At 47.4% G+C, this 135,000-nt stretch overlaps 4 protein-coding genes across 55 annotated transcripts in view; all 4 read right to left on the reverse strand.

The window, feature by feature from the left end:
• Nucleotides 1-15,185: 15,185 nt before the first annotated feature.
• On the reverse strand, nucleotides 15,186-86,675 carry eif3h (eukaryotic translation initiation factor 3 subunit H; the record flags this gene model as incomplete). The annotated part of the gene is given in 5 exon segments (NM_001165087.1): nucleotides 15,186-15,335; nucleotides 22,591-22,690; nucleotides 40,708-40,875; nucleotides 73,127-73,283; nucleotides 86,542-86,675. Coding segments are annotated over 5 exon segments (683 nt in total), but the record flags the coding sequence as incomplete, so codon positions are not given.
• Nucleotides 37,801-40,680, reverse strand: LOC118937678 (autotransporter adhesin BpaC-like). Of its 50 annotated transcripts, XM_036937728.1 has the most exons (16): nucleotides 40,505-40,679; nucleotides 40,389-40,430; nucleotides 40,273-40,314; nucleotides 40,199-40,240; nucleotides 40,109-40,166; nucleotides 39,977-40,076; nucleotides 39,903-39,944; nucleotides 39,661-39,828; nucleotides 39,403-39,570; nucleotides 39,155-39,322; nucleotides 38,960-39,043; nucleotides 38,744-38,901; nucleotides 38,550-38,685; nucleotides 38,376-38,491; nucleotides 38,240-38,291; nucleotides 37,802-38,207 (listed from the first exon to the last, which is right to left on the reverse strand). In XM_036937728.1, the coding sequence occupies exons 6-16, from the start codon at nucleotides 40,023-40,025 to the stop codon at nucleotides 38,152-38,154; spliced, it is 1,197 nt and encodes a 398-aa protein (XP_036793623.1). In that variant the 5' UTR covers nucleotides 40,026-40,076; nucleotides 40,109-40,166; nucleotides 40,199-40,240; nucleotides 40,273-40,314; nucleotides 40,389-40,430; nucleotides 40,505-40,679; the 3' UTR covers nucleotides 37,802-38,151. The 50 variants fall into 50 exon arrangements, 34 of the variants coding, with proteins under 34 accessions (XP_036793566.1, XP_036793550.1, XP_036793623.1 ...); XM_036937698.1 differs by lacking the exon at nucleotides 40,389-40,430 and having other exon boundaries at nucleotides 40,273-40,372; XM_036937720.1 differs by lacking the exon at nucleotides 40,273-40,314.
• A 3,279-nt stretch (nucleotides 86,676-89,954) lies between the features above and the next one.
• On the reverse strand, nucleotides 89,955-104,454 carry LOC110512108 (double-strand-break repair protein rad21 homolog A). Its single transcript, XM_036937853.1, has 14 exons — nucleotides 104,275-104,454; nucleotides 103,345-103,534; nucleotides 102,582-102,711; nucleotides 102,241-102,340; nucleotides 101,808-101,914; nucleotides 100,353-100,547; nucleotides 99,638-99,760; nucleotides 98,948-99,073; nucleotides 96,793-97,016; nucleotides 95,412-95,562; nucleotides 93,122-93,255; nucleotides 92,591-92,773; nucleotides 91,460-91,540; nucleotides 89,955-91,044 (listed from the first exon to the last, which is right to left on the reverse strand). Exons 2-14 carry the CDS (start codon nucleotides 103,486-103,488, stop codon nucleotides 90,853-90,855), a joined length of 1,890 nt encoding a protein of 629 aa, XP_036793748.1. The 5' UTR covers nucleotides 103,489-103,534; nucleotides 104,275-104,454; the 3' UTR covers nucleotides 89,955-90,852.
• Nucleotides 104,455-119,007: 14,553 nt separating this feature from the next.
• Nucleotides 119,008-135,000, reverse strand: part of LOC110511734 (exostosin-1a) — a 160,557-nt gene continuing 144,564 nt past the window's right edge. For 2 of the 3 annotated variants that reach the window (XM_036937865.1, XM_036937860.1), the window contains 6 exons: nucleotides 132,045-132,163; nucleotides 129,061-129,156; nucleotides 127,950-128,039; nucleotides 126,836-126,996; nucleotides 123,022-123,193; nucleotides 119,008-121,652 (listed from right to left, as the gene is read on the reverse strand). In XM_036937865.1, coding sequence (XP_036793760.1) covers nucleotides 121,467-121,652; nucleotides 123,022-123,193; nucleotides 126,836-126,996; nucleotides 127,950-128,039; nucleotides 129,061-129,156; nucleotides 132,045-132,163 — 824 coding nt within the window. In that variant the 3' untranslated portion in view covers nucleotides 119,008-121,466. The remainder of the gene's footprint in view (nucleotides 121,653-123,021; nucleotides 123,194-126,835; nucleotides 126,997-127,949; nucleotides 128,040-129,060; nucleotides 129,157-132,044; nucleotides 132,164-135,000) is intronic. The other variant, XR_005035034.1, reaches the window with a different exon arrangement.

Below are 135,000 nucleotides of genomic sequence, written 5' to 3' on the forward strand. Positions count from 1 at the left end.
CTAAATCTAAACTGTAACTCGGCATCTCAGGAATAGTCACTGTCTTCTTGGTAAGCAACTCCAATGTAGCTTTGGCCTCGTGTCTTAGGTTATTGTCCTGTTGAAATGTGAATTCATCTCCTTGTGTCTAGTGGAAAGCAGAACCGGGTTTTCCTCTAGGATTTTACCTGTGCTTAGCTTCATTCCGTTTTTTTTTTTTTATCCTGAAAAACTCTTTTAGTCCTTAGCGATTACAAGTATACCCATAACATGATGCAGCCAACACTATGCTAGAAAATATGTAGAGTGGTACTCAGTAATGTGTTGTAATTGCCCCAAACACCATTAAGGACCAAAAATCTATTGCTTTGACATTGTTTTTTTGTTTGGAATATTTGTACGGGCATCTTTCTTCTCACTCTGTCATTTCGGTTATCATTGTCGAGTAACAATACTGAACAAAAATATAAAAATGCAACATGTAAAGTGTTGGTCCCATGTTTCATGAGCTGAAATAAGATCCCGGAAATGTTCCATACGCAAAAAAACAACAAAAAAACATCTCTCAAATTTGTTTACATCCCTGGTAGTGAGCATTTCTCCTGTGCCAAGATAATCCATCCACCTGACAGGTGTGGCATATCAAGAAAGTGATTAAACAGCATGATCATTACACAGGTGCACCTTGTGCTGGGGACAATACATTTTAAAAAATGCGCAGTTTTGTCACACAACACAATGACACACGGATGTCTCAAGTTGAGGGAACACGTGCAGTTGGTTTCCTGACTGCAAGGAATGTCCACCAGAGCTGTTGCCAGAGAATTGTATGTGTCAGGAAGACCAGCAGTTCATAACTCACTCAGTCTTCTGCATGTTTAATGAGGGACCACTGTTAATCCGTTGGCAATCAATAATGAAGTGAATACCCAGGATTCATTCAAAATGGCACCCTATTCCCTATATAGGTCTCTCTGCTCAAAAGTAGTGCGCTATATAGGGTATAGGGTGCCATCTATATAGGGCCGTCTGGTCAAAAGTAGTGCTCTATATAGGGAAAAGGGTGCCATTTGGGATACAAACTGCTCTAAATGGATCAAAGCGCCTCAGAGGAATCTCCATTATCACAGTCAGAGAGGGAGTAGTGAGGGGAAATGGCTTTTATAACACAGAGAGGGAGTAGTGAGGGGAAATGGCTTTTATAACACAGAGAGGGAGTAGTGAGGGGAAATGGCTTTTATAACACAGAGAGGGAGTAGTGAGGGGAAATGGCTTTTATAACACAGAGAGAGAGGGAGTAGTGAGGGGAAATGGCTTTTATAACACAGAGAGGGAGGGAGTAATGAGGGGAAATGGCTTTTATAACACAGAGAGAGGGAGTAGTGAGGGGAAATGGCTTTTATAACACAGAGAGGGAGTAGTGAGGGGAAATGGCTTTTATAACACAGAGAGGGAGTAGTGAGGGGAAATGGCTTTTATAACACAGAGAGGGAGTAGTGAGGGGAAATGGCTTTTATAACACAGAGAGAGAGGGAGTAGTGAGGGGAAATGGCTTTTATAACACAGAGAGGGAGGGAGTAATGAGGGGAAATGGCTTTTATAACACAGAGAGAGGGAGTAGTGAGGGGAAATGGCTTTTATAACACAGAGAGGGAGTAGTGAGGGGAAATGGCTTTTATAACAGAGAGAGGGAGTAGTGAGGGGAAATGGCTTTTATAACACAGAGAGGGAGGGAGTAGTGAGGGGAAATGGCTTTTATAACACAGAGAGGGAGTAGTGAGGGGAAATGGCTTTTATAACACAGAGAGGGAGGGAGTAGTGAGGGGAAATGGCTTTTTATAACACAGAGAGGGAGGGAGTAGTGAGGGGAAATGGCTTTTATAACACAGAGAGGGAGTAGTGAGGGGAGATGGCTTTTATAACACAGAGAGAGGGAGTAGTGAGGGGAAATGGCTTTTATAACACAGAGAGGGAGTAGTGAGGGGAAATGGCTTTTATAACACAGAGAGAGAGGGAGTAGTGAGGGGAAATGGCTTTTATAACACAGAGAGGGAGGGAGTAATGAGGGGAAATGGCTTTTATAACACAGAGAGAGGGAGTAGTGAGGGGAAATGGCTTTTATAACACAGAGAGGGAGTAGTGAGGGGAAATGGCTTTTATAACACAGAGAGGGAGTAGTGAGGGGAAATGGCTTTTATAACACAGAGAGGGAGTAGTGAGGGGAAATGGCTTTTATAACACAGAGAGAGAGGGAGTAGTGAGGGGAAATGGCTTTTATAACACAGAGAGGGAGGGAGTAATGAGGGGAAATGGCTTTTATAACACAGAGAGAGGGAGTAGTGAGGGGAAATGGCTTTTATAACACAGAGAGGGAGTAGTGAGGGGAAATGGCTTTTATAACAGAGAGAGGGAGTAGTGAGGGGAAATGGCTTTTATAACACAGAGAGGGAGGGAGTAGTGAGGGGAAATGGCTTTTATAACACAGAGAGGGAGTAGTGAGGGGAAATGGCTTTTATAACACAGAGAGGGAGGGAGTAGTGAGGGGAAATGGCTTTTTATAACACAGAGAGGGAGGGAGTAGTGAGGGGAAATGGCTTTTATAACACAGAGAGGGAGTAGTGAGGGGAGATGGCTTTTATAACACAGAGAGAGGGAGTAGTGAGGGGAAATGGCTTTTATAACACAGAGAGGGAGGGAGTAGTGAGGGGAAATGGCTTTTATAACACAGAGAGAGAGGGAGTAGTGAGGGGAAATGGCTTTTATAACACAGAGAGAGGGAGTAGTGAGGGGAAATGGCTTTTATAACACAGAGAGAGAGGGAGGAGTGAGGGGAAATGGCTTTTATAACAGAGAGAGAGGGAGTAGTGAGGGGAAATGGCTTTTATAACACAGAGAGGGAGTAGTGAGGGGAAATGGCTTTTATAACACAGAGAGAGAGGGAGTAGTGAGGGGAAATGGCTTTTATAACACAGAGAGGGAGGGAGTAGTGAGGGGAAATGGCTTTTTATAACACAGAGAGGGAGGGAGTAGTGAGGGGAAATGGCTTTTATAACACAGAGAGGGAGGGAGTAGTGAGGGGAAATGGCTTTTATAAACACAGAGAGGGAGTAGTGAGGGGAAATGGCTTTTATAACACAGAGAGGGAGGGAGTAGTGAGGGGAAATGGCTTTTATAACACAGAGAGGGAGGGAGTAGTGAGGGAAAATGGCTTTTATAACACAGAGAGGGAGTAGTGAGGGGAAATGGCTTTTATAACACAGAGAGGGAGGGAGTAGTGAGGGGAAATGGCTTTTATAACAGAGAGAGGGAGGGAGTAGTGAGGGGAAAAGGCTTTTATAACACAGAGAGGGAGGGAGTAGTGAGGGGAAATGGCTTTTATAACACAGAGAGGGAGGGAGTAGTGAGGGGAAATGGCTTTTATAACACAGAGAGGGAGTAGTGAGGGGAAATGGCTTTTATAACACAGAGGGAGTAGTGAGGGGAAATGGCTTTTATAACACAGAGAGAGAGTAGTGAGGGGAAATGGCTTTTATAACAGAGAGAGGGAGGGAGTAGTGAGGGGAAATGGCTTTTATAACAGAGAGAGGGAGGGAGTAGTGAGGGGAAATGGCTTTTATAACACAGAGAGAGAGTAGTGAGGGGAAATGGCTTTTATAACACAGAGAGAGAGAGTAGTGAGGGGAAATGGCTTTTATACCACAGAGAGAGAGGGAGTAGTGAGGGGAAATGGCTTTTATAACACAGAGAGGGAGTAGTGAGGGGAAATGGCTTTTATAACAGAGAGAGGGAGGGAGTAGTGAGGGGAAATGGCTTTTATAACACAGAGAGAGTAGTGAGGGGAAATGGCTTTTATACCACAGTCAGAGAGGGAGTAGTGAGGGGAAATGGCTTTTATAACACAGAGAGGGAGTAGTGAGGGGAAATGGCTTTTATAACAGAGAGAGGGAGGGAGTAGTGAGGGGAAATGGCTTTTATAACACAGAGAGAGTAGTGAGGGGAAATGGCTTTTATAACACAGAGAGGGAGTAGTGAGGGGAAATGGCTTTTATAACACAGAGAGAGAGAGTAGTGAGGGGAAATGGCTTTTATAACACAGAGAGGGAGGGAGTAGTGAGGGGAAATTGCTTTTTATAACACAGAGAGGGAGTAGTGAGGGGAAATGGCTTTTTATAACACAGAGAGAGGGAGTAGTGAGGGGAGATGGCTTTTATAACACAGAGAGGGAGGGAGTAGTGAGGGGAGATGGCTTTTATAACACAGAGAGGGAGGGAGTAGTGAGGGGAAATGGCTTTTATAACACAGAGAGGGAGGGAGTAGTGAGGGGAAATGGCTTTTATAACACAGAGAGGGAGTAGTGAGGGGAGATGGCTTTTATAACACAGAGAGGGAGGGAGTAGTGAGGGGAAATGGCTTTTATAACACAGAGAGGGAGTAGTGAGGGGAAATGGCTTTTATAACACAGAGAGAGAGTAGTGAGGGGAAATGGCTTTTATAACACAGAGAGGGAGGGAGTAGTGAGGGGAAATGGCTTTTATAACACAGAGAGGGAGTAGTGAGGGGAAATGGCTTTTATAACACAGTCAGAGAGGGAGTAGTGAGGGGAAATGGCTTTTATAACACAGAGAGAGAGGGAGTAGTGAGGGGAGATGGCTTTTATAACACAGAGAGAGAGGGAGTAGTGAGGGGAGATGGCTTTTATAACACAGAGAGAGAGGGAGTAGTGAGGGGAGATGGCTTTTATAACACAGAGAGAGAGGGAGTAGTGAGGAGAGATGGCTTTTACAACACAGAGAGAGGGAGTAGTGAGGGGAGATGGCTTTTATAACACAGAGAGAGGGAGTAGTGAGGGGAGATGGCTTTTATAACACAGAGAGAGGGAGTAGTGAGGGGAGATGGCTTTTATAACACAGAGAGGGAGGGAGTAGTGAGGGGAAATGGCTTTTATAACACAGAGAGGGAGTAGTGAGGGGAGATGGCTTTTATAACACAGAGAGAGAGGGAGTAGTGAGGGGAAATGGCTTTTATAACACAGAGAGAGGGAGTAGTGAGGGGAGATGGCTTTTATAACACAGAGAGGGAGGGAGTAGTGAGGGGAGATGGCTTTTATAACACAGAGAGGGAGGGAGTAGTGAGGGGAAATGGCTTTTATAACACAGAGAGGGAGTAGTGAGGGGAAATGGCTTTTATAACACAGAGAGGGAGTAGTGAGGGGAAATGGCTTTTATAACACAGTCAGAGAGGGAGTAGTGAGGGGAAATGGCTTTTATAACACAGAGAGAGAGGGAGTAGTGAGGGGAGATGGCTTTTATAACACAGAGAGGGAGTAGTGAGGGGAAATGGCTTTTATAACACAGTCAGAGAGGGAGTAGTGAGGGGAAATGGCTTTTATAACACAGAGAGAGAGGGAGTAGTGAGGGGAGATGGCTTTTATAACACAGAGAGGGAGTAGTGAGGGGAAATGGCTTTTATAACACAGAGAGGGAGTAGTGAGGGGAAATGGCTTTTATAACACAGTCAGAGAGGGAGTAGTGAGGGGAAATGGCTTTTATAACACAGTCAGAGAGGGAGTAGTGAGGGGAAATGGCTTTTATAACACAGAGAGGGAGTAGTGAGGGGAAATGGCTTTTATAACACAGAGAGAGGGAGTAGTGAGGGGAGATGGCTTTTATAACACAGAGAGGGAGGGAGTAGTGAGGGGAAATGGCTTTTATAACACAGAGAGAGAGGGAGTAGTGAGGGGAGATGGCTTTTATAACACAGAGAGGGAGTAGTGAGGGGAAATGGCTTTTATAACACAGAGGGAGTAGTGAGGGGAAATGGCTTTTATAACACAGAGAGAGAGTAGTGAGGGGAAATGGCTTTTATAACAGAGAGAGGGAGGGAGTAGTGAGGGGAAATGGCTTTTATAACACAGAGAGGGAGTAGTGAGGGGAAATGGCTTTTATAACACAGAGGGAGTAGTGAGGGGAAATGGCTTTTATAACACAGAGAGAGAGTAGTGAGGGGAAATGGCTTTATAACAGAGAGAGGGAGGGAGTAGTGAGGGGAAATGGCTTTTATAACAGAGAGAGGGAGGGAGTAGTGAGGGGAAATGGCTTTTATAACACAGAGAGGGAGTAGTGAGGGGAAATGGCTTTTATAACACAGAGAGAGAGTAGTGAGGGGAAATGGCTTTTATAACACAGAGAGAGAGAGTAGTGAGGGGAAATGGCTTTTATACCACAGAGAGAGAGTAGTGAGGGGAAATGGCTTTTATAACACAGAGAGGGAGTAGTGAGGGGAAATGGCTTTTATAACACAGAGAGAGTAGTGAGGGGAAATGGCTTTTATAACACAGAGAGGGAGTAGTGAGGGGAAATGGCTTTTATAACAGAGAGAGGGAGGGAGTAGTGAGGGGAAATGGCTTTTATAACACAGAGAGAGAGTAGTGAGGGGAAATGGCTTTTATAACACAGAGAGAGAGAGTAGTGAGGGGAAATGGCTTTTATAACACAGAGAGGGAGGGAGTAGTGAGGGGAAATTGCTTTTTATAACACAGAGAGGGAGTAGTGAGGGGAAATGGCTTTTATAACACAGAGAGAGGGAGTAGTGAGGGGAGATGGCTTTTATAACACAGAGAGGGAGGGAGTAGTGAGGGGAAATGGCTTTTATAACACAGAGAGGGAGTAGTGAGGGGAGATGGCTTTTATAACACAGAGAGGGAGGGAGTAGTGAGGGGAAATGGCTTTTATAACACAGAGAGGGAGTAGTGAGGGGAAATGGCTTTTATAACACAGAGAGAGAGTAGTGAGGGGAAATGGCTTTTATAACACAGAGAGGGAGGGAGTAGTGAGGGGAAATGGCTTTTATAACACAGAGAGGGAGTAGTGAGGGGAAATGGCTTTTATAACACAGAGAGGGAGTAGTGAGGGGAAATGGCTTTTATAACACAGTCAGAGAGGGAGTAGTGAGGGGAAATGGCTTTTATAACACAGAGAGAGAGGGAGTAGTGAGGGGAGATGGCTTTTATAACACAGAGAGAGAGGGAGTAGTGAGGGGAGATGGCTTTTATAACACAGAGAGAGAGGGAGTAGTGAGGGGAGATGGCTTTTACAACACAGAGAGAGGGAGTAGTGAGGGGAGATGGCTTTTATAACACAGAGAGAGGGAGTAGTGAGGGGAGATGGCTTTTATAACACAGAGAGAGGGAGTAGTGAGGGGAGATGGCTTTTATAACACAGAGAGGGAGGGAGTAGTGAGGGGAAATGGCTTTTATAACACAGAGAGGGAGTAGTGAGGGGAGATGGCTTTTATAACACAGAGAGGGAGTAGTGAGGGGAGATGGCTTTTATAACACAGAGAGGGAGGGAGTAGTGAGGGGAAATGGCTTTTATAACAGAGAGAGGGAGTAGTGAGGGGAGATGGCTTTTATAACACAGAGAGAGAGGGAGTAGTGAGGGGAAATGGCTTTTATAACACAGAGAGGGAGGGAGTAGTGAGGGGAAATGGCTTTTATAACACAGAGAGGGAGGGAGTAGTGAGGGGAAATGGCTTTTTATAACACAGAGAGGGAGTAGTGAGGGGAAATGGCTTTTATAACACAGAGAGAGGGAGTAGTGAGGGGAAATGGCTTTTATAACACAGAGAGGGAGGGAGTAGTGAGGGGAAATGGCTTTTATAACACAGAGAGGGAGGGAGTAGTGAGGGGAAATGGCTTTTATAACACAGAGAGAGGGAGTAGTGAGGGGAAATGGCTTTTATATCACAGAGAGAGGGAGTAGTGAGGGGAAATGGCTTTTATAACACAGAGAGGGAGTAGTGAGGGGAAATGGCTTTTATAACACAGAGAGGGAGTAGTGAGGGGAGATGGCTTTTATAACACAGAGAGAGGGAGTAGTGAGGGGAGATGGCTTTTATATCACAGAGAGGGAGTAGTGAGGGGAAATGGCTTTTATATCACAGAGAGAGGGAGTAGTGAGGGGAAATGGCTTTTATATCACAGAGAGAGGGAGTAGTGAGGGGAGATGGCTTTTATATCACAGAGAGGGAGTAGTGAGGGGAGATGGCTTTTATATCACAGAGAGAGGGAGTAGTGAGGGGAGATGGCTTTTATATCACAGAGAGGGAGTAGTGAGGGGAAATGGCTTTTATATCACAGAGAGAGGGAGTAGTGAGGGGAAATGGCTTTTATATCACAGAGAGAGGGAGTAGTGAGGGGAGATGGCTTTTATATCACAGAGAGGGAGTAGTGAGGGGAGATGGCTTTTATAACACAGAGAGAGGGAGTAGTGAGGGGAAATGGCTTTTATAACACAGAGAGAGGGAGTAGTGAGGGGAAATGGGTTTTATAACACAGTCAGAGAGGGAGTAGTGAGGGGAAATGGCTTTTATAACACAGAGAGAGAGGGAGTAGTGAGGGGAGATGGCTTTTACAACACAGAGAGAGGGAGTAGTGAGGGGAGATGGCTTTTATAACACAGAGAGAGGGAGTAGTGAGGGGAGATGGCTTTTATAACACAGAGAGAGGGAGTAGTGAGGGGAGATGGCTTTTATAACACAGAGAGGGAGGGAGTAGTGAGGGGAAATGGCTTTTATAACACAGAGAGAGGGAGTAGTGAGGGGAAATGGCTTTTATAACACAGAGAGAGGGAGTAGTGAGGGGAAATGGCTTTTATAACACCGAGAGGGAGTAGTGAGGGGAAATGGCTTTTATAACACAGAGAGGGAGTAGTGAGGGGAAATGGCTTTTATAACACAGAGAGGGAGTAGTGAGGGGAAATGGCTTTTATAACACAGAGAGAGAGGGAGTAGTGAGGGGAAATGGCTTTTTATAACACAGGGAGGGAGTAATGAGGGGAAATGGCTTTTATAACACAGAGAGGGAGTAATGAGGGGAAATGGCTTTTATAACACAGAGAGGGAGTAGTGAGGGGAAATGGCTTTTATAACACAGTGCCTAGGAGGAGGAGGTAGGAAAGCAGTCCATTTGGTGTTCAGTAAGTGGACTAAGACAGACATGGTTGGTAGTTTATCTACAAAGTGCGTAGGGGGTAGCGCGTAGGGGGTAGCGCGTAGGGGGTAGCGCGTAGGGGGTAGTGCATAGGGGGTAGTACATAGGGGGTAGTACCAGTGTTATCCATTAGTGCCAGGTGTCGGCTAAAAATACATTTTCAGCCGGCTACATTTTCCACTTAAATCAACCAGGCTACTTTCCAATTGGCTCGTCAGAATAAAGGTCTGCCTCGTTAGTATGAACGATGTGCATCTTCTAGCCATCTAGCGACAGGACAGGCAGCTGTCAGTCACAAAATGAGCCACAACAGGGAAACACATCTGGTTTGTCAGCCTGCTGTCTGTCCTGCCTCTCAGAACCTGGGCGTGTTCTTGCTGTCTGTCCTGCCTCTCAGAACCTGGGCGTGTTCCTGCTGTCTGTCCTGCCTCTCAGAACCTGGGTGTGTCTGCTGTCTGTCCTGCCTCTCAGAACCTGGGCGTGTTCCTGCTGTCTGTCCTGCCTCTCAGAACCTGGGCGTGTGTCTGCTGTCTGTCCTGCCTCTCAGAACCTGGGTGTGTCTGCTGTCTGTCCTGCCTCTCAGAACCTGGGCGTGTTCCTGCTGTCTGTCCTGCCTCTCAGAACCTGGGCGTGTTCCTGCTGTCTGTCCTGCCTCTCAGAACCTGGGCATGTGTCTGCTGTCTGTCCTGCCTCTCAGAACCTGGGCGTGTTCTTGCTGTCTGTCCTGCCTCTCAGAACCTGGGCGTGTTCCTGCTGTCTGTCCTGCCTCTCAGAACCTGGGTGTGTCTGCTGTCTGTCCTGCCTCTCAGAACCTGGGCGTGTGTCTGCTGTCTGTCCTGCCTCTCAGAACCTGGGCGTGTTCCTGCTGTCTGTCCTGCCTCTCAGAACCTGGGCGTGTTCCTGCTGTCTGTCCTGCCTCTCAGAACCTGGGCATGTGTCTGCTGTCTGTCCTGCCTCTCAGAACCTGGGCGTGTTCCTGCTGTCTGTCCTGCCTCTCAGAACCTGGGCGTGTTCCTGCTGTCTGTCCTGCCTCTCAGAACCTGGGTGTGTGGGCTCTGTGGTTGAAGTCAGATTTCTTCACACGTAGGGAGAGAGCATGATGCTTCATCGTCTCATCGAGTGGATTATCGAGTGGATTACCCCCCCCCCCCCCACATAACGAGGTAAGGATTAGCCCCCCCCCCCCCCACATAACGAGGTAAGGATTAGCCCCCCCCCCCACATAACGAGGTAAGGATTAGCCCCCCCCCCCCACATAACGAGGTAAGGATTAGCCCCCCCCCCCACATAACGAGGTAAGGATTAGCCCCCCCCCACATAACGAGGTAAGGATTAGCCCCCCCCCCCCCACATAACGAGGTAAGGATTAGCCCCCCCACATAACGAGGTAAGGATTAGCCCCCCCCCCACATAACGAGGTAAGGATTAGCCCCCCCCCCACATAACGAGGTAAGGATTAGCCCCCCCCCCCCACATAACGAGGTAAGGATTAGCCCCCCCACATAACGAGGTAAGGATTAGCCCCCCCACATAACGAGGTAAGGATTAGCCCCCTCCCCCACATAACGAGGTAAGGATTAGCCCCCCCCCGCCCCCCCCCACATGAGGTAAGGATTAGCACCCCCCCACACACACACACACATAACGAGGTAACGATTAGTCCGTCCTCCCCACATAACGAGGTAAGGATTAGCCCCCCCCCCCAACATAAGGAGGTAAGGATTAGCCCCCCCCCCCAACACCCCACATAAGGAGGTAAGGATTAGCCCCCCCAACCCCCCACATAAGGAGGTAAGGATAAGCCCCCCCCCCAACGAGGTAAGGATTAGTCCGTCCTCCACACATAACGAGGTAAGGATTAGGCCCCCCCCATAATGAGGTAAGGATTAGCCCCCCCCCCACATAACGAGGTAAGGATTAGCCCCCCCCCTCACATAACAAGGTAAGGATTAGCCCCCCCCCCCCCCCCCCACAACGAGGTAAGGATTAGTCCGTCCTCCCCACATAACGAGGTAAGGATTAGCGCCCCACCCCCCCCACATAAGGAGGTAAGGATTAGCCCCCCCCCCCAACCCCCCACATAAGGAGGTAAGGATTAGCCCCCCCCAACCCCCCACATAACAAGGTAAGGATTAGCCCCCCCTCAACCCCCCACATAAGGAGGTAAGGATTAGCCCCCCCTCAACCCCCCCACATAAAAAGGTAAGGATTAGCCCCCCAACCCCCCACATAAGGAGGTAAGGATTAGCCCCCCCCCCAACATAACGAGGTAAGGATTAGCCCCCCCTCAACCCCCCCACATAAAAAGGTAAGGATTAGTCCCCCCCAACCCCCCACATAATGAGGTAAGGATTAGCCCCCCCAATCCCCCACATGAGGTAAGGATTAGCCCCCCCCAACCCCCCACATGAGGTAAGGATTAGCCCCCCCCCCACATAACGAGGTAATGATTAGTCCCCCCAAACCCCCCACATGAGGTAAGGATTAGCCCCCCCCAAACCCCCCACATAAGGAGGTAAGGATTAGCCCCCCCCCCCCCCCCCCCCACATAACGAGGTAAGGACTATCCCCCCCACATAACGAGGTAAGGATCAGCCCCCCCACATAACGAGGTAAGGATTAGGCCCCCCCACTTAAGGAGGTAAGGATTAGCCCCCCCACATAACGAGGTAAGGATTAGCCCCCCCCCCCACATAACGAGGTAAGGATTAGCCCCTCCCCCCACATAACGAGGTAAGGATTAGCCCCCCCCAACCCCCCACATAAGGAGGTAAGGATTAGCCCCCCCCCCCACATAACGAGGTAAGGACTATCCCCCCCACATAACGAGGTAAGGATTAGCCCCCCCACATAACGAGGTAAGGATTAGCCCCCCCACATAACGAGGTAAGGATTAGGCCCCCCCACTTAAGGAGGTAAGGATTAGCCCCCCCACATAACGAGGTAAGGATTAGCCCCCCCCCCACATAACGAGGTAAGGATTAGCCCCCCCCCCCCCACATAACGAGGTAAGGATTAGCCCCCCACCCCAAATAACGAGGTAAGGATTAGTCCAGATCCATTTAGGATATTGTTTTCCTTTCCTTTTCACATGCAGCCATGACGTGTTGGTTCGATGCCTATTTACTGTGCTTTAATAGACGAACAGCTTGGGGGGGGCTAATCGTTACCTCGTTATGTGGGGGGTTGGGGGGGGCTAATCCTTACCTCGTTATGTCCCCCACATAACGAGGTAAGGATTAGCACTCCCCCCACATAACGAGGTAAGGATTACCCCAACCCCCCACATAACGAGGTAAGGATTAGGCCCCCCCCCAACATAAGGAGGTAAGAATTAGCCCCCCCCCCCAACACCCCACATAAGGAGGTAAGGATTAGCCCCCCCCCCCCAGGAGGTAAGGATTAGCCCCCCCCCCACATAACGAGGTAAGGATTAGCCCCTCCCCCCACATAACGAGGTAAGGATTAGTCCAGATCCATTTAGGATATTGTTTTCCTTTCCGTGTTTCACATGCAGCCATGACGTGTTGGTTCGATGGCTATTTACTGTGCTTTAATAGACAAACAGCTTGGGGGGGGTTAATCCTTACCTCGTTATGTGGGGGGTTGGGGGGGGGCTAATCCTTACCTCGTTATGTCCCTCACATAACGAGGTAAGGATTAGCCCTCCCCCCACATAACGAGGTAAGGATTAGCCCCCCCCCACATAACGAGGTAAGGATTATCCCCCCACATAACGAGGTAAGGATTAGCCCCTCCCCCCACATAACGAGGTAAGGATTAGCCCCTCCCCCCACATAACGAGGTAAGGATTAGCCCCTCCCCCCACATAACGGGGTAAGGATTAGTCCAGATCCATTTAGGATATTGTTATCCTTTCCGTGTTTCACATGCAGCCATGACGTGTTGGTTCGATGGCTATTTACTGTGCTTTAATAGACGAACAGCTTGGGGGGGGCTAATCGTTACCTCGTTATGTGGGGGGTTGGGGGGGGGATAATCCTTACCTCGTTATGTGGGGGGTTGGGGGGGGGGCTAATCCTTACCTCGTTATGTGGGGGGTTGGGGCTAATCCTTACCCCACTAATCCCACAAGGATTAGCCCCTCCCCCCACATAACGAGGTAAGGATTAGCCCCTCCCCCCACATAACGAGGTAAGGATTAGCCCCCCCCCCCCCACATAACGAGGTAAGGATTAGCCCCTCCCCCCACATAACGAGGTAAGGATTAGCCCCTCCCCCCACATAACGGGGTAAGGATTAGTCCAGATCCATTTAGGATATTGTTTTCCTTTCCGTGTTTCACATGCAGCCATGACGTGTTGGTTCGATGGCGATTTACTGTGCTTTAATAGACGAACAGCAAGCTTGCCTCGTTCATTAAAAGGTGTCAAACTGACTGAATAAAGCCGATGTCATGTCCTTGTCGATCATAAAATCAGACAACGTATTTACAGTATATGTCCGTGGTATCACAGCGGGACAAGTAACTAAAGATCTTGTTTTGTATTTTTTTCCATATGAAGTCCACCAGGACTTGCCAGACAGTGACGTTAAAAGGTGAGTGACTGGTCGGTAGCCTACCGATTGGCATCGGTGAGAGACACTTTAATTTGGCTCCCTTGTTTTTCATACCGGGGAGGCTTTTTGGTGAATCTCTGCAGATAAACGAATGAAAACATTCTATATAGTTGGTGTATCCTCCTCGGTGCAGGAACAATGGGTTCGTGGAGAGAGAGAGAGCTCTTTCATTAAATCGAGTGTAGAGGAGGGGTCCATTTGGGATTCAGATGTGGAGTAAGACGGACCTGGTTGGTTAGATAATAGACACAATGAGACAGCCGGAGCACAGCACCACCCCGTGACCAGCCCCCCCATAACGAGGTAAGGATCAGCCCCCCCCCCCACGAGGTACGGATCAGTCCGCCCCCCACATAACGAGGTAAGGATTAGCCCCCCCCCCCCCCGACCTACCTAGGGTAGACAGCTCCCACATCAACCCCTAGCCCCTACCTTGTAGGGCACTAGGGTAGACAGCCCCCACATCAACCCCTAGCCCCTACCTTGTAGGGCACTAGGGTAGACAGCTCCCACATCAACCCCTAGCCCCTACCTTCTAGGGCACTAGGGTAGACAGCTCCCACATCAACCCCTAGCCCCTACCTTGTAGGGCACTAGGGTAGACAGCCCCCACATCAACCCCTAGCCCCTACCTTGTAGGGCACTAGGGTAGACAGCTCCCACATCAACCCCTAGCCCCTACCTTCTAGGGCACTAGGGTAGACAGCACCCACATCAACCCCTAGCCCCTACCTTCTAGGGCACTAGGGTAGACAGATCCCACATCAACCCCTAGCCCCTACCTTCTATGGCACTAGGGTAGACAGCTCCCACATCAACCCCTACCTTCTAGGGCACTAGGGTAGACAGCACCCACATCAACCCCTAGCCCCTACCTTGTAGGGCACTAGGGTAGACAGCTCCCACATCAACCCCTAGCCCCTACCTTCTAGGGCACTAGGGTAGACAGCACCCACATCAACCCCTAGCCCCTACCTTCTAGGGCACTAGGGCAGACAGATCCCACATCAACCCCTAGCCCCTACCTTCTATGGCACTAGGGTAGACAGCTCCCACATCAACCCCTACCTTCTAGGGCACTAGGGTAGACAGCACCCACATCAACCCCTACCTTCTAGGGCACTAGGGTAGACAGCACCCACATCAACCCCTAGCCCCTACCTTCTAAGGCACTAGGGTAGACAGATCCCACATCAACCCCTAGCCCCTACCTTCTAGAGCACTAGGGTAGACAGATCCCACATCAACCCCTAGCCCCTACTTTCTAGGGCACTAGGGTAGACAGATCCCACATCAACCCCTAGCCCCTACCTTCTAGGGCACTAGGGTAGACAGCTCCCACATCAACCCCTAGCCCCTAACTTCTAGGGCACTAGGATAGACAGCTCCCACATCAACCCCTAGCCCCTACCTTCTAGGGCACTAGGGTAGACAGCTCCCACATCAACCCCTAGCCCGTACCTTCTAGGGCACTAGGGTAGACAGCCCCCACATCAACTCATAGCCCCTACCTTCTAGGGCACTAGGGTAGACAGCCCCCACATCAACCCATAGCCCCTAGGGCACTAGGGTAGACAGCCCCCACATCAACCCCTAGCCCCTACCTTCTAGGGGTAGACAGCACCAAGTCACATACCTGCTGGAGAGGTTGAGCAGTTCGTGTTTGTCGGCCACAGTACACTTCTCCTCCAGTTCCCACATCAGAACGTTGATCAGGTGGGAGTTCTTGATCACGATGGGAACCTCCTCAAACATGTGCTCAAAACCAATCAGGGCCTTCTTCAATCTGAGGAGGAGGGAGAGAAAATAATCAGTTCAATTCAATTCATAGTCATTGATTCAACCCAGTTCAACTCAAAGTCAATGATTCAACCCAGTTCAACTCAGTCAATGATTCAACCCAGTTCAACTCAGTCAATGATTCAACCCAGTTCAACTCAAAGTCAATGATTCAACCCAGTTCAATTCAAAGTAAATGATTCAACCCAGTTCAATTCAAAGTCAATGATTCAACCCAGTTCAATTCAAAGTCAATGATTCAACCCAGTTCAATTCAAAGTCAATGATATTCAACCCAGTTCAATTCAAAGTCAATGATTCAACCCAGTTCAATTCAAAGTCAATGATTCAACCCAGTTCAATTCAATTTGATTGCCAGCTCTACAAAATGTAGTTGAACTAATTTGCCATGTGTGTTTATAAAACTGGATCATATTGACAACAGTCGTGGTAAACTGAGGGTAGAGACAACATAACAGACAGAGTCTAGTCTAAAACTGGATCATATTGACAACATAACAGACAGAGTCTAGTCTAAAACTGGATCATATTGACAACATAACAGACAGAGTCTAGTCTAAAACTGGATCATATTGACAACATAGCAGACAGTAGAGTCTAGTCTAAAACTGGATCATATTGACAACATAGCAGACAGTAGAGTCTAGTCTAAAACTGGATCATATTGACAACATAACAGACAGTAGAGTCTGGGTCTAATTCAGTGCCGTCTCTCTCTTCCTGTCGAGTCTGGGTCTAATTCAGTGCAGTCTCTCTCTTCCTGTAGAGTCTGGGTCTAATTCAGTGCAGTCTATCTCTTCCTGTAGAGTCTGGGTCTAATTCAGTGCAGTCTCTCTCTTCCTGTAGAGTCTAGTCTAATTCAGTGCCGTCTCTCTCTTCCTGTAGAGTCTAGTCTAATTCAGTGCAGTCTCTCTCTTCCTGTAGAGTCTAGTCTAATTCAGTGCAGTCTCTCTCTTCCTGTAGAGTCTGGGTCTAATTCAGTGCAGTCTCTCTCTTCCTGTAGAGTCTAGTCTAATTCAGTGCAGTCTCTCTCTTCCTGTAGAGTCTAGGTCTAATTCAGTGCAGTCTCTCTCTTCCTGTAGAGTCTAGTCTAATTCAGTCTCTCTCTTCCTGTAGAGTCTAGTCTAATTCAGTGTAGTCTCTCTCTTCCTGTAGCGTGTAGTCTAATTCAGTGCAGTCTCTCTCTTCCTGTAGAGTCTAGTCTAATTCAGCGCAGTCTCTCTCTTCCTGTAGAGTCTGGGTCTAATTCAGTGCAGTCTCTCTCTTCCTGTAGAGTCTAGTCTAATTCAGTGCAGTCTCTCTCTTCCTGTATAGTCTAGTCTAATTCAGTGCAGTCTCTCTCTTCCTGTAGAGTCTAGTCTAATTCAGTCTCTCTCTTCCTGTAGAGTCTAGTCTAATTCAGTCTCTCTCTTCCTGTAGAGTCTAGTCTAATTCAGTGCAGTCTCTCTCTTCCTGTAGAGTCTAGTCTAATTCAGCGCAGTCTCTCTCTTCCTGTAGAGTCTGGGTCTAATTCAGTGCAGTCTCTCTCTTCCTGTAGAGTCTAGTCTAATTCAGTGCAGTCTCTCTCTTCCTGTAGAGTCTAGTCTAATTCAGTGCAGTCTCTCTCTTCCTGTAGAGTCTAGTCTAATTCAGTCTCTCTCTTCCTGTAGAGTCTAGTCTAATTCAGTCTCTCTCTTCCTGTAGAGTCTAGTCTAATTCAGTCTCTCTCTTCCTGTAGAGTCTAGTCTAATTCAGTCTCTCTCTTCCTGTAGAGTCTAGTCTAATTCAGTCTCTCTCTTCCTGTAGAGCCTAGTCTAATTCAGTGTAGTCTCTCTCTTCCTGTAGCGTGTAGTCTAATTCAGTGCAGTCTCTCTCTTCCTGTAGAGTCTAGTCTAATTCAGTGCAGTCTCTCTTTTCCTGTAGAGTCTGGGTCTAATTCAGTGCAGTCTCTCTTCCTGTAGAGTCTGGGTCTAAGTCAGTGCAGTCTCTCTCCTCCTGTAGAGTCTAGTCGTCTAATTCAGTGCAGTCTGTCTTCCTGTAGAGTCTAGTCTACTTCAGTGCAGTCTCTCTCTTCCTGCCTTTCATTTAAAAGATAACAAAAACAGCAGCTTATAAAACATCAAATACAGCCACATGGAAAGAACCCATCATAGAAAACTGAAGCCCTCCTTGGAAATTATATATTATTCAGATTGTCCTCATAATAACGGTGGTGAAATGAGTCTTCGCCAGCCAAGCAATAGAGCTGCTATTGTCCTCCTGGTCTTTCAATCAGCAGCGTATTGAGACACACTGATGAGGGTTCCGGTGCATTAGAAAACTAACAGGGTTCCCTAGTCATTATCACAACATAGCCAAACATTATCACAAAACAGACACCACCAAAAAAAGAGCATTTCTCATTGGACAAATTCAGGTGGTGTCTCGTTGCCTCCCACTCGGTGCCTATAATGAACACGGCCCAGCGAAACGAATAAAAAGCTTGACAACGAACTGGACAGAGAGTCAGATGGAGTCAGTGGCTCGGCAACGAACTGGACAGAGAGTCAGGTGGAGTCAGTGGCTCGGCAACGAACTGGACAGAGAGTCAGGTGGAGTCAGTGGCTCGGCAACGAACTGGACAGAGAGTCAGGTGGAGTCAGTGGCTCGGCAACGAACTGGACAGAGAGTCAGGTGGAGTCAGTGGCTCGGCAACGAACTGGACAGAGAGTCAGGTGGAGTCAGTGGCTCGGCAACGAACTGGACAGAGAGTCAGATGGAGTCAGTGGCTCGGCAACGAACTGGACAGAGAGTCAGGTGGAGTCAGTGGCTCGGCAACGAACTGGACAGAGAGTCAGGTGGAGTCAGTGGCTCGGCAACGAACTGGACAGAGAGTCAGGTGGAGTCAGTGGCTCGGCAACGAACTGGACAGAGAGTCAGGCGGAGTCAGTGGCTCGGCAACGAACTGGACAGAGAGTCAGGTGGAGTCAGTGGCTCGGCAACGAACTGGACAGAGAGTCAGGTGGAGTCAGTGGCTCGGCAACGAACTGGACAGAGAGTCAGGTGGAGTCAGTGGCTCGGCAACGAACTGGACAGAGAGTCAGGTGGAGTCAGTGGCTCGGCAACGAACTGGACAGAGAGTCAGGCGGAGTCAGTGGCTCGGCAACGAACTGGACAGAGAGTCAGGCGGAGTCAGTGGCTCGGCAACGAACTGGACAGAGAGTCAGGTGGAGTCAGTGGCTCGGCAACGAACTGGACAGAGAGTCAGGTGGAGTCAGTGGCTCGGCAACGAACTGGACAGAGAGTCAGGTGGAGTCAGTGGCTCGGCAACGAACTGGACAGAGAGTCAGGTGGAGTCAGTGGCTCGGCAACGAACTGGACAGAGAGTCAGGTGGAGTCAGTGGCTCGGCAACGAACTGGACAGAGAGTCAGGTGGAGTCAGTGGCTCGGCAACGAACTGGACAGAGAATCAGGTGGAGTCAGGTGGAGTCAGATCGAGTCAGTGGCGAAGCAAACAGCCAATAAATGAGCAACTGACCTCAGAGAGGAAATAACTACTAGGTAGATGGGTAGGTAGGTAGAGGGTGGGTGGGTGGGTAGGTAGGGTTGGTGGTTAAGTGGGTAGGTAGGGTTGGTGGTTAGGTAGGTAGAGTTGGTGGGTAGGTAGGTGTGTAGGGGTGGGTAAGTAGAGGTCGGCATGACCGATTCAACAAATTGGTAATTGGCCTTTTTGGACGCTGATTATGGCCGATTATGTTGCTCCACGAGGAGACTGTGTGGCAGGCTGACCACACCTGTCACACCTGACCACACCTGTTACACCTGACCACACCTGACCACACCTGTTACACCTGACCACACCTGTCACACCTGACCACACCTGTCACACCTGACCACACCTGTTACACCTGACCACACCTGTTACACCTGAGCACACCTGTTACACCTGACCACACCTGACCACACCTGTTACACCTGAGCACACCTGTTACACCTGTTACACCTGACCACACCTGTTACACCTGTCACACCTGACCACACCTGTTACACCTGACCACACCTGTCACACCTGACCACACCTGTTACACCTGACCACACCTGTCACACCTGACCACACCTGTCACACCTGACCACACCTGTCACACCTGACCACACCTGTTACACCTGACCACACCTGTTACACCTGACCACACCTGTTACACCTGACCACACCTGTCACACCTGACCACACCTGTCACACCTGACCACACCTGTCACACCTGACCACACCTGTTACACCTGACCACACCTGACCACACCTGTTACACCTGTTACACCTGTTACACCTGTTACACCTGACCACACCTGTTACACCTGTTACACCTGTTACACCTGTTACACCTGTTACACCTGACCACACCTGTTACACCTGACCACACCTGTTACACCTGACCACACCTGTTACACCTGACCACACCTGTCACACCTGACCACACCTGTCACACCTGACCACACCTGTCACACCTGACCACACCTGTCACACCTGACCACACCTGTCACACCTGACCACACCTGTCACACCTGACCACACCTGTTACACCTGACCACACCTGTCACACCTGACCACACCTGTCACACCTGACCACACCTGTTACACCTGACCACACCTGACCACACCTGTTACACCTGACCACACCTGTTACACCTGACCACACCTGTTACACCTGACCACACCTGTTACACCTGACCACACCTGTCACACCTGACCACACCTGTTACACCTGACCACACCTGTTACACCTGACCACACCTGACCACACCTGTTACACCTGACCACACCTGTTACACCTGACCACACCTGTCACACCTGACCACACCTGTTACACATGACCACACCTGTTACACCTGACCACACCTGTTACACATGACCACACCTGTTACGCCTGACCACACCTGTTACACCTGACCACACCTGTTACGCCTGACCACACCTGTTACACCTGACCACACCTGTTACACCTGACCACACCTGTTACACCTGACCACACCTGTTACACCTGACCACACCTGTTACACCTGACCACACCTGTTACGCCTGACCACACCTGTTACGCCTGACCACACCTGTTACGCCTGACCACACCTGTCACACCTGACCACACCTGTCACACCTGACCACACCTGTTACACCTGACCACACCTGTTACACATGACCACACCTGTCACACCTGACCACACCTGTTACACCTGACCACACCTGACCACACCTGTTACACCTGACCACACCTGTTACACCTGACCACACCTGTTACACCTGACCACACCTGTTACACATGACCACACCTGTTACACCTGACCACACCTGTTACACCTGACCACACCTGTTACGCCAGTGAAGCAAGGAGCCATGGTAAGGTGCTAGCTAGTTAACTACACATGGTTGATGATATTACTAGGTTAACTAACTTGTCCTGCCTACCTACCCTCTACCTACCCTTACCTACATACCTACCCCCTACCTACCTACCTACCCTCTACCTACCCTTACCTACATACCTACCCCCTACCTACCTACCTAACCTCTACCTACCTACCTACCTACCCTTACCTACCTACCCCCTACCTATCCTTACCTACCTACCTACCTACCCTTACCTACCCCCTACCTACCCTTACCTACCTACCTACCCTTACCTACCTACCTACCCTTGCCTACCTACCTACCTACCTACCCTGACCTACCTACCTACCTACCCTTATCTACCTACCTACCCTGACCTACCTACCTACCTACCTACCCTTACCTAAAAGCTGTGCCTGTTAATTTATCATCGGATCACAGCCTACTTCAACTTCGCCAAACGGGGGACGATTTAACAAAAGAGCATTCGCGAAAAAAGCACATTCGTTGCACCAATGTACCGAACCATAAACATCAATGACTTTCTTAAAATCAATACACAAGTATATATATAAAAACCTGCATATTTAGTTAATAGAAACGCATGTTAGCAGGCAATAATAACTAGGGGAATTGTGTCACTTCTCTTGCGTTCAGTGCAGGCAGAGTCAGGGTTTATGCAGCAGTTTGGGCCGTCTGGCTCGTTGGGAACTGTGTGAAGGACCATTTCTTCCTAACAAAGACCGTAATTAATTTGCCAGAATTGTACATAATTATGACATAACATTGAAGGTTGTTCAACGTAACAGCAACATTTAGACTTATGGATGCCACCCGTTAGATAAAATACACAACGGTTCTGTACCTCAATGAACGGTTTGTTTTTGGAAATGATAGTTTCAGGATTTGACCATATTAAATGACCTAAGGCTCGTATTTCTGTGTTTATTAGATTATAATGAAGTCTATGATTTGATATTTGATAGGTAGGTAGGTAAGGGTAGGTAGGTAGGTAGGTAGGTAAGGGTAGGGAGGGGGTAGGTAGGTAGGTAAGGGTAGGTAGGTAGGTAGGTAAGGGTAGGTAGGTAGGTAGGTAGGTAGGTAAGGGTAGGGAGGGGGTAGGTAGGTAGGTAAGGGTAGGTAGGTAAGGGTAGGTAGGTAGGTAGGTAGGTAGGGGGTATGTAGGTAGGTAGGTAGGGGAAACTAACTAAAGAATAAGGAGAAATCCAAGCCAAAGCCAACAGTTCCTAATATTGACCCACGTGCTCCTATTTTAAAATCCAACCGCAGTTTATTTTCTGGTCAATTTAATACCAGTCTGTTGGGATTCCTTCTTTTCATAAACTCAGCTTGTGGGAACTCAAGATCTATTTGAAAACGTCTCTCTCATTACGCTTCATTCAGATGCAATCTCAAATCAATGGCCAGCAGCCTGAGGGTCAAAACCAGCCAGGCGGAGGATCAACACGGCAGTATAGCTGTTTGACAGCCCCAACACACACACACACACACTAGTTATAAACCCCTATCATCGCATCACTAAGAGCCTCTGATGAGGCGCTCCCTGCTCATGGGGAAAATAACATCAGGCATTGGACTCTTTTGAAGGGAGTTTCACAAAGCACAGCATTAATGCTGAATTCTTATCAGGAAAGGTGCAGTTGGTATTTGTGTCTCTGTGGTGTGTCTCTGTGGTGTGTGTGTGTGTGTGTGTGTGTGGTATTGATGGCCTTTGGCAATTCTCATCCAGCTTCTGAAGTGGAGCCTGGTGCCTGTGCATGTGTGTGTCTCCGCGTGTGTGTGTGTGTCTCCGCGTGTGTGTGTGTGTGTGTGTGTCTCCTCGTGTGTGTGTGTGTGCGTGTGTGTGTGCGTGTGTGTGTGCGTGTGTGGTGCCTGAGCTCACCCCTCGGCTGAGAAGTCCTTCTCCTTGCAGATCTCCATCAGTTTGGGTGTTAACCTGTAAGCCTTCAGGGACAGGGAGCCCTGGGCGGTCTTAATGGGATCTAGTGGGAGAGGGGAGAGGGGGGGAGAGTGGCAGGGGAGAGAGGGAGAGAGGGAGAGGGGAGAGAGCAAACGAAGGAGAGGGGGGCAGGGGGGAGAGGAGAGAGAGCATATGAAGGAGAGAGGGGCAGGGGGAGAGTGAGAGAGAGCAAGCAAGGAAGCAGGGGAGGGAGAGAGAGGGAGAGAAAGCGGGGGAGAGAAACATATGTTAAGATTAAAACAAAAGGTCAAACATTCTATTAAGTGGTTCACTTATAATATGGGACAACACACCATAAGACCCAACACATACACCATGTATAGAATCTAGAGAGAAACACCATGTATAGAATCTAGAGAGAAACACCATGTATAGAATCTAGAGAGAAACACCATGTATAGAATCTAGAGAGAAACACCATGTATAGAATCTAGAGAGAAACACCATGTATAGAATCTAGAGAGAAACACCATGTATAGAATCTAGAGAGAAACACCATGTATAGAATCTAGAGAGAAACACCGTGTATAGAATCTAGAGAGAAACACCATGTATAGAATCTAGAGAGAAACACCATGTATAGAATCTAGAGAGAAACACCATGTATAGAATCTAGAGAGAAACACCATGTATAGAATCTAGAGAGAAACACCATGTATAGAATCTAGAGAGAAACACCATGTATAGAATCTAGAGAGAAACACCATGTATAGAATCTAGAGAGAAACACCATGTATAGAATCTAGAGAGAAACACCATGTATAGAATCTAGAGAGAAACACCATGTATAGAATCTAGAGAGAGGAGAGAAACACCATGTATAGAATCTAGAGAGAAACACCATGTATAGAATCTAGAGAGAAACACTGTGTATAGAATCTAGAGAGAAACACCATGTATAGAATCTAGAGAGAAACACCATGTATAGAATCTAGAGAGAAACACCATGTATAGAATCTAGAGAGAAACACCATGTATAGAATCTAGAGAGAAACACCATGTATAGAATCTAGAGAGAAACACCATGTATAGAATCTAGAGAGAAACACCATGTATAGAATCTAGAGAGAAACACCATGTATAGAATCTAGAGAGAAACACCATGTATAGAATCTAGAGAGAGGAGAGAAACACCATGTATAGAATCTAGAGAGAAACACCATGTATAGAATCTAGAGAGAAACACCATGTATAGAATCTAGAGAGAAACACCATGTATAGAATCTAGAGAGAAACACCGTGTATAGAATCTAGAGAGAAACACCATGTATAGAATCTAGAGAGAAACACCATGTATAGAATCTAGAGAGAAACACCATGTATAGAATCTAGAGAGAAACACCATGTATAGAATCTAGAGAGAAACACCGTGTATAGAATCTAGAGAGAAACACCATGTATAGAATCTAGAGAGAAACACCATGTATAGAATCTAGAGAGAAACACCGTGTATAGAATCTAGAGAGAAACACCGTGTATAGAATCTAGAGAGAAACACCATGTATAGAATCTAGAGAGAAACACCATGTATAGAATCTAGAGAGAAACACCATGTATAGAATCTAGAGAGAAACACCGTGTATAGAATCTAGAGAGAAACACCGTGTATAGAATCTAGAGAGAAACACCATGTATAGAATCTAGAGAGAAACACCATGTATAGAATCTAGAGAGAAACACCATGTATAGAATCTAGAGAGAAACACCATGTATAGAATCTAGAGAGAAACACTGTGTATAGAATCTAGAGAGAAACACCATGTATAGAATCTAGAGAGAAACACCGTGTATAGAATCTAGAGAGAAACACCGTGTATAGAATCTAGAGAGAAACACCATGTATAGAATCTAGAGAGAAACACCATGTATATAATCTAGAGAGAAACACTGTGTATAGAATCTAGAGAGAAACACCATGTATAGAATCTAGAGAGAAACACCGTGTATAGAATCTAGAGAGAAACACCGTGTATAGAATCTAGAGAGAAACACCATGTACAGAATCTAGAGAGAAACACCATGTACAGAATCTAGAGAGAAACACCATGTACAGAATCTAGAGAGAAACACTATGTACATCTCATTCCAAATTCATGGGCATTAATATGGAGTTGGTCCTCTCTTTGCTGCTATAACAGCCTCCACTCTTCTGGGAAGGCTTCCCACTAGATGTTGGAACATTGCTGCTATAACAGCCTCCACTCTTCTGGGAAGTCTTTCCACTAGATGTAGGAACATTGCTGCTATAACAGCCTCCACTCTTCTAGGAAGTCTTTCCACTAGATGTAGGAACATTGCTGCTATAACAGCCTCCACTCTTCTAGGAAGGCTTTCCACTAGATGTTGGAACATTGCTGCAGGGACTTGCTTCCATTCAGCCACAACAGCATTAGTGAGGTCGGGCACTGATGTTGGGCGATTAGGCCTGGCTCGCAGTCGACATTCCAATTCATCCCAAAGGTGTTCGATGCGGTTGAGGTCAGGGCTCTGTGCAGGTCAGTCAAGTTCTTCCACACCGATCTCGACAAACCATTTCTGTATAGATCTCGCTTTGTGCACTGATGGCATTGTCATGCTGAAATAGGAAAGGGCCTTCCCCAAACTGTTGCCACAAAGTTGGAAGCACAGAATCGTCTAGAATGTCATTGTATGCTGTAGCGTTAAGCTTTCCCTTCACTGGAGCTAAGGGGCCCGAACCATGAAAAACAGCCCCAGACCATTATTCCTCCTCCACCAAACTTTACAGTTGGAATCCGCCAAACCTAGATTCGCCAGACTACCAGATGGAGGAGCTTGATTCATCACTCCAGAGAATGTGTTTTCTATGGCAGCAAACTTAACATCACTCTAGCCAACGCTTGGCATTGCGCATGGTGATCTTAGGTTTGTGTGCGGCTGCTCTGCCATGGAAACCAATTTCACGAAGCTCCCGACGAACAGTTTGTGCCGACTTTGCTTCCAGTTTGGAGCTCAGAAGTGAGTGTTGCAGCCGAGGACAGACAAGTTTTTACACGGTATGTGCGTCAGCGGTCCCGTTCTGTGAGCTTGTGTGGCCTACCACTTCGCAGCTGAGACGCTGTTGCTCCTAGACGATTCCACTTCACAATAACAGCACTTACAGTTGACCGCAGCAGGTCTAGCAGGGCAGAAATATGACTGACTTGTTGGAATTGTGGCATCCTATGATGCTGCCACGTTGAAAGTCACTGAGCTCTTCAGTAAGGCCATTCTACTGCCAACGTTTGTCTATGGAGATTGCATGGATGTGTGATTTTATACACCTGTCAGTAACGGGCGAGGCTGAAATAGCTGAATCCACTCATTTAAAAAGTGGTATCCACATACTTTTATATATTTATAGTGTATGTAAAAATAGCATACATAAAGTCAACAAATAAAAACATTGCAGCCTGCCGGTAGAAAACATCTTGATAAATGACATTGGCTACGCATGCCGTGACTGCAAGGAAGGTGAAACATTGTATCGACTATCAACTTGGTCCAGACTGAAGCTGGTGCTAACTTGCAACATTGTATCGACGATCAACTTGGTCCAGACTGAAGCTGGTGCTAACTTGCAACATTGTATCGACAATCAACTTGGTCCAGACTGAAGCTGGTGCTAACTTGCAACATTGTATCGACGATCAACTTGGTCCAGACTGAAGCTGGCGCTAACTTGCAACATTGTATCGACGATCAACTTGGTCCAGACTGAAGCTGGTGCTAACTTGCAACATTGTATCGACTATCAACTTGGTCCAGACTGAAGCTGGTGCTAACTTGCAACATTGTATCGACGATCAACTTGGTCCAGACTGAAGCTGGTGCTAACTTGTAACATTGTATCGACTATCAACTTGATCCAGACTGAAGCTGGTGCTAACTTGCAACATTGTATCGACGATCAACTTGGTCCAGACTGAAGCTGGTGCTAACTTGCAACATTGTATCGACTATCAACTTGGTCCAGACTGAAGCTGGGGCTAACTTGCAACATTGTATCGACTATCAACTTGGTCCAGACTGAAGCTGGTGCTAACTTGCAACATTGTATAAAATATTCTGGAACCTCAGAGTTTCCTGCGCCAGTGGAGCTCCTGACAGACAACCGACAGACAACCGAAGGCTATTTGCGCAAGGAGATCAGAAGTAAATCAGCTATTTTATGACGTTTCCACCATTTCCCTCCCCCTTTCAATCCGATTGGTTAAGGGAGAGAGCTGGAAATATTTTTCCAAATTGACAATAGTTCCTTTCTCCATGGATGTAAAAACAGACTTTGGTTCACGTCCTGTTTGAGGTGAAGAAAACATTTATTTGAGAAGCTTCACAGCTCATTAGTGGTGGTGAGTTAAGACAATCAGAAATAGTATCAGATCCCCAAAAATATAGGTCTGTAACAGTTTGGGTCTAGAGTTTCTCTCACTTTGAAGAGGGGGATGACCGCGGCAGCTTTCCAACCTTTGGGGATCTCAGACGATACGAGAGGTTGAACAGGCTAGTAATAGGGGTTGCAACAATTTCGGCAGATAACTTTAGATGGTCCAGATTGTCTAGCCCGGCTGATTTGTAGGGGTCCAGATTTTGCAACGCTTTCAGAACATCAGCTATCTGGACTTGGGTGAAGGAGAAATGGGGAAGGCTTGGGCAAGTTGCTGTGGGGGGGTGCAGGGCTGTTGACCAGGGTAGGGGTAGCCAGGTGGAAAGCATGGCCATTGAAATGATCCAATTATCGTGGATTTATCAGTGCTGACAGTGTTTAACAGTCTCAGTGCAGTGGCAGCAGGGAGGAGGCGCTCTTATTCTCCATGGACTTTACAGTGTCCCAGAACTTTTTGGAGTTGGTGGTTCAGGACACACATTTGTTTGAAAAAGCTAGCCTTAGCTTTCCTAACTGCCTGTGGATATTGGTTTCTAATTTCCCTGAAAAGTTGCATATCGCAGGGGGCTATTCGATGCTAATGCAGTACGCCACAGGATGTTTTTGTGCTGGTCAAGGGCAGTCAGGTCTGGGGTGAACCAATGGCTATATCTGTTCTTGGTTCACATTGTTTTTGAATGGGGCTTATTTAAGATGGTGAGAAAAGCACTTAAAGAATAACCAGGCATCCACTACTGACGGGATGAGGTCAACGTCCTTCCAGGATACCCCGGCCAGGTCGATTAGAAAGGCCTGCTCGCTGAAGTGTTTTAGGGAGCGTTTGACAGTGATGAGAGGAGGTCGTTTGACCGCAGACCCATTACGGATGCAGGCAATGAGGCAGTGATCGCTGTGATCTTGGTTGAAGACAGCAGAGGTGTATTTAGAGGGCACGTTGGTTAGGATGATATCTATGAAGGTGCCCGTGTTTACTGATTTGGGTTTGTACCTGGTAGAGTCATTGATATTTTGTGTGAGATTGAGGGCATCAAGCTTAGATTGTAGGACGGCCGGGGCGTTAAGCATGCCCCAGTTTAGGTCACATAACAGTACGAGCTCTTAAGATAGATGGGGGGCAATCAATTCACATATGGTGTCCAGGGCACAGCTGGGGGCTGAGGGGGTCTATAACAAGCGGCAATGGAGAGAGACTTGTTTCTGGAAAGGTGGATTTTTAGAAGAAGAAGCTCGAATTGTTTGGGCCTGGATAATATGACAGAACTCTGCAGGCTCTCTCTGCAGTAGATTACAACGCCGCCCCCCTATCTTGTCGGAAAATGTTATAGTTGGGGATGGAATTCTCAGGATTTTTGTTGGCCTTCCTAAACCAGGATTCAGACACGGCTAGGACATCCGGGTTGGCACAGTGTGCTAAAGCAGTGAATAAAACAAACTTAGGGAGGAGGTTTCTAATGTTAACATGCATGAAACCAAGGGTTTTACGGTTACAGAAGTCAATAAATGAGAGCGCCTAGGGAATGAGAGTGGAGCTAGGCGCTGCAGGGCCTGGATTAACCTCCACATCACCAGAGGATGAGTAGGATAAGGGTAAAGGCTATAAAAACTTGTCTCGTGCTTTCGGCACAGAGAGTGAAAGGAGCAGGTTTCTGGGCGCGGAAGAATAGATTCAAGGCATAATGTACAAGAGTATGGTAGGATGTGAATACAGTGGAGGTAAACCTAGGCATTGAGAGAGGTGATGAGGTGACGATGAGAGAGGTTTTGTCTCTAGAGACATAATTTAGACCAGGTGAGGTCACCGCACGTGTGGGAGGTGAAATAAAAAGGGCCAGCTAAGGCATAGTGAGCAGGGCTGGAGGCTCTACAGTGAAACAAAAGGGCCAGCTAAGACAATAATCACTAACCAAAACAGCAATGGACAAGGCATATTGACATTAGGGAGAGACATATTGACTAGGGCTCGAGGCTCTACAGTGAAATAAGACAATCACTAACCAAAACAGCAATGGACAAGGCATATTGAACAGGGCTGGAGGCTCTACGGTGAAATAAGACAATCACTAACCAAAACAGCAATGGACAAGGCATTTTGGACAGGGATGGAGGCTCTACAGTGAAATAAGACAATAATCTCTAACCAAAACAGCAATGGACAAGGTATATTGACATTAGGGAGAGGCATGCGTAGCCAAGTGATCATAGGGACCAGTTGGTAGCTAGGCGGGCTGGAGACATGGCGATTCAGACAGCTAGCGGGCCGGGGCTAGCAGACAAGCAGAAGGGCCTTAGGGGGACGTTGCGATGGGACAGTCTGTTGTAGCCCCCCTCGGACGGTTACGTCGGCAGACAAGTCGCAGGGCCCCGTGTCGGCAGTAAAAAGGTCCAGGCCAATTGGCAAAATAGTTATTGTAGCCCAAGAAATTGGCTGATGGACCTCTTCAGTTAACAGTCCGATATGCTCTAGATAGCTAGCTGGCTGCGGCTAGCAGGCTAGCAAATGGGCCTTTAGGGGAAGTCACGACGGAGGACATGTAGTCTACACGCCATCTACTACACGCCATAGAAATACAATGGAATTTACACAGCATACAACAAATATCAGAGTACATTTCACTTCCCAGGGTGTAATGCTCTGCCCAGGGCTGCCGGCTGGCTATTTGGCTACTGCTAGCAAGCACAGACAAACATGAAGCAGTCTACATACAGTATGTTTCTGTTGAGTTATGAGTTTATTTCACATTACTTTTGGGTTGTGTAATCATATTATAAACGCTAACATGTGACGCGCGCCTATCAGACGAGCTAAATGCCTTTTATGCTAGCTTCGAGGCAAGCAACATTGAAGCATGCATGAGAGCACCAGCTGTTCCGGATGACTGTGTGATCACGCTCTCCGTAGCAAGACCTTATTAAACAGGTCAACATTCACAAAGCCATAGGGGCCAGACGGATTACCAGGACGTGGTCTCAAAGCATGTGCGGACCAACTGGCAAGTGTCTTCACTGACATTTTCAACCTCTCCCTGACTGAGTCTGCAATACCAACATGTTTCAAACAGACCACCATAGTCCCTGTGCACAAGAAAGCGAAGGTCGCCTGCCTAAATGATAATGGAATTTATATGTTTAAAGTAATGACTAAAGTATTCCACCCTGAAACCATATAAATTGTATGAAATGTGTTGGAGTCATAATTCAATAGGCCATTGTGTTACTATTTCTCAATATGAGCTAGGTATAGTTGAGGCATTCAAGGCCAACTGAACTGGCTAGGCTTGCAGAAGATAATGAGAAACTATGTCTCTAGTATTGTGGAAAAATACAGCCCACCTAAAGAGAGGTGGAGTTTCTACTGATGTGAGTTTGTGTGTGTGTGTGTGTGATAAAAAGACTGAGTACTCTCTGATATAAAGTATTGATCTAATGCAGACTGGGACTTTGTCTAATTCTTCTATTAACCAGGGCCTTTGGTCAATTGGTCAAAGCTATAGTGATTATTATCATCAATGGGATTGACAATTCTCGCGACACTAAATGACAAGCACAACGTAGCAGTCGCGTCGGTAGCCGTGAAAGGGCTTTGAAAAGGTTGTGGCTCACAAACTCCAGCATGCCGGAAACTCTAGACTCCAATTCGCATACAACAAATCTACAAGGTGACGCTAAGTCTCAATCGCCTCTCCACACTGGCCCCGTTTCCCCCCACCTGAACAAACAGGAACGCTTATGTGAGAACGCTGTTCACCGACTACAGCTCAGCGTTCAACACCAAATCAAATGTATTTTATATAGCCCTTCGTACATCAGCTGATATCTCAAAGTGCTGTACAGAAACTCAGCCTAAAACCCCCAAACAGCAAGCAATGCAGGTGTAGAAGCACAGTGGTGCCCATGTAACAGTACAAATTTAAACCGTCCCCTCGCCCATACCCGGGCGCGAACTAGGGACCTTCTGCACACATCAACAGTCACCCTCGAAGCATCGTTACCCATCGCTCCACAAAAGCCGCGGCCCTTGCAGAGCAAGGGGAACTACTACTTCAAGGTCTCAGAGCAAGTGACGTCACTGATTGAAACGCTATTTAGCGCCCACGCTAACTAAGCTAGCCGTTTCACATCCGTTACACTCACAAAGCTCATCACTAAGCTAAGGACCCTGGGACTAAACACCTGTTATGTAATTGGTCTGTGTTACTTTTTGATTTTATTTCATTATTTTCACTTCCGTTTATTTAGTATTTATTTTCTTAACTCTATTTTCTTAACCAACAACTGCATTATTGTAAGTAAGCATTTCACTGTAAGGTCTACTACACCAGTTGTATTCAGCATTTCACTGTGAGGTCTACTACACCTGTTGTATTCAGCATTTCACTGTGAGGTCTACTACACCTGTTGTATTCAGCATTTCACTGTGAGGTCTACTACACCTGTTGTATTCAGCATTTCACTGTAAGGTCTACTACACCTGTTGTATTCAGCATTTCACTGTAAGGTCTACTACATCTGTTGTATTCAGCATTTCACTGTAAGGTCTACTACACCTGTTGTATTCAGCATTTCACTGTAAGGTCTACTACACCTGTTGTATTCAGCATTTCACTGTGAGGTCTACTACACCTGTTGTATTCAGCATTTCACTGTGAGGTGAACTACCTACACCTGTTGTATTCAGCATTTCACTGTAAGGTCTACTACACCAGTTGTATTCAGCATTTCACTGTAAGGTCTACTACACCTGTTGTATTCAGCATTTCACTGTGAGGTCTACTACACCTGTTGTAATCAGCATTTCACTGTAAGGTCTACTACATCTGTTGTATTCAGCATTTCACTGTAAGGTCTACTACACCTGTTGTATTCAGCATTTCACTGTAAGGTCTACTACACCTGTTATATTCAGCATTTCTACTGTGAGGTCTACTACACCTGTTGTATTCAGCATTTCACTGTAAGGTCTACTACACCTGTTGTATTCAGCATTTCACTGTAAGGTCTACTACACCTGTTGTATTCAGCATTTCACTGTAAGGTCTACTACACCTGTTGTATTCAGCATTTCACTGTAAGGTCTACTACACCTGTTGTATTCAGCATTTCACTGTAAGGTCTACTACACCTGTTGTAGTCAGCATTTCACTGTAAGGTCTACTACACCTGTTGTATTCAGCATTTCACTCTAAGGTCTACCACACCTGTTGTATTCAGCATTTCACTGTAAGGTCTACTACACCTGTTGTATTCAGCATTTCACTGTAAGGTCTACTACACCTGTTGTATTCAGCATTTCACTGTAAGGTCTACTACACCTGTTGTATTCAGTATTTCACTGTAAGGTCTACTACACCTGTTGTATTCAGCATTTCACTGTAAGGTCTACTACACCTGTTGTATTCAGTATTTCACTGTAAGGTCTACTACACCTGCTGTATTCAGCATTTCACGGTAAGGTACCTGTTGTATTCAGCATTTCACGGTAAGGTCTACTACACCTGTTGTATTCAGTATTTCACAGTAAGGTACCTGATGTATTCAGCATTTCACAGTAATGTACCTGTTGTAGTCAGTATTTCACGGTAAGGTACCTGTTGTATTCAGCATTTCACGGTAAGGTACCTGTTGTATTCAGCATTTCACGGTAAGGTACCTGTTGTATTCAGCATTTCACAGTAAGGTTTGACTTGATGAATGTCGTACTGTATATCTGTTCATTGTCACTCAAAAACAATTCTAATTTAGTAGAATAAACGACAACGTTACAATGCAAATGTTGTGTGTGTGTGAAAATAGCTAAACCTTCGTTGTTTCGGTGGGTCGGACCCTCGTCTGCTCTGTAAGCAAAGTATTCCCCTGGGTTGGAGTCCGGAACCAGTTCTGTCAACTGGAGTTATGATGTTTTAGTTTGAAGAAGCTGTGGGAACTCTCTCTTCTAGCTTGCACAAGTAGCCTGGCTATAGCTCACTACTGCCCCCTAGAGAACATTCAGACGAATTACTAGGCTCCGTCCTCTCATTCCTTATGTGATATGAGACGCATTTGACAGAAGTACCGAAAGATGGCACCCTATACCCTATACAGATGGCACCCTATACCCTATACAGATGGCACCCTATTCCCTATACAGATGGCACCCTATTCCCTAAACAGATGGCACCCTATTCAAATGGTACCTTATACCCTATAGAGCACACTACTTTTGACCAGACAGCCCTATATAGGGAATAAGGTGCCATTTTGAATGAATCCTAGGTATTCACTTCATTATTGATTGCCAACGGATTAACAGTGGTCCCTCATTAAACATGCAGAAGACTGAGTGAGTTACGAACTGCTCGTCTTCCTGACACATAGTCAGGGAACATCAGACTCTCCTGTCACGTTCACGTGTTCAACTGAGAAACATGTCCCCACAGAGCGCTTGGTAACAACAAGAGTAGTGCACTACTATATAGGGAATAAGGTAACCATTTGGGACAGAGGTCACCCTGAAGATGTCTTGAGGACAGGGGACTAATGGAGGAAGACCTGTCAGAGCAATATCATGAGGATGTCACCAACCAAATCAATCAATCAAATGTATTTATAAAGCCCTTCTTACATCAGCTGATATCTCAAAGTGCTGTACAGAAACCCAGCCTAAAACCCCAAACAGCAAGCAATGCAGGTGTAGAAGCACGGTGGCTAGGAAAAACTCCCTAGAAAGGCCAGAACCTAGGAAGAAACCTAGAGAGGAACCAGGCTATGAGGGGTGGCCAGTCCTCTTCTGGCTGTGCCAGGTGGAGATTATAAACCTAGAGAGGAACCAGGCTATGAGGGGTGGCCAGTCCTCTTCTGGCTGTGCCAGGTGGAGATTATAAACCTAGAGAGGAACCAGGCTATGAGGGGTGGCCAGTCCTCTTCTGGCTGTGCCAGGTGGAGATTATAAACCTAGAGAGGAACCAGGCTATGAGGGGTGGCCAGTCCTCTTCTGGCTGTGCCAGGTGGAGATTATAAACCTAGAGAGGAACCAGGCTATGAGGGGTGGAGATTATAAACCTAGAGGAACCAGGCTATGAGGGGTGGGCCAGTCCTCTTCTGGCTGTGCCAGGTGGAGATTATAAACCTAGAGAGGAACCAGGCTATGAGGGGTGGAGATTATAAACCTAGAGGAACCAGGCTATGACGGGTGGGCCAGTCCTCTTCTGGCTGTGCCAGGTGGAGATTATAAACCTAGAGAGGAACCAGGCTCTGAGGGGTGGAGATTATAAACCTAGAGGAACCAGGCTATGAGGGGTGGCCAGTCCTCTTCTGGCTGTGCCAGGTGGAGATTATAAACCTAGAGAGGAACCAGGCTCTGAGGGGTGGGCCAGTCCTCTTCTGGCTGTGCCAGGTGGAGATTATAAACCTAGAGAGGAACCAGGCTATGAGGGGTGGAGATTATAAACCTAGAGGAACCAGGCTATGACGGGTGGGCCAGTCCTCTTCTGGCTGTGCCGGGTGGAGATTATAAACCTAGAGAGGAACCAGGCTATGAGGGGTGGGCCAGTCCTCTTCTGGCTGTGCCAGGTGGAGATTATAAACCTAGAGAGTAACCAGGCTATGAGGGGTGGAGATTATAAACCTAGAGAGGAACCAGGCTCTGAGGGGTGGCCAGTCCTCTTCTGGCTGTGCCGGGTGGAGATTATAAACCTAGAGAGGAACCAGGCTATGAGGGGTGGACCAGTCCTCTTCTGGCTGTGCCGGGTGGAGATTATAAACCTAGAGAGGAACCAGGCTATGAGGGGTGGGCCAGTCCTCTTCTGGCTGTGCCAGGTGGAGATTATAAACCTAGAGAGTAACCAGGCTATGAGGGGTGGAGATTATAAACCTAGAGAGGAACCAGGCTCTGAGGGGTGGCCAGTCCTCTTCTGGCTGTGCCGGGTGGAGATTATAAACCTAGAGAGGAACCAGGCTATGAGGGGTGGACCAGTCCTCTTCTGGCTGTGCCGGGTGGAGATTATAACAGAACCAAGATGTTCAAGTCTTTCTCATATTCACACCATCATGAAGACTTCCTGAAACACAGCTACTGACAGAGGCAGAAGAGGACATGGCCTGGGTCATGTGACCAATCATCAAACCTCATTTATGTCTTCAGGAAGTATTCACATCCGTTCTGACTTTTACACATTTTGTTATGGTACCGCTTGATTTTAAAATAGATACAAATTTAGATTTTTGTTGTTGTTGTTGTTGTTGTTGTTGTTGTCATTGGCCTTCCAACAACAACCCTTAATGTCAAAGATGAATTATGTTTTCTACACATTTTGCATGGGGCTGCAAAACTATATTTTTTATATTTGAGATTCTTCAAAGTAGCAACCCTTTGGCCTTGACAGCTTTGCACACTCTTGGCATTCTCTTAACCAGCTTCATGAGGTAGTCACCTGGAATGCATTTCAATTAACAGGTGTGCCTTGTTAAAAGTTAATTTGTGCACTTTCTTTCCTTCTTAAAGTGTTTGAGCCAATCAGTTGTGTTGTGACACGGTAGGGGTGGTATACAGAAGATAGCCCTATTTGGTAACAGACCAAGTCCATATTAACAGCTCAAATAAGCAAAGAAAAACGACAGTCCATCATTACTTTCAGACATGAAGATCAGTCAATCCGGAAAATGTCAACAACTTTGAAAGTTTCTTCAAGTGCAGATAAACCATCAAGCACTATGGTGAAACTGGCTCTCATGAGGACCGCCCAGAGTTACCTCTGCTGCAGAGGATGAGTTCATTAGAGTTACCTGCACCTCAGAATGCAGCCCAAATAAATGCTTCACAGAGTTCCAGTAACAGCCACATCTCAACATCAACTGTTCAGAGGAGACTGTGTGAAATCAGGCCTTCATGGTCGAAATGCTGCAACAACAAAAAAACAACTATTTTTGGGCTCCCGAGTGGCACGGTGGTCTAAAGCACTGCATCTCAGTGGGCTTTGTCATAACAGGCCGTGGTCGGGAATCCCATGGGGCTGCGCACAATTGGCCCAGCGCTGTCCGGGTTAGGCCGGCATTGTAAAATTAGAATTTGTTCTTAACTGACTAGTTAAACATTTTTTTTTAAAAGGACACCAATAATAAGAAGAGACTTGCTTGGGGCAAGAAACACAAGAAATGGACATTAGACCGGTGGAAATCTGTCCTTTGGTCTGATGAGTTCAAATTTGAGATATTTTGGTTACAGCCTCCGTATCTTTGTGTGATGCAGAGTAGGTGAACGGATGATCTCTGCATGTGTGATTTCCACCGTGAAGCATGGAGGAGGAGGTGTGATGGTGTGGGAATGCGTCGCTGGTGACACAGTCTGTGATTTATTTAGAATTCAAAGCACACTTCACCAGCATGGCTACCACCTCATTCTGAAGTGATACGCCATCCCATCTGGTTTGCGTTTTGTGGGACAATAATTTGTTTTTCAACAGGACAATGACCCAACACACCTCCAGGCGGTGTAAGGGCTATTTGACCAAGAAGGAGAGTAATGGGGTGCTGCATCAGATGACCTGGCCTCCACAATCACCCGACCTCAACCCAACTGAGAAGGTTTGGGATGAGTTGGACCGCAGAGTGAAGGAAAAGCAGCCAACAAGTGCTCAGCATATGTGGGAACTCCTTCAAGACTGTTGGAAAATAATTCCAGGTGAAGCTGGTTGAGAGAATGTCAAGCGTGTGCAAAGCTACTTTGAAGAATCTCAAATCTAAAATATACTTTTGATTTGTTGAACACTTTTTTTCTCTCATTACAACATGATTCCATATGTGTTATTTTATAGTGTTGATGTCTTCATTATTATTCTACAATGTAGAAAATAGTAAAAAAATAAAGAAAAACCCTTGAATGAGTAGATGTGTCAAACTTTCGACTGCTACTGTATCTTTTTTTAAACTTTCTTCGGGCCTTGCGGTCCGTATTGACCCGGTTCTGGGTCTGGCTCCGGTCCGCCAGTAGAGTATGTCGGGACTGGGGGGGGTTTAGGGTAAAAGGAGCCGTAAATGAACCTAAAGCACCGGCAACACCCTAGAGGAGAACCTCCTCAGGCAACACCCTAGAGGAGAACCTCCTCAGGCAACACCCTAGAGGAGAACCTGGCTCAGTCTGCTTTCCAACAGACACTGGTGAGATGAATTCACCTTCCAATAACCCAAAACACAAAGCCAAATATACACAGGAGTTGGGAGATGAATAGATAGCATCACATCTGTAAAACACACCGTGGCCAAACTGCATGTGACCTTCACTGGGTAAAAAAAGAGAGAGAGAGATAAGTGGAATCTGCTCCTGTGTGTTCTGAAAATCAGACTAGATCTTGGCTATAGAGACAGTGGAAATCATGTAAATGTATTGTGGTACATTACACTGGGGTGATCTATCTTCCAAATCTGACAGAAATATTTTACGAGGATCATTGACACAAAAAAAACACACACAAACAACACAATTAGATACATTTTAAATCTGACTTTGTAACAACAGAATGTGGAAAAAGGGTAAAAAGGAGGTGTGAATACTTTCAGAAGGCACTTTTAGGTGACATTACACTTTTATTTACCTTTATTTAACCAGGCAAGTCAGTTAAGAATAAATTCTTATTTTCAATGACGGCCTAGGAACAGTGGGTTAACTGCCTGTTCAGGGGCAGAACGACAGATTTGCAGACATTTGCAGACCGTGTCAGCTCGGGGGTTTGAACTTGCAACCTTCCGGTTACTAGTCCAACACTCTAACCACTAGGCTACCCTGCCACCTCTACACTCTAACCACTAGGCTACCCTGCCGCCCCAGGGCTGAGAAAACCCTGTCAAAAAACATCCTGTCTAAAAGTTGTTTTTTTTGTACCAATGAAAGCTTGAGCATATTACTAAACCCTGATCCCATTTAGAGAGGACATCATCTGGACACGTCACTCTCTGTTCTCATCATTAAAACACCCACAAACAAACAACATGAATGTTTCTGTTCTCCGTCTACAGCGGTTGTGTCCAGCTCCTGTCAGCGCCGGGTTAGATCTGTCATCCCTGTTGTCACCCAACACAGAAAATCAACTACCGTCATGTGCAAAAGGTGTTTTATCTTCTCACTACTAGCCTCACAGACTACCACCTAGCAGCACCTTAACAACAGAGACAGTAGCATCACTACCACCTAGCATCACTACCACCTAGCATCACTACCACCTAGCAGCACCTTAACAACAGAGACAGTAGCATCACTACCACCTAGCAGCACCTTAACAGCAGAGACAGGAGCATCACTACCACCTAGCAGCACCTTAACAGCAGAGACAGGAGTACCACTACCACCTAGCAGCACCTTAACAGCAGAGACAGGAGTATCACTACCACCTAGCAGCACCTTAACAGCAGAGACAGTAGCATCACTACCACCTAGCAGCACCTTAACAGCAGAGACAGTAGCATCACTACCACCTAGCAGCACCTTAACAGCAGAGACAGGAGTATCACTACCACCTAGCATCACTACCACCTAGCAGCACCTTAACAGCAGAGACAGGAGTATCACTACCACCTAGCAGCACCTTAACAGCAGAGACAGTAGTATCACTACCACCTAGCAGCACCTTAACAGCAGAGACAGTAGCATCACTACCACCTAGCAGCACCTTAACAGCAGAGACAGGAGTATCACTACCACCTAGCAGCACTACCACCTAGCAGCACCTTAACAGCAGAGACAGTAGTATCACTACCACCTAGCAGCACCTTAACAGCAGAGACAGTAGCATCACTACCACCTAGCAGCACCTTAACAGCAGAGACAGTAGTATCACTACCACCTAGCAGCACCTTAACAGCAGAGACAGTAGTATCACTACCACCTAGCAGCACTACCACCTAGCAGCACCTTAACAGCAGAGACAGGAGTATCACTACCACCTAGCAGCACCTTAACAGCAGAGACAGTAGCATCACTACCACCTAGCAGCACCTTAACAGCAGAGACAGTAGTATCACTACCACCTAGCATCACTACCACCTAGCAGCGCCTTAACAGCAGAGACAGTAGTATCACTACCACCTAACCTTAACAGCAGAGACAGTAGTATCACTACCACCTAGCAGCACTACCACCTAGCAGCACCTTAACAGCAGAGACAGGAGCATCACTACCACCTAGCAGCACCTTAACAGCAGAGACAGTAGCATCACTACCACCTAGCAGCACCTTAACAGCAGAGACAGTAGTATCACTACCACCTAGCAGCACCTTAACAGCAGAGACAGGAGTATCACTACCACCTAGCAGCACTACCACCTAGCAGCACTACCACCTAGCAGCACTACCACCTAGCAGCACTACCACCTAGCAGCACTACCACCTAGCAGCACCTTAACAGCAGAGACAGGAGTATCACTACCACCTAGCAGCACCTTAACAGCAGAGACAGGAGCATCACTACCACCTAGCAGCACCTTAACAGCAGAGACAGTAGTATCACTACCACCTAGCAGCACCTTAACAGCAGAGACAGGAGTATCACTACCACCTAGCAGCACTACCACCTAGCAGCACTACCACCTAGCAGCACCTTAACAGCAGAGACAGGAGTATCACAACCACCTAGCAGCACTACCACCTAGCAGCACCTTAACAGCAGAGACAGTAGCATCACTACCACCTAGCAGCACCTTAACAGCAGAGACAGGAGTATCACTACCACCTAGCAGCACCTTAACAGCAGAGACAGTAGCATCACTACCACCTAGCAGCACCTTAACAGCAGAGACAGTAGCATCACTACCACCTAGCATCACTACCACCTAGCAGCACCTTAACAGCAGAGACAGTAGTATCACTACCACCTAGCATCACTACCACCTAGCAGCACCTTAACAGCAGAGACAGGAGTATCACTACCACCTAGCATCACTACCACCTAGCAGCACTACCACCTAGCAGCACCTTAACAGCAGAGACAGGAGTATCACTACCACCTAGCATCACTACCACCTAGCAGCACCTTAACAGCAGAGACAGGAGTATCACTACCACCTAGCATCACTACCACCTAGCAGCACTACCACCTAGCAGCACTACCACCTAGCAGCACCTTAACAGCAGAGACAGGAGTATCACTACCACCTAGCATCACTACCACCTAGCAGCACTACCACCTAGCAGCACCTTAACAGCAGAGACAGGAGTATCACTACCACCTAGCATCACTACCACCTAGCATCACTACCACCTAGCAGCACCTTAACAGCAGAGACAGTAGCATCACTACCACCTAGCATCACTACCACCTAGCAGCACCTTAACAGCAGAGACAGTAGTATCACTACCACCTAGCATCACTACCACCTAGCAGCACCTTAACAGCAGAGACAGTAGTATCACTACCACCTAGCATCACTACCACCTAGCAGCACCTTAACAGCAGAGACAGTAGCATCACTACCACCTAGCATCACTACCACCTAGCAGCACCTTAACAGCAGAGACAGTAGTATTGTTTCAGGGTGGATGTGATGTATATGTATGTGTGTGTCAGCTATATAAAACTTTAGTTTCCATCCAATCTCCACTTACTGTAGGTGAGCATGGCTCACACCTTAGCAGCCTTGTCAGGTGTGTGTGTGTGTGTGTGTGTGTGTGTGTGTGTGTCAGACGGATGACTTACCGTAGATGAGAACGACAGACTCCTCGATGGCGTGCTGGTAACTGAACTGAGAGTCCAGCAGGGCCCGGCTGACAAATGATCCATAATAGGTTGACTGGTACCAGCCCACATGAAGATGGTCAATGTTGACATGACGAAGAGACCGCATCATCTCCATCTGATACTGGACTAGAGGGGGAGAGGGGGAGGAGAGAGGGAGGGTGGAGGAGAGAGGGTGGGGGAGGGGGAGGAGAGAGGGTTGGGGGGAGAAGGAGAGGTGGAGAAGGAGAGATGGAGAGGGGGAGAAGGAGAGGTGGAGAGGGGGAGAAGGAGAGGGTGGAGAGGGGGAGGAGAGAGGGGGAGGAGAGAGGGTGGGGGAGAGAAGGAGAGGTGGAGAGAGAGAGGGAAGGAAGGAGGAGAAAGGACAGGCAGAGGGAGGAGGAGACTTTTACTTTTTCCATTCATCAGGTAGGTTATAAATACATGACAGCAGACTGAATCAACCATCTCCCTCTCTGCTGGGGAATCAACCATCTCCCTCTCTGCTGGGGAATCAGCCATATTCCTCCCCTGGCCTCCCACTGACAGACAGAATAGAGTAGAGGAAGACCGGAGACAGACAGCACCGGGAGGTTAACGAGGACAGACAGCACATTTACACATCACTCCGAGTGTGACTGTTTGTGTGTGTGTGTACCATCCCAGTCAATCACAGGCCGCAGTCAGAGTCAGACACACACCAGTCTGGCTATTAAGTAACAGAGAGAGAGAGAGAGATGGAGAGAAATTGATTAATCCGTGTCTCATTGGCCAGCTGTGGCCTCCAACCCCCCTACTTAACCCCAAACACTCATTCTGGACCCCCAACCAGTCCCCCCCTCCTCAGAACATCCCCCAACCAGTCCCCCCCTCCTCAGAACATCCCCCAACCAGTCCCCCCCTCCTCAGAACATCCCCCAACCAGTCCCCCCCTCCTCAGAACATCCCCCAACCAGTCCCCCCCCTCAGAACATCCATCCCTCAACCAGTCCCCCCCCTCAAAACATCCATCCCTCAACCAGTCCCCCCCCCCCCCCCACTCAGAACATCCATCCCTCAACCAGTCCCCCCCCCACCCACCTCCTCAGAACATCTATCCCCAACCAGTCCCCCCCCCCCCCCACTCAGAACATCTATCCCATACCAGCCCCACCTCTCATTATGGGGTATTGTGATGTCATTATGGGGTATTGTGATGTCATTATGGGGTATTGTGTGTAGATTGATGAGGATTTTATTTTATTAAACTCATTTTAGAATAAGGCTGTAACGTAACAAAATGTTGAAAAAAGTAAAGAGATCTGAATGCACTGTGTGTTTCCCCGTCATTGATACTTAAAAGACTAGCAAGTTAAACTAAGGGGTCGCGTTAATGCAGAATTCAGAAGACTAGCAAGTTAAACTAAGGGGTCGCGTTAATGCAGAATTCAGAAGACTAGCAAGTTAAACTAAGGGGTCGCGTTAATGCAGAATTCAGAATTCGTACCGGGGGCATCAGGCTGTGTACACTAACATCAGGCTGTGTACCCTAACATCAGGCTGTGTACCCTAACATCAGGCTGTGTACCTTAACATCAGGTTGTGTACACTAACATCAGGTTGTGTACACTAACATCAGGCTGTGCACACTAACATCAGGCTGTGCACACTAACATCAGGCTGTGCACACTAACATCAGGCTGTGCACACTAACATCAGGCTGTGCACACTAACATCAGGCTGTGCACACTAACATCAGGCTGTGCACACTAACATCAGGCTGTGCACACTAACATCAGGCTGTGCACACTAACATCAGGCTGTGTACCCTAACATCAGGCTGTGTACCCTAACATCAGGCTGTGTACCCTAACATCAGGCTGTGTACCCTAACATCAGGCTGTGTACCCTAACATCAGGCTGTGTACCCTAACATCAGGCTGTGTACCCTAACATCAGGCTGTGTACCCTAACATCAGGCTGTGTACCCTAACATCAGGCTGTGTACCCTAACATCAGGCTGTGTACCCTAACATCAGGCTGTGTACCCTAACATCAGGCTGTGTACCCTAACATCAGACTGTGTACACTAACATCAGGCTGTGTACCCTAACATCAGGCTGTGTACCCTAACATCAGGCTGTGTACCCTAACATCAGGCTGCGTACCCTAACATCAGGCTGCGTACCCTAACATCAGGCTGCGTACACTAACATCAGGTTGTGTACACTAACATCAGGTTGTGTACACTAACATCAGGTTGTGTACACTAACATCAGGTTGTGTACACTAACATCAGGTTGTGTACCCTAACATCAGGTTGTGTACCCTAACATCAGGTTGCGTACACTAACAGGTTGTGTACACTAACATCAGGCTGTGTACCCTAACATCAGGCTGTGTACACTAACATCAGGCTGTGTACACTAACATCAGGCTGTGTACACTAACATCAGGCTGTGTACCCTAACATCAGGTTGTGTACCCTAACATCAGGTTGCGTACCCTAACATCAGGTTGTGTACCCTAACATCAGGCTGTGTACACTAACATCAGGCTGTGTACACTAACATCAGGCTGTGTACACTAACATCAGGCTGTGTACACTAACATCAGGCTGTGTACACTAACATCAGGTTGTGTACCCTAACATCAGGTTGTGTACACTAACATCAGGCTGTGTACGCTAACATCAGGCTGTGTACACTAACATCAGGTTGTGTACACTAGTGGAACACAGTCTACAGTCTTTTATAAACATTGTTCATGAGGCAGACTCGTACTTCTGGACTCAAACACCCTTTCAGAACAAATAAACATGTTTCTAAACTAACTATCGCTGTCCTCTCCAATGCATCTTAATGTAGATTTCTCTCACGTTTGGTAAGTAGGTCACAACGACTGGTATTTCTGATGAACACACGAGAACGAAACAAGTGGAAGAGAATCGGTGAGAGAAAAATCCATGTATGAAGTGAGTCAAATATCAACGAGACACACGTCCCAAATCGTCCCCTATTCCATCCACAGGGCTAGTGTTAACAGTAGTGTACAAGACTCGTCCCCTATTCCGTCCACAGGGCTAGTGTTAACAGTAGTGTACGAGACACGTTCCAAATCGTCCCCTATTCCGTCCACAGGGCTAGTGTTAACAGTAGTGTACGAGACACGTTCCAAATCGTCCCCTATTCCGTCCACGGGGCTAGTGTTAACAGTAGTGTACGAGAGACGTTCCAAATCGTCCCCTATTCCGTCCACGGGGCTAGTGTTAACAGTAGTGTACGAGAGACGTTCCAAATCGTCCCCTATTCCGTCCACAGGGCTAGTGTTAACAGTAGTGTACGAGACACGTTCCAAATCGTCCCCTATTCCGTCCACAGGGCTAGTGTTAACAGTAGTGTACGAGACACGTTCCAAATCGTCCCCTATTCCGTCCACGGGGCTAGTGTTAACAGTAGTGTACGAGAGACGTTCCAAATCGTCCCCTATTCCGTCCACGGGGCTAGTGTTAACAGTAGTGTACGAGAGACGTTCCAAATCGTCCCCTATTCCGTCCACAGGGCTAGTGTTAACAGTAGTGTACGAGACACGTTCCAAATCGTCCCCTATTCCGTCCACAGGGCTAGTGTTAACAGTAGTGTACGAGACACGTTCCAAATCGTCCCCTATTCCGTCCACAGGGTTAGTGTTAACAGTAGTGTACGAGAGACGTTCCAAATCGTCCCCTATTCCGTCCACAGGGCTAGTGTTAACAGTAGTGTACGAGACACGTTCCAAATCGTCCCCTATTCCGTCCACAGGGCTAGTGTTAACAGTAGTGTACGAGACACGTTCCAAATCGTCCCCTATTCCGTCCACAGGGTTAGTGTTAACAGTAGTGTACGAGACACGTTCCAAGTCGTCCCCTATTCAGCCCACAGGGCTAGTGTTAACAGTAGTGTACGAGACTCGTCCCCTATTCCGTCCACAGGGCTAGTGTTAACAGTAGTGTACGAGACACGTTCCAAATCGTCCCCTATTCCGTCCACGGGGCTAGTGTTAACAGTAGTGTACTATATAGGGAATAGGGTGCAGGTCAAGGACCGTCACTCTAGCTGAAGCTCAGAGTCCGGTCGGTTTCCAGGTGCTGTCTGTTTCCCGGCTTGAAATGATCCTCGTACTGCACATCTCTGAACCACAACACACACACACACATACACACACCAATCCAACCAGAGAGATAATACTGTGGTCTAGAAGCTTCCTTATCCCAGAGAAAAGCCAATTCTATTATATAAATCACGGAGACAATGTGACCCAGCCACATTCACCTCTCCTCTCCTAGCACACGTCCCCAAAACAACACCCTATTCCCTATATAGTGCACTACTTTAGACCAGAGCCCTATTCCCTATATAGTGCACTACTTTAGACCAGGGCCCTATTCCCTATATAGTGCACTACTTTAGACCAGGGCCCTATTCCCTATATAGAGCACTACTATAGATCAGGGCCCTATTCCCTATATAGTGCACTACTTTAGACCAGGGCCCTATTCCCTATATAGTGCACCACTTTAGACCCGGGCCCTATTCCCTACATAGTGCACTACTTTAGACCAGGGCCCTATTCCCTATATAGAGCACTACTATAGACCAGGGCCCTATTCCCTATATAGAACACTACTTTAGACCAGGGCCCTATTCCCTACGTAGTGCACTACTTAGACCAGGGCCCTATTCCCTATATAGAGCACTACTTTAGACCAGGGCCCTATTCCCTATATAGTGCACTACTTTAGACCAGAGCACTATTCCCTATATAGTGCACAACTATAGACCAGGGCCCTATTCCCTATATAGTGCACTACTTTAGACCAGAGCACTATTCCCTATATAGTGCACAACTATAGACCAGGGCCCTATTCCCTATATAGTGCACTACTTTAGACCAGAGCACTATTCCCTATATAGTGCACTACTATAGACCAGGGCCCTATGGAACCCTATATAGCGCACTAGTTTTAAACAAAAGTAGTACCCCTATAAAAAAGAGAGGGAGGGAATAGTCTGCCATTTGGGGCGCATAACAACAATTCTTCAGTCATTTCTTTAGACCAGTTGGTTCTGCTATCAATCAGTCAGTCGGGGGAGATGGGGGGGGAGATGGGGAATGAGTTCGCTGTTGATATCCCATTTGCTTTGGTGATTGTGTTGTGTGTCTGTCTGCAAGGGCCCAAAAGCAAGGGCCTCCTACACCCCCCCACCCTTCTATGTCCCTACGGTTCCTACCATGCATATGAATGAGACACCTTGATCATGTGATCTAAGGGGGATATTTTCAAAACCACAACTAATTGTTAAGACTGTCTGTCTGTTCAGATCCTCATCGTACCGTACATATGGAGCAGGTGACTGGTCTGTTCAGATCCTCATCGTACCGTACATATGGAGGAGGTGAATGGTCTGTTCAGATCCTCATCGTACCGTACATATGGAGCAGGTGAATGGTCTGTTCAGATACTCATCGTACCGTACATATGGAGCAGGTGACTGGTCTGTTCAGATCCTCATCGTACATATGGAGCAGGTGACTGGTCTGTTCAGATCCTCATCGTACCGTACATATGGAGCAGGTGAATGGTCTGTTCAGATCCTCATCGTATCGTACATATGGAGCAGGTGACTGGTCTGTTCAGATCCTCATCATACATATGGAGCAGGTGAATGGTCTGTTCAGATACTCATCGTACCGTACATATGGAGGTGGTGAATGGTCTGTTCAGATCCTCATCGTACCGTACATATGGAGCAGGTGAATGGTCTGTTCAGATCCTCATCGTACCGTACATATGGAGCAGGTGACTGGTCTGTTCAGATCCTCATCGTACCCGTACGTATGGAGCAGGTGACTGGTCTGTTCAGATACTCATCGTACCGTACATATGGAGCAGGTGACTGGTCTGTTCAGATCCTCATCGTACCGTACATATGGAGCAGGTGACTGGTCTGTTCAGATCCTCATCGTACCGTACGTATGGAGCAGGTGAATGGTCTGTTCAGATCCTCACCGTACCGCACATATGGAGGAGGTGAATGGTCTGTTCGGATCCTCATCGTACCGTACATATGGAGCAGGTGAATGGTCTGTTCAGATCCTCATCGTACCGTACATATGGAGCAGGTGAATGGTCTGTTCAGATCCTCATCGTACCGTACGTATGGAGCAGGTGACTGGTCTGTTCAGATACTCATCGTACCGTACATATGGAGCAGGTGAATGGTCTGTTCAGATCCTCATCGTACCGTACATACGGAGGAGGTGAATGGTCTGTTCAGATCCTCATAGTACATATGGAGCAGGTGAATGGTCTGTTCAGATCCTCATCGTACCGTACATACGGAGGAGGTGAATGGTCTGTTCAGATCCTCATCGTACCGTACATATGGAGCAGGTGAATGGTCTGTTCAGATCCTCATCGTACCGTACATATGGAGCAGGTGAATGGTCTGTTCAGATCCTCATCGTACCGTACATATGGAGCAGGTGACTGGTCTGTTCAGATCCTCATCGTACCGTACATACGGAGGAGGTGAATGGTCTGTTCAGATCCTCATCGTACCGTACATATGGAGGAGGTGAATGGTCTGTTCAGATCCTCATCGTACCGTACTTATGGAGCAGGTGACTGGTCTGTTCAGATCCTCATCGTACCGTACATATGGAGCAGGTGAATGGTCTGTTCAGATCCTCATCGTACCGTACATATGGAGCAGGTGACTGGTCTGTTCAGATCCTCATCGTACCGTACATATGGAGCAGGTGAATGGTCTGTTCAGATCCTAATCGTACCGTACATATGGAGCAGGTGACTGGTCTGTTCAGATCCTCATCGTACCGTACATATGGAGCAGGTGACTGGTCTGTTCAGATCCTCATCGTACCCGTACATATGGAGCAGGTGACTGGTCTGTTCAGATCCTCATCGTACCGTACATATGGAGCAGGTGACTGGTCTGTTCAGATCCTCATCGTACCGTACATATGGAGCAGGTGACTGGTCTGTTCAGATCCTCATCGTACCGTACGTATGGAGCAGGTGACTGGTCTGTTCAGATCCTCATCGTACCGTACATATGGAGCAGGTGACTGGTCTGTTCAGATCCTCATCGTACCGTACATATGGAGCAGGTGAATGGTCTGTTCAGATCCTCATCGTACCGTACATACGGAGGAGGTGAATGGTCTGTTCAGATCCTCATCGTACCGTACATACGGAGGAGGTGAATGGTCTGTTCAGATCCTCATCGTACCGTACATATGGAGCAGGTGAATGGTCTGTTCAGATCCTCATCGTACCGTACATATGGAGGTGGTGAATGGTCTGTTCAGATCCTCATCGTACCGTACATATGGAGGAGGTGACTGGTCTGTTCAGATCCTCATCGTACCGTACATATGGAGGAGGTGACTGGTCTGTTCAGATCCTCATCGTACCGTACATATGGAGCAGGTGAATGGTCTGTTCAGATCCTCATCGTACCGTACATATGGAGCAGGTGACTGGTCTGTTCAGATCCTCATCGTACCGTACATATGGAGCAGGTGAATGGTCTGTTCAGATCCTCATCGTACCGTACATATGGAGGTGGTGAATGGTCTGTTCAGATCCTCATCGTACCGTACATATGGAGGTGGTGAATGGTCTGTTCAGATCCTCATCGTACCGTACATATGGAGCAGGTGACTGGTCTGTTCAGATCCTCATCGTACCGTACATATGGAGGTGGTGAATGGTCTGTTCAGATCCTCATCGTACCGTACATATGGAGCAGGTGAATGGTCTGTTCAGATCCTCATCGTACCGTACATATGGAGGTGGTGAATGGTCTGTTCAGATCCTCATCGTACCGTACATATGGAGCAGGTGACTGGTCTGTTCAGATCCTCATCGGACCGTACATATGGAGGTGGTGAATGGTCTGTTCAGATCCTCATCGTACCGTACATATGGAGCAGGTGAATGGTCTGTTCAGATCCTCATCGTACCGTACATATGGAGCAGGTGACTGGTCTGTTCAGATCCTCATCGTACCGTACATATGGAGCAGGTGAATGGTCTGTTCAGATCCTCATCGTACCGTACATATGGAGCAGGTGAATGGTCTGTTCAGATCCTCATCGTACCGTACATATGGAGCAGGTGAATGGTCTGTTCAGATCCTCATCGTACCGTACATATGGAGCAGGTGAATGGTCTGTTCAGATCCTCATCGTACCGTACATATGGAGGTGGTGAATGGTCTGTTCAGATCCTCATCGTACCGTACATATGGAGGTGGTGAATGGTCTGTTCAGATCCTCATCGTACCGTACATATGGAGCAGGTGACTGGTCTGTTCAGATCCTCATCGTACCGTACATATGGAGGAGGTGAATGGTCTGTTCAGATCCTCATCGTACCGTAAATATGGAGGTGGTGAATGGTCTGTTCAGATCCTCATCGTACCGTACATATGGAGCAGGTGACTGGTCTGTTCAGATCCTCATCGTACCGTACATATGGAGGTGGTGAATGGTCTGTTCAGATCCTCATCGTACCGTACATATGGAGCAGGTGAATGGTCTGTTCAGATCCTCATCGTACCGTACATATGGAGGTGGTGAATGGTCTGTTCAGATCCTCATCGTACCGTACATATGGAGCAGGTGAATGGTCTGTTCAGATCCTCATCGTACCGTACATATGGAGGTGGTGAATGGTCTGTTCAGATCCTCATCGTACCGTACATATGGAGCAGGTGAATGGTCTGTTCAGATCCTCATCGTACCGTACATATGGAGCAGGTGACTGGTCTGTTCAGATCCTCACCGCCCCCCCCCCCCCTCCCCACCACGGAGAGAGATGAGGTTTAAGTGGGAGTGATGATGGAAGTGTCTTCAATAACATTCCATGGGAGAGCAGAGAGGACTATGGGTAATGGCTCCTTTAAAAAGCCTGTGCTCTATAATGAAGCCTGGGAGGAGGTAGTTACACGCTATGTGATTCTCATTCAAGTGAAAAGATTCAAAAGGAGAGGTGGTTTCGACAGACGACTTACCGGAGTCTAAAGACGAGCAGAGAGAGAGAGAGAGAGAAGTATTTACATCATTACGCATTTCCTTATAAAATGGTCCAAACTTCTAGATGCGCATCTCTCTCCATAGACTATTGACAACAGCACAGCTACATTCTCAAACCAAATCTAAATTGTTTTTTGTCACATGCGACAGGTGGTACCGTGAAACGTTGACTTACAAGCCCTTATTATCCAACAACGCAGTTCAAGAAATAGAGTTAAATATTTACAAAATAAACTAAACGTTTTTTTTACTCTAAAACAAAAACTAACACTATATGTACATAACAATAACGAGACTATATACAGGGGGTACTGGTACAGAGTCAATGTGGAGGCTATATACAGGGTATTACGGTACAGAGTCAATGTGGAGGCTATATACAGGGGGTACTGGTACAGAGTCAATGTGGAGGCTATATACAGGGGGTACCTGTACAGAGTCAATGTGGAGACTATATACAGGGGGTACTGGTACCGAGTCAATGTGGAGGCTATATACAGGGGGTACTGGTACCGAGTCAATGTGGAGGCTATATACAGGGGGTACTGGTACCGAGTCAATGTGGAGGCTATATACAGGGGGTACTGGTACAGAGTCAATGTGGAGGCTATATACAGGGGGTACTGGTACCGAGTCAATGTGGAGGCTATATACAGGGGGTACTGGTACCGAGTCAATGTGGAGGCTATATACAGGGGGGTACTGGTACCGAGTCAATGTGGAGGCTATATACAGGGGGTACTGGTACCGAGTCAATGTGGAGGCTATATACAGGGGGTACTGGTACCGAGTCAATGTGGAGGCTATATACAGGGGGTACTGGTACCGAGTCAATGTGGAGGCTATATACAGGGGGTACTGGTACAGAGTCAATGTGGAGGCTATATACAGGGGGTACCGGTACAGAGTCAATGTGGAGGCTATATACAGGGGGTACTGGTACAGAGTCAATGTGGAGGCTATATACAGGGGGTACCGGTACAGAGTCAATGTGGAGGCTATATACAGGGGGGTACCGGTACAGAGTCAATGTGGAGACTATATACAGGGGGTACCGGTACAGAGTCAATGTGGAGGCTATATACAGGGGGTACTGGTACAGAGTCAATGTGGAGGCTATATACAGGGGGTACCGGTACAGAGTCAATGTGGAGGCTATATACAGGGGGTACTGGTACAGAGTCAATGTGGAGGCTATATACAGGGTGTTCCGGTACAGAGTCAATGTGGAGGCTATATACAGGGGTACCGGTACAGAGTCAATGTGGAGGCTATATACAGGGTATTACGGTACAGAGTCAATGTGGAGGCTATATACAGGGGGTACTGGTACAGAGTCAATGTGGAGTTTATATACAGGGGGTACCAGTACAGAGTCAATGTGGAGGCTATATACAGGGGGTACTGGTACCGAGTCAATGTGGAGGCTATATACAGGGGGTACTGGTACCGAGTCAATGTGGAGGCTATATACAGGGGGTACTGGTACAGAGTCAATGTGGAGGCTATATACAGGGGGTACTGGTACCGAGTCAATGTGGAGGCTATATACAGGGGGTACTGGTACCGAGTCAATGTGGAGGCTATATACAGGGGGTACTGGTACAGAGTCAATGTGGAGGCTATATACAGGGTGTTACGGTACAGAGTCAATGTGGAGGCTATATACAGGGTGTTACGGTACAGAGTCAATGTGGAGACTATATACAGGGTGTTACGGTACAGAGTCAATGTGTACGCTATATACAGGGGGTAGTGGTACCGAGTCAATGTGGAGACTATATACAGGGTGTTACGGTACAGAGTCAATGTGGAGGCTATATACAGGGTGTTACGGTATAGAGTCAATGTGGAGGCTATATACAGGGGGTACCGGTACAGAGTCAATGTGGAGGCTATATACAGGGGGTACTGGTACAGAGTCAATGTGGAGGCTATATACAGGGTATTACGGTACAGAGTCAATGTGGAGGCTATATACAGGGGGTACCGGTACAGAGTCAATGTGGAGACTATATACAGGGGGTACCGGTACAGAGTCAATGTGGAGACTATATACAGGGTGTTACGGTACAGAGTCAATGTGGAGGCTATATACAGAAGGGTACCGGTACAGAGTCAATGTGGAGACTATATACAGGGGGTACCAGTACAGAGTCAATGTGGAGGCTATATACAGGGGGTTACTGTACAGAGTCAATGTGGAGGCTATATACAGGGGGTACCGGTACAGAGTCAATGTGGAGGCTATATACAGGGGGTACCGGTACAGAGTCAATGTGGAGGCTATATACAGGGGGTTACTGTACAGAGTCAATGTGGAGGCTATATACAGGGGGTACCGGTACAGAGTCAATGTGGAGGCTATATACAGGGGGTACCGGTACAGAGTCAATGTGGAGGCTATATACAGGGGGTACCGGTACATAGTCAATGTGGAGGCTATATACAGGGGGTTACTGTACAGAGTCAATGTGGAGGCTATATACAGGGTATTACGGTACAGAGTCAATGTGGAGGCTATATACAGGGGGTACTGGTACAGAGTCAATGTGGAGGCTATATACACGGGGTACCGGTACAGAGTCAATGTGGAGGCTATATACAGGGGGTACCGGTACAGAGTCAATGTGGAGGCTATATACAGGGGGTACCGGTACAGAGTCAATGTGGAGGCTATATACAGGGGGTACCAGTACAGAGTCAATGTGGAGGCTATATACAGGGGGTACCGGTACAGAGTCAATGTGGAGGCTATATACAGGGGGTACCGGTACAGAGTCAATGTGGAGGCTATATACAGGGGGTACCAGTACAGAGTCAATGTGGAGGCTATATACAGGGGGTACCGGTACAGAGTCAATGTGGAGGCTATATACAGGGGGTACCGGTACAGAGTCAATGTGGAGACTATATACAGGGGGTACCGGTACAGAGTCAATGTGGAGGCTATATACAGGGGGTACCGGTACAGAGTCAATGTGCGGGGGTACAGGGGGTACAGGGGACTATGTAATAAATAACGAGTAGCAGCAGTGTATAAACAAAGATATATTCATCATCATCATCATCATCACTACACACCATGACAACAGGAAGTCTGATTCTCAAACCACCTCTTTCTAACCAGGAACCTGCTGCTGTGACCAGGGGCTGAGACCGGGGCTGAGACCGGGGGCTGAGACCGGGGCTGAGACCGGGGGCTGAGACCGGGGGGATGAGACCGGGGGCTGAGACCGGGGGCTGAGACCGGGGGCTGAGACCGGAGGCTGAGACCGGAGGCTGAGACCGGAGGCTGAGACCAGGGCTGTGACCAGGGCTGTGACCAGGGCTGTGACCAGGGCTGTGACCAGGGCTGTGACCAGGGCTGTGACTGACTGACGCCCTGGCCCACTGCTTTAGGTATTATTCATACTAAATGTTGTCAGTCCCTCTATGGTCACATAGAGGTATTCCATAGACCGGGCACTCGCTTTGAGTCAGACCCCTGTGGGTTTTCCTAGAGGTCCTGGTCAACAGTAGTGTTGAGTCAGACCCCTGTGGGTTTTCCTATAGGTCCTGGTCAACAGTAGTGTTGAGTCAGACCCCTGTGGGTTTTCCTATAGGTCCTGGTCAACAGTAGTTGAGTCAGACCCCTGTGGGTTTTCCTATAGGTCAAGGTCAACAGTAGTGTTGAGTCAGACCCCTGTGGGTTTTCCTATAGGTCCTGGTCAACAGTAGTGGTCCTGGTCAACAGTAGTGTTGAGTCAGACCCCTGTGGGTTTTCCTATAGGTCCTGGTCAACAGTAGTGTTGAGTCAGACCCCTGTGGGTTTTCCTATAGGTCCTGGTCAACAGTAGTGTTGAGTCAGACCCCTGTGGGTTTTCCTATAGGTCCTGGTCAACAGTAGTGGTCCTGGTCAACAGTAGTGTTGAGTCAGACCCCTGTGGGTTTTCCTATAGGTCCTGGTCAACAGTAGTGTTGAGTCAGACCCCTGTGGGTTTTCCTATAGGTCCTGGTCAACAGTAGATGAGTCAGACCCCTGTGGGTTTTCCTATAGGTCCTGGTCAACAGTAGTGTTGAGTCAGACCCCTGTGGGTTTTCCTAGAGATCCTGGTCAACAGTAGTGTTGAGTCAGACCCTTGTGGGTTTTCCTATAGGTCCTGGTCAACAGTGTGTGCGTTTCCGTATCTGTGTGTGTGATCAGTGTGTGCGTTTCCGTATCTGTGTGTGTGTGTGTGTGTGTGTGTGTTTGTGTGTGTGTGTGTTTCCGTATCTGTGTGCGTGTGTGTGTGTGTCTCAGCACCCCTGCAGCAGACAGGGTGGCAGCTCTCCACAGAGCCTTGCTTAACTAAGATTAATTACAGCCAATCAGAGGAACCAGGTGGAACAGAGGAGAACAGGTGAGAGGAGCCACTGAGTCCATTAGAAACGGAGTGGGGGGAAATTAACCCTCGCCTCACCAACAACTCCCTGTTCCTTTACTTCCAGCAGGACACACATTTATCACCGTGCTACAGACATGTGGATGCTGCAGAACAGCAGCTCCCCCTGGCTCTCTAGCTCTCTCTCCACCCCAGTCTCTCCAGCTCTCTCTCCGCCAGTCTCTCCAGCTCTCTCTCCGCCAGTCTCTCCAGCTCTCTCTCCGCCAGTCTCTCCGCCAGTCTCTCCAGCTCTCTCTCCGCCAGTCTCTCCAGCTCTCTCTCCGCCAGTCTCTCCAGCTCTCTCTCCGGCAGTCTCTCCAGCTCTCTCTCCGCCAGTCTCTCTAGCTCTCTCTCCAGCTCTCTCTCCGCCAGTCTCTCCAGCTCTCTCTCCGGCAGTCTCTCCAGCTCTCTCTCCGCCAGTCTCTCTAGCTCTCTCTCCAGCTCTCTCTCCGCCAGTCTCTCTAGCTCTCTCTCCCCGTCCCTAGCTCTCTCTCCCCGTCTCTAGCTCTCTCTGCCCCCCGTCTCTAGCTCTCTGCCCCCCGTCTCTAGCTCTCTCTGCCCCCCGTCTCTAGCTCTCTCTGCCCCCCGTCTCTAGCTCTCTCTCCCCCCGTCTCTAGCTCTCTCTCCCCCCGTCTCTAGCTCTCTCTCCCCCCCGTCTCTAGCTCTCTCTCCCCCCCGTCTCTAGCTCTCTCTCCCCCCCGTCTCTAGCTCTCTCTCCCCCCCGTCTCTAGCTCTCTCTCCCCCCCGTCTCTAGCTCTCTCTCCCCCCCGTCTCTAGCTCTCTCTCCCCCCCGTCTCTAGCTCTCTCTCCCCCCCGTCTCTAGCTCTCTCTCCCCCCCGTCTCTAGCTCTCTCTCCCCCCCGTCTCTAGCTCTCTCTCCCCCCCGTCTCTAGCTCTCTCTCCCCCCCGTCTCTAGCTCTCTCTCCCCCCCGTCTCTAGCTCTCTCTCCCCCCCGTCTCTAGCTCTCTCTCCCCCCCGTCTCTAGCTCTCTCTCCCCCCCGTCTCTAGCTCTCTCTCCCCCCCGTCTCTAGCTCTCTCTCCCCCCCGTCTCTAGCTCTCTCTCCCCCCCGTCTCTAGCTCTCTCTCCCCCCCGTCTCTAGCTCTCTCTCCCCCCCGTCTCTAGCTCTCTCTCCCCCCCGTCTCTAGCTCTCTCTCCCCCCCGTCTCTAGCTCTCTCTCCCCCCTGTCTCTAGCTCTCTCTCCCCCCCGTCTCTAGCTCTCTCCCCCCCCGTCTCTAGCTCTCTCTCCCCCCCGTCTCTAGCTCTCTCCCCCCCCGTCTCTAGCTCTCTCCCCCCCGTCTCTAGCTCTCTCCCCCCCGTCTCTAGCTCTCTCTCCCCCCGTCTCTTGCTCTCTCTCCCCCCCGTCCCTAGCTCTCTCTCCCTGTCTCTAGCTCTCTGACCGACGGTGTCCTTGTGATGGTGTTAGTGCTTTCTCTTTCTGTCTATTGAAGAACATAATTCCTTTATTGAGTAAAGACTCCACAATATGAGTATGACTAACATGTAGTGGGTTGGTCATATTACACAAGCTGCACCGGCAAGCAGCCACCCTGGGGCCCGGCAGACACCCTAGGGCCCGGCAGACACCCTGGGGCCCGGCAGACACCCTAGGGCCCGGCAGACACCTACTTCATTGATTACATTTCAAACAGGAAACAGCAAGCCAGCGGACCTGTGTGTTCAAATGCGTTTTGTTTTTGCTTGAGCCTGGAGAGGCAGAAAGACCAGGTTCCCAGTTCAGAAACTATTATATTTGGTCCATGGCACCAGGACAATCAAGCACAGCTAAAATATTTGAAATTATTTCAAATAGTACTTGAACCCAGGTCTGGTAACCAGCCCTCAGAAGTGGGTCGGGTTGGCCGGCTTGGGACCGTTCAGGACACTCTGGTGCCATGCGGCTGGGCCGGTGGGCCAATACAAAATAGCAGTTTCTTCCTCAAGTTGACTTCTTTTGAAGGACACTGACAAATGATTTGAATTAGCGAAGCTCAGAGAGAGAAAACAAGACTGAATCAATGATCTAATGGATGTGTAACTCGGAAGGAAGGAAGGAAGGAAGATACATTACGAAAGGAGAATTAAGTTAATGCATATTGGATACTGAATGTTGGGAGAGAAAGGAGAGAGAGAGAAAAGGGAGAGATAATGGGTAGAACAGTTGAAGAGATCATGTCTGATCAAACTAATCCCTTGACTTAAAATAAACACCCTGAAAAGAGAGAGAGGTGTGTGCTTGTTCTTCTGTGCATCCGGGGGCGTGTGTGTGAGGGTGTGTGTGTGTGTGTCTCCAGTCCCCACAATTACTGCAGCAGAGAGAGATGGAGGGAGAGATGGAGGGAGAGGGCAAACCTCTGAACCAGCAGTCAGCAGTGATCTAATCAAGGCGGTTACATTCAGTTATTATTCATGTTTCCCTGCCAGACTCATCTGTCCTGGATTATAGCTGTCAACTACACTGAACCCTCACGCTATACTGTAGAGGCTAGATAGAACCCTCACGCTATACTGTAGAGGCTAGATAGAACCCTCACGCTATACTGTAGAGGCTAGATAGAACCCTCACGCTATACTGTAGAGGCTAGATAGAACCCTCACATTATACTGTAGAGGCTAGATAGAACCCTCACGCTATACTGTAGAGGCTAGATAGAACCCTCACGCTATACTGTAGAGGCTAGATAGAACCCTCACATTATACTGTAGAGGCTAGATAGAACCCTCACATTATACTGTAGAGGCTAGATAGAACCCTCACGCTATACTGTAGAGGCTAGATAGAACCCTCACATTATACTGTAGAGGCTAGATAGAACCCTCACGCTATATTGTAGAGGCTAGATAGAACCCTCACGCTATACTGTAGAGGCTAGATAGAACCCTCACGCTATACTGTAGAGGCTAGATAGAACCCTCACACTATACTGTAGAGGCTAGATAGAACCCCCACACTATACTGTAGAGGCTAGATAGAACCCCCACACTATACTGTAGAGGCTAGATAGAACACTCACATTATACTGTAGTGGTGTGGAGGTGTAGAGGCTAGATAGAACCCTCACATTATGCTGTAGAGGCTAGATAGAACCCTCACACTATACTGTAGTGGTGTGGAGGTGTAGAGGATAGATAGAACCCTCACATTATGCTGTAGAGGCTAGATAGAACCCTCACACTATACTGTAGAGGCTAGATAGAACCCTCACACTATACTGTAGAGGCTAGATAGAACCCCCACACTATACTGTAGAGGCTAGATAGAACACTCACATTATACTGTAGTGGTGTGGAGGTGTAGAGGCTAGATAGAACCCTCACATTATGCTGTAGAGGCTAGATAGAACCCTCACACTATACTGTAGAGGCTAGATAGAACCCTCACGCTATACTGTAGAGGCTAGATAGAACCCTCACACTATACTGTAGAGGCTAGATAGAACACTCACATTATACTGTAGTGGTGTGGAGGTGTAGAGGCTAGATAGAACCCTCACATTATGCTGTAGAGGCTAGATAGAACCCTCACACTATACTGTAGAGGCTAGATAGAACCCTCACGCTATACTGTAGAGACTAGATAGAACCCTCACACTATACTGTAGAGGCTAGATAGAACCCTCACGCTATACTGTAGAGGCTAGATAGAACCCTCACATACTGTAGAGGCTAGATAGAACCCTCACACTATACTGTAGAGGCTAGATAGAACCCCCACACTATACTGTAGAGGCTAGATAGAACACTCACATTATACTGTAGTGGTGTGGAGGTGTAGAGGCTAGATAGAACCCTCACATTATGCTGTAGAGGCTAGATAGAACCCTCACACTATACTGTAGAGGCTAGATAGAACCCTCACAATATACTGTAGAGGCTAGATAGAACCCTCACACTATACTGTAGAGGCTAGATAGAACCCCCACACTATACTGTAGAGGCTAGATAGAACACTCACATTATACTGTAGTGGTGTGGAGGTGTAGAGGCTAGATAGAACCCTCACATTATGCTGTAGAGGCTAGATAGAACACTCACACTATACTGTAGAGGCTAGATAGAACCCTCACGCTATACTGTAGAGGCTAGATAGAACCCTCACACTATACTGTAGAGGCTAGATAGAACCCTCACGCTATACTGTAGAGGCTAGATAGAACCCTCACGCTATACTGTAGAGGCTAGATAGAACCCTCACACTATACTGTAGAGGCTAGATAGAACCCTCACACTATACTGTAGTGGTGTGGAGGTGTAGAGGCTAGATAGAACCCTCACATTATACTGTAGTGGTGTGGAGGTGTAGAGGCTAGATAGAACCCTCACATTATGCTGTAGAGGCTAGATAGAACACTCACACTATACTGTAGAGGCTAGATAGAACCCTCACACTATACTGTAGAGGCTAGATAGAACCCCCACACTATACTGTAGAGGCTAGATAGAACACTCACATTATACTGTAGTGGTGTGGAGGTGTAGAGGCTAGATAGAACCCTCACATTATGCTGTAGAGGCTAGATAGAACCCTCACACTATACTGTAGAGGCTAGATAGAACCCTCACGCTATACTGTAGAGGCTAGATAGAACCCTCACACTATACTGTAGAGGCTAGATAGAACACTCACATTATACTGTAGTGGTGTGGAGGTGTAGAGGCTAGATAGAACCCTCACATTATGCTGTAGAGGCTAGATAGAACCCTCACACTATACTGTAGAGGCTAGATAGAACCCTCACGCTATACTGTAGAGGCTAGATAGAACCCTCACACTATACTGTAGAGGCTAGATAGAACCCTCACGCTATACTGTAGAGGCTAGATAGAACCCTCACACTATACAGTAGAGGCTAGATAGAACCCTCACGCTATACTGTAGAGGCTAGATAGAACCCTCACGCTATACTGTAGAGGCTAGATAGAACCCTCACACTATACTGTAGAGGCTAGATAGAACCCTCACACTATACTGTAGAGGCTAGATAGAACCCTCACATTATGCTGTAGAGGCTAGATAGAACCCTCACACTATACTGTAGAGGCTAGATAGAACCCCCACACTATACTGTAGAGGCTAGATAGAACCCTCACGCTATACTGTAGAGGCTAGATAGAACCCTCACATACTGTAGAGGCTAGATAGAACCCTCACGCTATACTGTAGAGGCTAGATAGAACCCTCACACTATACTGTAGAGGCTAGATAGAACCCCCACACTATACTGTAGAGGCTAGATAGAACACTCACATTATACTGTAGTGGTGTGGAGGTGTAGAGGCTAGATAGAACCCTCACATTATGCTGTAGAGGCTAGATAGAACCCTCACACTATACTGTAGAGGCTAGATAGAACCCTCACGCTATACTGTAGAGGCTAGATAGAACCCTCACACTATACTGTAGAGGCTAGATAGAACCCCCACACTATACTGTAGAGGCTAGATAGAACACTCACATTATACTGTAGTGGTGTGGAGGTGTAGAGGCTAGATAGAACCCTCACATTATGCTGTAGAGGCTAGATAGAACACTCACACTATACTGTAGAGGCTAGATAGAACCCTCACGCTATACTGTAGAGGCTAGATAGAACCCTCACACTATACTGTAGAGGCTAGATAGAACCCTCACGCTATACTGTAGAGGCTAGATAGAACCCTCACGCTATACTGTAGAGGCTAGATAGAACCCTCACACTATACTGTAGAGGCTAGATAGAACCCTCACACTATACTGTAGAGGCTAGATAGAACCCTCACATTATGCTGTAGAGGCTAGATAGAACCCTCACACTATACTGTATAGGCTAGATAGAACCCCCACACTATACTGTAGAGGCTAGATAGAACCCTCACGCTATACTGTAGAGGCTAGATAGAACCCTCACATTATACTGTAGTGGTGTGGAGGTGTATAGGCTAGATAGAACCCTCACATTATACTGTAGTGGTGTGGAGGTGTAGAGGCTAGATAGAACCCTCACATTATACTGTAGTGGTGTGGAGGTGTAGAGGCTAGATAGAGACAGCCCGTTGGAGCCGGGGACAGAGAGGAGACGGCCCGTTGGAGCCGGGGACAGAGAGGAGACGGCCCGTTGGAGCCGGGGACAGAGAGGAGACGGCCCGTTGGAGCCGGGGACAGAGAGGAGACGGCCCGTTGGAGCCGGGGACAGAGAGGAGACGGCCCGTTGGAGCCGGGGACAGAGAGGAGACGGCCCGTTGGAGCCGGGGACAGAGAGGAGACGGCCCGTTGGAGCCGGGGACAGAGAGGAGACGGCCCGTTGGAGCCGGGGACAGAGAGGAGACGGCCCGTTGGAGCCGTGGACAGAGAGGAGACGGCCCCTTGGAGCCGGGGACAGAGAGGAGACGGCCCCTTGGAGCCGGGGACAGAGAGGAGACGGCCCGTTGGAGCCGGGGACAGAGAGGAGACGGCCCGTTGGAGCCGGGGACAGAGAGGAGACGGCCCGTTGGAGCCGGGGACAGAGAGGAGACGGCCCGTTGGAGCCGTGGACAGAGAGGAGACGGCCCCTTGGAGCCGGGGACAGAGAGGAGACGGCCCCTTGGAGCCGGGGACAGAGAGGAGACGGCCCGTTGGAGCCGGGGACAGAGAGGAGACGGCCCGTTGGAGCCGGGGACAGAGAGGAGACGGCCCGTTGGAGCCGGGGACAGAGAGGAGACGGCCCGTTGGAGCCGGGGACAGAGAGGAGACGGCCCGTTGGAGCCGGGGACAGAGAGGAGACGGCCCGTTGGAGCCGGGGACAGAGCAGTGTTTCTCCTCATATTAAAAACAACTTGATCCAGAACACCGATCCTGTTCCATGGAACAGTAGACAGGGCCCCTCCGTGTTAAGGGCTACAGAGGAGACGGGGCCCCTCGGTGTTAAGGGCTACAGAGGAGACGGGCCTCCTCTCCTCCACTCTGGGTTCCTCCGTGTTAAGGACTACAGAGGAGACGGGGCCCCTCCATAAGAGCAGGGTTCCTCCGTTAAGTATTCCTCTCCATAATTACAGCTCCCCCAAATAAATACTGCCCTTGTTTTGGGGTGGCTTCACTGCAGTGCCATAAACTACATTTGGGCATTTAAGTGCATTCATTTGGCCAATTAAAACAAATGCCAAAATGATAATTCACTCTGCCTGTTCCCTCCATGTCACCATTTTCCTCTCTCTCCCAGTCTCTATCTTTCTCTCACACTTTCCGTCTCCCCCTCTCTTAGTCCCCCCGTCGCTCTCTTTACTCAAATCTGGTTAAAATATTTCCGTTCCTTAATTAAACCTCTGTAGAGATTACAGAGAGGGTAGGTTGGGTGGAACACTGTGGAACTGGGTTCCCTGGCTGGGTTCCCAGTCTCTCTCTCTGCCCCACCTCCATCCCCATAACCCAGTCTCTCTCTCTGCCCCATCTCCCTCCCCATAACCCAGTCTCTCTCTCTCTCTGCCCCATCTCCCTCCCCATAACCCAGTCTCTCTCTCGCTCTGCCCCATCTCCCTCCCCATAACCCAGTCTCTCTCTCGCTCTGCCCCATCTCCCTCCCCATAACCCAGTCTCTCTCTCGCTCTGCCCCATCTCCCTCCCCATAACCCAGTCTCTCTCTCTCTCTGCCCCATCTCCCTCCCCATAACCCAGTCTCTCTCTCTCTGCCCCATCTCCCTCCCCATAACCCAGTCTCTCTCTCTCTGCCCCATCTCCCTCCCCATAACCCAGTCTCTCTCTCTGCCCCATCTCCCTCCCCATAACCCAGTCTCTCTCTCTCTGCCCCATCTCCCTCCCCATAACCCAGTCTCTCTCTCTCTGCCCCATCTCCCTCCCCATAACCCAGTCTCTCTCTCTCTGCCCCATCTCCCTCCCCATAACCCAGTCTCTCTCTCTCTGCCCCATCTCCCTCCCCATAACCCAGTCTCTCTCTCTCTGCCCCATCTCCCTCCCCATAACCCAGTCTCTCTCTCTCTGCCCAATCTCCCTCCCCATAACCCAGTCTCTCTCTCTGCCCCATAACCCAGTCTCTCTCTCTGCCCCATCTCCCTCCCCATAACCCAGTCTCTCTCTCTGCCCCATAACCCAGTCTCTCTCTCTCTGCCCCATCTCCCTCCCCATAACCCAGTCTCTCTCTCTCTGCCCCATCTCCCTCCCCATAACCCAGTCTCTCTCTCTCTGCCCCATCTCCCTCCCCATAACCCAGTCTCTCTCTCTGCCCCATCTCCCTCCCCATAACCCAGTCTCTCTCTCTCTGCCCCATCTCCCTCCCCATAACCCAGTCTCTCTCTCTCTGCCCCATCTCCCTCCCCATAACCCAGTCTCTCTCTCTCTGCCCCATCTCCCTCCCCATAACCCAGTCTCTCTCTCGCTCTGCCCCATCTCCCTCCCCATAACCCAGTCTCTCTCTCGCTCTGCCCCATCTCCCTCCCCATAACCCAGTCTCTCTCTCTCTCTGCCCCATCTCCCTCCCCATAACCCAGTCTCTCTCTCTCTGCCCCATCTCCCTCCCCATAACCCAGTCTCTCTCTCTCTGCCCCATCTCCCTCCCCATAACCCAGTCTCTCTCTCTGCCCCATCTCCCTCCCCATAACCCAGTCTCTCTCTCTCTGCCCCATCTCCCTCCCCATAACCCAGTCTCTCTCTCTCTGCCCCATCTCCCTCCCCATAACCCAGTCTCTCTCTCTCTGCCCCATCTCCCTCCCCATAACCCAGTCTCTCTCTCTCTGCCCCATCTCCCTCCCCATAACCCAGTCTCTCTCTCTCTGCCCCATCTCCCTCCCCATAACCCAGTCTCTCTCTCTCTGCCCCATCTCCCTCCCCATAACCCAGTCTCTCTCTCTCTGCCCCATCTCCCTCCCCATAACCCAGTCTCTCTCTCTCTGCCCCATCTCCCTCCCCATAACCCAGTCTCTCTCTCTCTGCCCCATCTCCCTCCCCATAACCCAGTCTCTCTCTCTCTGCCCCATCTCCCTCCCCATAACCCAGTCTCTCTCTCTCTGCCCCATCTCCCTCCCCATAACCCAGTCTCTCTCTCTCTGCCCCATCTCCCTCCCCATAACCCAGTCTCTCTCTGTCCCATCTCCCTCCCCATAACCCAGTCTCTCTCTCTCTGCCCCATCTCCCTCCCCATAACCCAGTCTCTCTCTCGCTCTGCCCCATCTCCCTCCCCATAACCCAGTCTCTCTCTCTGCCCCATCTCCCTCCCCATAACCCAGTCTCTCTCTCTCTGCCCCATCTCCCTCCCCATAACCCAGTCTCTCTCTCTCTGCCCCATCTCCCTCCCCATAACCCAGTCTCTCTCTCTGCCCCATCTCCCTCCCCATAACCCAGTCTCTCTCTCTCTGCCCCATCTCCCTCCCCATAACCCAGTCTCTCTCTCTCTGCCCCATCTCCCTCCCCATAACCCAGTCTCTCTCTCTCTGCCCCATCTCCCTCCCCATAACCCAGTCTCTCTCTCGCTCTGCCCCATCTCCCTCCCCATAACCCAGTCTCTCTCTCGCTCTGCCCCATCTCCCTCCCCATAACCCAGTCTCTCTCTCTCTCTGCCCCATCTCCCTCCCCATAACCCAGTCTCTCTCTCTCTGCCCCATCTCCCTCCCCATAACCCAGTCTCTCTCTCTCTGCCCCATCTCCCTCCCCATAACCCAGTCTCTCTCTCTGCCCCATCTCCCTCCCCATAACCCAGTCTCTCTCTCTCTGCCCCATCTCCCTCCCCATAACCCAGTCTCTCTCTCTCTGCCCCATCTCCCTCCCCATAACCCAGTCTCTCTCTCTCTGCCCCATCTCCCTCCCCATAACCCAGTCTCTCTCTCTCTGCCCCATCTCCCTCCCCATAACCCAGTCTCTCTCTCTCTGCCCCATCTCCCTCCCCATAACCCAGTCTCTCTCTCTCTGCCCCATCTCCCTCCCCATAACCCAGTCTCTCTCTCTCTGCCCCATCTCCCTCCCCATAACCCAGTCTCTCTCTCTCTGCCCCATCTCCCTCCCCATAACCCAGTCTCTCTCTCTCTGCCCCATCTCCCTCCCCATAACCCAGTCTCTCTCTCTCTGCCCCATCTCCCTCCCCATAACCCAGTCTCTCTCTCTCTGCCCCATCTCCCTCCCCATAACCCAGTCTCTCTCTGTCCCATCTCCCTCCCCATAACCCAGTCTCTCTCTCTCTGCCCCATCTCCCTCCCCATAACCCAGTCTCTCTCTCGCTCTGCCCCATCTCCCTCCCCATAACCCAGTCTCTCTCTCTGCCCCATCTCCCTCCCCATAACCCAGTCTCTCTCTCTCTGCCCCATCTCCCTCCCCATAACCCAGTCTCTCTCTCTGCCCCATCTCCCTCCCCATAACCCAGTCTCTCTCTCTCTGCCCCATCTCCCTCCCCATAACCCAGTCTCTCTCTCTCTGCCCCATCTCCCTCCCCATAACCCAGTCTCTCTCTCTCTGCCCCATCTCCCTCCCCATAACCCAGTCTCTCTCTCTCTGCCCCATCTCCCTCCCCATAACCCAGTCTCTCTCTCTCTGCCCCATCTCCCTCCCCATAACCCAGTCTCTCTCTCTCTCTCTGTCCCATCTCCCTCCCCATAACCCAGTCTCTCTCTCTCTCTCTGTCCCATCTCCCTCCCCATAACCCAGTCTCTCTCTCTCTGCCCAATCTCCCTCCCCATAACCCAGTCTCTCTCTCTCTGTCCCATCTCCCTCCCCATAACCCAGTCTCTCTCTCTCTGTCCCATCTCCCTCCCCATAACCCAGTCTCTCTCTCTCTGCCCCATCTCCCTCCCCATAACCCAGTCTCTCTCTCTCTGCCCCATCTCCCTCCCCATAACCCAGTCTCTCTCTCTCTGCCCAATCTCCCTCCCCATAACCCAGTCTCTCTCTCTCTGCCCAATCTCCCTCCCCATAACCCAGTATCTCTCTCTCTGTCCCATCTCCCTCCCCATAACCCAGTCTCTCTCTCTCTGTCCCATCTCCCTCCCCATAACCCAGTCTCTCTCTCTCTGTCCCATCTCCCTCCCCATAACCCAGTCTCTCTCTCTCTGCCCCATCTCCCTCCCCATAACCCAGTCTCTCTCTCTCTGCCCAATCTCCCTCCCCATAACCCAGTCTCTCTCTCTCTGCCCAATCTCCCTCCCCATAACCCAGTCTCTCTCTCTCTGCCCAATCTCCCTCCCCATAACCCAGTATCTCTCTCTCTGTCCCATCTCCCTCCCCATAACCCAGTCTCTCTCTCTCTGTCCCATCTCCCTCCCCATAACCCAGTCTCTCTCTCTCTGCCCCATCTCCCTCCCCATAACCCAGTCTCTCTCTCTCTGCCCAATCTCCCTCCCCATAACCCAGTCTCTCTCTCTCTGCCCAATCTCCCTCCCCATAACCCAGTCTCTCTCTCTCTGCCCAATCTCCCTCCCCATAACCCAGTCTCTCTCTCTCTGCCCCATCTCCCTCCCCATAACCCAGTCTCTCTCTCTCTGCCCCATCTCCCTCCCCATAACCCAGTCTCTCTCTCTCTGCCCCATCTCCCTCCCCATAACCCAGTCTCTCTCTCTCTGTCCCATCTCCCTCCCCATAACCCAGTCTCTCTCTCTCTGTCCCATCTCCCTCCCCATAACCCAGTCTCTCTCTCGCTCTGCCCCATCTCCCTCCCCATAACCCAGTCTCTCTCTCTGCCCCATCTCCCTCCCCATAACCCAGTCTCTCTCTCTCTGCCCCATCTCCCTCCCCATAACCCAGTCTCTCTCTCTGCCCCATCTCCCTCCCCATAACCCAGTCTCTCTCTCTCTGCCCCATCTCCCTCCCCATAACCCAGTCTCTCTCTCTCTGCCCCATCTCCCTCCCCATAACCCAGTCTCTCTCTCTCTGCCCCATCTCCCTCCCCATAACCCAGTCTCTCTCTCTCTGCCCCATCTCCCTCCCCATAACCCAGTCTCTCTCTCTCTGCCCCATCTCCCTCCCCATAACCCAGTCTCTCTCTCTCTCTCTGTCCCATCTCCCTCCCCATAACCCAGTCTCTCTCTCTCTCTCTGTCCCATCTCCCTCCCCATAACCCAGTCTCTCTCTCTCTGCCCAATCTCCCTCCCCATAACCCAGTCTCTCTCTCTCTGTCCCATCTCCCTCCCCATAACCCAGTCTCTCTCTCTCTGTCCCATCTCCCTCCCCATAACCCAGTCTCTCTCTCTCTGCCCCATCTCCCTCCCCATAACCCAGTCTCTCTCTCTCTGCCCCATCTCCCTCCCCATAACCCAGTCTCTCTCTCTCTGCCCAATCTCCCTCCCCATAACCCAGTCTCTCTCTCTCTGCCCAATCTCCCTCCCCATAACCCAGTATCTCTCTCTCTGTCCCATCTCCCTCCCCATAACCCAGTCTCTCTCTCTCTGTCCCATCTCCCTCCCCATAACCCAGTCTCTCTCTCTCTGTCCCATCTCCCTCCCCATAACCCAGTCTCTCTCTCTCTGCCCCATCTCCCTCCCCATAACCCAGTCTCTCTCTCTCTGCCCAATCTCCCTCCCCATAACCCAGTCTCTCTCTCTCTGCCCAATCTCCCTCCCCATAACCCAGTCTCTCTCTCTCTGCCCAATCTCCCTCCCCATAACCCAGTATCTCTCTCTCTGTCCCATCTCCCTCCCCATAACCCAGTCTCTCTCTCTCTGTCCCATCTCCCTCCCCATAACCCAGTCTCTCTCTCTCTGCCCCATCTCCCTCCCCATAACCCAGTCTCTCTCTCTCTGCCCAATCTCCCTCCCCATAACCCAGTCTCTCTCTCTCTGCCCAATCTCCCTCCCCATAACCCAGTCTCTCTCTCTCTGCCCAATCTCCCTCCCCATAACCCAGTCTCTCTCTCTCTGCCCCATCTCCCTCCCCATAACCCAGTCTCTCTCTCTCTGCCCCATCTCCCTCCCCATAACCCAGTCTCTCTCTCTCTGCCCCATCTCCCTCCCCATAACCCAGTCTCTCTCTCTCTGTCCCATCTCCCTCCCCATAACCCAGTCTCTCTCTCTCTGTCCCATCTCCCTCCCCATAACCCAGTCTCTCTCTCTCTGTCCCATCTCCCTCCCCATAACCCAGTCTCTCTCTCTGCCCCATCTCCCTCCCCATAACCCAGTCTCTCTCTCTCTGCCCAATCTCCCTCCCCATAACCCAGTCTCTCTCTCTCTGCCCAATCTCCCTCCCCATAACCCAGTCTCTCTCTCTCTGCCCAATCTCCCTCCCCATAACCCAGTCTCTCTCTCTCTGCCCCATCTCCCTCCCCATAACCCAGTCTCTCTCTCTCTGCCCCATCTCCCTCCCCATAACCCAGTCTCTCTCTCTCTGCCCAATCTCCCTCCCCATAACCCAGTCTCTCTCTCTCTGCCCCATCTCCCTCCCCATAACCCAGTCTCTCTCTCTCTGCCCCATCTCCCTCCCCATAACCCAGTCTCTCTCTGTCCCATCTCCCTCCCCATAACCCAGTCTCTCTCTCTCTGCCCCATCTCCCTCCCCATAACCCAGTCTCTCTCTCGCTCTGCCCCATCTCCCTCCCCATAACCCAGTCTCTCTCTCTGCCCCATCTCCCTCCCCATAACCCAGTCTCTCTCTCTCTGCCCCATCTCCCTCCCCATAACCCAGTCTCTCTCTGTCCCATCTCCCTCCCCATAACCCAGTCTCTCTCTCTCTGCCCCATCTCCCTCCCCATAACCCAGTCTCTCTCTCGCTCTGCCCCATCTCCCTCCCCATAACCCAGTCTCTCTCTCTGCCCCATCTCCCTCCCCATAACCCAGTCTCTCTCTCTCTGCCCCATCTCCCTCCCCATAACCCAGTCTCTCTCTGTCCCATCTCCCTCCCCATAACCCAGTCTCTCTCTCTCTCTCTCGTTGTTTAAAAAAAAAAAAAGTACTTCCATTGTCCTTCAAGAGCTGCTGAATGTCCTCTACTTTACATTTGGGTAAAGTTGTCAGGAATGTGCAACCCTGATTCTCCTTGCTGGTGGTCTCTGAGGACCCGTCTCCATCTACCCATCTGAGCCCAGTCTTATTCCAGTCACTCTTCACGTCTGAAACGTTTATACAATACCAAATCTGGAGATTATACAGAGGGTGGGTATACCCTGTCTGAGTACACAGTGTCCCAAATGGCACCCTATTCCCCATGTAGTGTACTACTTTAGACCAGAGCCCTATTCCCTATATAGTGCACTACTTTAGACCAGGGCCCTATTCCCTATATAGTGCACTACTTTAGACCAGGGCCCTATTCCCTATATAGTGCACTACTTTAGACCAGAGCCCTATTCCCTATATAGTGCACTACTTTAGACCAGGGCCCTATTCCCTATATAGTGCACTACTTTAGACCAGGGCCCTATTCCCCATGTAGTGCACTACTTTAGACCAGGGCCCTATTCCCTATGTAGTGCACTACTTTAGACCAACGCCCATAGAGAAACTCAGAGGGCCACTGGTCAAAAGTAGTGCACTACAGGCAGTGTGTGTGTTTACTGTGTGACACCAACTAGGCAGAGAGACGTGTTCCTGCAAAACCAACAAGAGGGAATCCACGTCAAAAACAGATTCGATATTAGCTACACAATTCCTAAACACACACACACACACACACTAAACACAGTCCCCTTTAAATAGAACTGGTGTCAGTTGCCTTTAGTACTGGGTGATACGGACAAAATATGATATCACAGAATAAACTAGACAAATTGACAGTATTTTACAGTATGTTATGTTTTTCAGATTATAAAAAGTCTAAATTTGCTTTATAAGTAGTGTATGACCTAATAAGGTATGTGTTGCCACTAAGTGATGTCATTAGAATGTATGTGTTGCCACTAAGTGATGTCATTAGAATGTATGCGTTGCCACTAAGTGATGTCATTAGAATGTATGTGTTGCCACTAAGTGATGTCAGTCTTTCTCCATTCTGATTGGTTTATACAGTCCAATTCAACTTTCATCCCCCAAAAATATATATTTTTGTTGCACTTTTCATCCAACTCTGCATTTCCTGCTCTCTTTTGAGATCATTTCCACACTGCTACGTAGGGCTGCACGATATGGGCAAACTATGAAAACCGTACTTTGAACCAAATGTTGCAATAACGATTCGACTTGTGATTTTGATCAAAACACTTTGGGTATACTGTTGGAAGTCATGGAAATATAAATGATTATTCTAATTATATAGTCAGAATATAAATAACAGTGGGGACTTTGAATACAGTGTAGTTTGACATGACAACGAATGAAAATGCCAGGGAGGAGTTATTGTGACAGGGTAGGAACCAAAGTGTTGATAAGTGTTTCTTAGGGGACCCTATAATCTTTGGCTACATTAAATGTTCTCTCTTAGCTACTTCATGTCGCTAACATATTCGTGCTTCTTGTATTCCTCTTTTGATTTAGAAGATACTGTTGAACAAACAACATGCTGATTTAGGTCTACACCATCACTGGTATTATCAGGCTGTATAGCTAGCTACGTTTGCTCTGACTCAGTACATTTATTAGCTAGCTACCTAGCGATTAGCATTAGCGGCTAACAAGGTCCCAACTTGCTAAGAAAAAAGACAAACTAGCTGTTTGCAGATGTAAGAAACACAAACTAATAGTGTCACTACAGAACACTAGTGGATTTATATTAAGATGCAAAGTGAAAACAGCATCGTTGTCATCAACATGGTTACATGCGCTGCATTGACCCGACTGAACTTAAGTGTCTCGTGGTCGAAGGGACAACAAATGATTGATTTCGGGTTGGGCCGGATTGGGTTCATGATGTGCGCAACGTTGTAGCCTGTAGACCAACTCGTGGCCATTGCTGTGGTGAGAGAGAGAGAGAGAGAGAGAGAGAGAGAAGTACTCCTCAATCTATCACAGAACCAGATGATATTTCAATGATCTCTCTCCTCCCTCGCCCCGCTCTGATAGATACGAGCCTGCACCTCTCATCTCTCTAGAGTTGAACTTCATTTATTTCCTGATAGAATCATAGCCATGGAAGGAAGGGACCTTCAGCATTTACTGCCTGATAGAGTCACAGCCATGGGAAGGAAGGGTCCTTCAGCATTTACTTCCTGATAGAGTCATAGCCATGGTTGGAAGGGTCCTTCAGCATTTACTTCCTGATAGAATCATAGCCAGAGGAAGGAAGGATCCTTCATCATTTACTTCCTGATAGAGTCATAGCCATGGTTGGAAGGGTCCTTCAGCATTTACTTCCTGATAGAGTCATAGCCATGGGAAGGAAGGGTCCTTCGTCATTTACTTCCTGATAGAGTCATAGCCATGGGAAGGAAGGGTCCTTCATCATTTACTTCCTGATAGAATAAATGAAATGAATAAATAAATAAATGAAATAATTCAGAATACTACACTAGGAGTGGGTCTATAATTTAGCCACGGAGGATCGATAGCTTATTTTTTTTTTTTAATAGCCTAGCTGTGGATTGTGTATAGTCCAATCACAAGGCATCGCCTACAGTCTGTAACGCTTAACAAATCTGTCAGTGAACAGCATTGCAGCAACAACAACAAAACAGGCCTTTAGCAATATTTAAAATAGAAATGGCGGGACAGCACAGTTTGGAGAGCTGCTGAGACAAAGACTGTATGTAGTCTACAAAAAATATATTTTATTAAAACTTCCAAATAGACCTATTGACTCGAACAGTGTTGTTTACCAAACTAAAACAAGAGAGAGACGGGCTTCAGGCACGAGCCCATTGGCCATCGCCTGTGAGCGAGCAGCACATCATTGGGTGAGTGGGTGAAACTAGAAAGCTTATTCGGGACTATAACATCCTCATATTGTACCATGCGTCTCTCTTCCACACACCTTGACTATTGATGGATTCAAGACCAGGTCGTTTTTTTAATGATCTCACATTCTCCATTTGTCAGAGTCAAAGCAACCAATCATTTGAGTATACATTTAAAAAAATATGTTAATTCTCCAGTCATGTATAATTACATAGAATTGCATTAAAATGAGTTTATAATTTATTTATTTTTAAAGTCTAATTTTTCCCAGACCCAAACAAACAAATCTTCAAGCGCCTCTACTGCCCTATACCACTTTAGCCTGTTTCTCTGCTGTCTGTTTAATTTCCATTTGTTTTGTACACTACAGGGCACCACTATTCTGTTGGGGTCATGGGTCACTGTCGTGCAGAGACTGGGCTTATTAGAACACATGACTGACCAATCAGCTGTGAGGAGCTGAGAGCTCTTACCACCCCAACAGTTGATATTCAGCAGATACATAAAATACAGCATTCATCAACAGCTTCTAGAATTCATCAGGTTTTAAACTTTTATATATGGATAGGCCTAGACTACAGAACAGCATTATTACAATATTCATTTAGTACTTTACCAACAAACGGTTTAAATAATGTACAGGTGTTGACAAGTGGCTCCATACCGTAGGCCTGACTAAACCTTTCTTTGCTAATAATGACATCACCGTGTCTGATATGAAAAAGACTGAAAAGCAGGTGGAATTGATGGGCTGGTCTGGTGGAGGCGTGACCTACTGAGACGGGTCTGTTGGAGGCGTGACCTACTGAGACGGGTCTGTTGGAGGCGTGACCTACTGAGACGGGTCTGGTGGAGGCGTGGCCTACTGAGACGGGTCTGGTGGAGGCGTGGCCCACTGAGGCGGGTCTGGTGGAGGCGTGGCCTACTGAGACGGGTCTGGTGGAGGCGTGGCCTACTGAGACGGGTCTGGTGGAGGCGTGACCTACTGAGACGGGTCTGGTGGAGGCGTGGCCTACTGAGACGGGTCTGGTGGAGGCGTGGCCTACTGAGACGGGTCTGGTGGAGGCGTGGCCTACTGAGACAGGTCTGGTGGAGGCGTGGCCTACTGACGTAGTCGACAGTGAGGGTTTATGGCAGGGGAAACGGACCTAAAAAAAAAAGGGAACCGGGCCACGGAAATCCCAGGATCTCCTGCAGGGGAACCCCATAGGGGGACTTATTAACGAAGGGGAGAGGCAGAGGACAAATCCTACCATCTGGGTGACAGCTATACACTCACTAGTAGTCACTACCATACAGCCATTCCTCCCTAGACAGCTACAGACAGCCCTACCAGATCTCAGAGTCACTGTTCTCCATTCACTACTACAGACCTACTAGATATCTCAGTCACTGTTCTCCATTCACTACTACAGACCTACTAGATATCTCAGTTACTGTTCTCCATTCACTACTACAGACAGACCTACTAGATATCTCAGTTACTGTTCTCCATTCACTACTACAGACCTACTAGATATCTCAGTTACTGTTCTCCATTCACTACTAGACCTACTAGTTATCTCAGTTACTGTTCTCCATTCACTACTACAGACAGACCTACTAGATATCTCAGTTACTGTTCTCCATTCACTACTAGACATACAGACCTACTAGATATCTCAGTTACTGTTCTCCATTCACTACTACAGACAGACCTACTAGATATCTCAGTTACTGTTCTCCATTCACTACTACAGACAGACCTACTAGATATCTCAGAGTCACTGTTCTCCATTCACTACTACAAACAGACCTCTGATTGGCTCACTAACATACATCCAGACCTCTGATACTAACGACCTTTAGCAACCTCTCATGCTCGAGGTTATTACCCAGAATTCAGTACCGTAGCTTGTTAGTGAGAGAAATGAGGGACATGATTGGAGAGACCTTTCCCTTCCTCGGGTCAGACTCTGCCTGTCAGTCAGTTTGACTGTGTGCCAACAAGATGCCCGGAGAAACAGGGTTTGATACAGAAAGCAGCAGGGGCTGCGGTCAGAAGAATGATCTCTGATGAGGTACTGACTGACACACAGGAGACATAATGAGAAACACTGAACATTCAGAGTACACACACACACACACACACACACACACACACTGAAGGACACACACACACACAGAATAGCAGTAGGTTTTCCAATTCGAAGCACAAACCCGGTGTTCTCACGTACCTTCGTCAAAGTCGGCGTCGTCCTCAGTGTGTTGGGGGAAGGGGAAACAGTTGGTGATCTCTAACCTGTCCTCCACTACCAGGCCCAGTAGTACACCCTGAACCACCTCACTACCCTGACCCTCCTCCTGGTAATGCTTGATCATCTTCAGGACCACCTGTAGAGAGAGAGAGGTGGGGAGATGGAGAGAGAGAGAGAGATGGGGAGAGAGATAATTTCAGAAAAAGGGCAAGACAAAGTATTTGTCAGAAACTGGACCAAGCCAGACACTATAGAGGATTATTGGTCTCTACTGGACTCAGGGAATAATCCTGACTGTAAGGACACGTTATCCCCAGTCTTGGTCTCCACTAGACTCAGGGAATAATCCTGACTGTAAATAGCCCACCTGTAAATAGCCCACCCGTAAATAGCCCACCTGTAAATAGCCCACCTGTAAATAGCCCACCCGTAAATAGCCCACCTGTAAATAGCCCACCTGTAAATAGCCCATCTGACTACCTCATCCCCATAGTGTTACTTGTATTTTTTTCTCCTATGCACCCCTATGCACCCAATTGCTAAATTATAATTACTTCACCACTACGGCCTATTTATTGCCTCACCTCCCTAATCTCACCTCATTTCCACTCACTGTAAATAGATTTTATGTCTACTGTGTTATTGACTGTATGTTTGTTTATTCCATGTGTAACTCTGTTGTTGTTGTTGTTTGTTGTGTGTCGAACTGCTTTGCTTTATTCTGGGCCAGGTCGCAGTCGTAAATGAGAACTTGTTCTCAACTAGCCTTGCTTGGTTATATAAAAGTGAAATAAACAAATATAAAAATAGACACCATGGAGGGATGACGGGTCAGAGGCCTTTTAGCGCTCTGTTGTTCTAGAGAGAACACACCGGAGACGAGGAAGATAAGTGGAAGATAAAAAAGGACAACAGTGTGAATAAAACAAGAGTAACAAGCTGAAAAACAACAAGTCACAAGAGTTCTTCATAAATCACATTGATAAGAGCAGAAGCAGGTCAAGACCAACAGACAATCTCACACTGCTGGAACAGAGGAGAGGTTGAGGAACCCTATTGGTTATTAATACCAGGGAGCCAATGTGGAACCATGGGGAATAACAGACCAGGGAACCATGTGGAACCATGGGAAATAACAGACCAGGGAACCATGTGGGACCATGGGGAATAACAGACCAGGGAACCATGGGAAATAACAGACCAGGGAGCCATGTGGAACCATGGGAAATAACAGACCAGGGAGCCATGTGGAACCATGGGAAATAACAGACCAGGGAGCCATGGGGAACCATGGGAAATAACAGACCAGGGAGCCATGTGGAACCATGGGAAATAACAGACCAGGGAGCCATGGGGAACAATGGGAAATAACAGACCAGGTAACCATGTGGAACCATGGGAAATAACAGACCAGGGAGCCATGTGGAATAACAGACCAGGGAGTCATGTGGAATACCAGACCAGGGAGCCATGTGGAATAACAGACCAGGGAGCCATGTGGAATAACAGACCAGGGAGCCATGTGGAATAACAGACCAGGGAGCCATGTGGAATAACAGACCAGGGAGCCATGGGACATAACAGACCAGGGAGCCATGGGACATAACAGACCAGGGAGCCATGGGACATAACAGACCAGGGAGCCATGAGAAATAACAGACCAGGGAGCCATGTGGAATAACAGACCAGGGAACCATGGGAAATAACAGACCAGGGAGCCATGTGGAATAACAGACCAGGGAGCCATGTGGAATAACAGACCAGGGAGCCATGGGAAATAACAGACCCGGGAGCCATGTGGAATAACAGACCAGGGAACCATGGGAAATAACAGACCAGGGAGCCATGTGGAATAACAGACCAGGGAACCATGGGAAATAACAGACCAGGGAGCCATGTGGAATAACAGACCAGGGGGCCATGTGGAATAACAGACCAGGGAGCCATGTGGAACCATGGGGAATAACAGACCAGGGAACCATGTGGAACCATGGGAAATAACAGACCAGGGAGCCATGGGAAATAACAGACCAGGGAACCATGTGGAACCATGGGGAATAACAGACCAGGGAACCATGGGGAATAACAGACCAGGGAACCATGGGGAATAACAGACCAGGGAGCCATGGGAAATAACAGACCAGGGAACCATGGGGAATAACAGACCAGGGAGCCAATGTGGAACCATGGGAAATAACAGACCAGGGAGCCATGTGGAACCATGGGAAATAACAGACCATAGATCAACAGATCCTAACAGATCCTTAGAACAACGTTAGTCTGAATAACAGACCAGGAGGGGGGGGGGGGGGTCCTTAGAACAACGTTAGTCTGAATAACAGACCTGTCAGAAAGGTCCAGGTCAACGAGCCCATGGCAGCCAACGTGTTTTATAGCTTGGTTCTCTAAAACGTCTGATTGAATTGTAATGTTGGGAGTCTCTGAAATATCACATGAACACACACACACACACAAACACACACTGCAAAATATGTAGAATCGCAGGAAAGGGGCTTTAAAAATTGCACCAAAAATAACATCTACACTCAATGGTAATAAAAACACAGAATTGCCGGAAATCAAAGTTATAAAAGTGTATAATGTGCTCTCCACCAACAAGAGGTGTCTGAACAGAAAACCCTCTGCATATATTAAAATATTCACGAGGTCATTCTGCCAGGTGACAGAAAACCCTCTGCATATATTAAAATATTCACGAGGTCATTCTGCCAGGTGACAGAAAACCCTCTGCATATATTAAAATATTCACGAGGTCATTCTGCCAGGTGACAGAAAACCCTCTGCATATATTAAAATATTCACGAGGTCATTCTGCCAGGTGACAGAAAACCCTCTGCATATATTAAAATATTCACGAGGTCATTCTGCCAGGTGACAGAAAACCCTCTGCATATATTAAAATATTCACGAGGTCATTCTGCCAGGTGACAGAAAACCCTCTGCATATATTAAAATATTCACGAGGTCATTCTGCCAGGTGACAGAAAACCCTCTGCATATATTAAAATATTCACGAGGTCATTCTGCCAGGTGACAGAAAACCCTCTGCATTTATTAAAATATTCACGAGGTCATTCTGCCAGGTGACAGAAAACCCTCTGCATATATTAAAATATTCACGAGGTCATTCCGCCAGGTGACAGAAAACCCTCTGCATATATTAAAATATTCACGAGGTCATTCTGCCAGGTGACAGAAAACCCTCTGCATATATTAAAATATTCACGAGGTCATTCTGCCAGGTGACAGAAAACCCTCTGCATATATTAAAATATTCACGAGGTCATTCTGCCAGGTGACAGAAAACCCTCTGCATATATTAAAATATTCACGAGGTCATTCTGCCAGTTGACAGAAAACCCTCTGCATATATTAAAATATTCACGAGGTCATTCTGCCAGGTGACAGAAAACCCTCTGCATATATTAAAATATTCACGAGGTCATTCTGCCAGGTGACAGAAAACCCACTGCATATATTAAAATATTCATGAGGTCATTCTGCCAGGAGACAGAAAACCCTCTGCATATATTAAAATATTCACGAGGTCATTCTGCCAGGTGACAGAAAACCCACTGCATATATTAAAATATTCACGAGGTCATTCTGCCAGGTGACAGAAAACCCACTGCATATATTAAAATATTCACGAGGTCATTCTGCCAGGAGACAGAAAACCCTCTGCATATATTAAAATATTCACGAGGTCATTCTGCCAGGTGACAGAAAACCCTCTGCATATATTAAAATATTCACGAGGTCATTCTGCCAGGTGAACATTGGCTACTTCGTACTTAACATTTAATTGAGAAGGTTTTTTTGGGGGGAACTTTTAATCTACCAGAAGGCTTTTCATTAGCATCATCGCTAACGGCTACGTTAAGTGGTAAGACTCGGGACACGGCATTTATTTTCAATACATTTACTTATATTCCCAAGTTCAATACATTTGTTTTATATTGGTGAAAAAAAAAGTTTTTTTCCAAGTCTGGATTCCGTCCACGTTTTATAGGGACAGAACAGACACCTTTTAAAGGCCTATTCCCCCTCTATCACTGCTGCAAACGTCCTTCTTTCCTCTCTCAAAGCCACCGGGTCAGATTAAAGTCTGTCAACACTCATTCTAAACCTTCACCCAGCCACACCAATCCTTCCATCACATCTCGTATTCTAAACCTTCACCCAGCCACACCAATCCTTTCATCACGTCACGTATTCTAAACCTTCACCCAGCCACACCAATCCTTCCATCACGTCTCGTATTCTAAACCTTCACCCAGCCACACCAATCCTTCCATCACGTCTCGTATTCTAAACCTTCACCCAGCCACACCAGTCCTTCCATCACGTCACGTATTCTAAACCTTCACCCAGCCACACCAATCCTTTCATCACGTCACGTATTCTAAACCTTCACCCAGCCACACCAATCCTTTCATCACGTCTCGTGTTCTAAACCTTCACCCAGCCACACCAATCCTTCCATCACGTCACGTATTCTAAACCTTCACCCAGCCACACCAATCCTTCCATCACGTCACGTATTCTAAACCTTCACCCAGCCACACCAATCCTTCCATCACGTCACGTATTCTAAACCTTCACCCAGCCACACCAGTCCTTCCATCACGTCACGTATTCTAAACCTTCACCCAGCCACACCAATCCTTTCATCACGTTTCGTATTCTAAACCTTCACCCAGCCACACCAATCCTTCCATCACGTCACGTATTCTAAACCTTCACCCAGCCATACCAATCCTTTCATCGCGTCTCGTATTCTAAACCTTCACCCAGCCACACCAATCCTTCCATCACGTCTCGTATTCTAAACCTTCACCCAGCCACACCAATCCTTCCACCACGTCTCAAAAACGAAAATAATGGAGTGTCACAACAGAGCTGGAACCGTGACAGATCGATCGTCCCACATCTCCTGAAGGACTGCGGGTTAAAAAAAAAATCAGCTAGTAGTGGCTTTGTGATGATATTCAGGCTTCATATAAATACCATCAGGTATTGCAAGTAAAGCCTGTTGGACTTTATTAGGTAGGTTTCTCTTCTACCTCAGATCGATCTTGCTCAACAGCTGGTGGCAGCAAACTTCATGTGGAGAAGATTGATATGTGTGTGGGCACTAAAATTGTAAAAATCAAAACAGGTTTAAAATTGAATCACGCAACAAACAAACAAAAAATTATGAAATCGTAGGTGAAAACCCTGCTGACTTCCATCCTCAATTCCAGGCCATAAATCATGAGCCCCACAGACACAATAACACATTCTGAAGGTGAAGGCAACACGATGTCAGAAATAAAACGTGAGCTTTGAGTCGCCTGGATGTGAGTGACTCAGGATCTACGATGTGGAATGTTTGTACGTGCCAAGCATCTGAAGTAGCTGACTGAGGCCTCCACCCCGATGACCTGTTAACCTGGTGCAACGCTCAATAGAACTGTTGGTAAGGCTGGCAAGGGCCCCGTGTAGAGCCGGGCCTCGGTGGGCCCCCGTGGAGGGCCGGGCCACACGGCTGCCGTGGAGGGCCACATAACTGCCATGTAGGGCCGGGTCATATGACCTAAAATAGCTACATTTTTTCAGACTGATGGGTGATTCACGATATACACTGCCAGTGAATGAGAATGCCAAGAGTGTGCAAAGCTGTCATCATGGCAAAGGGAGCCTACTTTGAAGAATCTAAAATATATTTTGTCATAGTTTTCATGTCTTCACTATTATTCTACAAAGTAGAAAATGGTTTTAACAAATAAAGAAAAACCCGAGTAGGGGTCCAAACTTGACTGGCACCATTTATCTGTACTGAACAAAGATCTGTATATATTGAAGAGATGCACGTCTCCGCCCCTAACAATGGGACTCGTTGACCCACAGGAGGGAAGACAGGCGACAAGCTTAGGTCCAGAAATAACCCCATAGAAACACATTGGCCTTTATTGTGGACAGATTTTAGCGAGAGTAAAACCTCTCGCATCGCCTCTTCCTCTAAGGTTTACGCACACATCAAGCCCCTCCCCCCCGGCCTCTCACTCCAAGCCCCCCCCCCCCGGCCTCTCACGCCGAGCCCCTCCCCCTGGCCTCTCACGCCAAGCCCCTCCCCCTGGCCTCTCACGCCAAGCCCCCCTCCCCCTGGCCTCTCACGCCAAGCCCCCCTCCCCCTGGCCTCTCACGCCAAGCCCCTCCCCCTGGCCTCATCTTCCTGTCTGACAAGCGGTTTCAACTCGCTAGTTACATTTTGAGGTTTGATCCAACAGAAATGGGACATATTGACACCAAAACACATTTAGACATTATGTTACTGTAATAGACAAGTTAACCTTTCTACTGATAACCTTTATGTCTCCATTCCTCAAACCTGCAGTTCAGAGCAGACACTACGAAAACAAGAGTATCAATGAACAGTGATTTATGCTGTTTGTCACAACAACAACAAAATGACATTTTCATAGACTTGAAAGCCAGATCAGTGACTATTGCAACAACACCAAAAAATGCTGGTTAAACTCATCGTATGACTCCAAGTTGATGAATAGAGAATGACCAATATATGGGGCCGACACCTGCCCTTCTCTATTGGCTTTGCCGATAGTCCCTCTACATAGAAAAACCTCAGCCACGCCAGCCGCCAATCACCGTCTAATGTTATGTTTTTATAACAACAGCACTTTCTCCCGTGTCATTACGGTCGCTGTCCGCGGTTCTGAAACATCATTTTCAGTGCACTGTGGAATTGGCACCTTTCCCTATGTTGCCATGTGCATAATAACTAAATGAAACCAGCATATTGAGATGGAGAACAATGAGGCAGAGGAGACGAGGAAACAGCCCTCGTCTTCGCCTAATTGTCTGAGAAAATTGAGGAGAGAGAGGAAACTCCAATGTAATTAGGTCTATAAATCAATGGCCTAACTGTTCATTTTTTACCAAAGTGTTCATCTTTACACCGCTGCTACTCTCTGTTATCATCTAGTCACTTTAATAGCTCTACCTACATGTACATATTACCTCAATTACCTCGACTAACCGGTGCCCCCACACATTGACTCTGTACTGGTACACCCTGTATATAGCCTCCACATTGACTCTGTACCGGTACCCCCTGTATATAACCTCCACATTGACTCTGTACCGGTACCCCCTGTATATAGCCTCCACATTGACTCTGTATCGGTACCCCCTGTATATAGCCTCCACATTGACTCTGTACCGGTACCCCCTGTATATAGCCTCCACATTGACTCTGTAACGGTACCCCCTGTATATAGCCTCCACATTGACTCTGTACCGGTACCCACTGTATATAGCCCCCACACATTGACTCTGTACCGGTACCCCCTGTATATAGCCTCCACATTGACTCTGTACTGGTACCCCCTGTATATAGCCCCCACACATTGACTCTGTACCGGTACACCCTGTATATAGCCTCCACATTGACTCTGTACCGGTACCCCCTGTATATAGCCTCCACATTGACTCTGTACCGGTACCCCCTGTATATAGCCTCCACATTGACTCTGTACCGGTACCCCCTGTATATAGCCTCCACATTGACTCTGTACCGGTACCCCCTGTATATAGCCTCCACATTGACTCTGTACTGGTACACCCTGTATATAGCCTCCACATTGACTCTGTACCGGTACCCCCTGTATATAACCTCCACATTGACTCTGTACCGGTACCCCCTGTATATAGCCTCCACATTGACTCTGTACCGGTACCCCCTGTTTATAGCCTCCACATTGACTCTGTACCAGTACCCCCTGTATATAGCCTCCACATTGACTCTGTACCGGTACCCCCTGTATATAGCCTCCACATTGACTCTGTACCGCTACCCCCTGTATATAGTCTCTCTGTTGTTATCTATGCATAGTCACTTTAATAACTCTACCTACATGTACATATTACCTTGACTAACCGGTGCCCCCACATATTGACTCTATACTGGTACCCCCCCTGTATATAGTCTCTATACAACAGGTGTAGTAGACCTTACAGTGAAATGCTGAATACAACAGGTGTAGTAGACCTTACAGTGAAATGCTGAATACAACAGGTGTAGTAGACCTTACAGTGAAATGCTGACTACAACAGGTGTAGTAGACCTTACAGTGAAATGCAGAATACAACAGGTGTAGTAGACCTCACAGTGAAATGCTGAATACAACAGGTGTAGTAGACCTTACAGTGAAATGCTGAATACAACAGGTGTAGTAGACCTTACAGTGAAATGCTGAATACAACAGGTGTAGTAGACCTTACAGTGAAATGTTGAATACAACAGGTGTAGGTAGTTCACCTTACAGTGAAATGCTGAATACAACAGGTGTAGTAGACCTTACAGTGAAATGCTGAATACAACAGGTGTAGTAGACCTCACAGTGAAATGCTGAATACAACAGGTGTAGTAGACCTCACAGTGAAATGCTGAATACAACAGGTGTAGTAGACCTCACAGTGAAATGCTGAATACAACAGGTGTAGTAGACCTCACAGTGAAATGCTGAATACAACAGGTGTAGTAGACCTTCCAGTGAAATGTTTACTTACGAGCCCCTTAACCAACAAATCAGTTTTTAAAAATAAAATAACGATAAGAATAAGAAAAAAAGTAACAAGTAATTAAAGAGCAGCAGTAAAATAACAATAGCGAGACTATATACAGGGGGGGTACCAGTATAGAGACTATATAGTCTCTATACTGGTACCCCCCCCCCCCCCCCTGTGTATAGTCTCTATACTGGTACTGATATACTGGTAAACATTTCACTGTAAGGTCTACTACACCTGTTGTATTCAGCATTTCACTGTGAGGTCTACTACACCTGTTGTATTCAGCATTTCACTGTAAGGTCTACTACACCTGTTGTATTCAGCATTTCACTGTAAGGTCTACTACACCTGTTGTATTCAGCATTTCACTGTGAGGTCTACTACACCTGTTTTATTCAGCATTTCACTGTGAGGTCTACTACACCTGTTGTATTCAGCATTTCACTGTAAGGTCTACTACACCTGTTGTATTCAGCATTTCACTGTAAGGTCTACTACACCTGTTGTATTCAGCATTTCACTGTAAGGTCTACTACACCTGTTGTATTCAGCATTTCACTGTGAGGTCTACTACACCTGTTGTATTCAGCATTTCACTGTAAGGTCTACTACACCTGTTGTATTCAGCATTTCACTGTAAGGTCTACTACACCTGTTGTATTCAGCATTTCACTGTGAGGTCTACTACACCTGTTGTATTCAGCATTTCACTGTGAGGTCTACTACACCTGTTGTATTCAGCATTTCACTGTAAGGTCTACTACACCTGTTGTATTCAGCATTTCACTGTGAGGTCTACTACACCTGTTGTATTCAGCATTTCACTGTAAGGTCTACTACACCTGTTGTATTCAGCATTACACTGTAAGGTCTACTACACCTGTTGTATTCAGCATTTCACTGTAAGGTCTACTACACCTGTTGTATTCAGCATTTCACTGTAAGGTCTACTACACCTGTTGTATTCAGCATTTCACTGTGAGGTCTACTACATCAGTTGTATTCGGTGCATGTGACTAATAACATTAGATGTGTGGCTTTATAAATGATCCATATGCATCTACAGAAATAAAACAGATCCTGCTTCTGTTTGAACAGGACATCCTGGCCATCCTAACTCTAGATCTCTTGACTTAGCATGATGCAATGGAATGGCAACTAGCTGGCTGGCTCCAAGTACCCCCGAGCAGGTGAATGGTTTAGCGACACTGGGAATAACTGTCCTTCACAATGATCCAATCTAGCACCAGGCAGGCTGCCTTCACAATGATCCAATCTAGCACCAGGCAGGCTGCCTTCACAATGATCCAATCTAGCACCAGGCAGGCTGCCTTCACAATGATCCAATCTAGCACCAGGCAGGTTGCCTTCACAATGATCCAATCTAGCACCAGGCAGGCAGCCTTCACAATGATCCAATCTAGCACCAGGCAGGCAGCCTTCACAATGATCCAATCTAGCGCCAGGCAGGCAGCCTTCACAATGATCCAATCTAGCACCAGGCAGGCAGCAACCACAATGATCCAATCTAGCACCAGGCAGGCAGCCTTCACAATGATCCAATCTAGCACCAGGCAGGCAGCCTTCACAATGATCCAATCTAGCACCAGGCAGGCAGCCTTCACAATGATCCAATCTAGCACCAGGCAGGCTGCCTTCACAATGATCCAATCTAGCACCAGGCAGGCAGCAACCACAATGATCCAATCTAGCACCAGGCAGGCAGCAACCACAATGATCCAATCTAGCACCAGGCAGGCAGCAACCACAATGATCCAATCTAGCACCAGGCAGACAGCAACCACAATGATCCAATCTAGCACCAGGCAGGCAGCAACCACAATGATCCAATCTAGCACCAGGCAGGCAGCAACCACAATGATCCAATCTAGCACCAGGCAGGCAGCAACCACAGGTGGGTTAGATGTTTTACTCAACCAGGCAAGTCGGTTAATTCTTATTTACGAATGACGGCCTACCACTGGCGTTGCCTTATGGGACTTCCGATCACGGCCGGTTGTGATACAGCCCGGGATCGAACCAGGGCCTGTAGTGACGCCTCTAACACCGAGTTGCAGTGCCTTAGACCGCTGAGCCACTCGGAAGCCCCAAAATGCCCCAAAAAGAATCCTAAATGACACTCTATTCCCTATATAGTGCACTACTTTAGACCAGGGCCCTATTCCCTATATAGTGCACTACTTTAGACCAGGGCCCTATTCCCTATATAGTGCACTACTTTAGACCAGGGCCTGCGGTGAACTATATTAGAGAATAGGGTGCTATTTGAGATGCGAGCAGACAATTATTTCCCCAAAATGAGTCCATATTTTTTCATAACAAATCTCCTTGTATCTAACCAGCCAAGCACTTATTAAACCATACACAGTAGACTCTTATTTGAACCTTTTAGTCCTCTAGTCTGGCTGTTGATTTATAATGAGGACGATCAAATCGTGTTCTAGCAGCAGCTGCCCGGTCAAGTTCCTCTCCTCTCCTCTGATTAAAACGTGAAGCATAAAAAAAACTACTTCTTTATTTTTTTCTACTGCAGATTGATTAGGAGATTTCACTAGCAGTAAAACAATGTCGCCCTCTGTTGGCAAAACGGAGGTAGTGCAGGAGAAAAGGTCAATGTAGCCTAGATGCAAATCTGTTATTTCTGTTTTTCCAGTTCATTTGTGAGCTTTTTTTTGTTTGTTTGAGTCCTGTGTTTTGTACTGTGGACACAGCAGGGGCCACTTCTGGCACTGACTGTCAGTCCTGTGTTTTGTTTGACGCCTGAACATGAATGTGCCTCAAATTGACAGACATGGCAACATCTCTCTTTTAACTATGTCTACGCTCCCAGTTAGTGAACTATGTCTACGCTCCCAGTTAGTGAACTATGTCTACGCTCCCAGTTAGTGAACTATGTCTACGCTCCCAGTTAGTGAACTATGTCTACGCTCCCAGTTAGTGAACTATGTCTACGCTCCCAGTTAGTGAACTATGTCTACGCTCCCAGTTAGTGAACTATGTCTACGCTCCCAGTTAGTGAACTATGTCTACGCTCCCAGTTAGTGAACTATGTCTACGCTCCCAGTTAGTGAACTATGTCTACGCTCCCAGTTAGTGAACTATGTCTACGCTCCCAGTTAGTGAACTATGTCTACGCTCCCAGTTAGTGAACTATGTCTATGCTCCCAGTTAGTGAACTATGTCTATGCTCCCAGTTAGTGAACTATGTCTACGCTCCCAGTTATTGAACTGTGTCTACGCTCCCAGTTATTGCTACAGACTAACTACTAGTGGTGTAAAGTACTTATGAAGTTTTTGGGGGGTATCTGTAATTAACTATTTATATTTTTGACAACTTTAGGTTTTACTCCACTACATTCTTAAATAAAATAATGTACTTTTTACATTTTCCCTGAAACCCAAAATTATTCGTTACATTTTGAATGTTTAGCAGGACAGGAAATGGTCTAATTTACGCACTTATCAAAAGAGCATCCCTGGACATCCCTACTGCCTCTGATCTGGAGGACTCACTAAACAGAGAACATCCCTGGTCATCCCTACTGCCTCTGATCTGGAGGACTCACTAAACAGAGAACATCCCTGGTCATCCCTACTGCCTCTGATCTGGAGGACTCACTAAACAGAGAACATCCCTGGTCATCCCTACTGCCTCTGATCTGGAGGACTCACTAAACAGAGAACATCCCTGGTCATCCCTACTGCCTCTGATCTGGAGGACTCACTAAACAGAGAACATCCCTGGTCATCCCTACTGCCTCTGATCTGGAGGACTCACTAAACAGAGAACATCCCTGGTCATCCCTACTGCCTCTGATCTGGAGGACTCACTAAACAGAGAACATCCCTGGTCATCCCTACTGCCTCTGATCTGGAGGACTCACTAAACAGAGAACATCCCTGGTCATCCCTACTGCCTCTGATCAGGAGGACTCACTAAACAGAGAACATCCCTGGTCATCCCTACTGCCTCTGATCTGGAGGACTCACTAAACACAAACGCTTCGTTTGTAAACTATGTCTGATAGTTGAACTGTGACCCTGGCTATCTGTAAATGTAAAAAAAACAAGAACATTGCGTCGTCTGGTTCTCTTAATATAAGACATTTTAAATGTATACTTTAACTTTTGATACTTGGGTACATTTTAAACCAAATACTTTAAGACTTTTACTCTTGTAGTATTTTACTGGGTGACTTTTACTTGAGTCATTTTCTTTTAAGAGGTCTACATTTACTCAAGTATGAAAACGGGGTACTTTTGTCCACCCCTGTTAAACTACATAGTCTGAGATGGATTTTCAGCCGTATGGCAGGAGTGACGTCACTAGCCTTTTCTACATGAAAAAAAAAAGTATTTTAGTTTAGTTTATTAATTCGACCATTAAAAAAAAAAAAAACAAGCACACGTAAAACTTAAAAGCCTTATACATGCACAAAATCGAGGTTAACGGGATTATTTCCATTGTGGTCCTCTTGAGACAAGATGGCTAGAGAAGACCCAACACAGTATGGCAGTACTAACCACATTTAACGTTAGCAACAAGACCCTGGTGTTAATGTCTGGTAAATCGGGCTTTTTATTGTCACAACAACAACAAATGGTACAGACAGCGATACTATCCAACCACATTTAACAGTTAGGACACATTCCATACATCCCGCTTGTGTCCGCCATGATGCTAACGCTAACTAGCATAGCCACACTTTCCAGCCAGTCTATCCGGGTCCCACAGCCTCCAAAAACGGACAGAAATAACCTCGTATTTAACTCACCAGCCCTTCGATCTGAATCTGTTTCACGGGTGAATCTAAAGTTGCTCCCGGAGACGTGGAAGCCATCGGGGCGGTTGGTGTCGACGGTGTTTCCTTGCGAGTAGCCATTCTGAAACACGCCGAAAAAAAGAGGGAGGAAAGAGAGGGTGGGACATAGTGCACCGGCTTTCTACGCTTGGGGTAAATGGTTACATAATAAATAGTTCCGAGTGTAGAGCCATTATTCAGAGACTGGATACAGTCATATCTACATACAGTAAGTAGTTCAAGATAGACAAAAACACGATGTCATTGATTTATTGCTGCCATCACATAATTCATTTCATGAGGAAAAGATCTTCAACCTCTCTCCTTTATTTTTTAACTTTTTAACAGTAAGTTGTCTTGTGCCGTTCACGAGCCTTTTGGGGCCCAAAGCAACATTTACTTTCCCCCACCCCCAGCGATCAAAACATTTTAGCAGCGCCCCCGCCTTGACAGCGTTTAGGAAAAAATACGTTATAGAGTTAATTTCCTGCAATTGTACATATTTTGCCATGGGGCATAGAGAAGATGTTGCCGTTTTAAATGTAAGCTTTTTATTTAACGAGGCAAGTCAGTTAAGAACAAATTCTTATTTACAATGACTGCCTACTCCGGACGACGCTGGGCCAATTGTACTCCGCCTTTGGGACTCCCAATCACGGCCGGATGTGATTCAGCCTGGATTCGAACCCGGGACTGTAGATGCAGTGCCTTAGACACTGCATAATAATGACGCCGAAGGAGATGGTTGCCGTTTTACGACCCCGTAACCGATATGTATTTATTTTTTCTTTATTTGTCACTTATTTTGTACATAATGTTTCTGACGAGGTGTCTTATGACCGAAAAGAGCTTCTTGATATCAGGGCAGCGATTACTCGCCCCGTACCGGCGGAATTCTTCAACGAGTCGGACGGAAACGATGACGTCATCCCCAACAGGGCACTCATCCCCGTATGAAAAGACGGAGATATCGTGGACGACGGTCCGGGTGCCTTGTAAGGATCCGTCTCAAAGAGGGTGATCTACATTTACCATCGGTCCTATTAGCCAACGTAGAATCAAATTAGATTCAAATAGACGAGCATGTATATCCTACCAACGGGACATTAAAAACTTGTCTGAGGATGGTAAGTTGGTGGTTGAAGACATCCCTCTAGTGGTGTGGGGGCTGTGTTTTGGCAAAGTGGGTGGGGTTATATCCTGCCAGTTTGGCCCTGTCCGGGGGTATCATCGGATGGGGCCACAGTGTCTCCTGACCCTCCTGTCTTAGCCTCCAGTATTTATGCTGCAGTAGTTTATGTGTCGGGGGGCAAGGGTCAGTCTGTTATATCTGGAGTACTTCTCCTGTCTTATCTGGTGTCCTGTGTGAATTTAAGTATGCTCTAATTCTCTCTCTCTCCTTTTCTCTCTTGGAGGACCTGAGCCCTAGCTAGGACCATGCCTCAGGACTACATGGCATGATGACTCCTTGCTGTCTCCAGTCCACCTGGCCGTGCTGCTGCTCCAGTTTCAACTGTTCTGCCTGCGGCTATGGAACCCTGACCTGTTCACCGAACGTGCTACCTGTCCCAGACCTGCTGTTTTCAACTCTCTAGAGACAGCAGGAGCGGTAGAGATACTCTAATGATCAGCTATGAAAGCCAACTGATATTTACTCCTGAGGTGCTGACCTGTTGCACCCTCGACAACTACTGTGATTATTATTATCTGATCCTGCTGGTCATTTATGAACATTTGAACATCTTGTTCTGTTATAATCTCCACCCGGCACAGCCAAAAGAGGACTGGCCACCCCTCATAGCCTGGTTCCTCTCTAGGTTTCTTCCTAGGTTTTGGCCTTTCTAGGGAGTTTTTCCTAGCCACCGAGCTTCTACATCTGCATTGCTTGCTGTTTGGGGTTTTAGGCTGGGTTTCTGTACAGCACTTTGAGATATCAGCTGATGTAAGAAGGGCTTTATAAATACATTTGATTAATATCTTGTTTCACAGAGTCGCGGCTGAACAACATGATTAACATACAGCTGGCGGGTTTTAAATTTTTTCGTTGGGAGTCACGAGTGTCAACTGGTGTTGTATTCTAAACAGCAGGATTATTAAAGGGATACCTCGAGATTTTGGCAATGAAGTCCTTTATCTTCTTCCCCAGTCAGATTAACTCGTGGATACCATTTTTTGTGTCTCAGACTGTGTCCAGAATGAAGGAAGCATGCTAGCTGTTCCCATAGACTTCCATTCAATGCGCTAACGCTAGTTAGCAACTTCCCTTTTTTTCCTTTAAATTGCGCACGTGACAAATACATTTTGATTTGATTTCAAACTGCACACAGACATAAAAATGATATCCACAAATTCATTGGACTCTGAGGAAGTATGTAAAAAGGTTTCATTGCCAAAATATTTAAGCATCCCTTTAAGTTAGCCTCAATTTGTCAAGTCAGTTATTTTAAGTCCACATTTCTCTAAAAGATTAAATCATTTCAAGCCATTTTGAACAGTCAGCTGGACCAAGTCATTTTGAACAGTCAGCTGGGCCAAGTAATTTTGAACAGTCAGCTGGGCCAAGTCATTTTGAACAGTCAGCTGGGCCAAGTCATTTTGAACAGTCAGCTGGGCCAAGTCATTTTGAACAGTCCGCTGGGCCAAGTCATTTTGAACAGTCAGCTGGGCCAAGTCATTTTGAACAGTCCGCTGGGCCAAGTCATTTTGAACAGTCCGCTGGACCAAGTCATTTTGAACAGTCCGCTGGGCCAAGCCATTTTGAACAGTCCGCTGGGCCAAGTCATTTTGAACAGTCGGCTGGACCAAGTCATTTTGAACAGTCGGCTGGACCAAGTCATTTTGAACAGTCAGCTGGGCCAAGCCATTTTGAACAGTCCGCTGGGCCAAGTCATTTTGAACAGTCAGCTGGGCCAAGTCATTTTGAACAGTCCGCTGGGCCAAGTCATTTTGAACAGTCGGCTGGGCCAAGTCATTTTGAACAGTCAGCTGGGCCAAGTCATTTTGAACAGTCCGCTGGGCCAAGTCATTTTGAACAGTCCGCTGGACCAAGTCATTTTGAACAGTCAGCTGGGCCAAGCCATTTTGAACAGTCGGCTGGGCCAAGTCATTTTGAACAGTCAGCTGGGCCAAGTCATTTTGAACAGTCCGCTGGGCCAAGTCATTTTGAACAGTTAGCTGGACCAAGTCATTTTGAACAGTCAGCTGGACCAAGCCATTTTGAACAGTCAGCTGGACCAAGTAATTTTGAACAGTTAGCTGGACCAAGTCATTTTGAACAGCTGGACCAAGCCATTTTGAACAGTCAGCTGGACCAAGTCATTGATCTTGGTTTCGGGAACAGATGCTTGATGTCATTTCACCAGACTGAACGGTTCAGAGTGTGCAAACCAAGTAATTAAAACACTTTTATTTCAAATTCTTTACAGAAGTATCACAACAGCTAGTTAACCATAAGACTTAAAAACATGGGATCGTCAACTTTCATTGAAACATGTCTAGTTTCTTTATGCAACAACAACAACAATAGCTGTGGAGGTACAAAACGCAACGGGAATAAATGGGCATTATTATACACCTAAACAATACAATTCAATGCTAGTCGTAATATAGCCAATTTATCAACAGAAATAACAAAAAAAGATGATTTTTTTTTTTTTAAAGAAAACCAGGATTTTATGTCAAGTGCAATGAGGAAGAAGTCGAGGTGAAGAGCACTTATTCCATTTCTCTCATGATATAACAGTGCCTGTAAACAGCATGTATGTAAGCATAAAAGACTAAATGTTCTTACACCATTTTTTTTGGGGGGGGGGGGGGATTCTTGATTGGAGACTAAAATTTGATGAATCTTTTGATGAATTTGACCGTTACAGAGCAGTGGGACATGTATTGTTCCAACACCCTCCCCCTCCCCCCCACCCCAAAACAAACAACTAGTGTGGTCGGAAAGCTTTACAAAATGAAGAGAAAAAAAAAGGAACTTGACAGGAAATATAAATATACTGGATAAATGCATTTCTCACTTAAAAAAACACAATACTGCATGATTCAGTTGGTGGTAGATACAGTACAATCCTTTTCAAAGTTAGCATTTAGGACACCCCCCCCAACAAAAAAAAATGCAAAAAAAAAACCTAAAACATACATAAAAATAGTGAAAAAGACATTTCCAAATGGCACCATATTCCCTATATAGTGCACTACTTTTGCCCAGAACCCTAGGAGGCTCTGGTCAAAAGTAGGGCGCTGTATAGGAACCAGTGCCATTTGGACCTCGGGCAGTGTCTAAACCAGGTGGAATCTTGGTCCGGCTGTAGCGATGATGTCACTGTAAGGCTCGGTCTGGTTGAGCTCGATGGCCTGCTGTTTCTTCAGGACCAGGAAACTGTAGAACTTGGCGGCCGCCTGCTTCTTGTTGTTGTCTCGGCACAGCTCCAACAAGCTGACCTGCTCGGCTCCCGTCTTGGCCATGACTCGCTGTAGAGAGGAGAGAACAGAGAGACAGTCACCTTACTGATCAATGGTCTGTACCAACCAGATAACAGACCGACCCAGGGGGGTCGTCCAACCAGCTAGACAACAGACCGACCCAGAGGGTTGTCCAGCTAGACAACAGACCGACCCAGGGGGGTCGTCCAGCTAGAAAACAGACCGACCCAGGGAGGTCGTCCAGCTAGATAACAGACCGACCCAGGGGGGTCGTCCAACCAGCTAGACAACAGACCATCTGATAATACCTGGTCGTAGACATCAGATATTCTCCAACGACCTGTTTTCCATTACAGCAATATTCCACATGGAAATGTAATATTCTGTACCTCTAATTTCCAACAGAACATCAGCATAGTTTGTTTGTTTACTTGAAGAAGTGAACAACAAGAGGTTTGTTTACCTGAAGGCCATGCAGCATCTGCTGGGTCCTCTTGTTCCACCTCTTCTCCTCCTGGTCCTGAGTTGGATCACCCTCCTCCTCCTGCACACACACACACACACACACACACACACACACAACACACACAACACACACAACACACACTCTCTCTGAAAACATGCAGGACCTCAAGGTGGCTGGACACAGTCCATTCATCTCCAAAGGTATCATAGATGTGTATTACCCACAGATGTAACTTTTCCATCAGGCCAGTTGAGGTCACATTGTTGACGTGTTTATCAAGCTACGGTTCAAGTTGACCCCAAGTGTGACGACATAAAAAAATATAAACATTCTTTACACATCTTCTGATCTTAACTTCTAATCAGTTATGTCACTCCATTTCCCCCCACTCTCTACCCCCCCCTCCTCCCCAACCCCCCAGGTCTCTACCCTCCTCCCCACCCCCCCAGTCTCTACCCTCCCCTCCTCCCAACCCCCCAGGTCTCTACCCCCCCTCCCCACCCCCACAATCTCTACCCTCCTCCCCAACCCCCCAGGTCTCTACCCACCCCTCCCAGTCTCTACCCACCCCTCCCCAACCCACCAGTCTCTACCCACCCCTCCCCAACCCACCAGTCTCTACCCTCCTCCCCAACCCCCCAGGTCTCTACCCCCCCCAGTCTCTACCCTCCTCCACAACCCCCCAGGTCTCTACCCCAACCCCCAGGTCTCTACCCCCCCAGTCTCTACTCCCCCCCAGTCTCTACTCCCCCCCAGTCTCTACCCCCCCCCAGTCTCTACCCTCCTCCCCAACCCCCCCAGGTCTCTACCCCACCCCCCAGGTCTCTACCCTCCTTCCCAACCCCCCAGTCTCCACCCTCCTCCCCAACCCCCCAGGTCTCTACCCCACCCCCCAGTCTCCACCCTCCTTCCCAACCCCCCAGGTCTCTACCCTCCTCCCCAGGTCTCTACCCTCCTCCCCAGGTCTCTACCCTCCTCCCCAACCCCCCAGGTCTCTACCCATCCCACCAACCCCCCAGGTCTCTACCCTCCTCCCCAACCCCCCAGGTCTCTACCCCCCACCCCCCAGGTCTCTACCCACCCCACCAACCCCCCAGGTCTCTACCCTCCTAAGTTGCCACCACTCACCTCCTCATCACTGTCATCCTTGTCCTTCTTCTCCTTGTCCAGCAGGTCCAGCTCAGGCACCAGCTGTGTGAGGTTGAGGCTCTCCTCTGGGGGCAGGTCTACCTGGGCCATGGAGAGGACCGACTGATCAGCCTGAGCTAACGAGAGGACTGAGAGATCAGCCTGAGGCTCCTGGGCTCCCATCTAAAAGGACGAGACGAGAGAGGGTTGTTGGATACACACACCAGAACAAGTCAGAGGGAAGACAAAACATCAACCATTTCATTACTGGTTGTTGAATACCTTTATTTACACCTTGCTGTCATTACTGGGGGGGGGGGGGGGGGGGGGGGTTACGCACATCGTTTAACATTATGTAAATTTAGCAGATGCTCTGATCCAGAGACTTTACTAGGTGCATCTGACTACAGTAGTTAAGACAACTAGTCACAGGAAATGGACAAAACATGAATGATTCCATTGGTGGCTGGTTGGGGGGGGGGGGGGGGGGGCTGATATCCCAGTCTCCTGAATGAAAGCAGCAGTACTCACAGGCAGGCCAGCCTCCTTGTGTTTGAGTCCGTGTGGGGTGGACGGTGGTGGCATGACAGTCTCATCCAGGGTGGTCCTACTCCCCTCCATGGCTGAGGCCTGCAGCATACTGGGTTCCTCCATGATGGTCTGGTCTGAGGAGAGAGAGACACAGGGTTGGTTTGATAATGACAGGTCTGGTCTGAGGAGAGAGAGAGAGACACAGGGTTGGTTTGATAATGACAGGTCTGGTCTGAGGAGAGAGAGAGACACAGGGTTGGTTTGATAATGACAGGTCTGGTCTGAGGAGAGAGAGAGAGAGAGAGGGTTGGTTTGATTATGACAGGTCTGGTCTGAGGAGAGAGAAGGAGAAAACCTTCTCTGGGGTTAGTATATGAGGGGTGGGACAGGGAGAAATCCTCCTCTGGGGTTAGTATATGAGGGGTGAGACAGGGAGAAAGCCTCCTCTCTGGGGTTAGTATATGAGGGGTGAGACAGCCCTCTCTGGGGTTAGTATATGAGGGGTGGGACAGCCTCCTCTCTGGGGTTAGTATATGAGGGGTGGGACAGCCTCCTCTCTGGGGTTAGTATATGAGGGGTGGGACAGCCTCCTCTCTGGGGTTAGTATATGAGGGGTGAGACAGGGAGAAAGCCTCCTCTCTGGGGTTAGTATATGAGGGGTGGGACAGCCTCCTCTCTGGGGTTAGTATATGAGGGGTGGGACAGCCTCCTCTCTGGGGTTAGTATATGAGGGGTGAGACAGCCTCCTCTCTGGGGTTAGTATATGAGGGGTGGGACAGCCTCCTCTCTGGGGTTAGTATATGAGGGGTGGGACAGCCTCCTCTCTGGGGTTAGTATATGAGGGGTGAGACAGGGAGAAAGCCTCCTCTCTGGGGTTAGTATATGAGGGGTGGGACAGCCTCCTCTCTGGGGTTAGTATATGAGGGGTGGGACAGCCTCCTCTCTGGGGTTAGTATATGAGGGGTGAGACAGCCTCCTCTCTGGGGTTAGTATATGAGGGGTGGGACAGCCTCCTCTCTGGGGTTAGTATATGAGGGGTGGGACAGCCTCCTCTCTGGGGTTAGTATATGAGGGGTGGGACAGCCTCCTCTCTGGGGTTAGTATATGAGGGGTGAGACAGCCTCCTCTCTGGGGTTAGTATATGAGGGGTGGGACAGCCTCCTCTCTGGGGTTAGTATATGAGGGGTGGGACAGCCTCCTCTCTGGGGTTAGTATATGAGGGGTGAGACAGGGAGAAAGCCTCCTCTCTGGGGTTATTATATGAGGGGTGGGACAGCCTCCTCTCTGGGGTTAGTATATGAGGGGTGGGACAGCCTCCTCTCTGGGGTTAGTATATGAGGGGTGAGACAGCCTCCTCTCTGGGGTTAGTATATGAGGGGTGAGACAGCCTCCTCTCTGGGGTTAGTATATGAGGGGTGAGACAGGGAGAAAGCCTCCTCTCTGGGGTTAGTATATGAGGGATGGGACAGCCTCCTCTCTGGGGTTAGTATATGAGGGGTGAGACAGGGAGAAAGCCTCCTCTCTGGGGTTAGTATATGAGGGGTGGGACAGCCTCCTCTCTGGGGTTAGTATATGAGGGGTGAGACGGCCTCCTCTCTGGGGTTAGTATATGAGGGGTGAGACAGCCTCCTCTCTGGGGTTAGTATATGAGGGGTGAGACAGCCTCCTCTCTGGGGTTAGTATATGAGGGGTGAGACAGGGAGAAAGCCTCCTCTCTGGGGTTAGTATATGAGGGGTGGGACAGCCTCCTCTCTGGGGTTAGTATATGAGGGGTGAGACAGCCTCCTCTCTGGGGTTAGTATATGAGGGGTGAGACAGGGAGAAAGCCTCCTCTCTGGGGTTAGTATATGAGGGGTGGGACAGCCTCCTCTCTGGGGTTAGTATATGAGGGGTGGGACAGCCTCCTCTCTGGGGTTAGTATATGAGGGGTGGGACAGCCTCCTCTCTGGGGTTAGTATATGAGGGGTGGGACAGCCTCCTCTCTGGGGTTAGTATATGAGGGGTGGGACAGCCTCCTCTCTGGGGTTAGTATATGAGGGGTGGGACAGCCTCCTCTCTGGGGTTAGTATATGAGGGATGGGACAGCCTCCTCTCTGGGGTTAGTATATGAGGGGTGGGACAGGGAGAAAGCCTCCTCTGGGGTTAGTATATGAGGGGTGGGACAGCCTCCTCTCTGGGGTTAGTATATGAGGGGTGAGACAGCCTCCTCTCTGGGGTTAGTATATCAGGGGTGAGACAGCCTCCTCTCTGGGGTTAGTATATGAGGGGTGGGAGGCTGAAGGAAACTTACCAATAACGTCCCTGCCAGACAGAGCCTCCTCTCTGGGCACCTCGGGGTTCTCCAGGTCCTTCAGGAACTCATCCAGACTATCAGCCTCTCCTCCCTTCCTCCTCTTCCTCATCTCATCGGGCACCAGAGGAGTCAGGCAGCGCGTGAACATCTGACAACACAGGACATATTTCAGTTAAAACCCATTCAACTCCGGTCGTCCCAGAGGGACAGTTAATGAGATCTCCGACACGTTCACCCCCTCCAGACTAAAGCTGCGTGCCCACCCCCTCCAGACTAAAGCTGCGTGCCCACCCCCTCCAGACTAAAGCTGCGTGTCCACCCCCTCCAGACTAAAGCTGCGTGTCCACCCCCTCCAGACTAAAGCTGCGTGTCCACCCCCTCCAGACTAAAGCTGCGTGTCCACCCCCTCCAGACTAAAGCTGCGTGGCCACCCCCTCCAGACTAAAGCTGCGTGTCCACCCCCTCCAGACTAAAGCTGCGTGTCCACCCCCTCCAGACTAAAGCTGCGTGTCCACCCCCTCCAGACTAAAGCTGCGTGTCCACCCCCTCCAGACTAAAGCTGCGTGTCCACCCCCTCCAGACTAAAGCTGCGTGTCCACCCCCTCCAGACTAAAGCTGCGTGTCCACCCCCTCCAGACTAAAGCTGCGTGTCCACCCCCTCCAGACTAAAGCTGCGTGTCCACCCCCTCCAGACTAAAGCTGCGTGTCCACCCCCTCCAGACTAAAGCTGCGTGTCCACCCCCTCCAGACTAAAGCTGCGTGTCCACCCCCTCCAGACTAAAGCTGCGTGTCCACCCCCTCCAGACTAAAGCTGCGTGTCCACCCCCCCCAGACTAAAGCTGCGTGTCCACCCCCCCCAGACTAAAGCTGCGTGTCCACCCCCTCCAGACTAAAGCTGCGTGTCCACCCCCTCCAGACTAAAGCTGCGTGTCCACCCCCTCCAGACTAAAGCTGCGTGTCCACCCCCTCCAGACTAAAGCTGCGTGTCCACCCCCTCCAGACTAAAGCTGCGTGTCCACCCCCCCCAGACTAAAGCTGCGTGTCCACCCCCCCCAGACTAAAGCTGCGTGTCCACCCCCCCAGACTAAAGCTGCGTGTCCACCCCCCCAGACTAAAGCTGCGTGTCCACCCCCTCCAGACTAAAGCTGCGTGTCCACCCCCTCCAGACTAAAGCTGCGTGTCCACCCCCTTCAGACAAGCTGACTCATCTATATCTAGTGAGATACAAGCTGAAAGGTAAATGGTTTCATGCATCTTAGTCGGTAACTGCAACTTCAAAAGGCCATTGTTCACGTCTGTGTGTGTGTGTGTGTGTGTGTGTGTTCACGTCTGTGTGTGTGTGTTCACGTCTGTGTGTTGATCTCCTCCTGTCTCTTACCTTCAGCAGTTTGCTGTTCCAGAGCGGCTGTGCGGGGAGAGAGAAGAGTTTCTCCACTCCTCCGGTCTCTTTCCACATCATCAGCTTCTTGGTGGGAGGGGCCAGGTCCAACGTGGTCACGATGTCCGAGTAGTCGCTGAGCTGGGCGCGGATCGACTTACTGTCCAGCTCCTTCAGGTTGTCGACAATCAGCTTCCTCTTCCTCTTCGCCTTGGTCTCTTTCACTGGACAGAGAAGTGTGGATGTCATTCTCGTTCACTAGACAGAAGTGTGGATGTCATTCTCGTTCACTAGACAGAAGTGTGGATGTCATTTTCGTTCACTAGACAGAAGTGTGGATGTCATTCTCTGACACTAGACAGAAGTGTGGATGTCATTCTCGTTCACTAGACCGAAGTGTGGATGTCATTTTCCCACAAAAAACCCTATTTCTTTAACATTTGGTTTGTTCCGCCACAGAGCGAGACGTTTGATAGGTTAGCTGAAACATTGGCAGAATAAAGAAGGTGATTCTTCGCCAGCAGGGGGCAGGTGTTTATTTCCGGGTTTCGTACGCAGACTGGAGTCAATCTAAGAAAGAGCGATTCTTCAAAAGCTCAAGTCCCCGTGGTGTCAATGTTCAACAATATCAATCAACTCTGTGTCGGCATTTCATTCCAGAGGCAACTCAAGTTATTCTCTTAGTTCCCGACAAGCGGAGACAACTGAAGTTATTCTCTTAGTTCCCGACAAGCGGAGACAACTGAAGTTATTCTCTTAGTTCCCGACAAGCGGAGACAACTGAAGTTATTCTCTTAGTTCCCGACAAGCGGAGACAACTGAAGTTATTCTCTTAGTTCCCGACAAGCGGAGACAACTGAAGTTATTCTCTTAGTTCCCGACAAGCGGAGACAACTGAAGTTATTCTCTTAGTTCCAGACAAGCTGAGACAACTGAAGTTATTCTCTTAGTTCCAGACAAGCGGAGACAACTCAAGTTATTCTCTTAGTTCCCGACAAGCGGAGACAACTGAAGTGTTTTTCATTGTGTTTTTACAGAACTAGAGATTAAAAGTTCCCAACACCGCTTTGCTGGGAAGAAGGATTTGTTTGCATATTTTTGATACTGAAATGTAAATCGGATATTCAACCAAAACCTAATATTAAATAAAGGGAACCAGAGTTTAGAAATAAATAAAATATATACATATTTTTTTTACACTAACAAAGTTATTCAACACCCAATTCCCCGGTGAAAAAGTAATTGCCTCCTTACAACTCAAGAAAACTTCAAATTTTAACCGTTTTCAACCAAACACTGCATTCCACAGTAAGAAACGTATACCAACGGTCAAGCATGGTGGCGGTAGTGTGGGTCAGGGTGTCGGGGGCTAGGGTCAGTTTGTTATATCTGGAGTACTTCTCCTGTCCTATTCGGTGTCCTGTGTGAATTTATGTGTGCTCTCTCTAATTCTCTCTCTCTCTCTCTCTCAGAGGACCTGAGCCCTAGGACCATGCCCCAGGACTACCTGACATGATGACTCCTTGCTGTCCCCAGTCCACCTGGCCGTGCTGCTGCTCCAGTTTCAACTGTTCTGCCTTATTATTATTCGACCATGCTGGTCATTTATGAACATTTGAACATCTTGGCCATGTTCTGTTATAATCTCCACCCGGCACAGCCAGAAGAGGACTGGCCACCCCTCATAGCCTGGTTCCTCTCTAGGTTTTGGCCTTTCTAGGGAGTTTTTCCTAGCCACCGTGCTTCTACACCTGCATTGCTTGCTGTTTGGGGTTTTAGGCTGGGTTTCTGTACAGCACTTTGAGATATCAGCTGATGTACGAAGGGCTATGTAAATAAATTTGATTTTGATGGTTTTGTGGATGCTTTGCTGCCTCAGGACCTGGACGACTTGCCTTAATAGAAGGAACCATTAATTAATTATCCTCTGTACCAGAGAGTTCTAGAATGTCTCTGTACCAGAGAGTTCTAGAATGTCTCTGTACCAGAGAGTTCTAGAATGTCTCTGTACCAGAGAGTTCTAGAATGGCTCTGTACCAGAGAGTTCTAGAATGGCTCTGTACCAGAGAGTTCTAGAATGTCTCTGTACCAGCGAGAGAAGAGAAGTGTTATTGGTCGTGTTTCTACACTATTCTGACAGAGTCGAGCTGCTCACCAGTGATGTCGATGGGCTCCAAGGCAAAAGCCTCTTCCTCATTGTGGACCAGAGTGGTCTGTTCCGTCTGGTCCTGCATGGCCGGCAGGGGCTCGACTGGGCCGGAGTCGGGACTGTCTGGACCCGCTGTGGGACAACAACACATCTTAATGCACACAGTAGGAGTGATGACAGCAGTAATTATCTTCTAGGTTATTTTAATGGTGTCTTGGTTAAGTCGATAATAACAAGCTTCTAGGTCGTTCTAATGGTATCATGGTTAAGTCGATAATAACAAGCTTCTAGGTCGTTCTAATGGTGTCAAGGTTAAGTCGATAATAACAAGCTTCTAGGTCGTTTTAATGGCGTCAAGGTTAAGTCGATAATAAGAAGTTTCTAGGTCGTTTTAATGGTGTCAAGGTTAAGTCGACAATAACAAGCTTCTAGGTCGTTTTAAATGGTGAATTGTTATCGATTAACCAAACACACAAGCTTGTGATCCGGGTAGTGTTCAGTAGGGAGAAAACGTTTGAGAAACAGGGAGATTACAACCTGAACTTGTCAAATGAGAACACAGGTGTTTTGTTTTCTGCTGGGAAATGTATTTGCTACGGTACGCCCTAATGAACAACACACTGACACGTTATCCCAGAAAGAGAGACAGATCAACAGATTTTAAAATGACCACATCGGTCTGGGTAATGAACGCACGTGACTGTAGGTTGTCGAAGTCGTCCTCATCGTCTCCATGGTCTGGGGGAATCACGCTCTCTGTGATGGCTGGAGGGTCGTCAAATATACCACCCCCATCCTCCTGGGACAGTAGTTTATCCACTGGACAAACGAGACAACACACAGTTCAGGCTCCGGGACAAACCATTTGGGGAGAGGGGGGGGTGATAACACTGACTGCCGTCAACACATCACTCTGAATTTAGAATAGTACTATATTAATCCTTCACACAAACACACAGCTTAGAGCACAGAGACAGTCAACGCTATGGGGCGGTCCCCCCCCCCCCCCTCCCAGCACCACCCCCCAGTATTCCCGTCCCTCCCAGCACCCCCCCCCCCCTCCTCCTACCCAGCATTTCCCCCCCTCCCATCCCCCTACCCAGCATTTCCCCCCCTCCCATCCCCCTACCCAGCATTTCCCCCCCTCCCATCCCCCTACCCAGCATTTCCCCCCCTCCCATCCCCCTACCCAGCATTTCCCCCCCTCCCATCCCCCTACCCAGCATTCCCCCCCCCCCCATCCTCCTACCCAGCATTTCCCCCCCTCCTACCCAGCATTTCCCCCCCTCCTACCCAGCATTTCCCCCCCTCCATCCTCCTACCCAGCATTTCCCCCCCTCCCAGCACCCTCCCACCCAGCATTTCCCTCCATCCCAGCACCCTCCCCCCTCCATCCCAGCACCCTCCCTACCCAGCATTCCTCCTTCGTTGTTCTCCATGGTGTCTCCAAAGTCGTCGTACTCCAGGTGGTTGGACTTGTCCGGCAGGTGAGCAGGCCCAGGCTCTGCCTCCAGCAGCAGATTGGAGGCTGTCGCTCCATGGATGATGTCCTCTTCAAAGCCTCCCTCTACCCTCATCATCTCACGGTCATCCATGCCAAAGTCAGCTGGGAGCGCGGGAGGGACACAGAGGGTTGTTACAATACATGGAAAGCCAATGGCAAAGAGATGGGATCTAAGGTAATATTCATGAGAAGGTCTGATTCTAACTAATCTAAGTAATCTAGTTAGCATTATGAGAATGTCTCCAGCTAGGTAATCTAGTTAGCATTATGAGAATATGTCTCCAGCTAAGTAATCTAGTTAGCATTGAGAATGTGTCTCCAGCTAGGTAATCTAGTTAGCATAATGAGAATGTGTCTCCAGCTAGGTAATCTAGTTAGCATAATGAGAATGTGTCTCCAGCTAGGTAATCTAGTTAGCATAATGAGAATGTGTCTCCAGCTAGGTAATCCAGTTAGCATAATGAGAATATGTCTCCAGCTAAGTAATCTAGTTAGCATAATGAGAATGTGTCTCCAGCTAGGTAATCTAGTTAGCATAATGATAATATGTCTCCAGCTAGGTAATCTAGTTAGCATTATGAGAATATGTCTCCAGCTAGGTAATCTAGTTAGTATTGAGAACGTATGACTTAGTTTTAGATTTGCATATTCATGAACCAGTTTGGTTTTTACAGGGGAAATGCAATGTTGTGTATTATGAACATGACTTGCTGTTGCATATTCAGTAGCGATCCAAAACCCAGTTAAAGAGATTATCAGGTACTTTGTATACTTTTCAGCCAGTAGTTCTGAAAGTAGCACACGAGCCAAAAGCGGCCCACAAAAATTTGCATAATACATCACACACACGTGCTGATATGTGCACCACGTCGTTGCTCTCTCTCTCTCTCTCTGCTGTGTCCACTGGGCCGTTGAGCCCGCCCTGGATATCGCTGGGCAGGCCTCTGGCTAGCTGTCACTCAAATGGGAGGAGCTGAAGCTCATTGGCTAGAACTAAAATTGCTAGGGGGCTGGCCCACATGGGGGAGATGTGCCATGCCAAATGTACCTTACAGTTAAAAAAAAAAAAAAAAATTAAATAAAAAAAATATTTAAAAAGTTGCTTTGAAACTTGGGATTTCACAGCTAATTGAGGTATGAGTAATTCTGCTCATAGATTATGCAAAATGGGAGGAGCTGAAGCTCATTGGCTAGAACTAAAATTGCTAGGTGGCTGACCGGCCCACGTGGGGGAGATGTAAACTCCACGTTGACATCAAGCCAAAGACGGGAGTTGAAATAAATATACACACTTTCTTGGTCGCCAAAAATACCGGAGCACGTCGAACAAAAAGCCAGGAATATTGACAGACAGCCCCTTACCAAAGTCATTGTCCTGCATGAGGCTGAGGTTCCCCACCTCCTCCCTCATGGTGATCTCCTCCACTCTGCTCTGGTTCAGGGTGAACTGCTGGGCGACGTCTATGTCGCTGTGGAAACAACCGGAAGTGTCAACGTTATAGCGCTGCATAATCACCCGTTCCTTATGTCAGATAGCCGAGTACAATCTGTATTTGGTTAGGAAGGGACAGGGGTCTCCTAAAATTAGGAGAATACTTGTTAGGTGATTTGCATCCTCATTAGTTGCCTGTTACAAAAGCAACAGTCCTCTTCCTGGGAGGGCTGTGTAGGGTTGTATTGGGAGGGAACTTCCTCCATAGACACACATACACACATATACATATACACACATATACATATACACACATATACATATACACACACATACACACATATATATATATACATGACTTACTCAAGGTCAGGTAAGGGTTGGTCAAAGTCGTGGAAATCCTCCGGCAGGGTGATAGCGTTGTAGGCAGCCTCTCTGTTCTCCTCTGGCAGATCCACCACACCTGGGGGGCAGCCAGACAGAGTGGTGAGCAAATAAACAAACAAAAAAATCAGTAAGACTAGGATCACCAGCCGCTCAAACTCCTGATCTCCTCAAGTTTAGTCCTAGTCAAGTACCTGGTCTGAAAGCCACATTGATTAACCTTATTCCTAGTCCCATAAGACCCTAGCTACATACCTGGTTTGAAAGCCATCTTGATTAAGTTTATTTCCTAGTCCCATAATAAGAGCCAAGCTACGCACCTGGTCTGAAAGCCATCTTGATCTTGATGAAGGCTTCATTACAGTCAGCCAGGAGGTACTTGGCCTTCCTGTTGTAGATCCTCACCACACCGAGCAGGAGGTGACCTGAGGTCCTCAGCGCCATCTTCACCTAGGGGGAGGAGACAGAACCATGGGTGTATTCAGTGTGGTGAAATGTTCTGAACGCAGTTGATACAGAATGAAGAGAGACGATATGATTCCCTATTCTATCTGACAATCATTTCTGGTCTACAAGAATAGACTTCTAGTTTGAACGTTGCGTAACGATGTGCCCTCCTGACCAGGTCCCATGGATCACATCAGGGAGGAGACGTCATAGGTAACATTACATCATCATCGGCCGAAGAACAGTCGACCGCAAGCATCACCCAGTAGCTGTGGTCACTACCAAGGTATGTTACTTGATGTGGGTAACATGCATGCAGTCTCAGTCAATCGGCCTGGTTCTAATCTGGTCACTACCAAGGTATGTTACTTGATGTGGGTAACATGCATGCTGCCTCAGTCAATCGGCCTGGTTCTAATCTGGTCACTACCTAGTTCCATCATTAGACCCATACCTACTTCTTCCACACGTAGATCTGAAACTATTGGATTGGGCAATGCGGAAATAAGGTTAGCCAATGGGATGTCTAATGAACGGCCAAGGGATGAGACTGACTTCTCAGACTGGGTCTTCATTGTGTAAGGGCATTCAACAGAGACATGAATCATGATATCTGCTAGCCAGGTCTCCGCTTACCTTGGGGCAGATAATGCTCTCCACACTGCTCTCTAGGTTACATTCAAACACATGAGCCTTGGTCAGCTTCTTGTCCCAGTGGGCCGCTAGCCAGATCTTGGCCAGAGGCCCACGTTTGGACAGGACAAAGTGGGCGTAGAACATTGCCCCGGTTGGTTGCTAGCTCTTGAAGAACCGGGGGTCAGAGCACCTGGAATAGAGAAATACGTATTTCAACGCTTTATGGTATGTGAAATAGCAACTTTCTCTAAATGTTTAGGTAGCTAAGCTTTTGGGAAGAAAATTCTACATGCAAAATAGACGGTAGTTGTAGCTAATATCAACGAATAAAATGTGTAGTTTTGGATTGAAAATACTTCTCATTCACGACTCTTTTGGCTTTTTGGATGATAGGAGACCAATAATCAGAAATATCTGCCTTGCAATCTAATAAATAACTTAGGGTAGCTAATTATTGTACTGGTTGAAACGGGATTTATATAGTTAGCAGCTCATATTCAAGTACTGGTGGACTTGCGAGTTAAAAGTTGTCCGGAAAAAAAATCTACTACTTGGGGCTTTGATTGAACATGGCTAGGCTAGCATGCTAACATGCTAGCTCACGTTAACTGTTCAGTTAGCAAGAGAGCTAGTTAGCTAGCTTGAAATCCTAGGAACATATATCAAAGTAAACAAAATAAGAAGAGAAGCATGATAATACATCATCCTAATTGATCATAATTGTGGGATGCATCATTTCACGCTAACTAGCGACGGTGCTGAGCGTGCGTGCATTAACTGCAAACACTTTTTCCCCCCCGGTAGCGGTTAGCAGGCGCGCTAGTTGGTAGGAGGGCCCCGGTACAGAAAGCATCGGCGTGCACGCTAATTTCTCATCACAAAACTCACAAATCATTTTTTTTTTCATAAAGTAAAATATATTTAACTTACCGATTGTACCCCCCCTTTCAAAATAAATATCAATGATTATGCAATTACTCCCAGCGATTGTCTCTTCCTGTTGTACTCATGAAAAGAGTCAAGATGGCGCCAGTAGACTTCCTCCCGCTCAGTGTCCTTTTAAAATCAGCAGGATGTTTACAGCCCGAAACATGGCGAAGGGAGGAGTCTGCTCGTGTTGACAGCCAGCTGCAAATGGCAAATGCATTGACCAATGATAGCGGGCGAGATTGTTTAAATTCGATTATTGCAAAAATAAAATAAAATATGCAATCTGATTAATTCAAGTGTGTTTGTTGTGTACGAAATGTGTATGCACTATCTACTGTAAAATCGCTCTGGATAACAGACAAAAAAATGTATGTGTGTGAAAGATAGAGATGCTTTGCTCCTGAGCCAGACTTTAAAATGTGCGGATTCGATTAGCCAAGGGGCACCAGTCTATGGCCCGTGACTTGAACGGGCAAAAGTAAATGTAATAAATGTTTATAAATGTCTCATGCGCCGACCGTGAAATGCTTATGTACAAGCCCTTTCCCAACAATGCAGAGTTAAAAAGTAAAAACAATGAGCAGAAAAGGTAGCAGTAACACAATAAAATAACAATAATTAGACTATACAAGGAGTACCAGTCACTGTGCAGTGATACCAGGTAGTAATGAGACTACATACAAGGAGTACCAGTCACTGTGCAGGGGTACCAGGTAGTAATGAGACTATATACAAGGAGTACAGAGTCACTGTGCAGGGGTACCAGGTAGTAATGAGACTATATACAAGGAGTACCAGTCACTGTGCAGTGATACCAGGTAGTAATGAGACTATATACAAGGAGTACCTGTCACTGTGCAGGGGTACCAGGTAGTAATTAGACTATACAAGGAGTACCAGTCACTGTGCAGGGGTACCAGGTAGTAATGAGATACAAGGAGTACCAGTACAGAGTCACTGTGCAGGGGTACCAGGTAGTAATGAGACTATATACAAGGAGTACCAGGACAGAGTCACTGTGCAGGGGTACCAGGTAGTAATGAGACTATATACAAGGAGTACCAGGACAGAGTCACTGTGCAGGGGTACCAGGTAGTAATGAGACTATATACAAGGAGTAGAGTCACGGTGCAGGGGTACCAGGTAGTAATGAGACTATATACAAGGAGTACAGAGTCACTGTGCAGGGGTACCAGGTAGTAATTAGACTATATACAAGGAGTACCTGTCACTGTGCAGGGGTACCAGGTAGTAATTAGACTATACAATGAGTACCAGGTAGTAATGAGATACAAGGAGTACCAGTCACTGTGCAGGGGTACCAGGTAGTAATGAGACTATATACAAGGAGTACCTGTCACTGTGCAGGGGTACCAGGTAGTAATGAGATACAAGGAGTACCAGGACAGAGTCACTGTGCAGGGTTCTGAGGTAGTTGTGGTAATATGTACAACTAGGTAGGGGTAAAAGTGACTAGGCAATCAGGATAGATAATGAACAGAGTAGCAGCAGCATGTGAGAGAGTGAAAGAGTGTCTATGTGTGTGTGTGTGTGTGTGTGTGTGTGTGTGTGTGTGTGTGTGTGTGTGTGTGTGTGTGTGTGTGTGTGTGTGTGTGTGTGTGTGTGTGTGTGTGTGTGTGTGTGTGTGTGTGTGTGTGTGTGTGTGTGTGTGTGTGTGTGTGTGTGTGTGTGTGTGTGTGTGTGTGTGTGTATGTGGCATCAATATGCGTGTGTGTGTGTGTCAGAGCGTGGCGCTTGCAACACCAGGGTTGTGGGTTCGATTCCTACCGAGGACAATTATAAAGATGTATGCATTCAATACTGTAAAACGCTAATACGTTTGTTTCATCACAAAACCGGAGAGGAATATCTGTCCGGTGAAGTCCACATTCAAGCAAGTTAACGTTTTCAATAGTTTGTTAAACAATCACTGATTTGTTACCGCAAGTCAGCACCAAGACAACAGGCGCACGCACTGCCTCCGCTATTCCAGCACCATATCCATTTAAACATCATCAAATCAACAAGGCTATATATACTTAGTTTAATACACTGAAAACAAACGTAAAGATTCCAAAAAACAATTGAGTCCAATCAATGTTGCTAAATATCACGTGGCTGTCCGTGGTACTGATTATTGACGCACAGAAGTAAAACCGTTTACTCTCCATAGTTACTTGTCGACGAGTTGGACGCCAATCCTTCTCTCTTTCATGTTGCCAAAACGGTCTATGGCTCTGTCATACAGTATGCTTTAAGTTTCTGTTTTCATAGGCTACCTAGCTAAAATGCTTGCTAGCCTACCTTCATCGCATGGACAACATATGAACCAGCTAAGTTAACTCGCTAGTTAATTTGAGCCTACTAAGACAACATCCAGGATAAATATTGAACTTCAATCGTCTCAGGCCGGTGGCACAACATATGCATTTATGGTGAGATCCGAATCACCGTCATATTCATTGACCTGTACAGATAATTAAGTCAAAACCACAAATCTAAATCCACATCTCAATCGATGGTTTAGAAAATTACGTAAATAATTGAGATATAGGATGGCTGAAAAAGGTTATTTATTCAGGTGAGAGAGGGAGTGGGCCAAAATGACAATATTCCCCCTAATGAGTTCAGACAAAGGTCAAACATTCCAGATGAACGAATTACAGTGCTTCTGTGGATCCCAGCCTCCCCCCACACACCTGGTTATTGATACAGTAATAATGGATCCCAGCCTCCCCACACACCTGGTTATTGATACAGTAATAGTGGATCCCAGCCTCCCCACACACCTGGTTATTGATACAGTAATAGTGGATCCCAGCCTCCCCACACACCCGGTTATTGATACAGTAATAGTGGATCACAGCCTCCCCACACACCTGGTTATTGATACAGTAATAGTGGATCCCAGCCTCCCCACACACCTGGTTATTGATACAGTAATAGTGGATCCCAGCCTCCCCACACACCTGGTTATTGATACAGTAATAGTGGATCACAGCCTCCCACACACCTGGTTATTGATACAGTAATAGTGGATCACAGCCTCCCCACACACCTGGTTATTGATACAGTAATAGTGGATCCCAGCCTCCCCACACACCTGGTTATTGATACAGTAATAGTGGATCACAGCCTCCCCACACACCTGGTTATTGATACAGTAATAGTGGATCCCAGCCTCCCCACACACCTGGTTATTGATACAGTAATAGTGGATCCCAGCCTCCCCACACACCTGGTTATTGATACAGTAATAGTGGATCACAGCCTCCCCACACACCTGGTTATTGATACAGTAGCTCTGTACAAGAGGATCCAGACTGCTGACTGCAACATGGCAACTGGGACTAAATCCTCGGGTCTCACTAGCTCTGTACAAGAGGATCCAGACTGCTGACTGCAACATGGGGACTGAGGCTAAATCCTCTGGTCTCACTATCTCTGTACAAGAGGATCCAGACTGCTGACTGCAACATGGCGACTAGGACTAAATCCTCTGGTCTCACTAGCTCTGTACAAGAGGATCCAGACCGCTGACCTCAACGTGGTGACTGAGACTAAATCCTCTGGTCTCACTAGGTCTGTACAAGAGGATCCAGACTGCTGACTGCAACATGGCGACTAGGACTAAATCCTCTGGTCTCACTAGCTCTGTACAAGAGGATCCAGACTGCTGACTGCAACATGGCGACTGAGGCTAAATCCTCTGGTCTCACTAGCTCTGTACTAGAGGATCCAGACTGCTGACTGCAACATGGTGACTGAGGCTAAATCCCCGGGTCTCACTAGCTCTGTACAAGAGGACCCAGACTGGTGACTGCAACATGGCGACTGAGGCTAAATCCTCTTCTTACATTACTGTAACCACAGATGGAGACAGTGAACCTTCACACAGTAACCAATTCTGTAATAGGTATCTCACGACTCCGTACATATTCATGGAGTAATCACAATCACACCAGCTCCTCTGCGGTTGTAAAACAGGATGTCTGAGGGCTTCCCTGTTCTACTGTGGAGCAGGGCTTCCCTATTCTACTGTGGTCAGGGCTTCCCTATTCTACTGTGGAGCAGGGCTTCCCCGTTCTACTGTGGAGCAGGGCTTCCCTATTCTACTGTGGTCAGGGCTTCCCTATTCTACTGTGGGTCAGGGCTTCCCTGTTCTACTGTGGTCAGGGCTTCCCTATTCTACTGTGGTCAGGGCTTCCCTATTCTACTGTGGTCAGGGCTTCCCTGTTCTACTGTGGGTCAGGGCTTCCCTATTCGACTGTGGGTCAGGGCTTCCCTATTCGACTGTGGTCAGGGCTTCCCTATTCTACTGTGGGTCAGGGCTTCCCTATTCTACTGTGGGTCAGGGCTTCCCTATTCTACTGTGGTCAGGACTTCCCTATTCTACTGTGGTCAGGGCTTCCCTATTCTACTGTGGTCAGGGCTTCTCTATTCTACTGTGGATCAGGGCTTCCCTATACTACTGTGGATCAGGGCTTCCCTATTCTACTGTGGTCAGGGCTTCCCTATTCTACTGTGGGTCAGGAGTTCCCTATTCTACAGTGGGTCAGGGCTTCCCTATTCTACAGTGGGTCAGGGCTTCCCTATTCTACTGTGGATCAGGGCTTCCCTATTCTACTGTGGGTCAGGGCTTCCCTATTCTACTGTGGGTCAGGGCTTCCCTATTCTACTGTGGTCAGGGCTTCCCTATTCTACTGTGGTCAGGGCTTCCCTATTCTACTGTGGTCAGGGCTTCCCTATTCTACTGTGGGTCAGGGCTTCCCTATTCTACTGTGGTCAGGGCTTCCCTATTCTACTGTGGGTCAGGTCTTCTCTATTCTACTGTGGTCAGGGCTTCTCTATTCTACTGTGGTCAGGGCTTCCCTATTCTACTGTGGGTCAGGGCTTATCTATTCTACTGTGGTCAGGGCTTCCCTATTCTACTGTGGGTCAGGGCTTCTCTATTCTACTGTGGTCAGGGCTTCCCTATTCTACTGTGGTCAGGGCTTCTCTATTCTACTGTGGGTCAGGGCTTCTCTATTCTACTGTGGGTCAGGGCTTCTCTATTCTACTGTGGGTCAGGGCTTCTCTATTCTACTGTGGGGCAGGGCTTCTCTATTCTACTGTTGGTCAGGGCTTCTCTATTCTACTGTGGGTCAGGGCTTCCCTATTCTACTGTGGTCAGGGCTTCTCTATTCTACTGTGGGTCAGGGCTTCTCTATTCTACTGTGGGTCAAGGCTTCTCTATTCTACTGTGGGTCAGGGCTTCCCTATTCTACTGTGGTCAGGGCTTCTCTATTCTACTGTGGTCAGGGCTTCTCTATTCTACTGTGGGTCAGGGCTTCTCTATTCTACTGTGGTCAGGGCTTCCCTATTCTACTGTGGGTCAGGGCTTCTCTATTCTACTGTGGGTCAGGGCTTCTCTATTCTACTGTGGGTCAGGGCTTCTCTATTCTACTGTGGTCAGGGCTTCCCTATTCTACTGTGGTCAGGGCTTCCCTATTCTACTGTGGGTCAGGGCTTCTCTATTCTACTGTGGGTCAGGGCTTCCCTATTCTACTGTGGGTCAGGGCTTCTCTATTCTACTGTGGTCAGGGCTTCTCTATTCTACTGTGGGTCAGGTCTTCTCTATTCTACTGTGGTCAGGGCTTCCCTATTCTACTGTGGTCAGGGCTTCCCTATTCTACTGTGGGTCAGGGCTTCCCTATTCTACTGTGGGTCAGGGCTTCTCTATTCTACTGTGGTCAGGGCTTCCCTATTCTACTGTGGTCAGGGCTTCCCTATTCTACTGTGGGTCAGGGCTTCTCTATTCTACTGTGGGTCAGGTCTTCTCTATTCTACTGTGGTCAGGGCTTCTCTATTCTACTGTGGTCAGGGCTTCTCTATTCTACTGTGGTCAGGGCTTCTCTATTCTACTGTGGGTCAGGGCTTCTCTATTCTACTGTGGGTCAGGGCTTCCCTATTCTACTGTGGGTCAGGGCTTCTCTATTCTACTGTGGTCAGGGCTTCCCTATTCTACTGTGGGTCAGGGCTTCTCTATTCTACTGTGGGGCAGGGCTTCCCTATTCTACTGTGGGTCAGGGCTTCCTTATTCTCCTCTGCATATAGTCTTGCCAAGGGACTCACTTATGAGGAGAGTGAAACAAACCCAAGTTATATCTCTTGCAAATATTCAGAGATGACTCCCGCTTTCCTTAATCCCATGATGCATTTTGCTAACAGCTTCCTAATGCGTGTAATCTTAATTTATTCAATGAGGATCCGAACCCAGTGGAGTTGTCAACCCTCCAGACAGTGGGATACCTTCCTGGAGCTTCTGGTGTGTATGTTAGAGAAGAGACGTCCTCATTAAATCCCCCCCCCCCCTCCCCCCCACTGCATGTTGGGTAGTCTTGCTCTGGAGCGGATAGAGAGAGAAAGGATGTTTTAGTTCGACCCACGGCCATTTAACTGTCATCCTGCAGGAGCTGGCCCACAGCCATTAAACTGTCATCCTGCAGTAGCTGGCCCACGGTCATTTAACTGTCATCCTGCAGTAGCTGACCCACATCCATTTAACTGTCATTCTGCAGTAGCTGTCCCACATCCATTTAACTGTCATTCTGCAGTAGCTGGCCCACATCCATTTAACTGTCATTCAGTAGTAGCTGGCCCACATCCATTTAACTGTCATTCTGTAGTAGCTGGCCCACATCCATTTAACTGTCATCCTGCAGTAGCTGGCCCACATCCATTTAACTGTCATTCTGTAGTAGCTGGCCCACATCCATTTAACTGTCATTCTGTAGTAGCTGGCCCACATCCATTTAACTGTCATTCTGTAGTAGCTGGCCCACATCCATTTAACTGTCATTCTGTAGTAGCTGGCCCACATCCATTGAACTGTCATCCTGCAGTTGCTGGGCCACATCCATTTAACTGTCATCCTGTAGTAGCTGGCCCACATCCATTTAACTGTCATTCTGTAGTAGCTGGCCCACATCCATTTAACTGTCATTCTGTAGTAGCTGGCCCACATCCATTTAACTGTCATTCTGTAGTAGCTGGCCCACATCCATTTAACTGTCATCCTGCAGTAGCTGGCCCACATTCATTTAATTGTCATTCTGTAGTAGCTGGCCCACATCCATTTAACTGTCATTCTGTAGTAGCTGGCCCACATCCATTGAACTGTCATCCTGCAGTTGCTGGCCCACATCCATTTAACTGTCATTCTGCAGTAGCTGGCCCCACATCCATTTAACTGTCATCCTGCAGTAGCTGGCCCACATCCATTTAACTGTCATTCTGTAGTAGCTGGCCCACATCCATTTAACTGTCATCCTGCAGTAGCAACAGTACTACTGCGATAAAACTTAACAGAATGGGAGGTTGATGACTAATTCGGTCTGGAGAGGGGTCATCTGGAGAGGGGTCACGTCTCCCGAACCACATCTGGAGAGGGGTCACGTCTCAAATCTGGAGAGGGTGGTCCCGTCTCACGAACCACCTGGAGAGGGGTCACGTCTCCCGAACCACATCTGCACGATGTGATGATGATCCTGTAATAAGCCTCATCTGGAGAGGGGTGTGATGATGTGATGATGATCCTGTAATAAGCCTGGGCAGATTTGGGGATTTGTGTATCTGGAAGACACCCAATATCAGGGCAGCAGTGAGTCCAGTCCAGAGGTGGGTGGTTGTTGTCAGTGGTACCACTATGGGGTCAGCTTGGATAGATAGATGGTTGTTGTGAGTGGTACCACTATGGGATCAGCTTGGATAGATAGATGGAAGCTGTCAGTGGTACCACTATGGGATCAGCTTGGATAGATAGATGGAAGCTGTCAGTGGTACCACTATGGGATCAGCTTGGATAGATAGATAGATGGTTGTTGACAGTGGTACCACTATGGGATCAGCTTGGATAGATAGATGGTTGTTGGCAGTGGTACCACTATGGGATCAGCTTGGATAGATAGATGGTTGTTGGCAGTGGTACCACTATGGATCAGCTTGGATAGATAGATGGTAGCTGGCAGTGGTACCACTATGGGATCAGCTTGGATAGATAGATGGTTGTTGGCAGTGGTACCACTATGGGATCAGCTTGGATATATAGATGGTTGTTGGCAGTGGTACCACTATGGGATCAGCTTGGATAGATAGATGGTAGCTGGCAGTGGTACCAATATGGGATCAGCTTGGATAGATAGATGGTAGCTGGCAGTGGTACCACTATGGGATCAGCTTGGATAGATAGATGGTTGTTGACAGTGGTACCACTATGGGATCAGCTTGGATAGATAGATGGTAGCTGGCAGTGGTACCACTATGGGATCAGCTTGGATAGATAGATGGTAGCTGGCAGTGGTACCACTATGGGATCAGCTTGGATAGATAGATGGTTGTTGACAGTGGTACCACTATGGGATCAGCTTGGATAGATAGATGGTAGCTGGCAGTGGTACCACTATGGGATCAGCTTGGATAGATAGATGGTTGTTGACAGTGGTACCACTATGGGATCAGCTTGGATAGATAGATGGTAGCTGGCAGTGGTACCACTATGGGATCAGCTTGGATAGATAGATGGTAGCTGGCAGTGGTACCACTATGGGATCAGCTTGGATAGATAGATGGTTGTTGACAGTGGTACCACTATGGGATCAGCTTGGATAGATAGATGGTAGCTGGCAGTGGTACCACTATGGGATCAGCTTGGATAGATAGATGGTTGTTGACAGTGGTACCACTATGGGATCAGCTTGGATAGATAGATGGTAGCTGGCAGTGGTACCACTATGGGATCAGCTTGGATAGATAGATGGTAGCTGGCAGTGGTACCACTATGGGATCAGCTTGGATAGATAGATGGTTGTTGACAGTGGTACCACTATGGGATCAGCTTGGATAGATAGATGGTTGTTGTTATTTACTTGTCTTAACCGATCGCTGCCTCCCAGACTGATGTACACAGCTGCTGTTTTGTAATGGGGCTCGGGCTGACACGCACGCACACACAGCGTTATAATTTAGTCTGGCTCGCCCAGTGACGCCCACCGTTTCACCTAACATGCTTGGTATGCTTGGAAATGATCCTCTGCCAATGTCAGAGAGCCTGATTTACAAGAGGACGTGAGGGGGGGAGGGGGGGGGGGGGGGGGGGACTTTCCTGCCGCAGTAAATGTCCAGATGGATTATTTAATGAATTATAACTACGACTGTTTATCTGTGTAGAGGTATTAGCCTGTCTGAGTGTTTATCTGTGTAGAGGTATTAGCCTGTCTGACTGTTTATCTGTGTAGAGGTATTAGCCTGTCTGACTGTTTATCTGTGTAGAGGTATTAGCCTGTCTGACTGTTTATCTGTGTAGAGGTATTAGCCTGTCTGACTGTTTATCTGTGTAGAGGTATTAGCCTGTCTGACTGTTTATCTGTGTAGAGGTATTAGCCTGTCTGAGTGTTTATCTGTGTAGAGGTATTAGCCTGTCTGACTGTTTATCTGTGTAGAGGTATTAGCCTGTCTGACTGTTTATCTGTGTAGAGGTATTAGCCTGTCTGACTGTTTATCTGTGTAGAGGTATTAGCCTGTCTGACTGTTTATCTGTGTAGAGGTATTAGCCTGTCTGACTGTTTATCTGTGTAGAGGTATTAGCCTGTCTGAGTGTTTATCTGTGTAGAGGTATTAGCCTGTCTGACTGTTTATCTGTGTAGAGGTATTAGCCTGTCTGACTGTTTATCTGTGTAGAGGTATTAGCCTGTCTGACTGTTTATCTGTGTAGAGGTATTAGCCTGTCTGAGTGTTTATCTGTGTAGAGGTATTAGCCTGTCTGACTGTTTATCTGTGTAGAGGTATTAGCCTGTCTGAGTGTTTATCTGTGTAGAGGTATTAGCCTGTCTGACTGTTTATCTGTGTAGAGGTATTAGCCTGTCTGACTGTTTATCTGTGTAGAGGTATTAGCCTGTCTGACTGTTTATCTGTGTAGAGGTATTAGCCTGTCTGACTGTTTATCTGTGTAGAGGTATTGGCCTGTCTGACTGTTTATCTGTGTAGAGGTATTAGCCTGTCTGAGTGTTTATCTGTGTAGAGGTATTAGCCTGTCTGAGTGTTTATCTGTGTAGAGGTATTAGCCTGTCTGAGTGTTTATCTGTGTAGAGGTATTGGCCTGTCTGAGTGTTTATCTGTGTAGAGGTATTAGCCTGTCTGAGTGTTTATCTGTGTAGAGGTATTGGCCTGTCTGAGTGTTTATCTGTGTAGAGGTATTGGCCTGTCTGAGTGTTTATCTGTGTAGAGGTATTGGCCTGTCTGACTGTTTATCTGTGTAGAGGTATTAGCCTGTCTGAGTGTTTATCTGTGTAGAGGTATTAGCCTGTCTGAGTGTTTATCTGTGTAGAGGTATTAGCCTGTCTGACTGTTTATCTGTGTAGAGGTATTAGCCTGTCTGAGTGTTTATCTGTGTAGAGGTATTAGCCTGTCTGAGTGTTTATCTGTGTAGAGGTATTAGCCTGTCTGACTTTATCTGTGTAGAGGTATTAGCCTGTCTGACTGTTTATCTGTGTAGAGGTATTAGCCTGTCTGAGTGTTTATCTGTGTAGAGGTATTAGCCTGTCTGATTGTTTATCTGTGTAGAGGTATTAGCCTGTCTGATTGTTTATCTGTGTAGAGGTATTAGCCTGTCTGACTGTTTATCTGTGTAGAGGTATTAGCCTGTCTGACTGTTTATCTGTGTAGAGGTATTGGCCTGTCTGACTGTTTATCTGTGTAGAGGTATTAGCCTGTCTGAGTGTTTATCTGTGTAGAGGTATTAGCCTGTCTGACTGTTTATCTGTGTAGAGGTATTGGCCTGTCTGACTGTTTATCTGTGTAGAGGTATTAGCCTGTCTGAGTGTTTATCTGTGTAGAGGTATTAGCCTGTCTGAGTGTGTTAAGAGCAGTTGGGATGGTGGAACTTTGGCCTCCAATGGCTGCTAGGATAGATTCTAGGCCTGTAGTTTCAACAGATTCAATACACAGCTACACATCAACAACAACACAGCAACACAACAACACATCAACAACAACACAGCAACACAGCAACACAGCAACACAGCAACACAGCAACAACAACACATTAACACCAACAACACATCAACACAACAACACATCAACACAACACCAACAACACAACAACACATTAACATATTAACACAACAACACATCAACACAACAACACATCAACAACAACACAACAACACATCAACAACAACATATCAACACAACACACCAACACAACAACACATCAACAACAACACAACAACACATCAACACAACACATCAACACAACAACACATCAACACATCAACAACAACACAACAACACATCAACAACAACATATCAACACAACACACCAACACAACAACACATCAACAACACAGCAACACAACAACACATCAACACAACAACACAACACATCAACAACAACACATCAACACAACAACACATCAACAACAACACAACAACAACAACACATCAACAACAACACAACAACAACAACACAACAACACATCAACACATCAACAACAACACAACAACACATCAACAACAACATAACACAACACACCAACACATCAACAACAACACAGCAACACAACAACACATCAACACAACAACACATCAACAACAACACAGCAACACAACAACACATCAACACAACAACACATCAACACAACAACACATCAACACATCAACACAACAACACATCAACACATCAACACATCAACACATCAACAACAACAACAACAACATGAAGGAAACATGACAACACATGTATCAAATATTTGTTTATTTCTTTTATAAAATCACTTTACAAAATGTTGTTGTTTCTATTGGAATGTTAATCTCTATAAAATGATGTGTGTAAATGACCAGGGTGGAGGAAGAGAACAGGCAGGAAGAAGAGTGTCTGAATTAGCCTGGTCCCAGATCAGTTTGTGCTGCGCTACAACGATCATAACAGGAGTTGGCAAGACACTACAGACAGATCTGGGACCAGACTGTGACTGAACCGACAGAGGCTCCGTAATGTTCCAGCGAAACACAGACAGGAACCTGTCTGCTACAGATCAGATGGAGTCACGTCCCAGTGTTTAGACAATAAGGTCACCTAAACAACCAGCTACTGTAGCAGTCAGTGTTACTGGGGACACAGAGAGATCTTCACTAAAATGGGAACTCCTCTGTTAAAAAGGCAACAATACAATCATTCTGAAGTGGCTTTCTTTAAAAAGGCACATTCATTTTCATCCTAGAACAGCAACAGGGGAATCAGAGGCTTGCATCCCAAATGTCACCCCATTCCCTTTATAGTGCACTACCTTTGACCAGGGCCCATAGGGAATAGGGTGCCATTTGACCAGGACACATAGGGAATAGGGTGCCATTTGACCAGGACACATAGGGAATAGGGCCCATAGGGAATAGGGTGCCATTTGACCAGGGCACATAGGGAATAGGGTGCCATTTGACTAGGGCCCATAGGGAATAGGGTGCCATTTGACTAGGGCCCATAGGGAATAGGGCCCATAGGGAATAGGGTGCCATTTGACTAGGGCCCATAGGGAATAGGGTGCCATTTGACTAGGGCCCATAGGGAATAGGGTGCCATTTGACCAGGGCCCATAGGGAATAGGGGGCCATTTGACCAGGGCCCATAGGGAATAGGGGGACATTTGGGACACAACCCAGAATGAGAACAGGATCAGAGAGAGATTAGATTTAATCTCAAACACATATTGCGCCATGAGAATTAACCCATAGGGTTCTGACACACACACACACACACACACACACACACCATGTGTTTCTATTAATGCTGAGATATCTCATCTGTTGTCTGTCACGAGGCCCACTAGCTCTGGTCCAGGGTGTTAGTGCAGCCTGTTCAGGAGGCTCAGTGTTAGAGAGCAGCACTAATGCCCTGGACCAGAGCTAGGGGCTACATCCTGGACTGTACAGTCACACCTCACACAGTCACACCTCACACAGTCACACTACACAGTCACACTACAGTCACACCACACAGTCACACTACAGTCACACTACACAGTCACACCTCACACAGACACACTACACATTCACACAACACAGTCACACCTCACACAGTCACACCACACACAGTCACACTACAGTCACACACTACACAGTCACACTACACAGTCACACTACACACCATATAATCACACAGCCCTCACCTACAGTCGCACAGCCCTCACCTACAGTCACACAGCCCTCACCTACAGTCACACAGCCCTCACCTACAGTCACACAGCCCTCACCTAGTCACACAGCCCTCACCTACAGTCACACAGCCCTCACCTACAGTCACACAGCCCTCACCTACAGTCACACAGCCCTCACCTAGTCACACAGCCCTCACCTAGTCACACAGCCCTCACCTAGTCACACAGCCTTCACCTAAAAATGGAAAGGGGGACTTTTCTCTTATCAAAACAAGGGGACATTCTAGGGATGTGAAATCATTGAACATTAAAACATTGAACTGTTGGCACAATAATATAAATGTCATATTAATAATGAATCTATATAGATGTACACCGCTCCCTCAGATCAACTACCTGTTCAAATAAAGACTAGCCATGTCCCTGCTAGCATGCTAGCAGATACCCATAGACTTCCATTCATTGCGCTAATGCTAATTAGCATTGGCTCACGGAACTACCTCTTATTAATTAACTTCCTTCATACTGGACACAGAGACATAAAGATGGAATCTGACTCTGGGTCAGTAGATAAAGGATCTCATCTGACTCTGGGTCAGTAGATAAAGGGCCTCATCTGACTCTGGGTCAGTAGATAAAGGACCTCATCTGACTCTGGGTCAGTAGATAAAGGACCTCATCTGACTCTGGGTCAGTAGATAAAGGACCTCATCTGACTCTGGGTCAGTAGATAAAGGACCTCATCTGACTCTGGGTCAGTAGATAAAGAACCTCATCTGACTCTGGGTCAGTAGATAAAGGACCTCATCTGACTCTGGGTCAGTAGATAAAGGACCTCATCTGACTCTGGGTCAGTAGATAAAGAGCCTCATCTGACTCTGGGTCAGTAGATAAAGAGCTTCATCTGACTCTGGGTCAGTAGATAAAGGACCTCATCTGACTCTGGGTCAGTAGATAAAGGACCTCATCTGACTCTGGGTCAGTAGATAAAGGACCTCATCTGACTCTGGGTCAGTAGATAAAGAACCTCATCTGACTCTGGGTCAGTAGATAAAGAGCCTCATCTGACTCTGGGTCAGTAGATAAAGGACCTCATCTGACTCTGGGTCAGTAGATAAAGGACCTCATCTGACTCTGGGTCAGTAGATAAAGGACCTCATCTGACTCTGGGTCAGTAGATAAAGGACCTCATCTGACTCTGGGTCAGTAGATAAAGGACCTCATCTGACTCTGGGTCAGTAGATGCCAAAACCCCCTTTAGTGTCCTTTTAACTCTAAAGATGATGAATGTGTGTCAACTCAAATCAATCTGATCATGTTAATGTGAATGAGAGCTGAATATGGACAAAGAAGAGAGCCTTTAATGGTCAAATGTGGGTGTTAGTCTTGATAGTGGGTTCGATTCCTGGGACGACCCAGAAGTAAAATGTTTGTGTCTTTGCATAAAAGGTTGTGTTAGATAGTATATGTTGTTATTATAGTGGGGGCTGACTAGGTGAGGGCTGTGTGATTATAGTGGTTCACCAGGTCTTGTGAGGGGAAGAACGTGGAACGGGGAATAAATTGTGAGGGGGAGAACGTGGAACAGGGAATAAATTGTGAGGGGAAGAACTTGGAACAGGGAATAAATTGTGAGGGGAAGAACGTGGAACAGGGAATAAATTGTGAGGGGGAGAACGTGGAACAGGGAATAAATTGTGAGGGGGAGAACGTGGAACGGGGAATAAATTGTGAGGGGGAGAACGTGGAACAGGGAATACATTGTGAGGGGAAGAACGTGGAACGGGGAATACATTGTGAGGGGTAGAACGTGGAACAGGGAATAAATTGTGAGGGGGAGAACGTGGAACAGGGAATAAATTGTGAGGGGGAGAACGTGGAACAGGGAATACATTGTGAGGGGAAGAACGTGGAACGGGGAATACATTGTGAGGGGTAGAACGTGGAACAGGGAATGCAGCTGGATCAATATGAAACTCAACTGTTAAACCTTTCAATGCAGCTGGATCAATATGAAACTCAACTGTTAAACCTTTCAATGCAGTTGGATCAATATGAAACTCAACTGTTAAACCTTACAATGCAGCTGGATCAATATGCTAATAAGGGATAAGGAGGATGGGGTCAAAGGGCAAGATTCATTGTACTTCAGTCAGACACTCAAAAATATATTTTTTTTGGTGAGCGATAATTTTTTAGAACTTCTCTAGAATATTGAAAAAAGAAAATGGCAAATCAAGTTAAAAAATCTCCAAATCATCCAAGGTGAGCATCGATTCACGCCCAGTCACACTCAGGACTCCCAGAGCACAACAACCACAACATTAGTCCTAACTACAGGTACAGTGAAATGTCAGTTCTGTGGTTGAGCTCTGTATCTCTAGCCTGTTACAGCAGGAAAATACAGACCTCCACCCCCCCCCCCCCTCAAGGCTGGACACAGTAGAGACAGTAATGCTGGACATTCATTCTTTACTATAAAAACTAACTAAAACACAGACCCCCCCCCCCCCCCACCACCACCCAAGGCTGGACACAGTAGAGACAGTAATGCTGGACATTCATTCTTTACTATAAAAGCTAACTAAAACACAGCCAAATAGTATTTTCAGATTCTGGCAGCAATTGTGTTGAACCTGTGCATAGTGTTTAGAACCAAACAGAACAAAGGTTCACTTCTATAACTAAACAAGTACTCCTCCCTTGGTTTCATCGTAGGGTTTTTTTTAGTAGGTTGGGAGAGATTTACCACTGGCAGACTGAACACAGTCTGTAGAGACAGTCTACCAGTAGACCGTCGTTAGGACTGCAGCCATGGTCTCTCCTTGACTATAACGGCCGTCGTGTTGACTCTGAGGAGACGGCATCAGCCAGGGTCTCTCCTCATGTAGAAAGTTCTAGAACAAAGTCCCCCCCCCCCCCACCCCCTCCCCAGACGTCCATGTTGTCAGTTGTGCATGAACTAGTTTAATTTCTGTGTACAGCTCCTACCAAAATACAGCCTGGGTTGTCACGGTTACCACTGTTGGCACCAGCAACAGCATACAAAGATGGAGAGTGTGGGTGGAAGACGCAACCGTGGCGTCCTGGCTCCACAGCGCCCTGTCCTCTCCTCTCATTTCTTCCCCTGTTCCTCCCTTCTCTCTGGGAGGGTCAACCGTGGCGTCCTGGCTCCACAGCGCCCTGTCCTCTCCTCTCATTTCTTCCCCTGTTCCTCCCTTCTCTCTGGCAGGGTCAACCGTGGCGTCCTGGCTCCACAGCGCCCTGTCCTCTCCTCTCATTTCTTCCCCTGTTCCTCCCTTCTCTCTGGGAGGGTCAACAGTGGCGTCCTGGCTCCACAGCGCCCTGTCCTCTCCTCTCATTTCTTCCCCTGTTCCTCCCTTCTCTCTGGGAGGGTCAACCGTGGCGTCCTGGCTCCACAGCGCCCTGTCCTCTCCTCTCATTTCTTCCCCTGTTCCTCCCTTCTCTCTGGCAGGGTCAACCGTGGCGTCCTGGCTCCACAGCGCCCTGTCCTCTCCTCTCGTTTCTTCCCCTGTTCCTCTCTTCTCTCTAGGAGGGTCTCTGTGTGTCTCCCATCCCACTACTCTCCTGTCCTTCCAGGAGGCAGCAGGGGTCTCAGGCTTGTTGTAGTCCCTCTCTGTCCCTCTACTCTCCTGTCCTTCTAGGGGGCAGCAGGGGATCAGGCTGGTTCTAGTCTCTCTCTACTCCACCATGAAGACAGAGAGGATCAGGCTGTTCTAGTCTCTCTCTGTCCCTCTCCACTCCACCATGGAGACAGAGAGGATCAGGCTGGTTATAGTCTCTCTATGTCCCACTCCACCATGGAGACAGAGAGGATCAGGCTGGTTATAGTCTCTCTCTGTCCCACTCCACCATGGAGACAGAGAGGATCAGGCTGGTTATAGTCTCTCTCTACTCCACCATGGAGACAGAGAGGATCAGGCTGGTTCTAGTCTCTCTCTGTCCCTCTCCACTCCACCATGGAGACAGAGAGGATCAGGCAGGTTATAGTCTCTCTATGTCCTTGTATCTCTTTCTCAGTATGGACACCTGGTCTTTAAACAACACCGGGTCCAGACGCACATTAGAGTGCACCAGGGGCATGCTGCCAAACCAGCTGGCAAACTTATTCATGCAGCTCTGTCGCTGGGCAAAGTGGTCTGGGTCGGCCCACCGAGACGCTCTGGAGGTCTGTAGGGAGAGGGGGAGACAGAGAGAGAGAGGGAGAGACAGAGACAGAGAGAGAGGGGGTGAGAGAGAGAGAGAGAGGGGGAGAGGGAGAGAGAGAGACAGAGAGAGAGAGAGAGAGAGAGAGAGAGAGAGAGAGGTGGGGAAGAGAGAGACAGAGATAGAGAGAGAGGGAGAGGTGTGGGAAGAGAGAGAGGGGGAAGAGAGAGAGAGAGAGAGGGGGGGGGGGAGAGAGAGAGAGAGAGACGGAGAGAGAGAGAGAGAGAGAGAGAGAGAGAGAGAGAGAGAGAGGGCGAGAGAGAGAGAGAGAGAGAGACGGAGATATTAGTACTGATGGATTCATAATGTTACCAATTAAAGTTGATGGTTTTACTGTAGTTATTGGTTTGTTTATTTGTTTCAGGCCAGAAACCAAATCTATTTAGACAACAATAAGAAACATCAATAACAACGCAGGTGGACCCTGTGGCGTCTGTTGAAGTCATCAGGAACATTAAAGGAAATAAAAAATAACATTAAAAAGCCACGGCACTTCCTGTGCACTTCCTGAGCACTTCCTGAGCACTTCCTGTGCACTTCCTGAGAAATAAATAAAGAATCATCTTTATCACCATTTTCCCCTACAGATATGGCACAGCAGCCAGGGACTCAAAGCCAGAGTTGTTCCTGAGAAGGCTCAAATTCAATGTTCAATTAAATGTTGTTTTTAAAAAAAAAAAAATATTTGACTTGGCAAGTCAGTTAAGAACAAAATCTTATTTTCAATGACGGCCTAGGAACAGTGGGTTAACTGCCTTGTTCAGGGGCAGAACAACAGATTTGTACCTTGTCAGCTCGGGGATTTGAACTTGCAACCTTTCGGTTACTAGTCCAACACTCTAACCACTAGGCTACCCTGCCGTACCCTGCATCGGAAAAGTTAGTTGGATGTGTTTGTGTAAACTTCTCATTGACTATGCTGTTGTCACACCCTGACCATAGAGAGCCTGTTATTCTCTATGTTGGTCAGGTCGGGGTGTGACATGGGTGGGTCATCTAGGTAATTATATATCTATTTTGGCCTGGTATGATTCCGCAATCAGAGGCAGCTGTTTATCGTTGTCTCTGATTGGTGATCATATTTAGGCAGCCACTTCCCCCTTTGTGCTTTGTGGGATCTTGTCTAGGTATAGTTGCCTGGGAGCACTACTCCCTGAGCGTCACGTTTCGTTTGTTCGCGGTATTTATTTTTGTTATGAGTTTTCTCTTCCTAATAAAAAGGATGAAAACATACCACGCTGCTCCTTCGTGACGACCGTGACGGCCCTATAGTAATATCTCCTGTTGTTGTTCCTGAAGCAGACCAAACGGGGAAAGACCAGAAAGACCTCACCTGCACCATCATAGTCTCCTTGTACTGTTTCTTCTGGGTGACCTTGATGGGCGGCAGCTTGGTGACGGCCGACACCAGGAAGTTCATCAGGATGTCTTCACAGTTCGACAGCTGGTCCACCAGGCCCCTCAGACTAGCCGGCAGGTAACTGGTGTACAGGTAGTGGTAATATCTACAGGTAAAGACAGGTACAGGTAGGGTTAGACCGGGAGGGTTAAGGTCAGGGTTCACAGTTAGTGGTAATATCTACAGGTAGTGGTAATATCTACAGGTAAAGACAGGTAGTGGTAATATCTACAGGTAAAGACAGGTAGTGGTAATATCTACAGGTAAAGGCAGGTAGTGGTAATATCTACAGGTGAAGACAGGTAGTGGTAATATCTACAGGTAGTGGTAATATCTACAGGTAAAGGCAGGTAGTGGTAATATCTACAGGTAAAGACAGGTAGTGGTAATATCTACAGGTAGTGGTAATATCTACAGGTAAAGACAGGTAGTGGTAATATCTACAGGTAGTGGTAATATCTACAGGTAAAGACAGGTAGTGGTAATATCTACAGGTAGTGGTAATATCTACAGGTAAAGACAGGTAGTGGTAATATCTACAGGTAAAGACAGGTAGTGGTAATATCTACAGGTAAAGACAGGTAGTGGTAATATCTACAGGTAAAGGCAGGTAGTGGTAATATCTACAGGTAAAGACAGGTAGTGGTAATATCTACAGGTAGTGGTAATATCTACAGGTAAAGGCAGGTAGTGGTAATATCTACAGGTAAAGACAGGTAGTGGTAAGATCTACAGGTAGTGGTAATATCTACAGGTAAAGACAGGTAGTGGTAATATCTACAGGTAGTGGTAATATCTACAGGTAAAGACAGGTAGTGGTAATATCTACAGGTAGTGGTAATATCTACAGGTAAAGACAGGTAGTGGTAATATCTACAGGTAGTGGTAATATCTACAGGTAAAGGCAGGTAGTGGTAATATCTACAGGTAAAGACAGGTAGTGGTAATATCTACAGGTAAAGACAGGTAGTGGTAATATCTACAGGTAAAGGCAGGTAGTGGTAATATCTACAGGTAAAGACAGGTAGTGGTAATATCTACAGGTAGTGGTAATATCTACAGGTAAAGGCAGGTAGTGGTAATATCTACAGGTAGTGGTAATATCTACAGGTAAAGACAGGTAGTGGTAATATCTACAGGTAAAGACAGGTAGTGGTAATATCTACAGGTAGTGGTAATATCTACAGGTAGTGGTAATATCTACAGGTAGTGGTAATATCTACAGGTAGTGGTAATATCTACAGGTAGTGGTAATATCTACAGGTAAAGACAGGTAGTGGTAATATCTACAGGTAAAGGCAGGTAGTGGTAATATCTACAGGTAAAGACAGGTAGTGGTAATATCTACAGGTAGTGGTAATATCTACAGGTAAAGGCAGGTAGTGGTAATATCTACAGGTAAAGACAGGTAGTGGTAATATCTACAGGTAAAGACAGGTAGTGGTAATATCTACAGGTAAAGGCAGGTAGTGGTAATATCTACAGGTAAAGACAGGTAGTGGTAATATCTACAGGTAGTGGTAATATCTACAGGTAAAGACAGGTAGTGGTAATATCTACAGGTAGTGGTAATATCTACAGGTAAAGACAGGTAGTGGTAATATCTACAGGTAAAGGCCAGGTAGTGGTAATATCTACAGGTAGTGGTAATATCTACAGGTAGTGGTAATATCTACAGGTAAAGACGGGTAGTGGTAATATCTACAGGTAAAGACAGGTAGTGGTAATATCTACAGGTAAAGACAGGTAGTGGTAATATCTACAGGTAAAGACAGGCAGTGGTAATATCTACAGGTAGTGGTAATATCTACAGGTAGTGGTAATATCTACAGGTAGTGGTAATATCTACAGGTAGTGGTAATATCTACAGGTAAAGACAGGTAGTGGTAATATCTACAGGTAAAGACAGGTAGTGGTAATATCTACAGGTAAAGACAGGTAGTGGTAATATCTACAGGTAGTGGTAATATCTACAGGTAAAGACAGGTAGTGGTAATATCTACAGGTAGTGGTAATATCTACAGGTAAAGACAGGTAGTGGTAATATCTACAGGTAGTGGTAATATCTACAGGTAAAGACAGGTAGTGGTAATATCTACAGGTAGTGGTAATATCTACAGGTAAAGACAGGTAGTGGTAATATCTACAGGTAAAGACAGGTAGTGGTAATATCTACAGGTAGTGGTAATATCTACAGGTAAAGACAGGTAGTGGTAATATCTACAGGTAAAGACAGGTAGTGGTAATATCTACAGGTAAAGACAGGTAGTGGTAATATCTACAGGTAAAGACAGGTAGTGGTAATATCTACAGGTAGTGGTAATATCTACAGGTAAAGACAGGTAGTGGTAATATCTACAGGTAGTGGTAATATCTACAGGTAGTGGTAATATCTACAGGTAAAGACAGGTAGTGGTAATATCTACAGGTAAAGACAGGTAGTGGTAATATCTACAGGTAGTGGTAATATCTACAGGTAGTGGTAATATCTACAGGTAGTGGTAATATCTACAGGTAGTGGTAATATCTACAGGTAAAGACAGGTAGTGGTAATATCTGCAGGTAAATACAGGTAGTGGTAATATCTACAGGTAAAGACAGGTAGTGGTAATATCTACAGGTAAAGACAGGTAGTGGTAATATCTACAGGTAGTGGTAATATCTACAGGTAGTGGTAATATCTACAGGTAGTGGTAATATCTACAGGTAGTGGTAATATCTACAGGTAAAGACAGGTAGTGGTAATATCTGCAGGTAAAGACAGGTAGTGGTAATATCTACAGGTAAAGGCCAGGTAGTGGTAATATCTACAGGTAGTGGTAATATCTACAGGTAGTGGTAATATCTACAGGTAAAGACGGGTAGTGGTAATATCTACAGGTAAAGACAGGTAGTGGTAATATCTACAGGTAAAGACAGGTAGTGGTAATATCTACAGGTAAAGACAGGCAGTGGTAATATCTACAGGTAGTGGTAATATCTACAGGTAGTGGTAATATCTACAGGTAGTGGTAATATCTACAGGTAGTGGTAATATCTACAGGTAAAGACAGGTAGTGGTAATATCTACAGGTAAAGACAGGTAGTGGTAATATCTACAGGTAAAGACAGGTAGTGGTAATATCTACAGGTAGTGGTAATATCTACAGGTAAAGACAGGTAGTGGTAATATCTACAGGTAGTGGTAATATCTACAGGTAAAGACAGGTAGTGGTAATATCTACAGGTAGTGGTAATATCTACAGGTAAAGACAGGTAGTGGTAATATCTACAGGTAAAGACAGGTAGTGGTAATATCTACAGGTAAAGACAGGTAGTGGTAATATCTACAGGTAAAGACAGGTAGTGGTAATATCTACAGGTAGTGGTAATATCTACAGGTAAAGACAGGTAGTGGTAATATCTACAGGTAGTGGTAATATCTACAGGTAAAGACAGGTAGTGGTAATATCTACAGGTAAAGACAGGTAGTGGTAATATCTACAGGTAAAGGCAGGTAGTGGTAATATCTACAGGTAAAGGCAGGTAGTGGTAATATCTACAGGTAAAGACAGGTAGTGGTAATATCTACAGGTAAAGACAGGTAGTGGTAATATCTACAGGTAAAGACAGGTAGTGGTATATAGCAGCTCCTGTCAGGACCAGAGAGTAGTCAGCCCTAATCTAACAAGCCTCAGTCTTCTCACCTGTGGTATACAGCAGCTCCTAGAGTAGTCAGCCCTAATCTAACAAGCCTCAGTCTTCTCACCTGTGGTATATAGCAGCTCCTGTCAGGACCATAGAGTAGTCGTTGGTCCACTTGGAGGTGTAGCCCCACCTCTCCTTGTTGCTGTCCCAGAAATGACTCCTGGCCGGGTATCCCACAATCCTCTCTGGGAAACTCTGCCACACCGTGAAAGCAAAGTCCACCTTTCAAAAACGGGAGAGAGAGAGTGGTTTAACATTGAGCCCCTATAGCTCGTAATACAACTACAGTACATGATTGCAATCCTTCCATTCAGCTTCAGCTCATCTGTTGTGACAGTGCATCCAGCATATATCGATGAAGTTGACCGTTTTTGTCATTTATATAAAATGGTGAACACCTGCATTGTGTCTCACCCGCCAACCCCTCCTTTTACGCTACTGCTACTCTCTGTTCCTCATATATGCAGTCAGTTTAACCATATCTACATGTACATACTACCTCAATCAGCCTGACTAACCGGTGTCTGTATATAGCCTCTCTACTGTATGTAGCCTCTCTACTGTATGTAGCCTCTCTACTGTATGTAGCCTCTCTACTGTATACAGCCTCTCTACTGTATATAGCCTCTCCTGTATATAGCCTCTCTACTGTATATAGCCTCTACTGTATATAGCCTCTACTGTATATAGCATCTCTACTGTATGTAGCCTCTCTACTGTATGTAGCCTCTCTACTGTATGTAGCCTCTCTACTGTATATAACCTGTCTTTTTACTGTTTTATTTCTTTACCCACCTATTGTTCACCTAATACCTTTTTGCACTATTGGTTAGAGCCTGTAAGTAAGCATTTCACTGTAAGGTCTGTTGTACACCTGTTGTATTCAGCGCACGTGACAAATAAACTTTGATTTGATTTGAGAACTGGGCCTAAAATAGAACCCTGGGGTACCTCCTTTAGTTTACATACGGTAATAAACTACTGGCAGTAACTCACCTCAGTAGTAGAGAGAACTGGGCCTAAAATAGAACCCTGGGGTACCCCTTTAGTTTACATACGGTAATAAATCTACTGGCAGTAACTCCCCTCAGTAGTAGAGAGAACTGGGCCTAAAATAAAACCCTGAGGTACCCCTTTAGTTTACATACAGTAATAAACTCCTGGCAGTAACTCACCTCAGTAGTAGAGAGAACTGTATCCTCGTCCAGACTCAGAACGGCGTCTGTTGGTATTGTGTCATAGGGAAGGAAACGACTGCTCATCACCTGAAGACACAGCAACAAACAGTAGGACTCTTCACTGCAACAACAATCAATACAAGTCACTAGATATCTGAGAACAATCAATACCCGTGACTAGAATGTGCTTACTAGGGATAAATGTAGACTTTTCTCTGCACATCCATCAGCACATTGATGTATGTTAAGCTATAGGAGAAAAGGACTCACCTTGCTCTCCTCATCTATGACCAGGACAGGTACTGAGGACTCACCTTGCTCTCCTCCATCTATGACCAGGACAGGTATTGAGGACTCACCTTGCTCTCCCCATCTATGACCAGGACAGGTACGGAGGATTCACCTTGCTCTCCTCCTCTATGACCAGGACAGGTACTGAGGACTCACCTTGCTCTCCTCCATCTATGACCAGGACAGGTATTGAGGACTCACCTTGCTCTCCCCATCTATGACCAGGACAGGTACTGAGGACTCACCTTGCTCTCCTCCTCTATGACCAGGACATGTACTGAGGACTCACCTTGCTCTCCTCCTCTATGACCAGGACAGGTACTGAGGACTCACCTTGCTCTCCTCCTCTATGACCAGGACAGGTACGGAGGACTCACCTTGCTCTCCTCCTCTATGACCAGGACAGGTACTGAGGACTCACCTTGCTCTCCTCCTCTATGACCAGGACAGGTACTGAGGACTCACCTTACTCTCCTCCTATATGACCGGGACAGGTACTGAGGACTCACCTTGCTCTCCTCCTATATGACCGGGACAGGTACTGAGGACTCACCTTGCTCTCCTCCTCTATGACCAGGACAGGTACTGAGGACTCACCTTACTCTCCTCCTATATGACCAGGACAGGTACTGAGGACTCACCTTGCTCTCCTCCTATATGACCGGGACAGGTACTGACGACTCACCTTGCTCTCCTCCTCTATGACCAGGACAGGTATTGAGGACTCACCTTGCTCTCTCCATCTATGACCAGGACAGGTACTGAGGACTCACCTTGCTCTCTCCATCTATGACCAGGACAGGTACTGAGGACTCACCTTGCTCTCTCCATCTATGACCAGGACAGGTACGGCGGTGGCAGGCCAGCGGTGATTGGCCGGGAGGGGCTTGTCACAGTTCCATAGGACAATCACCTGGAATAATATGACATACATTTAAACATGAAATGGCGTTTTCATTAGGATGGATTATATCACAACCGAAAGCTACTACATTTAATCCTAGTAAAATGTCCCTGTTTTAGGTCAGTGAGGATCATCAATTTATTAAAAAAAAAAAAAGTGAAATGTCAGAATAATAATAATAGAGAGAATTATTTATTTCAGCTTTTATTTCTTTCATCACATTCCCAGTGGGTCAGAAGTTTACATACACTCAATTAGTATTCGGTAGAATTGCCTTTACATTGTTTAACTTGGGTCAAATGTTTCGGGTAGCCTTCCACAAGCCTCCCACAATAAGTTGGATGAATTTTGGCCCATTCCTCCTGACAAAGATGGTGTAACTGAGTCAGGTTTGTAGGCCTCCTTGCTCGCACACGCTTTTTCAGATCTGCCCACAAATGTTCTATAGGATTGAGGTCAGGGCTTTGTGACGGCCACTCCAATACCTTGACTTTGTTGCCCGTAAACCATTTTGCCACAACTTTGGAAGTATGCTTGGGGTCATTGTCCATTTGGAAGACCCATTTGCGACCAAGCTTTAACTTCCTGACTGATGTCTTGAGATGTTGCTTCAATATATGCACATCATTTTCCTACCTCATGATGCCATCTATTTTGTGAAGTGCACCAGACCCTCCTGCAGCAAAGCACCCCCACAACATGATGCTGCCACCCCCGTGCTTCACGATTAGGATGGTGCTCTTCGGCTTGTAAGCCTCCCCCTTTTTCCTTCAAATATAACAATGGCCATTATGGCCAAACAGTTCTATTTTTGTTTCATCAGACCAGAGGACATTTCTCTAAAAAGTACGATCTTTGTCCCCATGTGCAGTTACAAACCATAGTCTGGCTTTTTTTATGGCGGTTTTGGAGCAGCGGCTTCTTCCTTGCTGAGCGGCCTTTCAGGTTATGTTGATGATCAGAAGCTTCTAGAGCCATGACATAATTTTCTGGAATTTTCCGAGCTGTTTTAAAAGCACAGTCAACTTAGTGTATTTTAACTTCTGACCCACTGGAATTGTGATAGAGTGAAATAATCTGTCTTTAAACAATTGTTGGAAAAATGACTTGTGTCAAGCAAAGTAGATGTCCTAACCGATTTGCCAAAACTATAGTTTGTTTAACAAGACATTTGTGGAGTGGTTGAAAAACGAGTTTAAATGACTCCAACCTAAGTGTCTGTAAACTTCGACTTCAACTGTATATGAATTATGATAACCTGATATAAAAGCACACATTCATGTAACATTGATAGAAATGCAGGTTTTCCTACTTACAGAGGTCTGTAGTTTTTTTATCAAAGATGCTTTGTAAGTAGGAAAACCTGCAAAATCGGGCAGTGTATCAAATACTTGTTCTCCCCACTGTATATGGGTGACAACATGACATGTGCAACACAGACATATATAATTATACATCTAAACTCAAAATAACAAGGTTCAAGTTACGGAAGGAGTTATATTTCTGGGTTCATTCTATCAATGCCAACCACGTACAGCATGGCGCTAGCTGTTACCTAGACAAAAGTACTGAGACTTGGCCAACCTGCCACCAGAGGAGCCAAAAATCTACTTTCTACAAGGTCAGGTTGCTGAAGGATTTCTGGGTTCATTCTTATGACTCATGATGAGCACATATGGGCATGTGGTGCTGGGAGTGACCTGGGCACAGTGTTGAGATGTGAGTTAGTTAGTCTACCTGGACACAGTGTTGAGGTGTGAGTTAGTTAGTCTACCTGGACACAGTGTTGAGATGTGAGTTAGTTAGTCTACCTGGACACAGTGTTGAGATGTGAGTTAGTTAGTCTACCTGGACACAGTGTTGAGATGTGAGTTAGTTAGTCTACCTGGACACAGTGTTGAGATGTGAGTTAGTTAGTCTACCTGGACACAGTGTTGAGATGTGAGTTAGTTAGTCTACCTGGACACAGTGTTGAGATGTGAGTTAGTTAGTCTACCTGGACACAGTGTTGAGATGTGAGTTAGTTAATCTACCTGGACACAGTGTTGAGATGTGAGTTAGTTAGTCTACCTGGACACAGTGTTGAGATGTGAGTTAGTTAGTCTACCTGGACACAGTGTTGAGATGTGAGTTAGTTAATCTACCTGGACACAGTGTTGAGATGTGAGTTAGTTAGTCTACCTGGACACAGTGTTGAGATGTGAGTTAGTTAGTCTACCTGGACACAGTGTTGAGATGTGAGTTAGTTAGTCTACCTGGACACAGTGTTGAGATGTGAGTTAGTTAGTCTACCTGGACACAGTGTTGAGATGTGAGTTAGTTAATCTACCTGGACACAGTGTTGAGATGTGAGTTAGTTAGTCTACCAGGACACAGTGCTGAGATGTGAGTTAGTCTACCTGGACACAGTGTTGAGATGTGAGTTAGTTAGTCTACCAGGACACAGTGCTGAGATGTGAGTTAGTCTACCTGGACACAGTGTTGAGATGTGAGTTAGTCTACCTGGACACAGTGTTGAGATGTGAGTTAGTTAGTCTACCTGGACACAGTGTTGAGGTGTGAGTTAGTTAATCTACCCGGACACAGTGTTGAGATGTGAGTTAGTCTACCTGGACACAGTGTTGAGATGTGAGTTAGTTAGTCTACCTGGACACAGTGTTGAGATGTGAGTTAGTTAATCTACCCGGACACAGTGTTGAGATGTGAGTTAGTTAGTCTACCTGGACACAGTGTTGAGATGTGAGTTAGTTAATCTACCCGGACACAGTGTTGAGATGTGAGTTAGTTAGTCTACCTGGACACAGTGTTGAGATGTGAGTTAGTTAATCTACCCGGACACAGTGTTGAGATGTTAGTTAGTCTACCTGGACACAGTGCTGAGATGTGAGTTAATCTACCTGGACACAGTGCTGGGACTTGGAGACAGCCACCAGTAGCTTGAGGATGGGCTGAGACTGGGAGACCAGGGGAGTCACAGCATGTATGATCGCCGTGAACTTGGGACGAGGCTTGATACCTGAAACACAGCCGAATAACAACAATATTCACTACATCAGAGCCACTTCCAGTTGTCCGTGCATACATTTACGAGTGTGCATGATCCCTGCAGGAATTGAACCTTTACAACCCTGGCATGGCTAACGCCAATGCTCTTACCCACTGAGCTACACAGGACGAATGTCAAAGTCAACAATGTTATCTAGATTATTTATATATTAACACCAAAGATGCTGGAAATGTGTCCCTCCTTGCATCTCATCATGATGCATTGTTTCAGGCACAGTGTAACAGTATAACTTTAAACCGTCCCCTCGCCCATACCCGGGCGCGAACCAGGGACCCTCTGCACACATCAACAACAGTCACCCACGAAGCATCGTTACCCATCGCTCCACAAAAGCCTCGGCCCTTGCTGAGCAAGGGGAACTACTACTTCAAGGTCTCAGGGCAAGTGACGTCACCGATTGAAACGCTATTTAGCGCGAACCACCGCTAACTAAGCTAGCCGTTTCACATCCGTTACCTCAGCACCAGCGCTAACTAAGCTAGCCGTTTCACATCCGTTACCTCAGCACCAGCGCTAACTAAGCTAGCCGTTTCACATCCGTTACCTCAGCACCAGCGCTAACTAAGCTAGCCGTTTCACATCCGTTACACCAGCACCACCGCTAACTAAGCTAGCCGTTTCACATCCGTTACACCAGCACCACCGCTAACTAAGCTAGCCGTTTCACATCCGTTACACCAGCACCACCACCACTTTTCACACATAAATAAGGCTGTGTGACAGCGGGTGCTCGATGAGCTCCAGCCGTAGTTTCATCTGGCTCCGAATTTAATTTTGGGGGGGACGGGACAGTATCAACGATTGCGTCAGTCACCGGGTTAACATAACGACCTCCCAAGACGAAGGTTAGAGTTTTGTTTCACGAATCGTGATCTGGAGGAAGCTCTGTAGAGTGGTCACTAGCTGGCACAGCCCCAAAGTCATACAATCTGATTTTAAACCTAACCTTAACCCTAATGCCTAACCCTAACCTTAACCACACTGCTAACCCTAATGCCCAACCCTAACCTTAACCACACTGCTAACTCTAATGCCTAACCCTAACCTTAACCACACTGCTACCCCTAATGCCTAACCCTAACCTTAACCACACTGCTAACCCTAATGCCTAACCCTAACCTTAACCACACTGCTAACCCTAATGCCTAACCCTAACCTTAACCACACTGCTAACCCTAATGCCTAACCCTAACCTTAACCACACTGCTAACCCTAATGCCCAACCCTAACCTTAACCACACTGCTAACTCTAATGCCTAACCCTAACCTTAACCACACTGCTACCCCTAATGCCTAACCCTAACCTTAACCACACTGCTAACCCTAATGCCTAACCCTAACCTTAACCACACTGCTAACCCTAATGCCTAACCCTAACCTTAACCACACTGCTAACCCTAATGCCTAACCTTAACCACACTGCTACCCCTAATGCCTAACCTTAACCACACTGCTAACCCTAATTCCTGACCCTAACTTTAACCACACTGCTAACCCTAATGCCTAACCCTAACCTTAACCACACTGCTAACCCTAATGCCTAACCCTAACCTTAACCACACTGCTACCCCTAATGCCTAACCTTAACCACACTGCTAACCCTAATGCCTGACCCTAACCTTAACCACACTGCTAACACTAATGCCTAACCCTAACCTTAGATTAAGACCAAAAAGCACATTTTTTCCCCATGAATTCTTACAATTTTGACTTTGTGGCTGGCCCATCTAGCAGAAATGACTCAGTACTGCATCCAAGGACAAGACTCACCCTAATAAAAGTCGGTGTGTGTGTTGTATCAATACAATTGGAAAAGCAAATCATAGAAAACAAACACATTCTTCAGTCAGAAGGTTCTCATCCAGCCGTCTGAATTACCCTGGACACCAAATCATCCACTTTGAAGGACCTCATCCAGCCGTCTGAATTACCCTGGACACCGTATCATCCACTTGAAGGACCTCATCCAGCCGTCTGAATTACCCCTGGACACCAAATCATCCACTTTGAAGGACCTCATCCAGCCGTCTGAATTACCCTGGACACCGTATCATCCACTTTGAAGGACCTCATCCAGCCGTCTGAATTACCCCTGGACACCAAATCATCCACTTTGAAGGACCTCATGCAGCCGTCTGAATTACCCCTGGACACCAAACCATCCACTTTGAAGGACCTCATCCAGCCGTCTGAATTACCCCTGGACACCAAATCATCCACTTTGACGGACCTCATCCAGCCGTCTGAATTACCCCTGGACACCAAATCATCCACTTTGAAGGACCTCATCCAGCCGTCTGAATTACCCCTGGACACCAAACCATCCACTTTTGAGAGACCTATGGAGATTATTCCACAAGTGTATGGTAGTAGGCTGATATGTGACTTCCCACTATATACAACGAACACACAATATTGCTAACGGATGTGATATGCATCTTTATAAGGGAGCACATGAATGTAGAAGAGTATCATCAACAATCAGTGTTATTGACTGTACGTTTTGTTTATTCCATGTGTATCTCTGTGTTGTTGTTTCTGTCGCACTGCTTTGCTTTATTCTTGGCCAGGTCGCAGTTGTAAATGAGAACTTGTTCTCAACTTGCCTACCTGGTTAAATAAAGGTGAAATAAAAAATAAAAATTTAAATACAGATGAAGCTACATTTCGCTCCCCCGTTTTACCAATGTCATTTATAGAAATGGTAAAAGGACTGGGCCTAAAATAGAACCTTGTGGTACACTCTTTTGTAATGTCCTGGAAACCAGATTTTACAACCATCCGCG

The sequence above is a fragment of the Oncorhynchus mykiss genome, chromosome 2 (genome assembly GCF_013265735.2).
Source record: "Oncorhynchus mykiss isolate Arlee chromosome 2, USDA_OmykA_1.1, whole genome shotgun sequence".
NCBI classification, from domain to species: domain Eukaryota; kingdom Metazoa; phylum Chordata; class Actinopteri; order Salmoniformes; family Salmonidae; genus Oncorhynchus; species Oncorhynchus mykiss.

Coding starts and splice junctions, on each gene's coding strand:
- LOC118937678 (XM_036937655.1), bottom strand. CDS start 40,437: ATGCTAGGTGGTAGTGATACTACTGTCTCTGCTGTTAAGGTGCTGCTA. Junction 39,829..39,902: donor TGCTGTTAAGGTGCTGCTAG/GTGGTAGTGATG, acceptor TAGTGATGCTAG/GTGGTAGTGATGCTACTGTC. Junction 39,571..39,660: donor TGCTGTTAAGGTGCTGCTAG/GTGGTAGTGCTG, acceptor TAGTGCTGCTAG/GTGGTAGTGATACTCCTGTC.
- LOC110512108 (XM_036937853.1), bottom strand. CDS start 103,488: ATGTTCTACGCCCACTTTGTCCTGTCCAAACGTGGGCCTCTGGCCAAG. Junction 101,915..102,240: donor CAACCCTTACCTGACCTTGA/GTAAGTCATGTA, acceptor TTGTTTCCACAG/CGACATAGACGTCGCCCAGC. Junction 99,074..99,637: donor CTTCGACAACCTACAGTCAC/GTGCGTTCATTA, acceptor GTTGTCCCACAG/CGGGTCCAGACAGTCCCGAC.